This window comes from Dermacentor variabilis, chromosome 7 (genome assembly GCF_050947875.1).
Source record: "Dermacentor variabilis isolate Ectoservices chromosome 7, ASM5094787v1, whole genome shotgun sequence".
In the NCBI taxonomy this organism is placed as follows: domain Eukaryota; kingdom Metazoa; phylum Arthropoda; class Arachnida; order Ixodida; family Ixodidae; genus Dermacentor; species Dermacentor variabilis.
In genome coordinates this window covers 109,264,432-109,408,610 of record NC_134574.1, presented here as the reverse complement: position 1 = coordinate 109,408,610, position 144,179 = coordinate 109,264,432, and the positions used below count along the sequence as shown (strand labels likewise).

The 144,179-nt window shown below is 47.3% G+C and overlaps 5 protein-coding genes across 5 annotated transcripts in view; 3 read left to right on the top strand and 2 right to left on the bottom strand.

The window, feature by feature from the left end:
* The window catches only part of LOC142588781 (uncharacterized), a 19,467-nt gene extending 1,512 nt beyond the window's left edge, over positions 1-17,955 (bottom strand). Inside the window, exons 1-6 of the mRNA XM_075700600.1 lie at positions 17,517-17,955; positions 16,674-16,845; positions 8,153-8,277; positions 5,981-6,098; positions 4,850-5,020; positions 2,121-2,243 (exon numbers count right to left, since the gene is read on the bottom strand). Of these exons, the coding sequence (XP_075556715.1) occupies positions 2,121-2,243; positions 4,850-5,020; positions 5,981-6,098; positions 8,153-8,277; positions 16,674-16,845; positions 17,517-17,770 (963 nt within the window). The 5' untranslated portion in view covers positions 17,771-17,955. The remainder of the gene's footprint in view (positions 1-2,120; positions 2,244-4,849; positions 5,021-5,980; positions 6,099-8,152; positions 8,278-16,673; positions 16,846-17,516) is intronic.
* Positions 17,956-34,616: 16,661 nt separating this feature from the next.
* Positions 34,617-45,827, bottom strand: LOC142588780 (uncharacterized). The gene is made up of 4 exons (XM_075700599.1): positions 45,743-45,827; positions 38,215-38,538; positions 37,419-37,439; positions 34,617-34,630 (listed from the first exon to the last, which is right to left on the bottom strand). The coding sequence occupies exons 1-4, from the start codon at positions 45,756-45,758 to the stop codon at positions 34,617-34,619; spliced, it is 375 nt and encodes a 124-aa protein (XP_075556714.1). The 5' UTR covers positions 45,759-45,827.
* Positions 45,828-51,437: 5,610 nt separating this feature from the next.
* Positions 51,438-99,802, top strand: LOC142588779 (uncharacterized). Its single transcript, XM_075700598.1, has 4 exons — positions 51,438-51,509; positions 93,206-93,325; positions 96,463-96,537; positions 99,715-99,802. The coding sequence occupies exons 1-4, from the start codon at positions 51,438-51,440 to the stop codon at positions 99,772-99,774; spliced, it is 327 nt and encodes a 108-aa protein (XP_075556713.1). The 3' UTR covers positions 99,775-99,802.
* Positions 99,803-111,512: 11,710 nt separating this feature from the next.
* On the top strand, positions 111,513-128,170 carry LOC142587013 (uncharacterized). Its single transcript, XM_075697887.1, has 7 exons — positions 111,513-111,613; positions 117,327-117,409; positions 119,505-119,622; positions 120,479-120,719; positions 122,311-122,473; positions 125,281-125,405; positions 127,935-128,170. Exons 3-7 carry the CDS (start codon positions 119,592-119,594, stop codon positions 128,077-128,079), a joined length of 705 nt encoding a protein of 234 aa, XP_075554002.1. The 5' UTR covers positions 111,513-111,613; positions 117,327-117,409; positions 119,505-119,591; the 3' UTR covers positions 128,080-128,170.
* A 3,182-nt stretch (positions 128,171-131,352) lies between these two features.
* Positions 131,353-143,133, top strand: LOC142588778 (uncharacterized). The gene is made up of 3 exons (XM_075700596.1): positions 131,353-131,505; positions 134,995-135,129; positions 142,932-143,133. Exons 1-3 carry the CDS (start codon positions 131,353-131,355, stop codon positions 143,097-143,099), a joined length of 456 nt encoding a protein of 151 aa, XP_075556711.1. The 3' UTR covers positions 143,100-143,133.
* Positions 143,134-144,179: the final 1,046 nt, after the last annotated feature.

The following is a 144,179-nucleotide window of genomic DNA, read 5'->3' as shown; positions in this document are numbered from 1 at the left end:
TCTCGTCTCTCAGCAATTACTTTGTCTAAAACTAAATACACCTAACATTGACCGTAATATTATCTCACGGATGGAACACTTCTTGTCCAGCAGAGCACAATTTGTCTCAGCTAACAATTTTGACTCTTCGCGTTGTCCTGTCAGTTCCGGGGTGCCGCAAGGGTCTGTTCTCGGACCCTTGCCTTTTCTCATTTATATTAATGATTCGCCTAACTGTGTAGCGTCCTCCATAAGGTTATTTGCAGACGATTGTGTCATTTACAGAGACTACACTCTGATCTACACAAGGTAACTAACTGTTGCGACACTTGGAAAATGCGACTTAACAGCCAAAATTGCAAACTAATGAGGATTTCCCGCAATACTACTTCGTCTAGCCTATCCAACTATCACTTGAAGAACTCTGTACTCGAAGAAGTCAGTTCCTATAAATACTTAGGAGTCCACATAACATCTAGTTTTTCCTGGCAAACACACATAAACCACATCGCTAACAATGCTAACCGTACGCTTGGTTACCTCCGCCGCAATTTCTCTATGGCACCCGCTAACTTAAAGCTACTTCTATACAAAACACTAATACGTCCTAAGCTTGAATATGCCTCTTCTGTATGGGACCCTGGCTTGCATTACTTAACAAATGTAATAGAATCTATACAAAATCGCAGCGCGCGTTTCATTCTTACTAACTATTCTCGGACATCAAGCGTAACATCTATGAAGGCTACTATAAACCTCCCTCTCCTCTCATCCCGTAGGAAGTTAGCACGCTTATCACTGCTGCACAAAATTTATTATTACAATCCGGAATTAAAAAAGTGAGCTTTTGTCCGAACCTGCATATATATAATCTCGTACTGACCATCGGCATAAATTGAGCGCTCCGCACTGTCGCACGAACATATTTTTTTTTTCATTTATCCCTAAAACTACTAATGAATGGAATCATCTGCCGGCCTCAATTGTTAACATAACCGATACATCTGCTTTTAGAACTACTATTGATGAATACTTTTGTGAATCCGCACTTTCTATTTTTTTTTGTTATTATTATACCCTGTTATCTGCACATGATCTGTATTTCGTTCCACTCCCTTCTGTAACGCCTTCGGGCCTTGAAGGTACAATAAATAAATAAATAAATAAATAAATAAATAAATAAATAAATAAATAAATAAATAAATAAATAAATAAACGAAGTTGCGGTCCTTTCTGTGTAACTCACTGTTTTCGTGCATCTACGACGCTTAATTTGGAGCCAGGCCAAAGCTTTTCGTTTTATTCGCAGCATGGATATAGGCAAGTTCCGTGAAGTGACACCCCGCAACGTTATCATTATATTAACCCTAGGCGGAGTTTCACCTAAAAGGACAATCCATCGAGACAACTGATATAGTGCACCGGAAAGCTACTTCACATGGCGAGTATGCTTGATCAGTTGACTTGTCGTTTTTGCCGGTGTCTGGTTAGCGTTACAGAGAATTTCGTACAGGCTACTGGCCACAGATGCCAACTTTCTGTCGACTGACTGTCGACTGCATTATGAAGGGCGTTGCTTCGGGCTAGTTGGAAAAGCATTACTCTTATATTTTTTTAGCGCACAACTTAATGAAGAGACTGAAACACACAAAACGCATTGTGTGTTTCAGTCCTGCCTTTATTTTCTGTGCTAAAAATCAAATACTCAGTCGGGCAGGAAGGTGTCTGTCTCGTTCATATTGGGGCTACAGTGTGTCTAATTTTGTGAGCTGCTGGCGCCGATGGATTAACTGAACAGGCAGCCGTATTAAGCCTTATAGGTGTTTTCAGGGTTCTTGTCAACGCAATCGTATCAGTTTTTTTTTTTTGTAAATCTGTAGACCCTTTCTCGTGACTGCAGTTTCGGCACGCTGGAAACAACTTCATGGAAATTTCTTACGGTCGGGCTTTGTAGGACCTATGGTTAACGTATAGATATAGACGTAGCCCTGGCGCTGAGATGAACAGCTAACGTGTAACAGTGTCTCATTTAAACGTGCGCCCACTATGACCCAAGCACCTATGCACGCATGATACGGCCTAGCGTAGGATGCTGGTCACATTGCCTTGTATATAGAGACTTTTTGGCCCAAGCAAGTCACCTTGCTCTTCATGAGGCTGATCGTGTCGAAAGTTTGCAGCACCACCCGCTGAGTTTGCGGCTGGCTGGCAAGGCCGATGGCCGACTTCTCGGGGTCGAGGATCGTCTCTTGCACCTGGCATGCCTGTAACATTGTGTAAGAATGGCAAAACATAGATAATGCCAGCTGCATGTACAACCTGTTATATCGCAGGTCTAGAACGCCTACATCTCACGCCAACTTTTTTTCTATTTTAGTTGCAGTAACCCTGTGGTCTAGAGCATCAGCACCGCCTCTTCAAGCCCGTGCTGTGTCCGAGCCCGTGCTTCGAGTCCGTTCTCACGCATCAGAGTGGCTTGCGCTCCGTGGAGGTAGAGTTAGGCAGGCCCCGGGCTGCTTTCCGGGCGGTTTGGATCATCGTGTTGGCCTGCCTTTCCTCCTCCTTGTTCATGAGATGGTAAGTCATACGTGATTAGATTAACCACTAAGACCTGTACGAGCTTTACAGTATCGTCTTCTCGCATTCCCACCTTTCGACGTCACTCGACGTATCCGTTGGGCTTTTTTGGGTGTTGCGGATTTCAGGGTCTTCAGATCGGCGAGATCCGAGATTACAGTAGAGCCGATTCCCAAGAACATGCATCCAGAGTGCAACAAGGAAAGACGCAAAACATGCGCACAACATGTTCGATCAGGCAGCGTTATCGAAGGAGGTAACGCTCATGGCAGCGGCGAAAGCGATCTGCCATCAATAAATAATCGCGCGGGGCCGCAGCGTGATCCCCCACTTCGCCCTAAATGTTCGCAGTGGCATTACCTTGATTTAGGCGAGTTGGTTCTTGGCAGAGTTCATGAATCGCGCTAAACACTAAGCGCCTACCGTGACTGACGTGACAGCGCACAACGTTTCAGTAGAAGTGCAGCTGCTGGTAAAACACAAAATAATGCAAAATTTCTTGACAATTCAACATAGGTATGCCTCTGAATCAGAATACTTAAAAGCGGCAACTATTGCAAAATTACATAGTGAACGACCGCAGATTTTTGTCCCTTTGCAACCACTATAGTAAAGAGGTAATCGTGAGGTTCATACCGCTGCTTTTGCACATCCTGTGCAGCTGTGAAATGGCATAGTGAAATGGGAAAATGGAAAATTGTAGCCACGCAACCATGTGGGATTGGGCGCCGTCTTTTCCTGCAGGAATACACAGAAAAGGGAAGAAACAAAAATTCCGCGCAAACCATCGACGATGATCGTCAACGCACGCGAATGGCCTGATAACTGACGAACGAATGAACCAGCTAGTGAATGAACGAACATTTTCCATGTCGAGTCAGACCAGCGGCCTCCCTCAATTGACCAACCACGAAAACGGGAAAGAGGGGCTAAGAAAGCTATTAGCTGCAAAAAAATAGCCACGCTTCACCAGACACCTTTGCCTCAATTTGCGAGCGCTCAGAGTAAGACTGACGTCGCTTTGCATGAGCAGATATGCATCCGCAGCTCACTTGCCCAAAGCTGGCATCGTCTTTGATTCGATAGCATTGCCAAAATAGTGTAATGACACATCGGCGTCATTTTCTCCTGGTGGAGGTTTAGAAAGGCATTGAGGTGCGACTCTAATTCCACTGTCTCTCTTTGCAGAGATGCTGCCGACAACATCGAGCGAATCTATATATGACCGAGGTAGCATAGGTTGCGACACGCGCAACGCGAGCTACGTTATCGTAATACCAGCCGGTGTTTATTTTTTTTTATTTTTTTGCCGTACGTCTGCGGTGTGGTCCTACTTGTGTTACACGTGCGAAAATCGACTATATTACGGGAGCGTTTGAGAGCCGCCAACCCGGGTTGTTGACACGAACGTTTTCTAACAATGAGAGCCTATAGAGGGCAACGTATGATAGATTTGCGTGCTAAAGAATGTTTGTACAGGCACATCCGGCGTACTGTTAACGATGTTAACTTGACGTCACTGCACAAGGAATTGAAAAAAAATAGGTCGTATAACAGTCCAGTATGTGTCAGCCACCACGACTTCGAAATTTAAATCGTATCGCCCACACGCCCTGGCAGCTAGCAGGCTGCGGCCACCGCAAGCTTCCTGTCCTTCCAGTATTTTCGCAGCAGATTTTGCCGTTTTTTTCCCCTCAGGTGTGCAGTGTGCAATTTAATTAGTTTTCTTTATTCAAGGAAGGGAAATACGCATCATGCCTCGATCACTTAATCGCTTATTTTACGGAAAAATTCGACTTTCATGCTTGCCGAGCATATATTGGTGGGTTATTGGCTCGACTTAAAATTTTGCGATTAGGTCAAAAAAAAAAAGAAGTGCCGGAAATAATTAAATGCGCGAGCTTCTTTAACGGTTCACTATAGAAACTCGCCGCTGTCTATGTCGCCAACTTAAGCTTGGCCTCGTGTTTCGGAAGTAAAAGCGAAAGCCTTGCAGAGCCTCTGTTTGTAAGCAGAATAAAATAAAAAAAATACCACAACAAACCCATCAAATGCTGTGTGCGCAAAGACATAACAGGGTCAGTCTACAAGTTGTCAAATGGCTCCAATCACAGAAAAAAAAAATATCCCTGTGACCTTTTTTCGTATTTCGTATAATTGCAACGTGCCACCTACAATGGCGAAGAAGTCTATTAGTGCCGCTATTTGCTACATACGAGCGATGGATGAGCGGACTGAATCGACATGTCCCTAAAGCGCCAACGCATTCACGGATTCGGGAGGACAGACTTGCCTGAGAGTAGTCGAAGATTTCGAAATCAGAACACGGCTTGTACAGGGCGCTATTGGGGCTCGCGGGCTTATCAGCAAACTTGTATACCATGACGCCCATCTGCAGTGCGAAGGCCACGATAAGCGCCGGTCTCGAGAACTTTGTCTTGGCCATGACGGAGGAGGCGCCATGCTGCGAGATTTCACAGGATATATCATCGGTATCCCCCGTGTCCCCCACCCCCATTGCCCAAGCAACGACAAATCCTACTTTTATGCATCATCATGGCTCGCAACTTCCGTATTTAGCATTCTCGTAACGGCTATACGCAGCGACCTCAGCTTAATGATTACAGCTTTTCCAAAGAGTTTGCTCTTACTGCTGCTTTGTTTTTTGCCAAGCTTCGCATCTTATGGCTCACTCAATATTGAGTATAACGTTTTATACATTTATACTAATCAGTATAACGTTTTATATTTGTGTGCTAATCAGTATAACGGTTTATCCTATATACTGAATAGAACAAACTTTGTATTGCATGATAATGAATATACCCATTTATAATTTTATTGTAATCAGTGTGGTTTTATACTTTCACACTAATGAATATAAGGTTTTTCCTTTTAGGCTAATCAGTATAACGTTTTATACTTTTATGCTAGTCAGTATAACGCTTTATGCTTATATACCCATCAGTATAGCGTTCAATACTCGGTAGAGCTTCTGTATTTGCCCTTCCAACACAAACGACGACTACTGCATTGCACGTCTTTCTTTTTCTTCGAGCAAAAACCACTCGAACTGTGCAGCAGTACATGCAGCTCTTAATCTACGCACGCATAACTTGTAAAGTCTATTGTTAGTGCGACAACTCCCGTGAAAAGCAAGGGTAGTATCCAGGCACCGTACGTAGTTATTCTTTAAGGACATCGGAGAGTTTGTGGGCCTGCATTTCGTTCGTGCTTTTCTTTTTATAACTTCACGGTAAGTCTAAAGCCACTTATAACGACGGAACAACAAGCTGAAGTTGCGCATTTCAACAATTTTTTAGCCAATTTTCTCTGCACGCAAGTGTGTGAAAAACATTTTAAGAAATATTTTTCACACATTTTGTTCACACGTATTGCTAAAAAAAAACGCGGATATACTTACCAAGGTAGGGGTATAAGTGTTTGCACTCTTGTAGGCGTTCACTGGCATTGTTAAGCATTCTGCTTTGCTCGGGAACGTCACAACTGTGCTCATTACTACCAGGATGTCCACCTCGGACCTGCAGGCAACAGAGGGCGTTGAGGCGGCGCAGGTGACAGCTAGTGATGAGGAAAGTCATCGCATTGAGCCGAGGAAAAAAAAGCAGTGTTCCAGCTCGACGCCCTACCCAGTAGCTAACGCAGACTCTGGCTCACTTTAGTACTTCTGTATTAGCAGTTTTAATGTGTACGCCAAGGCAGCGCAACCACACTGGCTACAATGCATATGCAGGTCATGAGGAAAGCGTCGGCTACGCCGAAGGGTTGCCATTATGGCGTTGCGTGTTAGCACCTATATTCCCAGAAATGGAGAAGTGTGACCAGTCGAAAAATATTTGTGCAGACCTTTAACATTTATTGTCAAGGGCAGCGTTCGTTTCTTCGAAGCACTCAATGATGGACGTTTTTTTTAGAAAGTCACCTGCGTCGTTGCAGCGGCGCAGATGACTTTCGACATAAATCCTTTGACATAAAACTCGAGCGACACATGAACCCAGGACGATGACGATACCTTTAGCGTAAACTTGATCGGTGTTAGAAGCAAACGTAGAGCAAAAGATAAATTCCGACAAGGTGAAAAAAGTTATCGACAAATATATGTGCAGCTTTCTCAAACGGAGAACATAGTTTTTCTCAATGTATTGCCGAACGTTTCGAGACAGTTCTGTGTGCGGCCCGCGTGTGCGGGAGGAGTCATTGTGTAGGTGTGTTCCGCCGCTTATATGGCAGAACTATTTGTGTCTGAACAACGTTCAAATGCTTTCGCCCTGTCCTTCTCGTTAAAAAAATTCTGCACTCGGCGAGAAGTCAAATAACCGTTTAAGTGACGCAATTCCTAAAACATTAGGTGTGTGCGTGTGTGTGTGTGTGTGTGTGTGTGTGTGTGTGTGTGTGTGTGTGTGTGTGTGTGTGTGTGTGTGTGTGTTCAATCTCGAAAAGATTGCATCAGGCTTCATGCTAGTCTCATGTCAGTCTGAGAACGTCGGCGGGGGTAGGCGCCAGAGACCCATCTCTCAGCGAATTTTGCGCCTAATACCGACGAAGACATTTCTAGTATAGCCTGAGAGGTCCGCCGATTTGTTTTCTTTTTTTGTGTGTGTACTTCGAACACACAATGCGACGATAATCAGATAACTTAAGTCTATTGAATCTAGCATTTTAAGTGTCTTCTAAATATCAAGCGGTCTTCATAGTTCAGCATTTATTTTACAGGGGCTCAGTGTTTGCGCTTTTCTTATGCAGATTTATATTCCACAGATACCTCAAGCGCTTCTCATTTCAAGCTCGTAATTGCGTGATAGACAGTAGTAGTTCGCAGTCAGTGTTCGTCCTGAGTCCTGTCCGTGTCTATTTGACGCTGCTTTTCACCCATGGACTGCATTATTTTCTAATATGTAGTATTTGCAATGTTATAAACCGAAAAAAAGTCAAAGGTTCGCAGAAAGATAGAAACTCGAAGTGATCAAAAATGGCTGGTCAAAGAGAAGCTCACCCTGAGGTCAACGTCTCCGCACTAGCACTTTATTCGTCAGTGACCTCACGGAGACAAGGCCCCTTGTGGAAACATTGGCTTCAGGCAGGGGTTCTCCGTGGTTGAGCCACTGTTGATCCTTACATTGTTAATAACGAAATAGCACAACAGTTTCTGTAAACAACTACATTTTTATCCATTTTACCTTCAGCTTAGAGTGATACCGAAGACGTTATTTTGATAATCGGCAGAAATAATCCATGACTCAAGGGGGGTAAAATGTTCCTTAGGACGCCTCAGTGTAACATATTCAAATTTCGTGTGCTCGTTTGATATATACTGCGACCGTCATCGTTACCGTCGGCATTTTCTTGATCTCTAATACAATGTCTTGTACGCTCTTCGCATATAAGGGCTTCATAGCATCGCTAAGAAGAAATCACGTGCACGCAAGGTTTGAAAAAGAGCAAAACTTTATGACGAAGACGCACTGTCTGAGGGCTAACGAATTCGGCTGAAAAAAAGCACCGCAAAAGGAAATCTGCGCAAACCAAAGCGCTTCCAAAGGGCAGACTGCTAGCATTTGTTGGACTGTGTACTCACGTGGCGACAGTATCTCCAATATATTCCAGGTCCTCCCAGGCTGTTGTACTGTTGTAGAAGTAGAATCCAACGCCAACGAATACCTTGTGTTGTTGTTTGTCGTAACCCAAAAGCTTCCGAAATTGCTGCAAATAAGAGTGAGGTCTTTTGGGGTTAATGCAATATTGCGAAGAAAAAGAAATGCGGCCTCTCCGTTTATTGAGAGTAAATGTTAGCATGAAATGGCAACCGGCGAAGCAGATTGGTTGGAGATAATGCTAACCACAGCCTTAAAATAGGTCTAGTGCGTATTCGCACCGGCTCACCCCGCCGCACCACACCGCACCCTGTCAAACTGTGCACTGGTCCATATGCACGCTGCCCAGGTAGTAGAAGACAACCGGCTGAAGGCGGCAAGACAGGTAACGAAAGACGCCACGGAGCCAAAGCACACTGCCCGGCTAGAATAAAGAAAGCGCCTCAAGGAGGTGCCGCGCTGCGTGGCGCCATCTCTCAAGGCGACGGAAAACCTACGCCGCGAAACTCACGGAGCGCTGGCGTTCAAAAGAGCGCAGGATGACGAGCCAATAGGTGTCAGTGAAGTGTATGGTGCCCGGTACCTGCCTTTGGACATCGCTATTGGAAATATCAAACAAATCTTCAGCGTACTAGAAGTTACTGCTTCAGTGATACTGTGAACAAACATTAGGAAGAACTTGGAAGCAACATTTTTTTCTAAATTGTTTGGGCGGTAACTAGCTTATGTATATAATGTGGTCCTGCACAAAAGGTTGGGAGCCAGACCGCGCATTTTTAAATTTTTGTTGGTTGTGCGCGTGATCTAGTTTTGTTCTCGCAACTTGCCCGCGTGTTCTCATTTGAGTGCCCGGATAACGGCTCTGGCTTTTCGCTCACGGTCACTTGAAGTTCGCCGATAACGAGAACTAAAAGTATTTCATGCTTCGCCAGCATGCGCCAGCAACTTCACCAGCAACTGCGTATTCTGCGGTCGCGCACGTTGTATTGAAAGTCATATAAAGAATGCAAGTGTACCGAGGGCGCCGACGGCTCATAGCTGCATGGGCGCTGTGTTCTCGCCGCTGAGTTTGCGTTGAAACGTAAACAGCACGAAGGTCAATTCGCTCACTGCTGCTGCCGTGCTTCCTCATTGCAGTACTTGTTTCCACGGGCACATTCACCACCACCCCCGAATGCCGTAGTAGAGGAGCCGTTGCAGCGAAGCCACTGACTTTGCATAAACAGTATCCGGGGGATATCAGCCGCTCCGTAACGATGCTGAGCTTGCGCAAGTGAGGTGGCTTGGGACGATGCACCTACCCGTTAGGAGTGAGGAAACACGGGACCTGACCTTTCCAGAGCGAGTCTTGGCTGGTGTCGCAAAAGTTGGAGGCATTTACGTCAGCCTCGAGAAAAACTTGCTCCCGCACGGAAACCCACGCCTCGTGGACGGACACGATCTCTCGCAGATGCCAGGGACGAGCACACACACTGCACACGTGCCCAAACGAGTTATTGCTGAAATGCATGTTAAGGACTTCTGTGGCGTCTATGTGGAGCCGGGCATTCTGTTCCGTGTTGCGCCTCCGGGCTTCGCTGAAGACACAGCGCTGGGCGTCCAAAGGGGCTTTGTGCTGTTGAGATGTTTCTAAGCTACGGCGTCTTGCCTGATACACCCCCCATTGTCGCAAGCCGCCAGGCACGTTACCCTGCAGTCTCCTGGTCACGCGAACCCCGCGTCTTTCGCCGAACTTGTTCAGCTTGTGCCCGGCGCACGGTAAACTCGCGGTCGGCCTGCCGCCGCTTCCGTTGATGCTCCGTCCTCTTCGCAAGGCGATCGGCTACCCGTTCAAGAGACGAACGCGGTACCTCGACAGCCCTCACACAAGCCCTAGCAACTGCTAGAGGAGGTCAAGCAAGGTCAACCCAGCGCGCCTCCGGGTGCCTTAGTCTTCCGCCACGCTTCGTCTCGTTTCTCCTTGCCCTCTTCGCTCGACGTTACCTGCACTTCCCTCCAGGTGGCGTTACTTTGCGGCGCCCTATTACAAGAGTCAGAAGAGTCACAAGTCACAAGAGTTGAGAAACAACTTTGCCAATGACCAAACAAGGAGTGGGAATACAGTGAGCTTCTCAGTGTAATAACGACAGAAATACGGAAAGAGAAGCAACATGCTCGTTGGGAAGGAAAAAAGAAACCGGAAAGCTCGTGGAACAGAGAGATACGAGAAGCGATCGCCAAACGACAGAAAGCAACCCGGGAGCACAGGCAGGCAGGCAAAAAAACAAGCGCAGTTGCACAAGGATGAAATAGCCAGAAAATGGGAAATATACCGGTAGAAAAAAATTATAGTGCAAACACTGGTTCAAGCAAAGATAAGACGTGAAAATAAATGTCGGTTGTCAAAAATACGCGAGAAAAAAAAAGGCCTAACCTAGAATATTTTGGAAGCACAAACTTACTAGGCAGGAAGTATGGAACAATACAGTAACATATCCTAGAAGAAGATAAAGACCAACTGGAAAGAGACGCTGCCTTAAATTACACTGAAATAATAACAGCCGAATCATTCCAAGGCAATGCTGAGGTTGTATTCGAGAAAAAAGGCGCTTGAAAGAGAACCAGATAGAGAAGCCGAAGAGAACTAATGAACTAGGACCAAATAGTAAAGAAGGTCTGTTGAACGCAGTAGAAAAAAAGATAAAAGATAGGCGAATACCAGAAAGTTGGCGACAAAGCCGAATTAAATTATTTATGAACGTAGGGTGGACAAACAAAGAATTCGCTCATATAGTCCGTTGACCATTACATAGGTAGTATACAGGTTAGCAATGCAGGCAATTAAATTAAAACTGCAAGCATTGACAGAGAATAATGGCATTTTAGGATAGCTTCTGAATGCCTTTAGAATATGTAGGCGTCTGGATGATAACTTATATGTCCTTACTCAGTGTACTGAAGTATGAAGAGTAGAAAGGAGACCGTTATATGTGGCCTTTTAGGACATTACAGGAGCGTATGACAACGCATACCGCACCATTTTGTGGGAGATTATGGAAAGGTAAGGCTTAGGCGACGATTGTGTTCAGCTTCTCAGAGAGATCTGCCTACAAAATACCGTTTGCGTTGAATGGGAAGGGGTGAGGAGCGAGGAGAAAGTTCATATCAACAAGTGAGTGAGGCCGGGGTGCCCTTTATCACCACTGCTGTTAATGATGTACATGGTGGAGATGGAAAAGGCGCTGAAGGGAAGTAAAATCATATTTATACTCTCATACAAACGGCCGCGTACAATAGTAGAACAGCAGCTTCCAAGTTTGTTTTATGCAGACGACATAGCATTATTAGTTAACAAGCAAAGTGATATGCTACGTCGGGCAGGAGGACAGGAAGACGAGAATTTCGGTTTGAAATTTAGTGTGAAAAATCAAGTGTTATGGTATTCTATGAAAACAGTGAAGAGGCAGTGTCAATACAGGGCGTGGAAATATCTCGCGCATAGAACATAGATACTTCGGTATATGGCTAAAAGAAGTCAATAGATACGTGTAAACATAGGACAAGAACAATAACAATACAGGGAAAGAGAAATACGGCCGTAATTAAACACACCGCGCTATGGGGATACAATAGGTACAAGGTATTCCGGGGTATGTGGGTAGGTGTAGTGGTTCCAGGACTTACATTTGAAAAATGCGGTTGTTTGCTTGAATTCACACGTACAATAAGGACTCGACGGCAACCAAAGGTCAGTGGGACGCCTCGCATTGGACCCTCACGGGAAGACTACAAATGAAGCTGTGCAGGGTGATATGGGCTGGGCCAGTTTCGAATTGAAGGAAGCTCACAGTAAAATTTAGTATGAAGAACGACTGAACAATATCGAACAAAAATATTGATTCACAGTGGAAGAAAAGAACTAGGAATCTTACCAGCAATTATGCGGCCTGTAGGGTGAGCAACACAGAAACAATGAACGTCAAGCGGGAATTGACAGAGCCTGAGATAATATCACGGGTGGTGGCAATGGAAAAGAAACCTGCTATGAGCCACTGCTTGAGAGGAAAACAACTAAATCAGGAAAGAAGCAATTTATGACCAGTCGTGGGAAGCTCATTACTTTTCAAAGCGAAATCATGGTACTCTAGAACTGGCACTTATGAAGCGAGATATAAGAAGAAAGAAGAAGCGTGTGTTTGCTGCGGTAAAGCTAGGGAGACGATGGTTCACATTTTATTAGAACTTGAAGAAACCCGTCCAGCGGTCGGTTTAGGCACCACTTGCCTCCTTAAAGCGCATGTGTTCAGCGAGAGCAGGGGGAAGGTTTTCAACAGGGAGGTTTGCGAACAACAATCCAAGCCAAGACTGAAGCCAGATTGTTTGGTCTACGGGCGCACGACTCCAGCTCGTCGGCACCCCACTTTGAGTCCCACTACAAAAATGTGTGCTAAAGGAAGCGGTGTTGGTAACTCAGAGGGAAGTCACCGTATTTGCCGAGTCTTTAGTGACCTTTTACCGATTGCCACTGCTTTTGTCACACGTGGCCCATTCCTCGAGAGATCGAAGCAGGTGGTATATTTGATATTTTTTTATTTTTGTGATAGTTTTCCACATTACGTACACGTGACTGAATACCGCAAACCTGCCACGTCCTTTTTTAAAGAAAGCTATCAGTAAACGTGAAGAAATCAATAAACGCTGGCGGCGACGACATTGTTACCAAATGTTTTTTTTTTGCTTCAATTCGCAACGATGATTAAGGCCACACAAGTATAATACAGCAAATATTTTTATTTACAGTGCGAATACAAGCAAAGAAGAAGTAGATCACGGCATTTTCAATACTTGTGAACAAACTAACTACTAAAAATTACTGAGAACGCTACATACATTTTTTTTAATACTTGTCTATCTTTGGGACTCTGCTGCTGCTTCTCGGTACATCCGACCTTGTGGCGACTTGCAGCAAAGATAGGCCTTTAGGTGGATAACGAATCTGAGAGCATTTTTATTCTACTACAAATCTTAAACTAATATTTTTAGTCAAGGCGTCGAAATGATAAAAATTTTATTCAACTGAATAATGTTTCTAAAAAAAATTATGCGGATCCCACGCACTGTGGGAATCGATGTAAGCGAAGCTTTTTGTCCTGTTTGCTTTTATTGACGATAATTGCCGGTTATGTTGACGACAGATGTTTAACTTCTTTAACGTTTGGCCCAACACGAAAGTGGTGAGTTGACGTTTAACGTTACCTTGCATGCACCACTGCTGTTTGCCTTCGTAGTACAAAGAACACATGGGTGGTTGCTTGAGACGTTGTTTTGCGCCAAACTTCATCACCTCTGAGATGGATGAGCATATTCATTGCCTGACATGGCACATTGCATCGTGGCAAGAGTGTTAAATTTTAATTGAATTGCAGGGCTGTACGTGCCGTAGTTGCGGCACGTACATGCCGTAGTTGCGGACACCGGATTAATTTTTACACCGCGGTATCCTTTATTGTGCCCCAAATTTATGTGCAGGAGCGTTTTTTTTATTTCGTCCCCGTCTAAATGCCGCTTTCCCCGTAGGGATCAAACACGCAAACTCGTGCAATGCCAAAGCAGCAATGCTATCACGGGAAGACGTGGTAGCTGGCATGACGTTTATTCAAATAGCAGAAACATACCGTGCCGTACCTCAAATTTCCGTTTGCCCGCAACCACTGTCGTGCCTACTGCAGTTGCGTCATTGCGTACTGACGTTCCTTTTTCCCTATCCCCCCCCCACATTGTATGGGAACTGCGGCCGAAGAGTAGCAAGGCTGTTATTCGTTTCCCGACTGCGTCGGTTATACCCATTGACTGCTTCCTTTCCCCTCCCTTCTTCACCATTCTATGTAGCTTCTCTCTTGACTTGCACGTTGGTAGAATGTTAAACGGTGCAATTTCTGCAATGTTTTTGCGGGAGGTCACAGCTGTCAGTAGGCTAGCGTGGCGACGCCCAGAGAGCTTAAGAGGGCGTTCTGCGCATTCGAAGCGATGCAAAGGTCCAAACGAGTTTCTCGCATCACCTTTCCACTTTGCCGTGCTCTTGTCATGTATAAACACGCTCTGAACCACCCCCGACGCGATGTGCCAGACAGCAGCAGCAACAATGAGAAAGTCACAGGAAGAGGCAAAAAAAGCTTCGCTTTAAATGCCCTCTCGATCTCGTTCAGTCACCCAAATTGTTCTTTGTGGCCCAAGTGTTCTTTATGAGCGCAGGCACTAAAATAGACGGCTGAGCGGACGTCTTAAAGCATGGCGACCGAAGCACTAGCAGCAGCTACCCATACTTCGTTCTCATCGTCATTGGCTTGCCCATCTTAAACTTAATCGTGACACTACCCCGTCGGCGATGGAGCGCCGTCCCGGCACAAGCTAGCATGGTACAAGACCAGCTCGCACATATGGCTTAAAGCGGTAGACATGGAAGACATCGGTTCTTGGTTGTGCTGATGATGGGCCGGAGTCTTCAGGAGCGGTCTCATAAGCGACGTCTGAAAGCTGTTGTATAATTCGATAGGGGCCTGAATAACGCGACGAAAGGTTTTCTGATGGACCAACACGGCGATATAGTCATGGCAAGAGTACGAAGGGGCCAGGCAAAAAAAAGACGTCCCTGCGGTGTCTGTCGTAACGGCACATCTGAGAAACTTGGGATGCAGTGAGGCGCGCGCAGGCAATCTGACAGTCCCGTGGTGCCACGGTAATTGCATCGCGAGCGCACTCGGTGTCCGTCCTGCTGCGCGTCTGTCCGTCTGCTTTTCCGTCAGTCTGTCTGTGCGTCCGTCTGCCTGTGGGTTCGCCCAACCGTGCGTCTGTATGTCTGTGCGTTCGTCCGCCTGTGTGTCCGTCCACCTTTGCGTGTCTCACTGTGCGTTCGTCCACCTGTCTGCATGTCTGTGCGTTCGTCCACCTGTGTGCCCAACCGCCGGTGCGTCTCTGTCTGTCAGTCTGTGCGTTCATCCGCCCGTGTGTCCGTCTAACCTGTACGTCTGTCTGACTGCGCGTTCGTCCACCTGTGTGTCTCTGCGTCCGTCCGTCCGTCTGTCTGTCTGTCTGTCTGTCTGTCTGTCTGTCTGTCTGTCTGTCTGTCTGTCTGTCTGTCTGTCTGTCTGTCTGTCTGTCTGTCTGTCTGTCTGTCTGTCTGTCTGTCTGTCTGTCTGTCTGTCTGTCTGTCTGTCTGTCTGTCTGTCTGTCTGTCTGTCTGTCTGTCTGTCTGTCTGTCTGTCTGTCTGTCTGTCTGTCTGTCTGTCTGTCTGTCTGTCTGTCTGTCTGTCTGTCTGTCTGTCTGTCTGTCTGTCTGTCTGTCTGTCTGTCTGTCTGTCTGTCTGTCTGTCTGTCTGTCTGTCTGTCTGTCTGTCTGTCTGTCTGTCTGTCTGTCTGTCGGTCTGTCTGTCTGTCTGTCTGTCTGTCTGTCTGTCTGTCTGTCTGTCCGTCCGTCCGTCCGTCCGTCCGTCCGTCCCTCCGTCCGTCCGTCCGTCCGTCCGTCCGTCCGTCCGTCCGTCCGTCCGTCCGTCCGTCCGTCCGTCCGTCCGTCCGTCCGTCCGTCTGTCTGTCTGTCTGTCTGTCTGTCTGTCTGTCTGTCTGTCTGTCTGTCTGTCTGTCTGTCTGTCTGTCTGTCCGTCTGTCCGTCTGTCCGTCTGTCCGTCCGTCTGTCCGTCTGTCTGTCTGTCTGTCTGTCTGTCTGTCTGTCTGTCTGTCTGTCTGTCTGTCTGTCTAACCGTGTGTTCCAGCTTGGTTTCAGGGGTTGAGCAGTACCAATGAGCGCATCTGTATTCTATGCAACACACCAATTTTCGTCGACATAAAACCAGTCCCCTCAAATGCTATCTCTAAAGATCTCTTAACATGACAGAGCACGCTATTGAACGGTTTCTTTGATTTGGTTAATTTTCCTATACTTGGGGTACGGCTTGTCATGACGTTGCTGAAGTATCACAGATGGGCTATTGACTATGGGTCATTCTTGGCCGATCCTCTAGTATAGCTATATGCCACTCTGGCAGAAATCGTACAGACGCCTTTGATATATTTAGATATGTGTCTCACGTGCCTGCGCATGGAAACCATGCGTCGGCTTCGTCCCCCTGACATCACTGCGGCGACGTCTCACACTGTACAACTTTCCAATTTCGTTTCCGAATTATGGCTAACGTGTGGACGTGTCATGAATAAGGAAATATTTCATGACATGAACCGTTGCCTGAGCTGGAAATGAACAAAGTTGTAAACTTTGTATTCTCTTCCACAAAACTTATATTACGATTTCACTTAAGTTTTGTTCTCCATGCATTTCAACATTTGCGTGTCACTTGCACATTATGTTTTTCTGCATGACAACTTATCATAAGTATACGCTTAACCTATACGGTGAGACACCTACCAGTCACTTCAAACCAAGGGTAGTTAGACAAAGAAACGTTCGCTTCGAGACTTGCACCTGCCATTTCCACCCTAAATGACGATGACGGAATGGACGCAACGGCCCCTTACCTTGAGTATAGGAGGTGCGCTCACAGTTGCCTGCTTTTCGACAGCTTCAAGTGTGTTGTAGATGTTCAGGATGCCGTAGTGATGCACACGGTAGACGTGCTTCGACGTGTTTAAGTCGTCCTTGATTCGCACATTCCCAAATATGTCGCTTGCGCCTTCACTTTCGAGGTACCTGAGGAGGAAACAGGCGCGCTTCTACATGCATGTTAAAGTACGGAGCGTCCGAATAGTATTATTTTTATGCGAATCGAATGTGAAACCCAAATCCAAACCCGCCTGGCAAAATGCGCGTTGTCCAAAGACGTGAGGCGAAGGTGCTCAGCGAAGTGAAACAAACACGCTCTGTTTGTTTAACTGAATTAAATGCGAACAAGCCTCTCGTAGGAAACCCGAAATGTCATTTTAACTTCCCCACTATTTTGCTCGGTGCTTCACTTCGCGTCTTCGGATCCATTAAGAATACTCGAGAATGCGGCATTCGAATGTGGAATCTATGTCTACACATTGTATGGTTTTCAGCCCTGCTTCTTTCCTATTACCGCGGCAGATATTTTTGTTGGCTGCATTGCGTAATACGTTGCGCAAACGTATGCGTCGACATGCCCCTGCATACTGCTTCGGGTGGCTCTATAAAGAACCGCAAACGGTCAAAATAATTAGCAGCGCTGGACAACGGCGTCTCTCACAGCGAAAGATTTCCTCCGCAATGCCTCACTCAGTCTGTGCCTGTTGCGTCTTTACGAATAACAGTGCTTCTGCACACCGTAATTACATCTTTCTCTTCTCTTCAAAGAGCAATCTTCCCGATGGCTCCACTAAGCTTCGACAGTTGCGGAAACTCACCGTATGTCGAAGGAGAAGCCACACGTGGTGAACCCGTACCCCTTGCAGGCGTTCCTGAATGCCCCGTAGCTGATGTCGTCGTGTGACCCGATCCCAGTTCCGTTTACCACGCGCACGTGTGTGTAAATCACGATGTCGCATGACTCGTCAGGTGGGAAGACCGGAGCGATCGCTGCCTGCGTCCCCACTGAGCACAGCAGTGGAGTTGCAGGCGTCGTTCTATTTGACTTGGCTGCTTTCGGCGTAGTTGACATCGCCGGTGTAGTTGTCGCCACCGGGGTAGTTGTTGCTGCCGGCGTGGTTGCCGCCGGCGTAGTTGTCGCCGGCGTAGCTGGCGCCGGCGTAGTGGGCGTCGGCGTAGTTGTCGCGGGCGTTGCGGCCACCGGCGTAGTTGTCGCTGGCGTTGAGGGCGCCGGCTTAGTTGTCGCCGGCGTTGCGGGCGTCGGCGTAGTTGTCGCCGGCGTTGAGGGCGCCTGCTTAGTTGTCGCCGGCGTTGCGGGCGCCGGCGTAGTTGTCGCCGGCGTAGTTGTCGCTGGAGTAGCCACTGGAGTAGTCACTGGAGTAGTTCTCACCCGCGTAGTTGTCGCGCGCGAAGGTGTCGCCGGCGTTGTAACTGCGAAGTACGGGCGAACATTTGCAATGGCATGAGTAAAAAGCATTTTCGAACAGATAAGCTATCCAATGGAATCAAATTTCATTGCTTGATAAATGAGGAATGCTGATAAACTTAATAGCGGATATTTCTTGGCTTATATACATACGAGAAATATATATATATATATATATATATATATATATATATATATATATATATATATATATAATTCTCTTTTCTCCCAAAAACTCTTTCTAGGCTTCGAATTACTCCCCTCTTAGAATGTGCTTCAGCCAATTGACACGAGTGCGAACACCCCACATTCTCACAACGAGTGCTTTTAGAGCGCAGCTCTTATGCGTCCATTTCTGCGGCGAGCGTCGGCGGTGACAGTGGCGGAGTCGGCCGCGTAACCGAGCGAACGACTACAGCGAAAGGTAAAAGGGCGAACGCGGAGCAGGACATCACACTGGAGCCGAGAACAGTGACCAATGTGAGCGGCCCTTTCTGTTACGTGCGCGCGATGAACTGGTGTCATGCGGACACGCCCAACCGCTCTATGCGTACTCGTACTCAGCCAGAGCGCTCCTTTCGTACTATCGATTGCTCACGCCCGCTCTGGCTCGCGCTTGGTTGGTCTGCTCGTTTCGACTGTCATGGTTTGCAACGGTTTTGTTATCTGATTGTATGCGCGATGCCAACTGTGTAGTACTTTTAGGAAGCCACGCGGCACCAGCGATTACACTGGACCCTTCGACTGTCATGTATAAAAGCTGACGCACTTGACTTGCAGATCAGATTTCGACGATTGCCCACTCTTCTGCATGTCTCTCTCAAGTTCTTTGCCTCAGTGTATCGCCAAATGAAAACACGTATAGAGCTGCCTCAAATTTCGCACTATAGCATATCATAATCGGCGGTGACTTTTTATTATATGCTCATCCTCATAGAGTTACGCGCCCTCGAAACCATGGGCACTCCCATAATCCACCTCACCCGACCGCTGTTTGCAATCTCCTGGAGGCGCTTAGTTTGGTTGCACCATCTTAGGATCGGGGCCCAATTTCCACTTTCTTCCGGATCGGCCTAATTTTGACCCCACCATCTCGGAATCGACTCAGTTTACTATATACTGCCTTCAGCTTTGACCCTGGCTTTATTACAGCATATCTACGGTCGACCTCGGTTTCATGTTCCACATCAACGGACGGCCCAGTTTAAGACTGCAGTGTCTCTGGGATCAGCCTAATGTACAACTGAACTTTCTCTCTGATCGACGTAGATTTCTGATAAGGTGTCTCGGAGATCGGCCCTATTATTAGCATGTCCTATCTGAAATCCACCCAGTTTCGCTTACACTACATCTGGGAACCGCCACTTTTGTTGTTACACTGTTGGCGGTATGGGCCCACTTGGCTGACCCACTTTGTGAGAACGCACCATTACACTCTCAGTGGGATCTTCCCTGTTATCACTGCAGCGAAAAGGCATTGCAGTGTGTGTGGGCGGAGAAGATTACAAGGTTACAAACAATATCAAACGTACATGAAAATTTGATTTGCATCATTAAATAGCGTGCAAAGCACAAAAATGACAGCAAGAGTTATAGCACTTTCAAAGCATTCAATTTTTTTACACAGGCAAGGCAAGAAGTCAAACAAAAGGGCAATTTAGAATAACTTCAACAGGGAGAAAAATGCGTCATTCGGCACAACACTGACGACATGCGCAGACAAATGATTTCATTCATAAGTAGTTTTCGGAAAGGTCCCTTTCAGCAACTCTATCCTTCGGGGATTTCACGTACATTAATTTTTTTTTTGCAAATAGATTTCGGCTATGTTTATGTGAGCTGGCGCAAAGTCTTCGTAAACCAGGGTTTACTTGTTCCTTTTCGGGGGTAGGCAGGGGAGGGGGAGGAAGCTGCGTTCCGGGACCTGCCGCGATCCAACAAGCCCCTCACGTAATCCTAATATTTCTGCTTTGTTTACCATTTCGTTTTCTCTGTTTCTTTCTGACATTCGTTCCCCGCTGACATTCTGTTCCCGCTTCAAACAGTGCAAAATGCGGCTCTAACATTTCATTAATTATACCTAGGTGTCCCCTTTTTTTGTACATCTACATCGTTCTATTGATTTTCACATAGGCTTGTGACGTCTGTGACATGACAGTTTGGTGATCCCATATCCCAGTAACCGCAAGTGTTGAGCAGACATGATCAGGTCAATTCGCAAATCTAAAATGCAAATCTAAAGTGTCTCCAGGCGTCAGTGTATGGACAGCTTGACGCAGCGCATTCAGATTTACAATATTAATAATTTCAGTATTGCAGCTTCCTGTCATGTGAATGTTATCCGACTTATTCTATATTATATCGTGTAGATTGAAGTAGCCGCATTCGTCATTGTATCTCTTGTGTACTCCATCAATTACACGGTGAACATGAGTTCAGAAAGTTCAGAGCAGCATTTCCGGGACGATAACATCTGCTTGTCGTTTACGACCAAACTGTTCGGAAGCTCCAGTGTGCACAACACAACTTCCCTCATGCCAAAGGCAACACTAATCTCAGAAGACGTAATACTGCTGTCTTGACAGTCATTAAATTTTGCGTCTTACTTAATATCATATTTCATCGCGCATTTTCAGGGCACGCCGCTATAGGGGCGCCTGCCATCTGAACACACTGCCCCGTTTCAATGGGGCCTCTCATAGCATGTATCAGTCCATCCATCCGTGGCCAACTGAATGCTCTCAATTGAAAGAAAGGGCAGTATGACTTCTCAGCCTATCGGCTTCACCGCATGTTCTTAGGTGGCCCATAATATCTCTTTCGAACAAGTTGCGCTCACTTGAGATTTTGTTGCAGTTAACCTGTGCCCTTTAAGGTGTACCCTGTTTGGATCCGACCGCTGGTACGATCTGTTGGGAACTCGGCGCTGACGCCCGTGGTTGTACCTGGGTCGCAAGCCCCAAGGGTAGCGTTGGCCTGGCGGCCTGGGGTACAACTGAAGCATCCGAAGGTCCAGGCAAAGCATGAGTCGACTGGTAACAACGAAACAACTTGTTTATTTTAACATCGCAAAGAGTTGGCGGTCAGGTTTGACCGAAGTAGAGAGACGGGAGAGCACTTCACTCAACAGAAGAAATCGGAGCCCTCCTTTTGGCGTCCGGGGGCAGCTGTTTTTATACTCTCGCAGTTGAGGGCAAGAAGGAACCCCTCAAAAGACGAGCACGTGAATGTACAATGGGCTAATGGTGACGCACACTGTCGTAGCGATGCCGTAGCACCATGTCGAGCACGATCTCGTAGCACCCTGTTGTAGCGCTGCCGTAGCACCATGTCGAGCACGATCTCGTAGCACCCTATTGTAGCGCTGCCGGTCGGGCACAATGACTGTAATGAGAGGATGATCCCTGCTTTGGCATCGCCTGTTTCGGGCACAATGACTGGAATGAGAGGATGATCCCTGCTTTGGCATCGCCTGTTTCGGGCACAATGACTGGAATGAGAGGATGATCCCTGCTTTGGCATCGCCTGTTTCGGGCACAATGACTGGAATGAGAGGGTGATCCTTTGCGGTCGCATCGCCGCAGTCGCGCCTGGAAACACCTGCCGATGAGTGTTGCGGCGACGACGATCGGGCCAAAATGTCTGCCGCCCCGCCGCAGTCGCGCCGGCAAAACCACGTGTCGCAGGCGAAACGCAACAGACCGCCCCGCCGGGGGAAGGAGATCCCGATGGACAGGGGACTGCATCCGCTGTCCGGAGGGATGTCGCTCGATGATGCTCATAACCGAAGTCGGGCGTCCCTCGACGTTTCTTGAGCGCAGCGCACAGAGAAGGCCTCGTTCTCTCGTTCAGGTTCGCACGGGACACTGCAAAGTGACTTCGGGAGAGTTCACATTTTTGTTCTCGTTCCCGGCAAGCGTTAGAACCACGCTGAAACTCAACCGCTCAGTCAGCAAGCACGGCACAACCCTCACTAAGCCCTGCCAGGCTCTTTCCCCTTTTTATACCACTGCCTAGTTCCTTACAGTAGTCTAGCATCACTCAGAACGCGTCCACAAATTGAAAAATTGCACTAGAAAGCATATCATCACTTTGAAACACTAAACAAAAGCAATATGTTAAAAAAAATCCTGCCTCAGGAAGAAAAACATCAGTAACAAACAATTTTGAGGCTGATTCCTACGTTAGGGGCTTCGACTTAAGCCATCGGCGTTACCGTTGAGACTCCCCTTTTTGTAACGCACCTCAAAGGAATATTGTTGTAAAGCGAGGCTCCAGCGCAGGAGGCGGCCATTTTTGGGAGAGATGGTCTGCAGCCATTGGAGAGGGCAGTGATCCGTCTCAATGATAAACCTTGAGCCGGCTAGATAGCATGACAATTTCTGAACGGCCCACACGAGACACGCACACTCTTTCTCGGTGGCGCTATACGCCTGCTCACGACTGGTCAGCTTACGACTAGCATACAGGACGGGGTGTTCTACTTATCCATTTTCCCGTTGGCACAGTACAACGCCCATGCCTCGCTCACTAGCATCGCACTGAACAATGAACCCTTTTGTATAGTCTGGCGATCGTAGCACAGGCTGGCTTGTTAGGGCACTCTTTAGGGCGCTAAAAGCTCTTTCCTTTGTCTCGTCCCAGACGACTGTTTGAGGCTCTGTCTTTCTTAGAGCATCCGTCAGGGGAGCCGCGATATCAGAGTACCTAGGGATGTACCTCTGATAGTAGCCGGCGACACCCAAGAACGACCGAATATCGGTCTTGGTGCGCGGTTGCGGAAAGTCTCGCACAGCGGCCACTTTTATTTCAGAGGGGCGGCGACGACCCTGACCAATCACGTGACCGAGGTAGACAACCTCGGCCTGTGCTAACTGGCACTTAGGAGCCTTTACTGTCAAGCCTGCTCCGCGCAGGCGGGTTAGCACTGCCCGCAAGTGTGTCATATGCTCAGACCAGGATGCGGAGAATATCGCTACGTCGTCTAGATACGGTAAAGCGAATTCTTGCTGTCCCCGCAACACTTTATCCATGAGACTTGAAAAACAGTATGGCGCGTTCTTCAAACCAAAACTCAACACTTTAGGACGGAATGTTCCCATTGGTGAAATGAACGCCGCATACCTACTAGCCTCTTCTGTAAGTGGAACCTGCCAATAACCCCTGACAAGATCTAGGGTGGAAATAAACTGAGCGCTACTAACTTTCTCAAGGCGCTCCTCGATGTTAGGGATCGGATAAATTTGATCCTTAGTGATGGAATTAAGCCTGCGGTAGTCGACGCAAGGACGAGGTTCCTTGCCCGGTACCTCAACTAAAATCAAAGGGGAGGTATAATCACTCTCACCTGCCTCAATAACACCGAGCTGTAGCATTTTCTTTACCTCAGCCTCCATAATATCGCTCTGGCGGGGTGACACCCGATACGCCTTGGATCGTACTGGCTCTGTGGAGGTAAGTTCTATATCATGAGTAAGTACAGAAGTCCTACCAGGCCTCTCAGAGAACAGACCTTGAAACTCTTGTAATAGCTGGTGTAGTTCGGTTTTCTGCTCGGGCGACAGCGGTGCTTTACTGATAAGGTCACTAATGACTTGACCGGTGTCTTCCCTGTTCGTCACTGAGCCTAGTCCTGGAAGCTCGACCGGAAGCTCTTCAGGAACGTTTACCATCATGCACACCACTGCTTCCCTTTGTCTATAAGGTTTGAGCAGATTACAGTGGTAAACTTGCTGTGCTTTCCGCTTTCCTGGCAGACTTACCACGTAGTTAACGTCCGACAGTTTCTGAACAATTCGTGCAGGGCCCTCCCACTGCACGTCTAGTTTGTTGTTTAGCGATGTGCGCAATATCATGACCTCATCGCCAACCTCAAAACGACGGGCCCTGGCTGTCCGATCATAATAAACCTTGGCCCTCTGCTGGGCCTTTGTCATTGCTTCACCTGACAACTCCTGTGCCCTTCTTAAGCGTTCGAGGAGCTTAAGCACGTACTCCACCACGACTGGGTCGTCGCCCCTACCTTCCCACGATTCTCGAAGCATGCGAAGCGGAGATCGAAGCGAGCGACCGTACACCAGTTCAGCTGGCGAAAACCCCGTAGCCGCATGCGGCGCGGTCCTTAAAGCAAACATCACCCCAGGCAGACACAGCTCCCAGTCAGTTCGATGTTCAAAACACAACGCTCTCAACACGCGCTTCATGACGGAGTGGAGCTTCTCAACGGAATTCGACTGTGGGTGGTACACTGAGCTGTGTAGCAGCTTTACCCCACACCTTTCGAGAAAAGTTGTCGTCAAAGCGCTAGTAAACACTGTGCCCTGATCTGATTGGATTTCCGCAGGGAAACCAACTCGCGCAAATATGGACAGTAGTGCATTAACTATCTCAACTGAGCTGAGTTCTTTAAGCGGCACTGCTTCAGGGAACTTTGTCGCTGGGCAGATCACAGTCAAAATGTGTCTGTACCCCGTGGCTGTTACCGGCAGAGGTCCCACAGTATCAATAACGAGCCGTCTAAAAGGCTCCGTAATGATAGGTACCAATTTCAACGGCGCCCTCGATTTGTCCCCTGGTTTGCCCACCCGCTGACAAGTGTCACATGTCCTCACGAAATGGTCTGCGTCCCGAAAACACCCTGGCCAATAGTACTCTTGCAAGAGACGGTCCTTAGTTTTCTTAACTCCTAGGTGTCCGGACCACGAACCCCCATGCGACAAGCGCAACAGATCCTGACGATAGCATTGAGGCACGACCAGCTGATCGAACTCCACTCCTCTGCGGTCTAGATACTTCCGGTACAGGACTCCACCTCTTTCCACAAAATGCGCAGTTTTCCTGGCGATACCTTCTTTGACATTGCAGCGCACGTTTTCCAGGCTGCCATCCCTTTTTTGCTCGGCTATCAAAGCCGACCGGCTGACTTTTAGCAACCTATCAAGTCCGTCTGACGTAGGCGCGATGAGCAAATCAGTAGATAGCTCTTCTAACTTTCCCGAATCGGGATTTTCCTCTCCAGTATCTGGCGCCTTTAACGTTACAGACTCAAGTTTATTCAGTTCGGGCGTGCTCGGAATATCAGCTTGCTGCGCCTCTGACCCTTTTTCGTTGTTTGATAACGTCGGCCCCGCAACTACCGCCTTTGCAGCGAGCTCCCGAACCTTCGATCTGGTTAAGGCCTGAACACTAGCTTCACCAAACAAAAGCCCCTTCTCGCGCAGGAGGTGATCGGACCTGTTTGAAAATAGGTACGGGTACTGGGGTGGCAGCATAGATGACACTGCCGCCTCTGTCTCAAGCGCTCCGAAAGGTCCTTCAATAAGCACCTTTGCTACTGGCAGACACACGCTATGAGCTTCCACGGCTTGCTTGATCCACGCGCACTCGCCCGTGAACATATGGGGTTCTACGTAAGATGGGTGAACTACATCCATCGTAGCTGCGGAATCGCGAAGCACTCGGCACTCTTTCCCGTTCACGAGGAGGTCTCGCATGTAAGGCTCGAGAAGCTTCATGTTCTCGTCAGTGCTGCCTATTGAAAAAAACACAACTTTTGGTGTTGTTTCCGGACACTGCGCCGAAAAGTGACCCGGCTTCTGGCACGTATAACACAAGCGCGCTCGCCTCATCTCGAACCGCTTTCTGCGTTTGGCTGCCGCCGTCTCTTTACGTTTGGTCGGACTGCTTTCGCTCGCATCCGCACTACGCGTGTCCCCCTTTGCTCTCATGGGTGTGAACTTCGGCCTCTCAAACTTCGAGCCAAATTCACCCTTTTGACCGTCCTTAGCTCAGCGAGCCCGACGCGTCACAAACTCCTCGGCTAGCTCAGCGGCTTTAGCCACCGTACAAACGTCTGGCCTATCCAAGACCCAGTATCGCACGTTCTCCGGTAACCGACTATAAAACTGTTCTAGCCCGAAACACTGCAGAACTTTATCGTGGTCACCAAACGCTTTCTCTTCTTTGAGCCACTCCTGCATGTTCGACATAAGCCTATACGCAAACTCTGTATATGACTCACTTCTGCCTTTCTCATTTTCCCGAAACTTCCGACGGAACGCCTCCGCAGACAGCCGGTACTTTTTTAGCAGACTCGATTTTACTTTGTCGAAATCCTCTGCTTCCTCTCTATCCAAGCGAGCGACTACGTCGGCCGCCTCGCCGGGTAACAAAGTGAGCAAGCGCTGTGGCCACGTTTCCCGAGAGAACCCCTGCTTCTCGCATGTTCGCTCAAAGTTAACCAGGAACAAACCAATGTCCTCTCCAAGCTTAAACGGCCGCATCAGGTCAGTCATTTTGAACAATACGCGTTCTCCTGCACCGTGTGCCTGACTTCCATTACGAGCGCGTTCCATCTCTACCTCAAGACGCTTCATTTCCAAAGCGTGTTGACGGTCACGCTCTTGTTGCTCTCGCTCTTTCTGTTCTTTACGTTCACGCTCTTCTTTTTCTTTCTGTTCTTTACGTTCGCGCTCTTCTTTTTCTTTTTGTTCTTTAAGTTCGCGCTCCTGTCTTTTTGCAGTCTCCCTCTCTTCAATGGTCTCAAGGCATTCCGACAGCTCGTCATCCTCAGCCTCTAACTCAAGAATAGCCTTTATCAGTTCTGGTTTTCTGAGTTTGTCTGAGACATCCAGACCCAACTCTCTTGCAAGCTCCAACAATTTCGGTTTGCGCAACGACTTCAAATCCATGGCTGCTCTGAATGCTGCTTTCTCTACTGCTTACTATTGTCTTGCCGCAAACTAACCCGGCAGCAACGACAACCACAATTACCAGCTCTGTTTCTGACACTAACAAAAAGCCTGGCAAAGCTCAGAAGAAGAAAGTCCCGCACTCACCAAACCTCGCAGGCAGGAATTCCGCGCAGTCGTTCCGCTGCAGGCAACCAGTCGTCACACAGGGCTCGTTGTACTGCTCCCGGATCGTCGTTGAGCTGCTCAGCATACCGTCAACTGCATCTCTTCGCTGCTGGCCTCCGTTGTCGCGATCTCACCGCTGCCAACCAGATGTTTGAAGTCGGAGGCGATCTCACCGCTGCCAACCAGATGTTTGGATCCGACCGCTAGTACGATCTGTTGGGAACTCGGCGCTGACGCCCGTGGTTGTACCTGGGTCGCAAGCCCCAAGGGTAGCGTTGGCCTGGCGGCCTGGGGTACAACTGAAGCATCCGAAGGTCCAGGCAAAGCATGAGTCGACTGGTAACAACGAAACAACTTGTTTATTTTAACATCGCAAAGAGTTGGCGGTCAGGTTTGACCGAAGTAGAGAGACGGGAGAGCACTTCACTCAACAGAAGAAATCGGAGCCCTCCTTTTGGCGTCCGGGGGCAGCTGTTTTTATACTCTCGCAGTTGAGGGCAAGAAGGAACCCCTCAAAAGACGAGCACGTGAATGTACAATGGGCTAATGGTGACGCACACTGTCGTAGCGATGCCGTAGCACCATGTCGAGCACGATCTCGTAGCACCCTGTTGTAGCGCTGCCGTAGCACCATGTCGAGCACGATCTCGTAGCACCCTATTGTAGCGCTGCCGGTCGGGCACAATGACTGTAATGAGAGGATGATCCCTGCTTTGGCATCGCCTGTTTCGGGCACAATGACTGGAATGAGAGGATGATCCCTGCTTTGGCATCGCCTGTTTCGGGCACAATGACTGGAATGAGAGGATGATCCCTGCTTTGGCATCGCCTGTTTCGGGCACAATGACTGGAATGAGAGGGTGATCCTTTGCGGTCGCATCGCCGCAGTCGCGCCTGGAAACACCTGCCGATGAGTGTTGCGGCGACGACGATCGGGCCAAAATGTCTGCCGCCCCGCCGCAGTCGCGCCGGCAAAACCACGTGTCGCAGGCGAAACGCAACAACCCAAAATGTTAAATTACTAAATACGTGGTGTGAGAAAATAAAATAGTTGAATAAGAATATTATCATTTTGAAACCTGAGCGTAGCCTAATAATCAACCGCATGGCTAGTGAATTCTCGAACGTTACGAGAAATTCCGACTTACTCGGTGTTGGAAGTCGTATCGTCAGCGGACTCGGTGTCGTCGGTGTTGACGACGCTGTTGTGCTTTCCTCACCCGTCGCTCCTGTAGGTTCAGCAGAAGACTCGTTTGTAGATTGTGCAGTCGTAGGCTGTGGAAAGAAATTATAAACATTTAATGCGTTCTCCACATATGCCGCAAAAAAATCCTATGCGTGAGGCTTCCAGCCTTTCGGATTTGATCGAAAAACGCTGAAAATGCTGACGCGTTAAGAGAAAGCCAAATCAGTTGATACCGGAATACCCCATTTTTCCCCCTTTAAGTCTTTTCAAAGCAAATAGTTTCTTTTCAGAAGGTGTGAACGCCTGTGGCTGAGGTACGCCTCAGATAAATATAATAGCTAACTAATAGCTAACTCGGTATAATGTAGAAAGCATATGTGAATTGCAGCCATGAAATTCACGATGTATCACAAACTTTTGCAGAAGGTCCTAGTTCTCCCGAAACCCTGCCTTCAGTCATGAGTGGCATGTCTCAGCAGGACTGATTTACTGCACGACTGCATTAGGAGGTTTGCCATAGGTAAGGTTCACCACAAGTTCTAGATACCCTTTTTAATTCCGCATATTTGTCTATCAATGAGTATTCGGTAATATGAAATAATCAAGCCCCGAGTGCGACAAAAAATTTAAAACCTAAACACAGTCCACTCGTATGCAAATTTTTCAATCTCCGCAAGCACAGGACATCCAATGTTGTACGATATACAAGATCTTGATAACAAAGCTACGCTAGATTCGCGTGATGCTTCTACATGTGGATATATGCGCTTTGGATAATTCACGCGTAACAAGATAAATATACTGATATATAACGAATATTGGTTAAGTGTAACTCCGAATTTTACGATTACATTGCATACATTCATATGAGGTACTTCAAGAGAATAGTAATCGAAGAGAATAGTATTCGAAGGCTACTATTTGTTGATTGTCAGATCGCTTCTGTTCCGAGATATTCGTTCAATTTGGCCCGCGGTTCGCCAACTTCGTTTTCCGAGGTGGTAGCCTGACAAGAATAACAAACCATTCATATGACGTAGCTGATTCCGTATGAAACGCAAGTCCAGGACCTGGCAGAAGTTATAACAAATGCGTTCCCACTATCGGCAGGCCGAATTAAGCAATCAGTAGGTAGGCAAGAAAGTGGGTCACACGGGGCGCTTGGATTAGGATCAAAATTAGCGCGTCTGAATGCAACGTTAGTCTATAAGTGGCGCATATAACGATGAATATTTCGGAATACAAGCGGTCTGGAAGCATTCAACAAAACGGAGTCGTCTTTGAAAACAATTGTATTTAAGTAGCGAGCACAATCATATGCCATATCCTCAAAATTCAAGTTAATTATGGGCCGGGATAATGAAACAGTTCCATCACTATGCTGTTCCATTTCGCGCTTCGTGAGAGGTCGCAGCGGCTCGCTGCCCAAGTTATCAGCGATATCGAGTGGCCGTGAACGGTGCATGGTAATAAATGAATACAACAAACTAAAAAGAAATGGTGTCATTAAACTGGCCTGGTATATAGAGACGCAACCTGCGCGGAAGGAACTGCAGCTGCTAAAGTACGTAAGCAAGACATGCCAGCAGCATTTTCAGAGATAGCGCAGAACTTTTATTGAAATTATTGCTAGTTTAAATGTAAAAACACGGTTCGTCGAGGCTCGATCGATCCTCAACTCACGCCAGGCGAGCTTACCGTGGTATATGTTGAGTCACTGCTTCCTCCTCCTCCGCCTCCACCCCCTCCTCCTCCTCCGCCTCCTCCTAGATATATATCGTTTTCATCCAAGCCCGTTTCACTGCCTGAAGAAAGAGAAACGAATAACCTTGTGTAACTCAAATTGCCAAGTTCCAATGGCTATTGCAAATACATTTTTTTTGTGGCCCTCTGTACAGTTGCGACCAGTCATTAGGCGTAAGTCGTTATGAGTCCATATTTCCACACGGACGCGAAGAAAATCGTGATAATAAAAAATTGGGAAATCGTTTGTTCTCAGCTCCGAAAATGGGTTCTGCAAAAACGCGTTTCAAAGGCAAGAAGTCGTAGGCTTGGAGTGTTTGGTCCGAAAAAAGCCTGCCTGAAGCAGCCTGAAAGTCTCCAGTGGAGTCATCGGTGCGACATTCAAGATACTACTGCCCGTATTCGTGAACGGTCCATCGCACAATATGATGAATCATGATGATAATGATGAGCAGCATTGTGATTTCTTAATGCATCCCCTCCAAAGTATGATTGTGACGTTGACCTTGCCTGCTTACGCTAGTCGGGTATTATGCCCAGCTATTGCCGTTAACGATTTGCTTATCTCTGCCTTTTTTTCTTCATTAAAACTTTTATCTCTATGTCTTGTTATCAGGCATGCCTGTAACTAACCCTGCTCTATTTATTTCTTCCAGTTTTTTTTTTCCACCAATACTCCAAGCATGTCTCGCTTATGTCGACCTTTGACCAGTTAAACCTTGGATCCGCTTTGAATTGCAGAGCTTTTGCAAGGCGGACGTTTCCAAGGTCGTGGCTGGGTTTTGTGTTAAAACTCATCGCAGTGCCCCCCTTGGATTGATGTGTTCACTCAGATGTCTTAACCCCCATGGCGTTTTTTGAGCACAAACGTTGCTACCAGGAGCTATCGGCGTCTACCCGAAACCACTGGATTGCCACCCGGAAAGTTCTTGAAGCGCAGCGACCCTCTCAGTCTGATAGTGGCGTAGTGATCTGCTCTGTGATGTCAATGAACTTCAAGCCGAGGAACGTTTCAAAATAAGGGGGTAATAATGAAGTTTCAACAATAACCACAACTCTTGTCAAGAAAGTTCCAGGACTGAGCTCGTAAAAAAATATTTATTCAGCTTACAAACTAGAGATTATAGATCTTGTCAAAATAACCCCCTATGGCTACCAAGGCTCAACTTCCACCGTTCCTGGATGTGATGCAAACGAGAAGAGAAAGATTCATCCAGGGTACTCATCAGCACATTAGCTAAACAGCTTTGACTGCTTCCATATATTCATGACGCTTCCTATTCAGTGGCACTATCAGACTGTGAAATAAAACGCAATTCCACATTGATCGGTTGGGTGAATATGATGGCTGGGGCAAAACAGGAATGGCCGCAGGTTATTGTGTTGATGGTATGGTGTGAGGCCTTGCGTTGTCGTACAACGAACCACTGGCCTGATGAAAACAAATCAGGATGGTGTCGGTGAATTCCTTGGCTTCCGCCTTCTATCACATCAGTTAGGTGTTTGTCCTTGAGGAAGATTTCATCCTGTACCATCCGACCAGGTTAAACATGCGACCAACCACACCTGAAGCGTAATCCATGGTAGTAAATGGTACAGAACACGCTTAGATCAACAGCTTATTAAGTTACATCCCTAGCATTAACTGACTAATGCTTGTGTGCTTACTTTTTAGAGGGAGTTTAATCAGGACGTTGCCATTCATTGCTTTAATTGTCGCTTCGTTTGACGGCCATACCGATGGCAGCATTTTTTTGAACTTTCCAATGTGTGCGGGACAATTTCTGCATTTAGCATTCATCATTCGTTCCCCTAAATTGCTCTGTAATATATGACAACACACATCGCTTTGCAATTGCTATTTCAATTCACACACACACATATATATATATATATATATATATATATATATATATATATGCACATGCAACGTCAACTTATGCGCACACTGAGAAGGCGATTTTCATGCAGTGACGGCCTCATACATGCCACATTTGTAGTGGTGTGTGACGTTGACAGGCGGCTGCCTCTAGGGATCAGCTTGCACCCAATCTTTAACCTCCGGTTACCTCTGGCGCTAATATAAGGCAGCGTTTCTCGGTACCCTACAGGTCGAAGCTCCCCTCCTCGCGTTGTCGTGTAGGTAGCCAAATGAAGAAGGCGCATTTACAGGGCTCCAATAAATCGCCGCTATGGCCGTAAATTCCACGGAGCTGCATGATTTGGTAGCGCATTCTTTCTCGAACCACGGAGCCTGCAGAAATAGGCGCTGGAAAACCGTAGCCCACTGCTGTGGCACTACAGACATGTGGGCTGGGAGCTGTCCAACGGCAAACCATTAGGTTTCGACATGAAGGCCGGGCTACACTTCGAGCCGGAGCAGCCGGGTATTACGTGGATTGCAGCGTACGAAGGGGATGGGGAAACGCCGAAGTTTCGCCGGGTTCCCGGCGTGGCTTAAACAGCAAGAAAACGGGAAACGGTTTCTTTGGTTATCTCTGTCATCCCCGAGGCACTGCGTTTGTTCGGCTTTTGGTTTCGTATTATGTATTCACGAGGCTGCGCTCACAATCCACGCACAGCACCCTTCTTTTTCTATGCAAGAGCAGAGGAAAAACCATTTTAGAGACTGCGGAATTATCATTATAATTTTCTCTGCCTGCATGTTCTTAGGGTAAGTACATGTGATGTGTGAAAACTCACCTCGCAGCGTCAAAGAAAGGACCATAAGGAAAATCAGCGCTCCCCCAAAGAATAAGAGACAGCAGCACATCAGGACCCAGGCATCGTTTTCTGATCTGAAAGCCGAGAAACATGAAAAGAAAACGCGATGATAGGGGCAGCATTTTGTAACCATCTTTTTCTGTGTGCATTTCCTTTCACCCATTGTTAATGGGTCACACGCAGCCACGCCCTCGCTGTTCTTGTGATCGGCCGCTATGCCCAAAGTATTGGTTACGGTTTCTGAATACGTAGAATCAAATAAAAAGTCATTTGTTTCGCGATTCGTTCTGGCAAAATTAAGAACGACTAAATAAAGGCATTCAACGCTGTGTTTGCATACAGTTATATCTGAAAGCCATGAAAAATCACTGGAAGACATCATGTAAAGGTGATTATGTGATGCGCTCACTCTTTGCTCACGTCGAGATCGCGCACTAAGAAAATTTGTACACTGAAAGTTGTATTGTGTGTCTCTAAATAACTCCCTTACCCCCATGGAAAGGGGTGACTCCGCGAATAATGCACCTATACGTATGGGTGACTTCTAAATGCACAAGCATTTCTATGCATGCGCAACGAGAATCCTGCTCGTCCGTCAGGTGAGACTAATCCGATGACTCACACCCCCCAAACAGTGGCTCATAACCCTTTAAGCAATGGCTCATAACCCCGTAAGGAATGGCTGATACCTCCGTAAGCAAGCAAAATAATGCAATGGCTATTACCCACATAAGGCAGAGCCGAAAATCCGGCATCGGCGGCGGCTGGACCGAGCGATGGTACCAAAAATAGCCGACGGCGCAGAGAATAAGAACACGTCAAAAAATTCTCAGAATGATGTCAAATTTCTCGTGGAGGTTCCCTGTGAAAAAAGTAAATTACTGGGTTGGAAAAGAAAATGTACTACATTTTGGTCTGGGTGGGAATCGTACTCAATCTCCGAGGGGGTGGGGGGTGGGGGGGAGGGATGCAGAGAGACGAGCACGCTTCGCCGACATGACGGCGGCCCCACCGTTCTGGCTGACTATAGGGGTGCCTAGTGCGTGAGTCATTGCACACGCCACGTCGCCGCCATCTGGCTGACTAAAGCTGTGGCCTAGTGGGTGCGTGATTGGGCACGTGACGGCGCAGCTGTTGGGCAGAAGGTGGCGCCACCTCAAAAGTATATGGATGGATGGATGGATGCAAAACTTTAATTAAGGTCCTGAGGTACGCCCCTCAGCGCGCAAAAATAAAATCATTTCACCAAAGAGACGACAATGCTCTCGCATTCCCACATGTAACCATCTCTAGAAAATTTATCTCAATTCCAGGAGGAAATGAAATGTAAGTAGAACGACGGCACCCACGTTTATCAGTGTGCTCCCTTTAAGAAAGCGTTTGTAGGTGTTTCTGAATAGGGCGCGAGAAATTCCTTAGGCTCCAAAACATCATACGTTGTTCCATGGTTGCTCAGAAGTAGTCAAGTGAGGATGTTGGCGTACGTGCCACACGGTGTCAGTCGTCATATCGTGTCGATTTGAAGAACTTTGAAGTTACATTTTCACATCGTGAAGTATGCAAGTTGCTGCAAATACAAATGTATGTCCGCTCACCAAGCTGGAAAGCTTGTGTTGCTATGTAAAACACTCTTTTATCACGCTGCCAATTTGGCTATTTTCATTCAGTGCGTTACATTAGGCCATATTTAGCTTAGCTAAGGCGTGCTACCACAGGACCTGCCTTCACGAAATATCTCTGACATGAACTATTCGTGGGAGCAAGTGCCAGCTAATTATGACGTTGAACGTATTATTACAGCACCGCGGAACAAAGCGCTTTGTGAATTACCGATGGGTTTATTTTGTGACAGACGCTTGAGACAAATTAACCCGGAACCGAGAATAGCTTAAGGATTTATTCTCCGTAAACCTACCTTAAACATCGACCGCATGCTGAATCCAATTAGGATAACATAACCGGTGCAATAAAATGTGCTGACTTACTCTTTCATATCTGTAAAATAAAAGAAAACTTAGCATTAGTTCACCTCATACAGCCATTATGTTGGCAAAGTTGTAACTGATCTGCAAACGGCAAACAAAACATTTCCGCGGAACACATCTCACGATGTCTATAGAGGTTAATGCGATTAGCATTCAAGCACTGAACCGATACACCATATGGACGAAGACATCATTGTTTACCGTCTGTAGTGGTCATTGTGAGGTTTCCGCTGCTTCGGCTATTTGCTACAGGCATCACCCCCGGGATCGGCCCCCTTTGCTATGAGACTTGCTCGCCAGCGTCGGCTACGACCCGACCGGCATGACGATGACTGTATCAAGACGACCACTGAATAACGAAGAGGGAACGACATCGATAGAACGACGACGACAGTGTAACGGCAACTGCATGAACACAATGGGATGACGACCGCTGTACGACAACCATGTCGTAACGACGACAGCAAGACGACGCTGGAATGACGACAACGGAACGACGGCATCAGGGCGATGTTTTGACAACGAATGCGTGACGATGTCTGATGCAGACAACGCAACGACGAATATGGCAAGACATCAAGACAACGGCGCCAAGATCACAATTGAATGACTACGGCATCATTACAGCGGCGTGATGACGGCAGGAATGTTTAAGATAATTTTTAATGCGAACATTTTTCTCGAAAGCAGGTCAGTTTTTCCTGCCGGGTATGTGGCCGCTATCGTTGGCCGGTCTCCGAAGGCAGTGCAGGTCGCCATTTATTTCGAGACTGAGAGTCATGACTCATATAAAAAAAATCACGGCCGTCAAAATTACTAAAGAAAGAGAGTGGTGCGATCTCGTCGAAGGTCCGTCAACTGATATGTAAGGCGACCAACAACAGTAAACAAACATATTAGGAAGCAGCCAGATAATAACCTCTGTAATCCACTCGCATTTCTAGAGGGAGCATTCAAAAATACCTGAAGCAAGCCTTTCAAATTTAGACAATTTACATAGCATATAAAAAGATTTAAATGTAGGTTTTAACCTGACAAAAACACGGTTTGATTACGCAGCATTCCGTAGTGGGGCACTCTGGAATAATTTTGCGCTACCAGGGGTTCTTGAACGTGCACCTAAGTCTAAGTAGACATATGTGTTTTCCTAAGCTAAGTCAACAAAGTAAACAAACAATCGCGAGAACGGGTGCAAGTTTCTTAAATGACTGCCTTCTCCTAAACTTCTGGAAATAATTGCGCAAAGCGTCGCAAAATACATCCTTACGCTTCCTAATCGGCATGTGGCCATTACGTTTTCGAGAATCTGAAAGGGGCAGTTTCCAAAAGCACGATACTTAAAAACATCGTTTTTTTCTACCAATGTAGGCAATTCAGAAATTTTTTTGTGCTTGTGTATCTGCCGCACTGACGGCACCTAGTTCATTTCGTGATCTACCACTGCTGTTGCCCATTCACAAGGCGTCGAAAATTACCAAGAGGACACAGCTCGTTGATAGAAAGGGTTAGCTCGAGTTGAAGTGCGATGCCGATTATTCGAATACAAGTAAAACTCATAAATACTTCTGTGAAACAGCCGTTTGGCCAATCGCGCTAAAATTTGTTGCATCAAGGGAGAAAACATTAAATTCTAGCGCCTTTCATTTAGATGTGTAAATATTTCTTTGGAAAGACCGCCGCAAATGGTTCAGCTTAAAAAATATAGGAGCACGAAGTTGACAAACGCGTAAATCTGCACTAGAAACACAAATTCTGAAGTTCTATCAACTGCAACTGATAGAAGGAAGAAAAGCCGTCAAATGTGATATCTAATTTACTGGCCTTGTGCTTCTGGCACCGCGTGCGCAGATTTTGCAATGTGTATTTATTGCATACATTTTGTCCGATTTAGGATGCATTATTAGCTGCAAATTACAAAATTGTGATGTCGCTTTCATTGCTAACGTGCGTAGTTGCAAAGTTCGCGGTATGTCGTTTTTAAACAATTGCAGTTTATGATAACTTCTATGAAATAAAAATTTAATTAGAGTTTTACGTGCCAGAACCACGATCTGATAATGAGGCACGCCATAATAGGGGTCTCCGGACATTCGTACCACCTGGGGTTCTTTAACGTGCACCTATATGTAAATACAAAGCTGTTTTCACCCCTATTGAAATGCTGTCGCCGTGGCCGGGATTCTATCCCGCGACCTCGTGCTTAGCAGCCCAACAGCATGGCCACTAAGCAAGCGCGGCGGGTACTTCTACGAAATAATCGACGGCTTAACTTAAATATCTGCTTGCTGCGTTCACTACATCTTAACCTTTTTTTTTCTCTTAAGAGCAATAAACTTAGTAAAATTTGGCGCGGTGGTTCCCGATAATAGAAATTTCTACGTTTCACATGTAATTACATAGGATCTCCGAGCAGCTTCCTGTTAATGATGTACCTATAAATTATTAGTGTGCTTTCTGCGCTATGACAAGCATGTAGGAGGGAAAGGCAGTTTACGTCAGGTCTGCAGACTTTCTAGACTTGCTTCTTAACACGTTCATGGCTCCCTTCCAATCCACATCGATGCTCTAAATGAGGGGCCGAATTCGCGAAGCGTTTCCTCGCTAAGTGCGCTGCACCACTGGCTTGCCATCTTCGGTAATGGTATGACGGTCGTCCGAATCGGCTCGGATTTTTTCTTACGAGCAAATTCGCCGTAAGGGTTCTTCCTGAATACACGCGTTCAGAACCGGATTATTTTTTCGTTGTTGAATCCCTTTCGCCCACATCTAAACTGAAGCACGTTTTTACGTCAACTTACCTGTAGTGGACCTGCCGATACCTGCGTGCATGAAGGGAAAGAACATAACGCCAATACAGTTGAGCTACTTTGGGTAAAACCGTAACTAGCTATAAGCATGCATCCCCAGCGTGACAGGAATGACGCACGAACCACGTGCAATATTGTAAAGGAGAAACGCCTACTTTCTATACTTTAAACGCAATTTTCCCTGACGCTTACTAGCCCTCTGACACTACTTTTTTGGGGGGTAATGCCCGTGGTCGACATTAATCATTGCTCGACAGTGGGAAGCTGCCGCCCAAACGCGGCACTGCTGATTTACCGCTGCCAGTGACGAAAAAAGTCGATTTTCTGTAAACACAAGATTGCTTGCAACTCGGCATGATGCCCAGCACTGTATACATTGCACTCACCTGCCTTGGCAGTCACAGCATTTTCGTGTATTACCAGTGCCACAGTCTTGAGTGCCTGCTACGGTGTTTTTTTTTTCTTTTTGCATAAGTCCTCCCCCTTAAGCGCGCATACAAGCGCAATAGCCAGTAGACAAACGGGCCTGCCGTTTACTCGACCTGGTTTTGAGGGGTGTCATCACTCACTGGCACCTCGCCTTCGCCTGGTCACCGCGATCTCCCGCGCATATAGACCTTTCTCAACGAGAGTTGCTCGGACGCCAGCATAATTCCCCAGGGTCTGTTTCGAGCCTGCTTGAGCGCACGTAAGTACAGAAGCACCACATGCGCTTCTATATCTGTGCAAAGCCGTTCAACGTGGACAGCAATGAAACCCAAATTCTGATCGCTGACTCCTTGCTTACCCGGCTGCTTGTAGCCCATAGCGAAGGGTGCCTCTTGCTGCGGGTAGTAGTTCGGATAGTAGTTCGGTTCGTAGTTCGGGTCGTCGTAGTTCGAGTCGTCGTTCGGGTCATAGCTCGGGTCGTACGAGTACCGCTGCTGCTGCTGGGTCTTGTCGTACGGGTACTGCTGCTGCTGCTGCTGGGTCTGATCGTACGTGGGCTGCAGCTGCGGGGTCTGATCGTACGTGCGCTGCTGCTGCTGGGTGTGATCGTACGTGCGCTGCTGCTGCTGGGTCTGCTTGTACGGGTTCTGCTGCTTCTGTTTTGGGTCGTAAGAACCTGAACCTGCAAGGAGCAGGTCCGGAGTAAACGCGTTAGTCACCAGCAGCAGTGGTTTAGAGGCTACGGCATTGCGCAGCTGTGAATGATGGTCGCCAGTTCGACTGCATGCAGGCTGAGGCGTCTGCATACCAGAAGGAATTGCCGCCGAACAAAAATTCAAGTTCTTTTTTTATATTTAGCGGCGAAACTGCAATGCCGGTAAGCCAGTTCGGCTTCATATATTTCAATATATTATAATAAACCTTTTCTTGCCTTTGGGTCGCGTTGGCTTAGTAAAGATGTCCGAAACGTATCACGTTCACTTTTCGCCTTCTTTAGAAAACAATGTATTAAATTTTCACCTCTAAACATTCAGCTGGGCCTTCACAGACGCCGCAATAATCCGTGATGTCATGGGGAGCTGGTGCGGGAAAAAAATTCAGGCCACAAAAGGAGAATAAGGGTGTAAATAGTTCTGTGGCTCACCCCTTTACACCCTCTTTTAGTGTAAGGGTGTGAGGGATCGATTGCTTCACAGCCTTATTCTCTGAAAAGGTGCACATGTTTCACCGTGTACCAATCCTCTTCTCACGATAAGAGTGGCGTTTTTTTTTTGAATAAATGTATTGTAGAAGGGTGATTTACTAATATAAGCGAAATCCCTTTTTACCTTTAGTGTCTCTTTTTGCATCGTAGATGTCCTTACTTTTCTACTCTTAAAACCGCCGTCGTTGCTCAGTGGCTATGGTGTTGGCCTAGGTCGCGGGATCGAGGTCGCGGGATCGAACCCCAGCCACGGCAGCCGCATTTCGATGTGGGCGAAATGCGAAAACACCCGTGTACTTAGATTTAGGTGCACGTTAAAGAACCCCAGGTGGTCGAAATTTCCGAAGTCCTACACTACGGCGTGCCTCATAATCAGAAAGTGGTTTTGGCACGTAAAACCCCATAATTAAATGAATTGTACTCTTAACTTCGTATCTTAGAACATCCCTCCACGCAACACTACAGCTCGACTCAAGGAAGTTTATAGCAGTCACTGGACAAACTTTTCCCGGCACTTCATTGACACTCTGCGTCCATCCTTGAGAAACGTAGCGTCTTCTTTTGTCGAGGGGTTGTGCCTTCATCAACTTCCTTGGTGGGAGTGACACCGAAAGGAACGCCGAAGAGAACAGACGTGCCCACTGGAAGTGCCTTACCAGAAAACCAGGTGAAGCGCGCCAAAGCGATAACCTTTTTACGCGAAAACGTACACGCCCCGCAAGTGAAATCGGCGATACTATGTTTGTCTTTGGGAGGAGAGCGAACGCCAGAAGAGGAAGGCGCCTGGAAATGCAGAAGAGAATCGCACGCCAGGGTACCAGGCGTCGCACCGTAGAGACCAGTGTACCGAGCGTGACCTCGTTCGCACCATTTCGGTTTGTGCTTCGACGCTGCAGTGCTCGCTGCAACGCTGGCCCGCTGTGTATGTTCGCGGCGCCTCTTCTTTCCATGCGTAGCAATATGCGCTCCGCCAAGCAATGCCACCTCGAGAAATGTCTAGATGGCGTTGAGCGTGCTTGCAAGCATTCGATGTAGGGTCCCTACGGGGAAGGAGAAATGAGGCGAAGCGTCGCGGAGGTGGAGGGAAGGTGGAGGCGCGTTGTGTAGACCTCCCCTGGGAGTTGTTACGGGTTCTGTGTGCACTATCGACGTACCGGTTTCGTTTCGTGATCGACAGGCCGAGCGATAAGGAAGGAGCAGCGACGCAAACGGCGCAGGCCGAGCGCGAGTCGACCGTCCCCGCTTTCGTCGCTAAGCGCCGACCACGAGCCGAACAAGTCAGGCAAGACGCGCGGGCTTGGCTTTCCCAGGAGACCACAATACAAACGTTCTCGCGCAATGCACAAATAAAGGGTAATAGCACCCATGCGCTTGCGAGTATACCGCGTTCGTGAAGTGATAGGTCACCCTATTTTTTTTTTTACTTTTCGCTAATTTGGTTGCTATAAGTGCTGGGTTAAACGAGAAATCTATGTATATTCCATTTCGTGTTTTTCAATTTCTTGGTATCCTTGGTTTGATGTAGGTAGGTAGCGAATAATTGTGCCTCTTTCTACAAGTAGGGTTACTTTTGCACGACGCCTTGTGAGTACAGGATAATAGTCGGTACAACAAGGAACCCAGGCGTGCGTTGTTCTGAGAGCATTCCTACGCTTTGCGAACCGGGTAGTTTTGATGCGAAAGCGTTAAATGGCTCATTGAGCGAAAAAGCCGGCGTCCGACGTCTGCAGCAGCTTAAAATCCCATTGGCTGCGAACCCATGTCACGAGCGCGCCTCGACGAAGAAGAGCGGACTAACCGGAACACCAGCGTGCCAGGTGTTCCGTGAGAGAAGAAGCCATCGCCAATGACATCACCGCGACACTACGTCACGATCGCTGTCGCTCTCGCAAGTCAGTGTAATCGGCGCGTTCATTATTCGCGCAAGCTTTCGCCTGCGTTCTAACTGCGCCTCGGTAAGGCCAAAAGCCTGTGTACGAGCCCTCTTGCCCAAGAGGAGTTCATAACTTGAAGGACCGCTCAGCTGCGTTCAATACCCTCCCTCCTGACAACAGACTTATCAAACCCGCACACCATCTTTGAAGCCGTATCAGCCACCATAAAGCAGTGTACCCGCAAAATCCTGTAAGCGTCCACCTACTGTACGTATCCACTTCGTCTGCTGCTCAATTTCTTATGGGCTGTGCTGGGCTACGCGTCAGAAGGAGACCGGTGCCCACAGCCAGTGAGCACTTCAGCAGCAGACGAAATGGACATGTCGACTATGCGGACACATATAGAGCCCCCCCCCCCTCCCAGGTAAGCTGGAACAACCATGCCTGGCAACAGTGCTGGACACGTCAATTAGGGAAACCAAGAGGCTACCATCGACGTGCCGGCCGCAGAAGAAGACAACAAAGAGAAAAGAGAGGATGGGACAGGCCGGGAGTTGCATGGCGGCCCCAGGTGCAGCTCTCGGTGACGAGGAGGACAAAAATCGTCGACTTGTTTTTGCACGCAATTAAGCCATGCGAAAAGTCGAGCCAGTGATAATAGAGAGGGTAGGAGCCGGCGAGCGAGGGCAGATTATCGCGCTTCCAGGAGCAATTATTAGGGAAGTGATAGCGAAAGCCCGAAGCAACAGATGTGGGACACAAGGGAAAAAAGACAGCTAGTGGCGATAATAGGCGGACTGACTGACGCAATGCAGGGACGTGGTATAGGGAACGCGAAGCAAACAGCTAAGTGGGTGCCGATCTGCGGAATATTTCAAAAGTAGTGGAAATCACAGTGCGCACCGTGCCTGAAGTTGAAAGGCAAGGCTATGCAACTGAAAGGGCAGTGCTTGCGTTTAAGAGGGAAATTTCGATGCTACTAAGGCGATAGATTTTATGCTAATTGACATCAACAGAAGAGTGCACTGAGCAGGCCGCGAAGGAGCTTCTGCGCGTAACGGGATACGGTATAGCGATAGTGCAGATACACCGCTGTGACATCGATTCGCGGCGCAGGCGATAGCTTCTCTAGGTGGGCCCCAGGAAATCAGGAAGTAAGAGTATTAAATATAGCGGCAAAGCAGCAAGGAGTCCGCAAGTTAGTCCGCAATGAATTAAGAAAAGACGCACAGAGCCCAAGTATACAGACGGTAAAATTTTGTTATATAAATATGCAGGGTGGTCGCATGCAGGAAAAGTGGCTGTAAGTTCAAACGAAGCCGATCGACGAAGCTATTATCGGGTGCGTGTTCACCAAAACGCATCCGCTAGAGTTGGAGCAGCCGCCTATGATTGACAACTTTATATGGGATGCGTGCAACAGAATGAATGGTTCAAGGAAAGGTGGAGGCTCTGGCATGCTAATTAGGTGAAGTAGGAAGTGGCAAAGGGTAAGATACATGTAAGGAGCATTTCCGGATAAGAAGCACATGGAGAGGCAAAAATACATTCGTTGGAGTAGCTCAGCTATGAAAAGGTAGTGAAATCAAATGTAAAACTAAAGAATTGATTGGATTAAAAGTGAAAAGGATGGGGTCAAGAAATCGGGCTAGGTGATATTTGTAGGCGATATGAATGCGCGATTGAACGATTCAGACAAATGCATCAATCACAATAGCGTTCTAGTGCTAGATCTATGTGCTGAGCACACCTTATGTCAACGGACAGGTAATGTGGCAATGCGGAATATAGGAAGTCATGTACGCCTTATTCTCAGAAACGGTCTACGAACGATTATACCAAATGATAATAGATAACATAAAAAGATAGCCTCGGTAGCCATTACAAAAGTTGAACCTTAAAGTTTGGGAGATATACTAACGCAAAATACGAACGAATAACATCAGAATTTCTAAAGACGAAATAATATCGAAAGAGAGAAACTGCAAAAAGCCTAGAGAAGAAAATGTAGACGTTTGCTACAAAAGTCTGGGAATACAAGGAATTCGTATACGTTATGCGGCAGGATTAAGGCCGGCACGGCAAAGAAATTGTAGGTTTGGAAAGAGGAAATGATGTGAGTGGTGGAACAAGGAAGTGAAGCAAGCTGTAGAAGAGCGTAAGCAGGCGTCCAGGGATCAACGAGAAGCCGAAAAGTTGTAATTACACGAAAAAAGATGTGCTCCATAGATGGAACAATTACCGAGAAAAGAAAAACGTGGCGAATGAGCTTGTGCAAGAGAAAATAAATGTACAAGCGAACATTGGGTGCGCAGCATTCGCAAACGAGACAAAAGAGCACCAAAAATGATAGAGGAACCATGTGAGAAACTCGGAGCTGAAACACATCCAGCAGCAATATAGAAGCCTCAGAGATCAAAATTTAGGATAGAAAATTTTACTGGAAAGAAGCGAAAGAAAATGTTCCCAATAACGCATCCACAGGGCCCGATGAAATCCAAATACGTCTAATCAAAAATATCGGTCGAAACAGCCAGGGACTGCTAGCTTATGACATACAGAAAGCGATTAAAAATAAGAAAATCCCGGTTGGACGGCGTGAAAGTAAGCCGAACCTCCTTTGGCAAGGCAAAGGCGACAAGGATAAAACGAGCTCGTACAGGTCAGTTACATTAGCCTCGGTGAGATATACAATGGCCCTGCAAGCCATAATATTACAACTATCGTAGTGGGTGGAAAAAAATGTACTGGGGAACCACAGAATTGGTTCAGACCAGGCAGACGATTAGAAGACAATATATTTGTAATGACTTAGTGCACACAGATTTCAGCAGCTCACAATATGTCCTCATGGAAAGCATTTTTAGATATTAGGTGAGTGTAGACAACCTAGATAGGGAACCCCTACGGGATATTCTCAAGCGCGAAGTCATAGATGACGATTTCGTTCAGCTGCTGCGGGAGATATACAGAAACAATCAAGAACATATTGTATGGGAAGGCCGAAAATGTAATGAATGGTGGAAATTCAAGAAAGGACCGAAGCAAGGATGTCTTCTGTCTCCATTGTTGCTCACGCTTTATGTTAAGGGCATAGAAAAACTACTGGAAAGCAGTGAATTGGGGTTTTATTTATGCCACATTCGTAGTGGACGAGTGATGCAACAGAAGGTCCCCGGACTGATGTACGCGGACGACATACTGCTACTAGCGGACATTGACGTGCGTGCCTTTTTCGAGAAGAATACAAGTGTGATCACCGCCGCTCTGTATTCCCAATAGCAGCAGATCACGGCAGTGGCAAGTAAACGACATATGCAAGCAGAGCAACATCTTGACATTGTAAGCCAGCAGTCCTCGCCTTTAGGGGAACCGCAAAGCAGCAGAGTGGTCTCCGTGGGTGGCACTAAACGCTTTTCCACCATCACCGCTGACACAGCTCAAGAAGCGACAACATTGACGACCAGGCCGGCAACAGACGAGCACCCTGCGGTGGTTCTCCGATGGAGCGTTCGGAGACTCGGGACCTGCGCGCCTGTGCTGGACCTGCTGCTTGCGCAAACTGACCACCCGTGGGTCCTGCTGCTGCAGAAAACTCGGGGCCAAGCTACGAACCTATGTGGATACACTGATTATCACAAACCCAGCATTTCATATGACAGGCCACTGCCTAATAATATGTCGTCGAAGCTGAGTTCACAGTGACACATCCGCCTACTGCACAAAGCACGAAGTAGTGGCTGTACAATGTAAGCTCGACGGATGCTCCACCATCATTGCTCTTTCTGTGCACACACGGCCTGATATGAACTGGTAGTATTAAAAATATCTCATTCGATTGCGGACCTAAAAACCTTTACTCAAAAGAAGGCCTTCTCATTGGAGGCGACTTCAACGCCCAGCACATGGAGTCGGGTAAGACATCGGCCTGTGAGACAGCACTGGTGGATGCCGTGGGGCGTTCTGGCCTGCTTTTGCAACATCACCTCGACTATCTTGCCGGTCATACCATGCACCCGCCGCAGCGAAACGCGACCCCTGACTTGACGTGGTCCACATCAGGGCTTGGGCGGGAGTGGCGCTGTTACTCAAGCGCGACGGGCAGCGTTCACTACCCGATCTGGATCGATGTCTACAGAACCACAAACCACCGGACCAGACGGAAAATTCGCACTGTACACTGGGTCACCTTCAGAGAGCAGATAGCCAGCTACAAGATGTTCCTACCTTTGGCGACTAGTCTACAACGAGCCAGCCGGGAGACTGCATGCAATCTCGAAGTGCGCCCCGTCTTCCATTCGCGTGGCGCCCCTTAATCTGCGGGACCAATGGTTCACATGATGCACAGTTTTTGCTTAGTTGCGTGATGCTGACGAACCGGGAGTCAAGCTACATGACGCGAGTGGAAGGACGCCACGCTGCATATTCATCGCATGCACTCACCCGCAGTTCCGGAAATCGAAAGCCAGGGATACTATTCTGTAACCTTGTCAAATTTTGCATTTGCGGCATTTTATGCCAATCAAAAAGGCCTTAGCAGCTTTTTGGCCCAATCAGAGATGACGAATTGGGCAATATGTCAGAATCTTACGAAATCCGGAATAGTACCCTGCGACGGTACATACTGGCCAATGTTTACACGGCAGTTTAGAAGTTTAACATGGCTTACGACCCACCGCGCTTTGCTACTGTTAGGAAGGTGACGCTTCTTGATACCAAGGCAAGATTTGCCAAGGTCGAAGCGATTGCCACACGGGCTAAGGTATCTATCTGATAAGCTAGCGAATATAGAATTGTTCCGCACTCACCTACTGATTGAGCCATGTCTACTTCGAGGATGGATCACGCAGAGGAGATACTCAAACCTGGCAGGAGCTTGACGGGTAATGCTTGCTTGAGTGCTGATGCCTTCTTTCTTCATCTCGTTGCAACATGTCACGAGACATGGCAGCTCTTCATCTTCCTTACTTCGCCGTTGAAGCACTGACATCGTTGGAAAACTGAAATCCAACTATGAATTTTTTTAACTCCCTCGATTTAACCTTGTTACTCAAGAACGACTCGCTGAATTCAAAGATACTCTCTGTTTCTCACCCTACGGAAGTTACCGAAAAGGTGGCCCCATTTCATGCCGAGGATAGCCGCCGGAGAGGCTCCTATTCCATTCCATTCCATTCTTAAAGAAGAAGAAAAAAATGAGAGCAACGGATGTTGTTGCTTATGGCTCGAATGTGGACAGCGAAGCCGAGGCAAGAGAGAAGCCAGATCTTCATCTTCCTTACTTCGCTGTAGAAGCTGATGATACTGCATTTTTTTGTGTCGAATGATGTACATACCCTATACAAAAGCCCACAGTCGTACTTTAATCATTACTTAAATGTCGCATGAAGGAATAAAAATGTCGCTAAATGTCAAGAAAAGTGCAATAATTGTTTTCCCGACAACTTTTCTTGTCCGAATAACAGTTACTTTTGGTAAGGAGATAATTCCTCATGTATAATCGTTAAATTATCTGGGAGAGATTTACAATGAAAGGCTTAATTGGAGGCATAATTGGCATAATTCATAATTTATAAAAGCCATATAAGAGGCTGATTGTAATCCGCAGATTTCTTACTTACTTTAATAATGACATGGATGTGATCAATTGCAGAATATGCCTTCCTTATGCCAGTATGTTCTCTTGGTTGGTTGAAGTCAAATGTTGCCCGCTTATATTAGGAGCTATCTTTATTAATATAGTATACAACACTCAAAACAAATTGATGGACCTATAATTCTTCAGTTCTTTAACGTCTCTAGTCTTATGTATTAGTGTAATGTTGGCATTCCTCGCGCTCTCTTCTACACTTGAAGTCACGAGGCATTGCGTTTGAAGGGCAGCAAGCTTTTAAAGCATAATATCTCCGCCATCTTACATTAAATAAACCTTGTCCTGCCGCTTTTTCCCGGAACATGTCTTTGAAGGTCCTTCCATCTTCCTCGCTAGATATTGAAGGAACCTCTGTGTCCTGTTCATCACTTGTGGGATCTCACACGGGCTCTTGGGTCAAAGGAACGAAAACACAGTACTGCAAACAATCGCAAGAGCATGTGTAGCACCTTTCAAACACTACTCTAGCCAGCCGATAGTGCATGCGGATGAGCGCACGACAAATCCAGGAAGTTCGACTTGCTGCGACCTGATAGCGATCGAATATGTTTGCTCCCATGCTGAACACCAACGCGTAATCTTTCGCGGGTGCGGTCTCGCGAACGGTCGCGCGTTAGAACGATCGTGTTCGTCCATTCCGGTGTCCCGCTCCGGGCAGCTCGCCAAGCCAAAGACAAAGAGCCTACTCCCTGTCGCGTTTTTGCAATTGCTAGTACGTTCTGCGGGGCGGGGCAATTCCGGAGGCGCCGCACGTTTGCGCGCATGCGCGAGTAAGAGTGGGTGCGAGAGAGAAAATCTGGGGGCTTGTCCTCCTTGCATATATGACTCTGCCTAGGCACTAGGGAGAAGTTTGTTCGGTCCTGTTGTATGCATTTGTACGCTAGGCGTGCCGGCATTGCGGAGTGGGCCACTGGCTGCCAGCGCGGTGAAGCAGTGGGCGCAAGCGCCCCATTTGGTGATCGCTGTACCTGAAGGTACGTCGGACAGACTTTCTCGCGCCTGCGGAGCTCGTTCTGAGCCAGTCATGCCGGATTGAACCCTTTCCTGCCCCTTACGGCGCTGTACCTTCAAGAAAAAAAAAGACATAACTGATTTTGCAGTGGAGCAGTAAGGGCCGTAGTAGAGGCCAGGCCTGCTCTCCTGGTTGTTGCATACTCCAGGATAGCGTAATTATTTTATCTATTTATTTAATTACAAATACTGCTATCCCATGAATCGGGACATTGCAGGAGTTGTACAGAAGATTACACATAAACAATATTAGGAAAGTGCATGACTACAAATGTGAGCGCAAAGATTTACAGAGAAAACAGTACAGTATCATGAAGAAAATACATGATTGGGCAATTTTCGCACAAACTGATCAACAGACATTTCACGTAATGTGCCAGCTAAATAGTTCCACAATTCGACTGTGAAAGGAAAAAATGAACTACAACTAAAACTACAATTACAACTCGTCCTTCTGCCGAGTTGTAGCGGCGCCTGCCTATCGAAGCTCGACCGACGTTACTTATTGGGTAGCGTGCCGTTGTCGGTGGGCTGCAGGCATCCGGTAGACCATGGCGACCAAGCAAGGGCGAGGAGATTTCTAGTGCGAAACTTGCACGGTTTATTCAAAGGTAGATGAAAGAAATTGAGAAGAGCCTGAAGTGATCAAAAGTACATTTCGGAGCCCCTTAAATAGGCTCTCTACAATCGTGGGCGGGATCTTGCCTCCGTCGACGTCACGTGACCGGCACAGAAAGATGGGCCCTCCTCCTCTGGTTATACCGAGCCTGCTGCAAAGAAGAGGTCGTCTCGCCTCCTGGAATTGTGGACGCCTGTCCGTCTCTTCTGCTCTTTGCGGTTCGTAGAAGTTCTCCTCTTGTTTGTTCGAAGAAAGGGTCTCTAAACTCGCGCCCGCGCGCGCGCGCACACACACACACACCCACAGACACACACACGCACACACGCACACACACGCACACACACGCACACACACGCATACACGCACACACACACACACAACACACACACAACACACACACAAAAGAGGCATGTACACTGCTGGGCTGCGGGGCTGCGGTACACTGCGCAAAGCATTTCCTTCCAGGAATTCCCGCTGCTTCAGTCGAACCGTGAATGCGTTGGCGATTTCACTAACAACAGTTGGTCCGCCGATCGCGTTTAGTCATAGCGGCGCCGGGAGTTTGTTGACGCCGCACAACGTCGTCCCTACGAAACGAGTCACCGCGGCAGGGGGTGAAGGCTTCCATGGTCTTTTCGGGGAAGCTCGCCACGCTCGCACCTGCAGCTGGCTAAGAAAATTTTGCATGTCGGCACCTCTGCAGGCCCTTCCTAACAAGGCGGATTCGCTACTTCTTCCTGAAGCTGGTATGCATCAACTGGCAAGATACAATTATTTGTCCCGTTATATTCGTTTGTGCCTACATTCCGTTACTCACAAAATGCGCATCAAGTCCATTTAGTAATGGCTAGTGGGGAGGGATATGCATTCTATGCGTGACACACGCAAATTTGTGTGCAAACGTAATTTCTCAGTGGTGAGTTCTTTTTCATTATGACATTAAATGAAGAAATATACGAGTGCCATCTATGACTGCAACGTTACGTAAAAGCCGGCATCTTTGTCATAGTGTTGATACACAGAAGGGTTCAGAAGAAATGTTTGTTTGAGTGTTTTATTGCTTTTTTTCGTGAATCGAGTAAACCAAGCCAGATGTATACGTTATATCCAACAGTGGTACGTGAGGACTAATAAAGGTATTACTGTAAACGATTCATTGATAAAAAATTTGGCAGAGCCCATATGACGATGACTGTTGACGGTTAATGATATTAGCATTAAATCAATATGAAAACACAACGTTTTCTCACCGTCGAAACGTCTTGTGAATGAGGCACGTACTGCAGCAGACTCCTTCCTCGGGCTTCCATTTGAACACACTGCGCCATGTGGCCACGCCCCCGCGATGCGTCCGATAAGGATGGAACGCCAGTGCATGCGCTGAGAAAAGCACCGTTGCGGCCGCCGCGGCCCCAACCCACGGGCTGCCCTGCTTCCAGCTTTGACCGCCCCGCTACCGCTTGGGTGCCCCGGAGGTCCTGCGCCGCCTGCTTTAATATCACCTCAGGTGGTCTCCTGAGGCCTCGTTTTGCCGGTTATATGTGCCGTCCTGGAGCAGTGCTTGTAAAAAACGCAACCTCCCGTCGCGACAAACAGCGCGACCCGCATCTTATACAACACCAGTCAGGACCTTGCCGCTTCAGAGACAGTGATCACAAAATGTAGCATCCGTGCCCAATGCCTCAGGGCGCGGGCAGTCAGCGGCGCAGCGTAAACGAACTCGACCCCCCTCCGTCATGCCGGCACGCCTTGGGACGAACGCTCGCTACACGCGCAAAGAAACTTCACCACCGTAGTACCTAGGCAGAGTCACATATTCAAGAAGCAAGGGCCCCCACATTTTCTCTTTCGCCCCCTCTCTTACTCGCGCCTGCACAGAAACGTCGAGCGCCGTCAAAAGCGCCACGCCCCGCTGTACCTACTAGCAATTGTAACAATGCCTCCCGGTCGCGCCCGAGTAATCCCGCCGTTACGACGAGACCTTGGTTTGAGGGATAGCCAGCCGTTTGTGCGCAGGCGTGAGTAAGACCGAGCGCGAGAGAGAAAATCTGGGGGCTTTTGCTCCTTGAATATATGACTCTGCCTAGGCACTACGGAGGAGGTTTCTTGGTGCGCGTTGTATTCGTTTGTCCCCAGACATGCCGGCATTTCGGAGTCCGGTCGAATTTGCTTACACTCAGCCGCTGGCTGCCCGCGTGGTGAGGCCGTGGGCACCAACGCGCCTTGGTAATCGCTATGTCTGAAGTGGCAATGTTCTTTTGTAAGTCACGGGTCACTTTTTTCGTCGCGACGATAGATTGTATTTTTACAGGCACTGCTCCAGGAGGGCACATGTATCCGGCAAACAGAGGCCTCAGGAGAGCGCCTCATTAAATAAAGCAGGCGGCGCACGATCTCCTGGGCACCCAAAGAGTAGCGGGGGGATCAAAGCTGGAAGCCGGGCTTCCTGTGGGTTGGGGCCGTGGTGCCCGAAGCATGCCAGGAGGTGTTCGCATAAGAAAATTGGCTGTCCGCGACAGCGGACAGCCGATCTTATACACCCCTGGCACGCGCAGGCCTCGGCGAGCTCCAGCACACGCACCAGTTCCGGTTTATGTTTGGTGTCCCCGTTGCCGCTTTGGCGTCCTGGAGGTGCCGCCAATAATGCGAAATAATGACATATTGTTACAATTAGTAAAAACACGATTGAATAAGTATAACTTCGTCCAGCCGCCAACTTGTGGCGCTAAGTTCAACACTACCGCGCCCGGCGACTTTTTGCAATATATGCGGCCCGGGCTCTACTACGGTAGCTACTGCTCCCACAGAAACATCTGTGATGTTACTTACAAGGTACATCGCCGTGAGGCGCGAGAAAGGTATGATCCGCCACGACTGACTTAGAACGTGCACCACTGGAGCGAGACAGATAGACAGACAGATAAGGAACTTTACTAATGCTCCTGAGGAACCGCGTTAGGGCACCTTCATTTTTAGGGAGCCCCGTAGCCGTCGCGGGCCACACCCACGTCGGGGTCGGAAGATCGTAGTCCTCTGCCCTGTCGCAGGCCCTCTGGACAGCCCGTAGTTACTCTGAGAGGTCGCCGCTCTTAGGGCTGCCTTCCAGTCGGTTCTAGTGGTAAGCGATGAGTTGCGTAACGCAGGGCATTGCCAGAGCATATGAGATAAGGAGCAGTGCGCCACCCCACAGTCTCGACCGTGGGGTTCTACATTAGGCACGATGTGGCAGAATGGGCCCCTGGAGGGGAATGACCCCGTTTGGAGCATGCGAAGGGCCGACGATTGTGGTCTAGTAAGTTTAGGATGTGGTAGCGGAAAGGCCCGCCGAGCTAGTTGATAATGTGCCAAGTTTTATAATAGATTGATAATGTACCAAGAACCCAAAGAAATTTTGGAAAACCCACAGAAATTTTGGAAACTTCTATCTACGAACCGCAGTGCTTCTCACAATATAACTTTTTCATATCCTGATGGATCACCTGTCTCTACTGATCATCGATCCGACGTCATGAATTCTTATTTCTCTTCCGTTTTCACTCACGAACCCGCTTTAAATAGCAGTACCCTTCCTGACTGCAACTTTTCCCGCATGACTTCAATTGACGTCACATCTGAGGGCATTTGGGCCCTGATCGATAATATCATGGTCTCCAGTGCTCGCGGCGCGGATAACATTCCCGCTAAAATCGTCAAAAGCACTAAGGTGCTTACTAATGAAATTCTACAAATCATCTTTACGCAGTCCACAAATACCAGTACCATTACTAATGACTGGAAGTTTAGTAAGGTTGTCCCGGTTCTCAAAAGCGGCTACAGAACTGATCCATCGAATTATCGCCCGATATCACTCACCTGTATTTCCTGCAAACTTCTTTAACATATAATATATTCTCATGTTGCCTCTCATCTTGAAGCTAACTCGTTTCTTTTCTGTAACCAGCATGGCTTCCAACCAGGTCACTCATGTGGAGCATAACTCATTGAATTCACTACTGACCTCCATTTAAACCTTGATTCTCTCTTCCAAACAGACGTAATTTACCTAGGCTTTTCGAAAGCCTTTAACCGTGTACCTCACGAACGACTATTGATCAAAGTGAACAGCTTGTGTCTCCACCCTCTAATGACGTCCTGGATCCGTTGCTTCCTAATTGGCTGGTCGCAGTTTACAGTGATTGGACACCGTCACTATACAGTAACCGAAATATTATCTGGAGTAGCGCAAGGTTGAGTCCTTGGACCTCTTTTGTTTTTAATGTTCATTAATAACTTCCGTTCTGGTATTTCGTCATCCATCCGGCTCTTTGCCGATAACTGCGTGCTGTGCCGCCGTATAAACTCATACAATGATCAGTTGCTTTTACAGCGTGACCTCACTAGAATTGAAAAATGGTGCAGAGAGTGGCTCATGCAGCTAAATGCCAAAAATGTAAGTTCATGCGCGGATCGCGGAAACACCCTCTCATGTCATGCTCTTACTCTTTGTATTCCCTTCCTATTGAGCTAGTTCAATCATGCAGGTACCTTGGTATTATCTTCACTAGCAAGCTTACATGGTCAGAACATATCCAAAATCTGGTTACTGCCCCTAATCGATCCCAAGGATTCATAAGATGGTCACTATCGACATCACCCCCTGTAATCCGTCAACTAGCATATGAAACATTTATCCGTACTAAACTGGAATTCGCGTCGGCAACATGGAATCCCCATCAAGGGTACCTTGTTGAGCTACTGGAAGCCGTTCAAAACCGCGCATCCCGGTTTATTACATCCCAGTACGACTATCTGCTAAGTGTTAGACCCAGCAAATCATCCCTCCACTTTAAATCATTAGCACTTCGCCGAAAAATCGCACGCTTGTGCCTCTTTCAAAAGCTCTATTACAACTTCCCGCATTTACGCGACACACTTCTTTTGTCTCCTTCAATGTCTTCACGGCTCTACTAAATCCTTCAACAGCTCTTCCTTGCCGGTAGCTATTGCAGATTGGAATTGTTTACCGGACTGGGTAGTAATCCAACGTAATCCTACAAAGTTTCAAAACATACTAACGAACTTTCTGAGTATTGATGCTTAACGCATTTGACTTTTTACTACATCACACATTTTTTAAGTGCATTGCTTATTACATTTTGTGTTTGACAGTCATTTGATTACACCTTCTTTACCCTTCTGAATGTTATTATTTCTTACTTCAGTCATGACTGTTTCTACGTTTCGTTCTCTTATGTATGCTCCCCCCTATGGAATAGCCCAACAGGGGCCTTTAAGGGTCAATAAATGATTCTTATTATTTATATTATGATGATGATGATCTCATGGAAAGTGAGAAGCGAATCCCTGTACAGTCCTAAGTCACCACCCCCGAGTCCACCGGAACCGCCGCGGTGCGTAAGACGTCGCGCACAGTCATGGGCCAACTCATTGTCATTAACAACCTCAGAGTGCACATTGATTCCCATGTGGGCCGGGAACCATTTGATATGAAAACTAGCAGCCCCTCGCTTCCGAGGATGGCCGCCGCCTCCATTGACATCGAGCCAAGGCGAACGCTCGGGCTGCAGACCTGGAGTGTGTAAAGATATTGGGACGTAGAGGGTCCTTCAGTGCTATAGCTATAGCAACCTGCTCGGCTACGGTTGCAGGAACCTCCCTCACGGATGCTGAGCTAGTGTGCCATTCAAGTCAAACAAAACTACGGCATAGTTGCAGTTGAAGTTGAAGTTTATTCATATGCAAAACATAGGTACATACATGCAATATACAGACGAGAGTCCCTAAGTAATAATACTGAAAACGGTACCATCGGTTAGTAACTACAACAGAATGGTAAAATTCTTGGTAGCATAACAGTGGATAGCATAATAATATATTAGTTGCAAGAAAAGCAAATGATAACGTTCAGAGCACCCGCAATGTGCGGCGTCAATGTAACATGCCAGATTCGGAGGGGCCGCAGTCACTTTTAACAGGGAACGAGCCGAGCTACCCGGCGCCCAACATTGTATTGAGGGTGGACGTTACGTGGCACCTTGGCACCGTTACGTGGCACTTACGTGGCATCTACCTTGAACGTATCTCGGACCATAGGTGATAGGGTCACGTTGCGCTCCGTGATTTCCTGGTGAGCGCACCCAACGGATTCGAGGATGCGTCTCCGCGCTCGCGATGATGAGAGTCGTATTATTTGGGCCACTCGTTGGGCCTCGATCACCTCTGACAGGGTGTTGTGCATGCCTACTTGCACGAGACGTGCGGTGCTAGTAGTGAGTGGCGTCGATTTTGGCCTCATCCCGTTTAGACCAAAGCCACGACGAGGCTACGCAGTTAATGCGGCTCATCAGAAGCGCGTGGTAGAGTCTGAGGAGATTGCTCACGCTTAAACCATCCCCTCTCACCTGCGGTTCGAGACCCTGAGGATAAGCCGAAGAACATTCTACGTCTTGGAGGTAACGCGAGCTGTGAGTTGCCTCCGCAAGATTCTAGCAAGAGTCCGATGACCCTGATGGTATCCACTCTGTGGATTTGTTGTCCGTCCCTCGTGTTGAGGGCTATGGGAACTTGATCTTAGGGTGTGGAGCACCTAACTCCCCGTCGGGTGGGCATATACAATAGAAGTTCGGACTGTCCGACACAGAGGTCGCCAAATCGGGCGTCAGTGCCCGCTGCTTCACCTATTTTACAGCGCTGGCCGCCAGCATCCGAGAGTAAACAAACTCGACCCCATTACGCAATGTCGGCTCGCCTATAGGGACAAACTCCTACAACACGCGCGAAGAAACCTCCTGGGTAGTGCCTAGACAGAGTCATATATTGAAGGGGCGAAAGCCCCCAGATTTTCTCTGGCGCCCGCTCTTACTTGCGCCTGCGCACAAACGGCTGGCGATCCCTCAAATGAGCGTCTCGTTCCGTTACGTGGCGTTACCAGCACCACACTCGCGCCACCTCCCGTAACATGCTGCAACAACGCCGATCGCCACCGGTGCTCCGTTAGGGGGAGAAGCCGGATTACAGGAGACGCGAAAGCAATGCGGAGAAAACATCAGAGGACTTGTGAAGGTCGCGCATCCCCACACATACATCTAATAAACATTACGTGACGCGCGCTAACCAGGGCTGGGTACTCCGAAGACTTTCAACAATTGCCTTAGGCTTTCATGGGCGAGTGCGCATGTGTATGGGCTTGTTTGCACGTCAACTTACCTTATTTTCTCTACTCTTATGTTCCTTGCGGTAGAAAACATGTATCAATATATGGCATGCTACGCGGTGTGGTCTGGCAACTCCGGTCGCACCCACACAGCATAAAATGGCGTGCAACGCAAACAATTTGGTTCTTCCCGGGCCAGTCGCAGTGCCAGCGTCATGTAACTCGAAGTACGTGGCTGCTCTACGTATTCAACCCACAAGTATGAAATTCCGCTGTTTTAACTGTGTCATAGAAATTGCTTATGACCTTACTTTATAGCACTCCATAGGTCTTGCCCTGTTCTACGCCAACTTTTCGTCAGATTTTTACACAAGAGCAGCGCCATCGGAATAGGCTGAACGGAAGCCCAACGCTTACAAAAATGAGAGTGACATGGATGTACCAAAATAAAAATTTCGTTTTGCGCTCATTTAGGGTATAGTAGGAATGACCCGCGCGTTTCTCGCAAAATGAGGCATCGAAGGCAATATAGCAACTGTTCACGGCAGTCAGCGTGTTCCATTATTAAGCAATTGGCCCAAATCCCTCACAGCGAACGTCCACCGTGTACATTTCTATGCGCGCCGCCGCCATCCACATTAATGGGACGACGGTGCTGCCATCTATAAGCCAGATCTCGCGGCCATTAGCGAAGGTGACCCACCGCCCGAGACAACTCCCGCAAGAACACTTTACAAGAGCAATGAGAAAGGTAAAAAAAATTAACGACGATTACGTTACTTCCTAATGCGAAATTTGAGCGCAGCAAATAAGCTGTTTCACCTTTTCGATAGATTGAGGCAAAGAAATCGAGCAACACATGTATGCGCTATCACAGAATTTTTTTTTTATTTTTCACACGTATTCCTTTAACAAAGACTCCACTAACAGTTCTTGACAGTCATGAAGGAAGCTTTGTGGTCGGGGAAATAGACTGATATATGTTCGACTTGGTACACCAATGCTTGATTCTCAAAGACGAGATCTATACAAGTGCCTCGCGAGGTTATCACAGCCGTGGGACGCGTTACGAGCGAGAGGAACGGGATGTTCTTCCGCATAAGTGTTAGGAAATTGCTGTTTGTCTTTATGTCAAGCCGCCACCGATCTGGCTCTCTGATTGCCACCGCACAGGGCGAACGGCAGCGGCAATTTCGGCTCGGGCGGTGCACATATACAGATCCGCCGCCACCGATCTGGCTCTCTAATTGCCACCGCGCAGGGGTTGCATTGGAGGAGGAGCCAAGAAAGGAATTAAGTTCGAGCCGGCGCTTTGACAACCGGAGACTCGCAGGAAGAGGGGGGAGGGGGGCGGCGTGTACACCCAGCGGCAAACGATGGGGGCAGAAGCGCGCGCAGGAAGCGGACAACACGATAAAGGGAGGAGGGAAGAGATAGCAGCGACTGACTGATGCCGCTGACGCCGATAGTGAGTCAACCCCAGCTGCGGAGTTGGTTTCAGGGACAACGCCGCCGATGCCGACACAAACAATATGATACCCTCGCTTCCGCAGCGCTAAGAACCAGGTCCAGCCGTGGGAAGGTGGTCACGTATTCGTCGACGTGCCGGGGCCTACGTGAAATAACCGGCGCGTCGGCAACTGAAGAGCACCCTATCCGCCACACAAGAACAGGGGGGGGGACCCTTTCCTCCTCTTTCTGCATGGCGGCGACGGTGTTCTATGCAGTCACGTTATCTTGACTCTCTAGCGGCGTCAGCGGCATCCAGCGGTATCAGTCGGTCGCTGCTAGCGCTGGGGGGATGAAAGGGGGCGGAGCTGGTTACGAGGCCGACGACGACGCGAAACCCAGGAACGGACGCCAAAGAGCTGCGCTCTAAAACAGTTTGACCACAGTCTGTTTATCGCGTGCAGTACCGCAAAGAGGAACAGACGCTGAATAAAAATATAGGATATTTTTTTTTCTTTTTGTACCTGGTCACGTAGGGCTAACGAAAAAGCCGCCCATAGACACGTTACAGGACGGCTTGCAAAACGGTGCGAAACCTGCACGTCGTTGCGCAATTACCACACAGCAGCAGGGTATGTGGCTAACCCTTCGGCATCCGTGCTCGCCGGTAGTAAAAGTCTCTGAATCCCTTCACGCGCGCGAAGGGTGCTTGGAGACATAGGCCCGTTGAGTCAGTCATGTCAGCGTTGACCAACAACCATGTCAGCTTAGTCCGTACGTCAGGTTTCTGCATGATGATCGTGGCCTGGGAAAGCCGAAACGAAAAGACAGGTTCTTCCTTAAAAAAGCGGGTACACCTACTCCATAGAGGCTGAATTGAATATAGTATAAGCTTTACATGCTTACGAAGAACGCATTCGCAAACAGTGACTGACACTAGACGGCTAAACGGTAATATATTTCAAAGTCTAAAAATTAAATGTGCTTCATTTCTTTGAATGCGTCGCAATAGCCATCGTGAGAACTTCACTTCATAGCAGCCTGACGTTAAAAAGGCTGGCGGAGACGCCCTTTCAGTGCGGTTGCACGTCCGTTTTCCGAAATATTGGCTGGGAGACGCAAGTGCGCGTCTTCCGCGTGGCTCCACCATTGACAAACGTAAGCGCAAGTGTTGTATTGAGCAGACCCCCTTGGTGATATGGCCGGTTCACCCGTATCTCCAAGTGGGTTCGACTCTTACCAAAGGTAGGGGTTGACATCGGAAGGCCACTTGACTTTCGCGATGTCAACTGGCATCCAACGAGGAGATATGGCCGATCTCCAAGTGGGTTTGACTCCCACCAAAGGCTATGGGTTCGAGTGCCTTAAGTAACATTATCTTAATCAACTGTGCCTTAATTAACATTTAAGGTAGTGACATCTTGACCTTCGAGATGTCAACTACAATCCAACTTAGATATGGCCGAACGACCATATCTCCAAGTGAGACTCACTGCTAGTTTTGCATTACATGAATTTCTGTGCAATGACGCCGGACATCGTATATTTCATCGGATGAACTGTTCTGTTTTATTATTTATTTATTTATTTATTTATTTATTTATTTATACATACTGCAGCGCAATTTGCGCTATAGCAGGAATGGGTTAAGGAAAGGTACAGAAAATACAAACACACACTTTTAAGGAGCACTGATGAAAGGAAAATACACAAATAAACACAAGTGAACACTTTTACAAAAGAGCACTGATGAAAGAAAATGAAAGCAAAATACACAAGAAGTTATACAAGAAGCTATACAAATGCTGCCAGACATGGATGAGCACGATTATGCATCTGGGATGGCACTTGCAAAAATTTGGGATGAGCATGAGCGAATGGACCCAGGTAATGAATTCCAGTCTTCGATTGAGAGGGAAAAAAGCTGAATTTGAACATGTTAGTAGGTGCGTAGTAGGGTATCAAGTTTAGGTCATGATGTCTTGTGGTTGATGATCCCGGCGCGAAGTTAATGTAATTTTCATTTGAGAGTCTAACTAAAGAATTGACAATGCAATGCAAGAATTTTAATGATTCGACACGGCGACGAGAAGAGAGCGTGTTTAGGTTGAAGGAAGAAAGTGTTGAAGAGGGCGAAAAGTCGCGATCGTAACGATGACATAAATCGCACAGCTTTTTTTCTGTATAGCTTCTAGTTTATTAATCTCTAACTGCTTATGCGGGTTCCAAACTACAGATGCATAACCAAGAACAGGGCGGATTAGAGATTTATACATTAGTAACTTTGTGTCTTTAGGAGATCGGGTTAGCATTAGCCTCAAGTAACCTAATTTTTTAGTGCTTTACGGCATATGTAATCCATGTGTTTGGACCATGACATGTTATGCGTAAAAATGACAGCAAGATACTTATACTCAGAAACCTTATCTACAGCACGGCCATTGAACGAGTAACTGAAAAGAGGGGGGGGGGGAAGATTTAATCACTTCATATAGAACGCAGTCATCAGCATAGAGACGGATGTTAGAAGAGCAGTGAAGTGGCAAATCGTTTATGTATAATAAAAAAAGAAGCGGCCCAAGGACGAAGCCTTGGGGCACACCTGATGTCACATAAACAGTAGCGGAGTCAGGCGAACTGCTCAGTTCGACTGAATGTCAGTCGAAAGAGACGAACTGGGAGCGAAATGAGAGAAAGCTTAAAATCCAGTTAACTAAATGAGGATTATTCAGTACAGCATTTGTTTAGCAATAAGTTTAGAATGTAGAACGGTGTCAAATGCCTTCGAGAAATCTATAAAAATGGCATCAACCTGGTTGCCTACATCAAGGTTAAAAGAAATGTCATGCGTGAACTCAACTAGCTGCGTTAACGTGCTAAAACCGCGCCTAAACCCATGTTGTGTGTTAGACAGTAAATTATTTGATTCCAGAAAGAGCTTGATGTGCTTATGAATGATGTGTTCCAACATTTTGCATGACTGTGACGTCAGCGAAATTGGTCTGTAGTGCGACAAACACTGCTTATCTCAAGATTTATAAAGAGGGAGCACTTTGGCTGACTTCCATGAAGAAGGTACAGTAGAGGATGATAAGGACTTTCTGAATATGACTGAAATATATTTTGATGACCACCATGAATAACGAACAAGGAACGCGTTGTGTATCCCGTCCGGACCGGTGCATTTCTTAACATCCAGGTTTAATATAAGGTTGAGGGTGCCTTCGCAGTTTATCTCAACGTCACTCATTGCTTCAGAAGAAACTATATTGGTAAGTGTCGGGATAAAGTTGTTATCGAAAACAAACACGGATTGGAAATACTTGTTGAAAGCATCGGATATCATCGCCGGGTAGTTGATGACGTCATTATCTATTCTGAAAGAAGTGGATGAGGCATCGCGAGGTAAAATAGAAGACCAAAATTTTCGTGGGTTAGTTTTTAAGAAATTGTGCAGGCGAACGCGAAAAAAGAAATCCTTGGCATTTTGCAACTTAAGATTGAGTTCATTCTTTGCCTTAACAAATCTATCCAATGCCATGGGATCAATGCCTCTTCTGGAACGCCTTAACCTTCGAACGTGGCGGGACAAATGCAAGATATCACGAGTCATCCATGAAATGTTAGAATTTCTTTTCTTAGTCTTGATGGGCACAAAACGTTCGATACATAATTTGACAAGACGCTCAATGTGATTAGCAACGCAGTTGATGTCCTGGTTGTCTGCAAGTGCACTAAACGTATCGAAATGATGAGATAAGACATCAGTAATGGACTTGTCGTCCGCACGAGTGTAATAAGGGAAACTAGTAAACGTATAGGGGGATTTAGAAATTGGACAGGAGAGTGACGCTAAAACGCCTTTATGGTCTGAAATACCATCAATTACCTCGCAAGAAAAGTCACATTCGGCTAGGTTAGCGCTTGAAAAAAACTAAGTCAAGGACGGAGTTTAATCTGGTCGCACTAGGAAAACCTGGGTGAGACCAAAGGACAAGGAAATGTTTATTAGTTCTTTACAAATAGCTCTGTCGCGACCGACTACAGACAATGATGGCCAGCGGATGCCAGGGGCGTTGAAGTCACCCATACAGATAAAACTCGACGAAGCAATGTTAATCTCGCTCATGAAATTTGCAACAGCATGAAGAACATCAAGAGTAGAGCCGGGGGGACGATATAGAACACTAATCACAATACACCGATTATGAAGGTAAATTTTACACCACACGGATTCTGTTTCTGGAAGAGAAGGCAAGACTGAGAATCGTAGATCCGACCGGATAAGCAGTGCCACGCCAGCACCAGTACCGCAAATCCTGTCTAAGCGCACGGCAACAAAACCGGGCGGAGTGAACTCAGATTCGTAAATACCATTGTGCAGTCAAGTCTCCGTGACGCCGATAACATGGGGGGAATGAATAGATATAAGGGACAATAAATCAGGAAATTTTTAACAATACTACGAGCGTTTATATTTAAGACAACAAGGTTCTCAAAACGGCCAGGATGATTTCAGGAAGTGGATGGAACGGAAGTCAAACGGCCAGACTCAGAAGAAACACGTTGAGCGGGTGCCATTACTAATGAGTTCGAACTGTCATCCCAGTTATAACGAACCTTGTTAATGAAAGCATGATCATATCTCAACTTCACAACAGAACCGCTGTCCCGAAAAGAGGCTGATGCGTCCCAGATTTTTTTCCGAATTAACCGAACCCTAGAAGAGAAATGTTCTTTAATGACGAAATTTGAGCCCTTGAGTTTTGAGACGTTCCTGAGAACCTCGGTCCTATCGCTGAAGTTAGAAAGTTTTAGAATGACGGGACGAATGTAACCAGTGCGTGCTCTACCGAGCCTGTGGCAGGGCTCGATATGAGGGCACCTAGTCTTCAGGTGCTCAGTAAACACAGATGAAACTGCAGTCATCAGGGTGGTAGCGTTTTCATTCATTGCTTCAGAAATACCGTGTATTATCAGCTTGTTTCTACGAGAATGATTTTCAAGACTGTCATTTTTTAAGACCAAGTGCGTTACCTTAGTAGTCAAGGCACTTATTTCAGTACGTAAATCACATGCTTTCGTCTGAATATCGCTAATTGGAAATTAAAGCAGGGAGCACGAATAGACGTCTTATCGAAAGACAACAAAAAACATGAAGTGAGCACTAAAAGAAATTATTAAAGAACAATTTAGCAAGTAAACTAATTATAATTAATGTCTGAGAACACTATGATTAGCTCTGCTAAGGCTAGATTTAAAATCGCGGGAATTAAACGTTCTTTTTTGTATATAAAGAGTTCACGCCCAAGCAAGTCACCTTGTCAATGAGGTGGTTGAGCTTGTCAAACGCCAACATCCTTTCCTGCATGAAAAGCTGGGACTGCTCCGGGGTGTCAAGACCGATGACTGTCTTCTCGACGTGGAGCTCCGTCTCTGGCGCTTGGCACGCCTGGAGCATTCAAGCAATGATCGTACAGATACTGTCAGCAGTGCTATTTCTTTTTCTTCTTTTATTTTTCGCGCAGTCACTGCCGCCCTAGCTCTGCTAGCTCTCGCGCAAGTTGAGCACCGAGCACAACGTAGTTTCTTAACTTCGAACGTCGCTGTCGTTAATAGAAAAGTGTGCCTGTCGTATCGCCAGAATCTGCCTACGACAACGAGCGCTCAGTGTGCTAGTTGGTGTTGCAGGTTAGGTGTTAGAGTTCGGCACCGGGCTTGTAATTTCTTTATCTTCAGAGTGGCAGTTATTCTCTAAGGCAGCAGCAGCAGCAGCCACGACCAGTTGCGAGGGTTCGGAAACAAAGCTTCGCAATTGAAAGCGATGAAGCCGCAAGGTACGTGTATGAACCACGCAATTTATTGAAAGAGCGGTGCTGGGACCACAACGTTTGGTGGATGTCCGCTAGGCGTTGTAGCACCTTCTAACTTTTCTGATTGGATTCATATAGACCCCCCCCCCCCACACACACATACACACCTCGACGTCAGGCACTCTCTGCACGTTTGTTCTTCCGCTCGTCAAAGTTCGCTTCGGTCAGCAATTTCTTCGGATGCGGCATGGCAAAAGTGAAGGTTAGAGGCGACCAATCGAGTGGCCATACCAATCCACACCGTAGCCCCGATTTGGTGAAATTTCCTCGGCGCCAGTGGGATGCACCGCTCCTCCACGTAGCGAAGGCGGGTTCACGGCGCCCGGCACTATTTATTTATTTATTTATTTGTTTGTTTTATACATTCAAGAATTCAAGATATAGCACTTTTGAAATGATAAGACGCTATACTATTCTACGGGTACAAACCAAGCATGTCTGTGCAGGTAAAGCATCTAAGCATCAAGCATTTGCTAACAGGTTTATTAGCAACGGGCGCGAACTGTTAGCAGTCACAAGCGTTCGGCGAAGGACAGCAACCACGAGCTCATGCCGGTAGCGATGGTGCGGTGGCGCAGGCAGGCTGGTCTTCTTCGTTACAATGGCCCTCCGCAAAAAAAAAGGAGCCATCCTGACGGCTTATGGCGAAAAGACTACTATTGGGTCGTAGTACGGCTTAATGCGAGAGATGTGGACAAGTTCGCGGGCGCGATGGCGTAGGTACGCCGATGGCGCGAGGAGCTCTACGATGTAATTGACGGGGTACGTTTGCTCCAGGACGCGGTAGGGTCCTAGGTATTTTGCAACAAGGGATCGTGATGCTGGTGCTCTTCGTGTTGGGCCTCCGGCTGGTGGTAATATTGCTGCTGCTGATGGTCGTGATAACCTGAACAAGCAAAGAAGCAGCCGCGGAGTAAAAGCGTTAGTAACCTGTAGCGCTGGTTTGAAAGCTTCAAGAGCAAAGCTGCAGCTTTGCTCTGCTGAGCAAGATGTCGGGGGTTCGGTCGTAGATCCGACCGGACAAATTGTGACACGCCCTTGAAAGCAAAAATAGACGCTTTCGCACGGTGTTTCGGTCGGTCGGTATAGACTGCTGTCTGGCGCATGACGTCCTTTGAAAAAGCAGCGTTTTGCTCTGCAACGTGAAACCTAATCAATTTTCGTCGCTTTTTTTCCCTCCGATCAATAAATACAGCGCTAGCCATTTGTTAACGTCCCAGACACTTCGCTGTTCTCGCTCTTTCATCTATTAATCCCTCACTTTCGATGAGTCCCTCACCGCGATACTCCCTACACGCTGGCGCAGCACTCCCCATGCCGCTAAATTGACTGCATTTTAGGTCTGCAGGAAAATGAATGTTTATTCGAGCTGCATTTCATCATAATTGTTGTGTTTCGGCGGAGACCTATTCATATACACGGAATCGCAGCATTGAGTGGAAGATGTAATTTTTCGTGCTACACGTGTCTGAAGAAGTCAGGTAAACGTTTCGCAGTCATATTTCCAATTTAGGGCACGGGTTGCCACTGAGAGACTGAAGCTGATGGGTACTCAAAGCATAACGACATAGTAGGTACACCCCTGCTGTTACCACGTTTCCAGATGTTAATCATCGAAAGCTTCCACGAAATACATCAGTGTTCAACACAGTCGAGTCTTTCACGGCGAAAGCAAGGATTTCTGAGAATGTGCTTAGTGCATTGTCGGCGTACTTCGGCGCATGTCCGCTGAGGGGTATCTGAGAAGTGGTTACAGACTCGAGTTATGCCTACTAAGTAAAATTACCTCGAACATTGGCTAGCCACCATGTGCGATTGCGACACGTTCTCTTGAGGATTTGATTGTGGAGTAAATAGTACGTAGAGTTAAATTGGGCTAGCCTGCGGTCCACGTTGATGAACGCGAATTGCGACGGATGCGTAACTTCAACCGCGCACTTTCTTCGGGCTCTTCGGACCGCCGTGATGGCGGGCCCTTCAGCTTCAGGCTCTTTTTCACAGCTTTTCTTTTTCTTAGAAATGACGGAAGCAGAAGCTGTGATTAAAGATTATAATTGCTAACTTGACAAATGAAGAGTCCACTTTAACGGTGGTGGGGGGCAAGCTGTGAAACAAAAAGGTTTCACAGCTTGTCTTGCTTTAAATTCTATGTCGCGGACGTCGACATATTGATTACACAGGGCCAGAAAGAGCCATTGGGTAATTGAGTCTCTTGAGATATAGACTATTGTCGTGAAGCCAAGAGACGTCCCAAAGGCTTTACACCGTTCTTGAGAGTACTACGTTCCGAGAGTCGGTACTCCGTGATACCGTGGGGTCCGCATAGCTAACGTGACTGAACGAGAACCGGCGCACCCAACGCAACATGGCTGATGGCCTCTCGCACGAAGGTCAAGCTGCATCGTGCAGCATGAAACTGAGGGAGGAAATTTCCAAGGCTGAATGACTAAGGTGCTGAGGCGTCTGACCAGCTGCCACGTGGGAAGAAGAAATGTTCCGCACTCACCTTTTGCGTGAGGCATGTCTGCTTCGAGGAGGAGTCAGGCAGAGGAGAAGCTCGAACCTGGTAGGGACTGGCGGTTGAGGGGCCCAGAGACGCGAGCTTTGAGGCCATTGTAGTGAATCTCGTGGCACGAGGGGCATGCAGGAAGAGGAGCTTCATCTTCCTTGCTTCGCTGTAGAAGAGCCCACCGAAATCGGTCGATAACTGAGAAATATTTGGGTATCGCGTTGTTTTTTTTCAGGAAACGACAACTCAAAGCGCTCAAGGAAAACTTATTCTTTCGCGCCTTGTGGAAGTTGAGGAAAAGGTGTTCCCCGTTACTGCCGAGGATGAACGCATGAGTCTTCTGAAGCTGAAGAAACAAAGGTAAAGCAAATGTCGCTCCCTGTCTGTGGTATAACTAAATCAATAGTTATTGCTCATATTGATTTCCTTGTCAACCTACCTATAGTGGACAGTCAAGGCAAACGTTTAACCAAATGAACATCTATAACAATACATTGGGAAAAGCTTAAAATAAACATACTTTAAAAGAAGAGCGTGACCCGTGCAGAAGGGCGCACCTAATGAATTTTGTAATATACCCATTACCACGCTCCTTAGCTTTCCCTCAACAATTCTGTAACAAACTTTTTTACTTATTCTTCTTTATGCAAAGCTCACTGCGTTCATACTTATTATTCTATTGGATCTATGATCTCTTTCTCTTGTACTTGCATTTATCTTATTCTTATTTTGTATTATTTATATTCAGTTTATTTTTTGTTAGTGCCAAGGTCTGAATGCAGAAAAAGAAATTACTGCAGAACTCAACTCATGAAGTCTATCGACGGTAATACGAATAGCAATCGAGACAATAGCGACATACCAGTTTCCTGGAATCACGTTTATCTAACACGTGCAGCGGCAACTCTGAGACTTGTTTCTTCGGCGATATGTCCATATTTCGTTATCGCCCCACTTTGTTATGGCACTCGCTTGCCAAGATCGCCATTGAGCACGCAGACATGACGATGACCGTATGATGCTGACGGAGGCATGATGGCATGATCAAGGAGGAATGGTATCCATAGAATGATAAAAGCGAATGGCGACGGCATAGTGACAATTTAATGTCGATTCTTAAGTTCTGACGATGATACAATGACGTGAACCTGCCGACGACTACGTGAGGGCAATGAGATGACTACAACGGTACGACTACAACTAGATGAAGAAGCGGGTATTACGACGGCGGTATAAATCATAGCGTCTGTGTGACGAAGGCGCAATGACAACGGCGGCATAATCACGATTCAATGACTACAGCACGCTCAAGATAGAATGGCGAACAAGGAATGACGTCCCCATGGATCGTCGAAGGTGGTATGTTGACTAGGGCATGACGGCAATGAGAACGACGACATCGAAGTAAGGACGATGCTGAAACGATAGCCTGACGACGATGGCATGATAAGAATGGTATGACGATGGCGGCCTGACGAGGTTGGATGTTGAAGTTACAATGATAGTTATGTAACAATCGCAACCCCAACCCAACGATGGCATGGCAACAAATGAAGGACGACGACTTAATGACGATGTTGCAGTTACGACCATGGCACGACAACGGCACGAGGACAATGGGATTACGACGAGTGCACGATGACAATTGAATGCCGATGACTGTATCACGAAGCACGTATAACGACGATGGCGTGACGATGACGACAAAACGAGAGTGAGAGAATAATGTTAGAATGACGACGAATGAAGGCATGATTGTGACTGTCTGACGATGACGGCATCACAGGGGCAGCACATTCGCGATCCAATTATGACAGTATGATTACAATGCAATGACCAATAAAGATTGACGACGATGGAACGACGAAAGCGGTAAGACGATGATGCCATGAGGGCAATTGGATGATGTTACAGAAGTGATGACAATGAAGAACCGACGACATGACGATGGCGGCATGACGACGAATGTCACGACGATTGCATTTGACAATTGACATTGACATTGACGATTGACAATTGCATGACGAGAGTCCAATGACGAAGGTGGAATGATGTAGATACAATGAGCACGACGGCATCCCTGCCCTGAGAACATACGTACGTAGTGGGCCAAACAATTTGGATCGCTATGTTGGAGTAGAAGGTGTGACGACGGTAGCATGACATGAGTCAGATCAGGAAGCTGCAAGGACAACTACTGAACAACCACGACCTCACCGCTATGGCGAGTTGACAACGAGCGCTTGACGACTGTGTAAACAAAAAGGGGCGACGACTGTTGGATGACAAAAGCGGGACTTACGGCGGTGCAAGGACCACGACGGCATCATGACCACGAGCCCTCACCTAGTGGCCCAAGATATTAGACAAATTGGGCCACTGGGTCATGGTAAAATGCGTGACGACAGCAGCATGATGGTATTAAGATCACGAAACGTTAATAACGGCAATGGAATGACCATGACGTCATCACGACCATAGACACAGTGGGCCAAGCCGGTAGGCAATTTCGGACACGGGGTCGGCGTAAGAGGATAGAGGTAAAGATTCCGAACGGCTGAAATAGGCAAAGAATGCTATTCGCATTACAAACTCCGTGCCTGGAGGCGCAAATGCAACGAATGCACAGTGGTGGTATTGGCACATAATAAAACGCAGCGGATGCATAGCAAGATAGCCTTGGCAGAGGATAGATGCGACAGAAAAGCGACAAGTTTGGGATCGGATTTATTCAGCTTCGGAATTGCTAATGCATCGCAATAATTTCAACATTTCGTGAATGCTTGGCAAATGAGCACATCCCGAAACTCGAGGTGTGTGACAAAAGCTGAATAAGGGAGGATATGGTGTTGCAAGTGCTTCGAACAATGTGGAACACAACAATGTGCGGTTACAGCTGCTGGCGTTCGTGGACGCTCATGTTTACAGCAAATGCCGCGTCTGAAGATTTGCGAGTGCTTTTGCAGGAATTGTACAGCGGCATCAAAGAAACTTCTGGAGTTTAAAGCCATAAATCTTACGTGTAGTGGCCGGAGGGTAGCCATTTTCTGTTACGCTCACAACGTCGTGCACATAGCCAAAGCTTATCGGCAAAGTTCGCCTGTGATGGCCTCACGACCGGCCGTTTTTGGAGCAGGCAGTCATGGAGCGCCGACCTATACAGTCATCAAACCACAAGAGAGTGAAAGCACTCTTGGAATTTTTACCTTCGAGTGGCCCATTGGGGAGACTGTAATTCTCATGGACTTTCACGACCATTCATAAATTTTTTGCCGGGTAGTTTACTGTTTCTCTGTGCTGCCTTTCTGCATTTCCCCTTACCGTTCCCCCATGCAGGGTAGCAAACCAGAATCTCATCCGGTTAACCTCCCGGCCTTTCCCATCCCATTTATCTCTCTCTCTCTCCGCCTGTCTGTCACCGCATAGGGTTTCCCTTTTTTAAAAAAATGCAATTAAATCGATTGAGTGGTTCATTGATGCATTTCATCGGCGATGCACCTACGTAATGCGTCTCGAATGAAGCTTCTCGGCGAAGAATGGATACGGTTTCACGTAACCGCGCCGGTTCCGTTCGTCACTCTTGAGGCCCAGGAGATTCATTCATTCATTCATTCATTCATTCATTCATTCATTCATTCATTCATTTATCTATTTATTTATTTCCGATACCTGAAGATAATGTTTTTTGAGCGGACCTTCTCAATGAGACTATGATGAGGATGGGTTGGGGTCGAGAGCTCCAGGGTAATCGTGCCAACCGGAGGTTACTCTAATGCGCACCAAACCTAAAAACTCATTGCACGAGCGGCCCTTTCTTTCTGTTTTTTAAACCGTCATCAATGGACTGCGACTGCCGAAGCCGGCAATCGACTCTGCAATCTCTTGCTCGGCAGGTGAACGCCATACATCCACTCAACCGACAAGGCCCTCGTTGTTTAATGGCTCCCCACACTGCGACCAGCAACAACTTTTTTTTCTCAGGGTATATATATTGCAGAATCATGACGTCACCACGATTAGCAAAGAGGAAAGAACCCGGAAACGCCTGATTACAACGAAGGGGAGAGATATGCTGCGATGGACGACTCCTGTCAGGTGACCGTGCGGTTTGTTTTCTTGTTACTCTCTGCGGTAGTCGGGCTTCTCTCCTGAAGCGAAGAAAAAAAGAATGCCATTCAAAAAGAACAAAAGAAGGAAGAAAAATTAAGCAGACTGGGAAAACCCGTCTGGCAAGAAGACAGCTCATGTCGGCAGCGCGATGACCCCGACCTTCACCGGATTGGCGTAACGCGATTTTTTTTACGTTTTTGCTTTCTAACATGTTTTTCCGCGCCACCGTGCGCTGCGCCAACGGTTCAGGTAGACGAGCCGTTTGCAAAGGGTTGATTCTTTCGGTCGGTTGCTTCCGCTGCACCGCAACAAAAACAACGTCTACGCCGGTTCGTCTGGTGAAAAAAGAAAACAAGAAAAGAAACAAGAAAAACCACGTGACATCGCCCTCTTTGCATAAGTTTTCATGTTTTTCGCCATGCCGCTTTGCCCGCGCATTACGTTGCCTAAAAGTACGCTGTGTGTTTGCGTAAAACAATGCAGTGTGCGAGATGCAATGCGACAGTTGCGATCTTCTCGTCGTCGAACGGGTATGCAGGGGCTCTATAACGTAAAACTATTCCAAACTTTTCTATTCAAATTCTGTAATTAGCCCTCTGTGATTGGTCAAAAACTTTTGTGGACCACCCCCACTTCACCTGTCTGTCACGCGACATCACCAAAATCACGATAGCTCCCCATCTAATATTGCGTGTACACACTAATTATGCAAGATTTGACTGAACGAAAGAAAAATAGTTACTTCTTATTCGACGCCTTTTCGCCATTTGCCCTCGGCCATTGGTCAAAAGATTTAGGGCTGCACCTACCACACCTGTCTGTCATGCGACGTCACAAAACCTCAAGAACTCACCGCGCCAAAGTGTACGCGTTAAAGATGCATTAATATGCAAAACTAAACTGAATTTTCTTCTGAATAGCAGCAGGCGGCCCCGTTCCGAAAGGAAGGAAAGATGGCTGCCGCCGATCGCTCAGTCACTGGCTACTTGCACCTGCCAAGCAGCATGGGTTTATTTGCATGTAATAAAACTTTGTTTTGCGTTGCCGCGTAACATGTTTACGACCTCGTTCTGCCAACTCTTTCTTGCTGAGGATCCGTTTTATCTTCATTCTTGAGCTTCTGTTGCATGCCGCCGCGATTGTCGACGAGCCACCGTAAGGTAAGTCAGGGAAAACGGACCAATCACAGACGCCGGCACCACCCTCCTCATTAGGTTATCGATTTTCAGTGCAGTGGCTAGGCCTCACCGAATCCCTCTCCACTTGAGCGCGCGTCTAGCCTCTTGTGAGCCAATTAGATAAGACAAACCACTCAGTGCAGGTAATGTTATTCGTTTTTCAAGCAAACAGAATGACCTCCTATGAACGAGGAGAGCGTTTGATTGGTCTGTTGAGACAACGCTGCGGGTGACCGCCCGATGTTTGCGTCGGAGGGTACGCAAATTCGACACAAGGAGATTGGAATAAAAACATATTGGAATAGTTTTACGTTATAGGGCCCCAGGTGAAGAACAGTTAGCACAACACGAGACAGCCCGGACACTAATGCTTACGAAAGTTGGAGCATTTTGACTGTTTTCTCTTGTTCTTGGATGATGACATTACAAATCAAATTACATAAATGCATATTAGCACAATTTCTTTTCCTCTATTTCTGGCCATGAAGATACTTTCGCAAAAGAAGAATACCCTTCGCCCCCTCCCCAAATAGTGTGATTCGAGGTAAAACATAATTATTATATAATTATTTCTTTAGTAATAGGTTTTCTTATCTATCCACAACTAAGAATTCACTCCAGCTTAACGAAGAACACTACTGTGGTCTTGGAAATAACACTAAATCAGCATGTTGAGGTGCAAAACTTGGCTCTTGAAAAATGACGCGCTGTGCTTTGTGGCCTTAACGAGTCGATGTTAGGCCCACTTCGGTAGCTAAGTACTTCGAAAATTGGTGTTACGCCATAGAACGCACAAAATAAAAGACACCTTGTTGGTCTTTCAGTTTGTTTGTAATGTCGCGTCGCTGAGCTTCTGGCTCTCTTTATTACCTTTATTCATTTGTACTTAATTGGTAGAGAAGAGATGAGCTTTTTGGCCGCCGGACCGCTTTTCATGTCGTTCTCTGCTGTTGTTGTGGTTATTGTTGTTTATTTATTTATTTCAGCACTCTCAGGGCCAGAGGCATTACAGAGAGGAGGGGCATACAAAATCGGCGGCAGTTTTCTTCAAAAAAAAAAAAAACAGGGATGTGGTTCCAGCCATTTGCAGTCCGAGGAATAAATGAATTTATACAAAGGCTAGTTCGGCATTACGGTATTTCTACCTTGAAGTTGTGGCCAGTGCGTGAAGATATATAAGATGGAGAGAGGAGTAACTTATCTTTGGGAATAGGGTTGGTATATTAAATTCTTTGAAAAAGACATAAGCGAAAATATTTACGGCGCTGAGAAAGAACGGGAAGACCAATGTGAAGATTTCATTGCAGATACGCATGCTGTTCGGGGAATAATTTGAAACAATAAAATGGGCGGCGCGGTTTTGAACAGACTCTAAAGCATTAATTAGGGTATCTGATTAGGTTCCCAAATGAAGTAAACATATTCTAGTTTAGGTCTCATTAACGTCATATCTAGATGAAGCTTAACGGTGCTGCTGGAAGCTATGAAATGGGCGCCGTAAGAATCGGAGCATTTGGTTAGCCTGGTTAGATATGTAGTTCACATGCATTTTCCAGGTCATATTGCGTGTTAAGTGAATACCCAGATACTTGTACGATGAGACAGATGATAACGGAGTGTTGTTAAGAAGATAGCGAGTGGTGTATTCAGGAGCACGGCTGGAGATACACAGGTGTTTGCACTTAGTGGTGTTAAGTGTCATGAGCCATTGGCTGCACCATGAAGAAATTGCGTTCAAGTCCGTTTGCAGACATGCAGACAGTCCGTTTGCAGACATGCAAAACAGCAGACATACACTGCTGTTCTGCCGCTGTTGCCACTGCCTGTAGGGCCTCAGGCCTCTTCAAGCTGCTCAATGAGCAGCTTTCTGTCTGGGGTCCATTTTTCCTTTCCTTGAGGAAAATAAAACTGGTTCTGATTCTTCATCAGAGGGATTAGTAATTGAACGATAAAGCACACAGTAATCTGCGAAAAAATTTATATGGGAGATAACGTTATCAGGAAGATCATTAATGTAGATTAAAAACAGGAAAGGACCTATCACAGAGCCTTGAGGTACTCCAGAAGTTACGGAAACAAGAGGCGAGTAATAATCATTAACTGAGACACCTTGACTACGGTTGGAAAGAAACCATTTATTCCAGCCTAATAACTGATGCTTAATACTAAGAGCACCGAGTTTAATTAGTAATAGATCGTGAGAAACAGTGTTAGACGCCTTAGCAATGTCTAAAGAAGCGCAATGCACAATAACGTTAGCATCCACAGCGCGAAATAAATCATTAATGAAATATAGGAGCTGTGTCTCACACGAAAAATATTTTCTGAAGCCATGTTGACTATGAATTGAAAAAGTTGTTCGATTCAAGGAAGGTAATAAGATGAGAATAAATAATGTGCTGAAGAAGTTTACAGGGAACGCTGGTTAATGAAATGGCCAGATAGTTAAGTATTGAAGCTGTACTAGCTGATTTATGCAATGGAACCGCCTTCCCCACCTTCCAATCAGGAGGGATGGAACACCTCTGTAACGACTGTTCAAAGATTTCACGAAGAATCAACGATGAGCAGGTAGACGTACTTTTCAAGAACTTCGTTGTAATGCCGTCGATACCTGAACAAGATGAAATCTCCTGTCTTTCAATTAGACATGCTAAACCAAGCGAATCAATGAGTACTAGATCCATGGGCTAATTCGCTATCGCAATCGGTGCTTCGCCTATCGGGCGAAACTGCGACTTAATTTTCATTTGGCGAATGCGCAGACTCAGCGCGCTCTATCAGTGAACCCGACTAGTAGGCCGGCATACTGCCAGCTAACCATCCAGCACGCGACGCGCTCGGTTCTACTGACTTCGGCGTTAGGGAGGACGTGTTCTACTCCCGCGCCGGTGGCGCCAAAAGACGCCGAACCCCACCGGTCAGGCAGACTGCGACAGACGCTGGACTATATGAACGTCTACATTTCATCGGCGTTTGCGCTTTGCATGTACTGATGTACCGTGAAGCGCTAGGGATTCTTCAAAGCTGGCCGCTGCGTAGAGATCCGTAAGGCCAGCGCACAAACTATCGCCTCGGCGTGCGCTCAAGGGTGACAACGTAGATGCGTGCTCAGAAATGATTTGGCGCTCTACACCACCCCCACGCCCCCAAAATTTAGGGTGTGTCTATGTTTCTATGCGCCCTCGTTCCCACCGCGCGTGAAGGCGCATGCGCCGGAAAGCCCTGCTATTCGGGTGGTTGGATGGATGGATGTTATGTTATGAGCGTCCCCTTTGTAACAGGGCGGTCGGTTGCGCCACTAAGCTCTTGTTATTTTACTGGCTAATGTCCTACCTATGTTAAAAAAGGAAAAAAAAAGACAGAAACCACGACGAATTCCCATACTTGAAGTTTCTGAACACCTATTGTGAACTTTGTTTTTGTACGCCTACGTTGTTTGTCGTTTCCCTACTTCATTTCCACCAATCTTCCAATCGCCTCTTACCAATTTCTATTGCGGAAATGTTTCCTTTCCCCTGCTCTCGCTGAACCCAAGGGCTTCAAGGAAGCTTGTGATTCCTAAGTCGACTGCTGGGGCCCTATAACGTAAAGCTATTCCAATATGTTTCTATTCCAATCTCCTGACGTCAAATTTGCGTAACCACCGACGCAAGCACCGGGCGGTCACCCACAGGGTTGTCTGTACAGACCAATCAAACGCTATCCTCGTTCATAGGAGGTTACTTTTGTTTGCTTGAAAAACGAATAACATTGCCTACACTGAGTGGCTTGTCGTATCTGATTGGCTGACAAGAGGCGAGGAGAACGCTCAAGTGGAGAGCGATCCGCTGGGGCAGAGCGAGTGCACTGAAAATCGATAACCGGATAAAGAGGGTGGTGCCGGCATCTGCGATTGGTCGGCTTTCCCTTACTTAGCTTGCGGTGGCTGGTCGAAAATCGCGGTGGTATGCGGCGGAAGCTTAAGAATGACGCTAAAACTGACACTCAGCAAAGAAGAGTTGGCAGGATGAGGTGGTAAACGTGCCGAAAGTGCTCGAAAACGCTACACGGCCACGCAAGAAGTTTTATTATACGCAAATATACCCATGCTCTCCGGCAGGTGCGAGTAGCCAGCGTCTCAGCGATCGGCGGTAGCCATCTTTTATTCCTTTCGGAATGGGGCAGCCTGGGGCTATTCCGAAGAAAAGTCAGTTTTGTTCGGCATATTAATGAATCTTTATCGCGTACACGTCACTTTGACGCGGTGAGCTTGTTTGGTTTTGTGACGTCGCCTGACAGGCAGGTGAAGTGGGTGGAGCCCGAAAACTTTTTACCAATAGTCGAGGGCTAATGGCGAAAAGGTGTCGAATGAGAAACAACTGTTTTTCCTTTTTCTGTCAAATCATGCATAATCAGTGTGTACACATCATATCAGATGGGGAGCTATCGCGGTTTTCGTGACGTCGCGTGACAGACAGGTGAAGTGGAGGCGGTCGAAAAAAGTGTTTGACGAATCGTGGAGGGCTGATAGCAGAATGGGAATAGAAAAGTTTGGAATAGTTTTACGTTATAGCGCCCCTGGGCAGATATCTTCACATTCTAATACAACATGATCCATCGTTAGCTTAGCTTTACCGCAGCAAGCACATGCTTCTTCTTCCTTTTAATATCTCGCTTTATAAGTGCGTGTTCTAAGGCATCCAGATCTCTCTTCGAAAAGTAGTGAGCGTCCCTTAGAGTTATCATAATTTCTTCATTTGCTTATTTCGTTTTTTTCCCTCTTAAGTAGTTACTCTTTGCATGCTTCTGTTGCATTGCAGCCACCCATGAGATTATCTCAGCCTCTCTGACTTTCCGCTTGGCATGATTGCTGGTAAGCTTCCTAGTTGTTTTCTTCCACGGTGAATCAATGTTATTCGTGCACAAATACCTGAATACTCTCCAAGTCCATTTACTTTCTTCCATATTCCTCAGTCACTGTCCATAATTAATTTTACTTTGAGCTTCTCTGATTTCAAAACTTGTACAGCCCATATCGCCCTGCAGAGCCTCATTAATAATCTTCCCGTGAGAGCCCAATGCGAGGTGTCCCACTGACCTTTGGTTGCCATCGAGTCCGTATTGCACCCCTGATCTCAAGCGAACAACCGCGTTCCCGAATGCAATGTCCTGGAACCATTACACCTTTCCACATACCCCGGAGCACCTCGTACCTATTGTCTCCCGATAGCGATCCATGCTTCTTTATGGTTGCACTTATCAATCCCTTTACTGTTATTGTATTTTCCTGTGTTTCCTTATATCTATTACTTTCGTTTATGCATATACCAAGGTATTTTTATTCTTTTACACGAGGTATTTCCTGGCCCTGTATTGTCACTAGCTGTTCGCTCTTTTCATTGAATACCTTAACACCCGATTTTCTAAGGCTAAATTTCAAACCTAAACTCTTGCCTTCCTGCCCACAGATATTACCCAGACGTTGCAAATCACTTTGCTTGTTAGCTAGCAACACAACGTCATCTGCATAAAATAAACCTGGCAGCTGCTGCTCTATTACTGTACTCGCCTGTTCGTATGAGATATTAAACCCAATATTATTTCCTTCTAGCGCCCTCTCCATCCTGACCATGTACATCATGAACAGCAGTGGGGATAAAGGGCACCCGTGCCTCAGTCCCTTCTTGATATCAACTTACTCCTCACTCCTCAGCCCTTCCCGTTCAACGCGAACGGTATTTTCTAGGTAAATCTTTCTCAAAAGCTGTAGACAATCGCCGCCTAACCCTTCCCCTTCAGAATATCCCACAAGGTGTTGCGGTATACCTTGTTAGAGACTCCTTTAATGTCCAAAAAGGCCACATATAACGGATTACTTTGTACTCTTGATATTTCAATACACTGAGTAAGAACAAATAGGTAATCATCCAAACGCCTACCTATTCTGAAGCCATTCTGAAGTTATCCTAAATCCCATTATTCTCTGCCCATGGTTGCAGCTTTAATTTGATTGCCAGCAGATAACCTGTATATCACTGAAGTAATGGTCAACGGTCTATACGAGTGAATTCTGTCTTTCTCCCCCCTTATAAATTAAATCAATTCTACTTTGTCGCTCCCTGTCTGATATTCGTCTATCTTTTAAAGTTTTTTTCCAGTGCTTTCACCAGAGATTCCTTACGTTTTGGTCCTAGTTCATTAATCAGCCTAATGGGAACCTCGTCTAGCCCTGTGGCTGTGCACTTAGGAATTTTCTCTTCGACTTTCTTCCAGTTGAAATTTGTCAGGACCAGTTTCTTTTCCATCTGGTTCTCTTTCATTCTCTGTTTTTCTTCAAATATAACCAGGTCGTTGCGTTGGAAAGATTCGGCTGTTATTTTTTGGATGTAATTTAATGCCGCTTCACTTTCCAGTTTGTTTCCAGCTTCCTCCAGGATATGTTGCTGTGTTGCTACTGGCTCCCTGCCTAATAACTTTATATGGTTCCAAAATATTCTAGGTGCGGCCTTCTTTTTCTCACGTATTTCTGACTACCTAGGTTCACTCCCACCTTTTACCTTTGCTTGAAACAGTATCCATTGTCTTCTTCTGCCGGCATATTTCCCATTCGCTGGCTACTTCATCCTGCGACAACTGCGCCTTCTTTGCCTGCCTGGGCTCTCGAGACGCATTCTGTCGTTCGGCAATCGCTTCTCGTATCTCGCTGTTCCTCCAACTTTTTGGTTTCCTTATTTCCTTGCCAACGAACATGTTGCTTCTCTTTCCGTATTTCTGTCGTTATTACACTTAGAAGCCCACTATATTCGCACTCTCTACTTGGCCATTTGCCAAGTTCTACCTCAAGGAGGAGGAGGAGGAGGAGGAGGAAAACTTTATTAATGTCCTGTACAAGGTGTTGCTTCCTCCTAGCCCTATCACGGGCGTACTGGACAGCCAGGACTTGAGGGATATGATCGTGAGATCTAATCATTCCTAAATACCGATTCCAGGAAATGCCAGGGCCCAGCGACTCACACTCCTAGAGCATATGGTTAAGCGTTCATATCTCGTTTTTGCATGCTTTGCATATAATATTCATGTATGTAATGTCATACCATTCCTTTATTTGTGCAGATGAATAATAAAGACTGTGTTTGTAATTGCCATAGTGTAACAGCTTGTGCTCTGTTTAGTCTATAGTGAGGGTGTGCAAACTCTCTCCTTCCCATGTAGTAATGTTTTGTAATTTTATTGTAAGCAATGAGCGTATCTCTCTGTAGGTTCCCCAATCCATCGGAATCAAAGCCATATGTAAAAGTGGCCCGGTCTGTAAGTTCGCGAGTGACGCTGCTGGCCGATTCATTTGGACTGACAGGAACGTCATCAAGTGAACCAAGGTGCGCCGGGAACCAATAAATGTAACGTGTAACGTTTGTTTGCCTTATGTTAATTATTCTCGCAGCCTGTGGGGCACTCTTTCCCCTATAGAAAGCTCTAATAGTCGTTTTTAAGTTGCTATATGTTTCTGTGAGTCTATCGTCTGTTAGTGCCAATACAATGACAACTTGTTTAGCGAATGTAGGTTTGCTAGTGTAGACCGTGGCGCAGTTGGTGCAGTTGCCCTGGTGATCCACTACCAGCCGCCGCGAACTTAGTTCTATCCTTGTAGGCAGCTGAATCAGCAAAAACAGGCTCCTCTGCTCCCTTTATCCATTTTATTGATTAAATCCCTGGCTCGTGCAACTGTCCTGCTGATGTTATGTGTTGAGTGCATATACCTGGGTAGTGGTGCGACAATTATGTTGTCGGCGAATTCTTGATGAACTTTAGTGTACTGTGCTAGATCCGTAATGGCGTTGGTCGTGATCTTGTCCAGCATTGATCTTCTCGTGCTGGTTGTAGATATTCCCGCTATTTGTGATATTTCTTGATCCTCCGCGATCTCCATTGTGTTGTGTATTCCGAACTTGGGCAATTTTTCAGTGCAGGCTCGAATTGGGCGCCCCAATGCGCATTTAACAACCTTCTTGATCGCTGCGTCAAGCTTTTTGGGTTGAACCTGTGTCCACTTGTACATGGCAGGAGCGTATGGAATATGACAGATTACGAAAGAGTGCACCAACCTGATGAGGTTATGTTCTATCATGCCCTTGTGTCTTCCAGCCAGGCGCCTGATCATCTTGCACGCGTTATCCGTTTTAAGGGCGATTTTCTTGAGCTCCGTGTGGTTTTCACCGTTTGCTTCAATGAAAAAGCCTAGTACCCTGATCAAGTTGACTCTTGGTATATTGACACCATTTTCTGCAAGTAGGTGTATATCGCTTTCCGATAGAGGTTTTCAGCCCATAGGCCTGCCCCCTTTTTCCCCGTCTATATAGTAACAACTCTGATTTATGTGGGGAGCACCTGAGTCGAGTGGGTCTCAGGTATTCCTCCAGCGTGCTGATCGCTTCAGTCAGCGTGTACTGTATGTGCCCTTCATTGCCACCAGCACACTATACAGTGAAAACATCAGCATATATAGTATGGTCAATGCCCTTAATGTTGCCCAGCTTTCTGGACAGAGCAATCATGCACAGGTTGAAAAGTATGGGAGAGATCACCGATCATTGGGGGGTTACTCGATCTCCGAGCTAAACCACTTCCGAATTTATGTCTGCGACCTTTATCTTCCCCGTGCGTGCTTCGAGAAAGGATCTGAAGTAGTTAAACATCCTCAACCCGAGTCCAATGTCTTCTATGGTTTTGAGGATGTACTCATGTTTGATGTTGTTGAACGCTTTTTCCAAGTCTAATTCAAGTATGGCCTTGGTATTCCTAGAATATCCGTCGAGTATGTGGTGTTTCATTTGCTTGATGGCATCCTGCGTGGAAAGTGCGGACCTGAAATCCAGCGTGATCTTAGTGTATATATTATTGTCGCCTAAGTGGTATTTTAGCCTATTAGGCATTGTGTGTTCAGTGACCTTTCCCACGCATGATGTCAGTAATACTGGCCGTAAGTTGTGCAAGCTTGGACGTTTACCCGGTTTTGGTATTAGTATAGCTTTTTAGGTTTTCCATTCTTCCGGGACTTCACCTGAGATCCATGCTTCATTGATGAAGTCGGTCAGCGATTCAATTGACGGCTCATCGAGATTGCTAAGTGATTGCTCCATCAAGACCAGGGGCTGACTTTCGATTTAGTTCACTTAACACCCACCGGATTTCAGATGTGGTGAAGGGTTGGTCGACTTCAGGTTGAGGGGCTGCGCTGTATTCTAAGGGATGTAGTTGGTCCTGCTCATTTCTAACTGGTAGGTATTTGTCAATTAGTTGTTTGGTAACTGTTTAGATGGGCTGATCCTTAAGGGCTATGCGTATAGGTCGAGCAAGGCTGTGTCTCTGGTTGTCTTTAGTGCCTTCTTCATCAAACAGATGCTTGATCAGTTTCCACGCCTTGCCGTTCCTTATTTGCCCATCGATTGACTCACAAAACTCATCCACCTGTTGCTGGCAGAGGGTGTTACAGTGTTGTTCGATTTGCTTGTTAAGTTCTCCGATTCCTTTTCTCAGCCTACGATTTAGCCTTTGCGCCCGCTGCCTTCGAGTTATGGCTACCTTGGCTTCTATGAAGTGGGCAAGTTTCGAGTCCATTACCTCCACAATAATGTCTGTAACGATCCTTTTGGACGCTGTGTTGATGTCCTTTCTGATGCCCTCACACCAGTCTCTGAGGTTGAGTTTGGTGATTTGTTTTCCGTTTTTGGCTCTTAATTTATGAAAAAGGTCCCAATTTACGACCTCGAATTCTCGAGTTCGACCTTTCTCAACTTCCAGTTTGACTTCTATTACATAATGATCGCTGCAAAAATTCATGTTTGTGTTAGTCCATTCAGTGTCATCTGTATTTGGCCTACTTTCATTGTCAACTGTGAGACACTGTCCATAAGCATCTGCAAGTTGTCTTTGAAAGACACCAGTGCTTGTTTGACTTCCTCTATTTGTGTTTCAGTGTTCTTGAGCTTACTTTCAACAGCCCTACGCTTGGCTGACATGGCTCTCAAACCAGCAGGCGCGGGGACTGGGGCTTCTTTGCGTGTGTTAGTGCCATCTTTGTTTACTGCTTGTTTAGCCTCGCTTAAGAGTTTCCTTATTGCCGTTATCTCTCTAATCGTGTTCTGGTTCATTTCCTGTAGTTCTGCAGTTTCTTTCTGAAGTCTTTCAATTTCACGATCCCTACTTTTCTATGGGGGTGGGTCACAAAGCATGGCACTTCTTACCTCGACTCTTCTGACTATATGTATTATTTGTTCAGCGTTCAAATTATCACTTGCCATTTTGCACTCCTTGCGCTCTTTCCCAACAACATATCCCATTTTCAAAATGATGCCTTTATGGTCACTCCCTATGCTTCTATACCCTTCCTCGTCATGACCATTTCTCTCAACTTACCATGAATTCGTTCTGTCATCAGACAGTAATAAATGGTCGATTGCCGGTTTCCCACTTTCCCTGTGATCTCGCCTTCACACTTAGTCCCGGTATTCACGATAACGAGGTTGCGTTGCGCACAGAGATCTAGCATTGACTTCCCGTTGTTGTCGGTATAGCCATCTAGATCCTGTATGTGGGCATTCATGTCACCTTATAGGATAACTTTAGCATCATTTCCGCAACCCTTAATATCAGCACTTATGCATTGCACTAACTCTTGATTCTTCTCTGCGCAATTATTTCTGGTCCACAAATACGTTACGCCTAGCCAAGTTTTTTCCCCACTCATTGTGCCTGATAACCAAAGATGCTCCTGACACATTGTATTTACTATTTTCAATTTGGCTCCCTGATGGGTGAGCATTAAACTCGGACACTCCGCACCATCTGGTAGAGGGTGCGGCAGTCAAGTTGGGTGGCTCTTGGTGGTGGATCTGATTGTGAAGCATGTTGTAATGGGGGACTCCAAAAATTCGGACCGCCTGGGGTTCTTTAACGGGCACCTAATTCTAAGTCCACGAGCGTTCTCGAATTTTGCCCCCATCGAAATGTCGCCTCTGTGGCCGGGATTCCATCCCGCTACCTCGCGCTTAGCAGCCCAACACCTTAGCCACAGAGTCTCACATCCCACCCGGTTTAGGATACCTACTTTATTTAGTATATCCTTAGTTGGGGGGGGGGGAGGCTGACTACTGCTATGTAATTTCGGCATCCTGGTGTATCATTTAATATCATTGTAAATCTTCATGTTACATCCGCAAATCACCAAATTGACCATTTATTTCTAGAAGTGGTCACAAGATATCCAGGTCCCAGATACGTCTAATCCTTTTGACTTCGTCTAGGATGCCGTGTCTTCAGAAAGACTGCCGGCTTGAACTGCAAGGTTGATGCGTTTACAGGCATTCTGGCGGCGCTTTGAAAACATACGTTTTATATTTTATTAGCACACCGATAACGTCGCTGTACCTCAGCATTTGCTTGAGAACGCTCCAACATCCGGCCGCTCCTCAGCTAAGTGCCTCAATTAAAGCTCCACATCCCACTTGGGCCGGCTTGGATGGTTGAAACAGTATCTCGCGGCACACATTCAGCGAGTGCTACAGCTTTTCCAGAAAAAAGCCCTTGAATAGGGGCGTTGTATACCTTGCTCAAATAGTTTTTATCTTAATAACTCAAGGAAGGCAAAAATGTGTTCGTACAATGTCGCGTAAATTTTACTTCTTGAAAGTTTTTATCATCATGACTACTATCATGGAAATTACGTGAGCACGTAGCCTGTTAGAAGTCTGGCAACGTGTCTTTCCGGATGTACTTCCATCGCAATATATTGTTACACACGAGGTGTTTCAAGCAGAATCAGATGAACCTGGTTGATAGGGGCGTTTCCAATGGTCCCGAGGCAGCTTGGCCAACATCGTTCTCTTCTTTCTTAAACCTGGTTGTCTGCGCGGCAGCCGTGGTTATGACAGAGCTCGTGACATGTCCCCGCTGGCAGACGAAGCCCGCTGGGCGAGTCAGTCATCTAGTGGATTGTAACGCCTCAGACGCGCGACGTGTGTCATTTCAGCCTTGGCCGAGCGTCGTCCACTGCTCGTGAGACGCACAATGCGATAGTTCACTTCGCTGAGGTGCTCCAGAATAACGTAGGGTGCGACGTAGTGGGCGAGAAATTTCGGGCACAAGCCACGCTTCCGCAACGGCGTCCAGAGCCACACAAGGTCACCGGGATCGAAGTAAACGTTCCGGTGATGCCCATCATAGCGTATATTGGACCGGTCGTGCGATGCCAGGGTGCGTAGCCCAGTGAGGCGTCGCGCTTCTTCTGCTCTACAGAGGATCTCATCAATTGATTCGTTGTTATTAGCGAAGTAGGGAAATATGGTGTCGAGGGTGTAGCGCGGCGGATGAGCATAAAGAAGGAAAAATGGTGAGTAACCAGTCGACTCGTATCTCGCGGTATTGAAGGCATAGGAGATGAAAGGCAAGATACTGTCCCAATTCGTGTGTGCTGATTCGACATACATGGGCAGCATGTTGGAAAGCGTTCTGTTTGGGCGCTCGACCAAACCATTAGTTTGTGGATGGTAGGGCGAAGAATGGCGGAAGCTACATGAACACAGACGAAGGGTTTCTTCAACTACGTCCACGGTAAACTGTCGCCCACGATCGCTGATTAATATGCAAGGAGGTCTATGTCGAAATATAACGTGAGCTAGCAAGAAGATAGAAACTTCTGTAGCTGTGGTCGATGGCAACGCGGCGGTCTCACAATAGCGGGTAAGGTGATCTACGCAAACGATAACCCAACGATTACCCTTGGAGGATCGCGGGAGAGGGCCCAGAAGGTCTATACCAACTTGCCCAAAGGGGACGCTAGGAGGGGGAACTGGTTGAAGCAGGCCGTGTGGAGCTTGTGGCGGACACTTGTAGCGCTGGCATTGGGAGCAGCTGCCGACGTACCATTTGATATCCTTCCGCATCTTAGGTACGTGTCGAACCAAGATGACCGGAAGTTGGTTCATCGTGCATGGCGTATAATACTTGGTTGCGAAGGTTCTTGGGGACAACTAAAAGGTAGCGTGCACCGGTGGTCGAGTAGCTCTTATACAGCGCGACCATCACGTAGGCGAAATCGACTGCCTGCAGGTGACTCCTGTGCTGCCGTGAAGAGCAGTTGTAAGCTCTCGTTCTTGTGCTGATTGGATATGACGGTACCCATATCCGTAAATTCCGGGGACACAAAAGCGATGTATTCATCAAAGTTATCCGCATCACATTCAGTTGTTTGAAGTGGCATCCGAGAGAAACAATCAGCGCCAGCATGTTGCCGGCCACTTTTGTAGCAAATAGCGAAATTGTATTCCTGTAGACGGAGAGCCCAGCGCGCTAGTCGTCCTGAGGGATCCCGTAGATTCACAAGCCAGCATAGCGAATGAGGATCTGTGATCGCAGTGAAGGGGTGCCCGTAGAGATACGAACGAAACTGTTGCACTGCGAAGATGACCGCCAGACACTCTTGTTCGGTGACTGTGTAGTTGCGCTCGGAGCGGCTCAACGACCGGCTAGCATACGAGATCACGTGCTCACTCTCGCCACCACGCTGAACTAGCACAGCACCGATGCCTGCACCACTGGCATCGGTGTGAATCTCAGTTGGTGATGAAGGATCAAAGTGGCGAAGAATAGGTTGGGACGTCAACAGGAATTTGAGCTGGCAAAACGATGAATCGCAATCTGCAGTCCACTCAAAGGGAACGCCTTTATGAAGAAGGCGTGTAAGGGGATGGGCCATGTCAGCAAACCGGGGAATTAATCGGCGAAAGTAGCAGCACAAGCCCAAGAAACTTCGTAACTGCTTGGCATAGTTGGGTACCTTAAATGCTTCTACGGCCGCAGTCTTTTGTGGATCTGGTCGGATGCCTTCTTTAGCTACCAGATGGCTAGCACAAGAGTTTGTAGTTCCCCAAAACGGCATTTTTTTAATTGAGCACAAGACCCGCTTTCTTCGAGCAGTTCAAGACCAAGTCCAAACGTTTGTTGTGCTCACTAAACGTGCGCCCGAAGATGACAACGTCGTCTGAGTACCACATGTAAACTTCCCATCTTAAGCAGCGTAATATCGTGTCCATGAAACTTTCGAACGTTGCGGGCGCGTTACACAACCCTAAAGGCAACACGTTAAACTCAAATAATCCGTCGGCGTAACAGATGACAGAGCTCGTGACAATATGTTTCTGGTGGTAATCAGCACAATTTTTTGTTAGTTTTTCAGATTTCTTTGAGCAATATTAGCTTTACAGGACTTCGGCAGGCTTGTGGCACAATTCAAGTGGCGAAGGGAGCAGTCTAACCGAACCAACGCTTTCTAAATAGTCAACAAACATTTTTTCTGTGGAATAATGCAGGTGGAGTCTGTGGAGAACACGTAGGCTGATGCTCTCACGCTTATGAACTGTCTGTAATGTGTCGGCAAAAAATAATGTCGCCTGGAAACTTGGAAAGAAGACTTCATTCAAGAAAATATTTTGGTTATTTGTGTCTCTAAACGGTATATCATCTGTCAATACCCAATAAGAAAAGTTTGTAGGGGGCAAATATATGCTAAAGGAAGCTTAGGACAAATGTGTATACTACCTAAATATATATTACACTGAGAGGTAAGTGCGTTTCATGAAACTGCAGCCGTTTCAGATACCCTGTCATTGCTGCGGTGAGCAAACTGATCTGGCATGAACTCTGTAAAGTAGCTGCTACTTGACACTGTTTGAATGTTTCCCCAGTTTCACTATTCACTGTACACTATACATTGCATTTGCCGCCAGTTTTCACCGGGCAGGCGCCATCATTTCACGGAGCAATGTACTGTTTGACTACGTGGTTCGATGCAGGCACATGAAGCTTACTGCGGCACGCGGCTGATGAACTCTCTTAAAACTCCTCGAGGTGATTCACGGGCGCCAAGTGTCGCTCGACGAATGCCAGATACGCCCGTACTGATGAACTATTTAGGCCTGCACTCTTCCCTCACGTGATTGAAGCGCCTGTCAGCAGCGACGTCATTCAAAAGGCTCACACGAAGGAGCTTCATGCCTACGTGAATTATATGTCTGGCATTAGAGAAGCATAAGTGCATTTCATGGACAAGTGTATATGTAGCTGAGCAGATGTCCGAGTCTGTGCGAATGGATAGGATTCGAGCAGACACGGTGGGCGTTGCCTGCACGTCCAACTATGCCGGTACCGAGAAATTTGCCTGCCAAATTCAGCCAACTACGTTGGCTGCCGGCAGGCGCAAGCGGAAGTCTGGCCACAAACCTTCCAAGTAGCGTTTCTTTAGGCCATTCCACCAACAGTTTCCAAGATGCAAGTGATATAAACTCGCTGTATTGACTTGCTATTTTCGTGCATTGAAAACCTGTACATGGCGTAGATCACGTCCGACGCAACGAACACCCAGTGGAACACCTTCATCCGGTTCCATTTCCACCTAGGATGGGAGTAATTCACGATTCACTTACACCGACAATGAACGAAAGAGCTGAGATGATGCGAACCCATGTAATTTAATATGTTGCTGCGTTGACAAATTTACATCGCACTAACAAGTACGAAACGTGCATTTTGCCTCGTTACGTTTCAACGTCAGTTTGTTCTTCTGGTTTTAAGTCTGGTCTTTCTACAACACCCCTGCCATGTTGTGACATGTTTCTTTGGTCACAACTCAATATGCGCGTCGCCTGGCTTTAACTGCGACGGTGTAGAGGATCTCGTTGCACTCGAACTCGGCGGATCGACGTTTCACCATAGTGCACGTCACGGCTATCATCTATTATCCCTTGTTTTCAGCGGGGAGAGAAAGTGCATAGCGAAAAAGGAAAGAACGAAGAAAGAAAGAAAGAGAGAAGGAAAGAGAGACTATTTCTGCGTTTGCTTGCCATCTGTCAAGCCATATGAACCCACATTTGAAGCCATCAAGCAATTTCGACGCCCGTGCTTCCCGTAGTGCTGCGAAAAAAATCTAAGCAAAAAAAAATTAAAGAATCGGAAGTAACGAACAAGATTTGCCAGAAGCTTGGGGATGGCGTGTAGATGCACTCGTAGCAAAGATTGATGGTAGCAGCTGTAGACAATGATTATCACGCATCGCGAGGAGCCCATTACAGACTCCAAGAGTGTACATATCGTCAGTGGAAGTGTCTTTTCCGGTCTCAATAAGCTATTTTGTTGAAATATAATGTCATGCCGTAGTAAGCGCCGAATTAGACTTCAACAGCTTCTCGCGCTGTTCCGTTAGAAGCTGAATGCGCTTTAGAGGTGATGTTTGAGAGCGGAGTCGAAAATGTCAGACCTGAAACGAACGTCAGTGGTCCTGCTTTCTGAATGCGTGTAGACCAGGTCCAAAAGGTAAAGTGTTTTCAGGGTGTGCTCGTCGACATTCTCCCATAAAGCCTACATCGCAGAATGCGAGCCCACAGTGAATGTAAAGCAGACCACGCCCTGGTCACACCCAGGTCACATCCAGTTAACACCCAGGTCACACCCAGGTCACACCGGAGGAAAAAGGAACGCGGCGCGCCATCGGCGGTAAAACGCTGAAGCGGTAGTGCGGTCACACCTGCTGGCGGTGCGCCGCTGTGGCAGTCACGTGACAGCGTGAAAATCTCGCCTCCAATCTTTTAGTTTTATGCTAGGGTGAGAGAGAGAGAGAGAAAACTCTTTTTTTGTAGGAGAGGTAGGTAGGTAGATACCAGATGTCGCGCGTCGTTTCTTTCGTCTGCTGAAAGATCGGCGCTGTGTTTACGTTCTTCGAATTTCTTCCTTAACGCGCGTCATTCCAGATGATGTTGACAAGGCCCTTGTCACTGCGATCACAATCATGTCGGCGCGCTTCCTTCTGCTGCGGCGTCGCCGCGGCTTGCGAGACAAGGATGATGACTCGCTGGGCGTCGCATCCGCGTCCTCGTATTCGGGGCCCGTCTTCTCGCAGAGTCGGATATGGTGCATTGTCTCCAAAAAAACCTTTCAATCGTAACGTATCGGTATCTACTCGTCACTGCTAAAAACATTCGCAAAGCATGACAACCGAAAGCAAGCGCGAAAAATATGAGACCGAACCAAGCCAACTAAAACGAAGCGCGAACAAGAGCTGACGCGAGCAGACGGCAGTGCGAAACTAGTCGTTCGGGCTGACACCAAAGGCGAATGCGAATCGAGCAGTCGCGTGACAGCAGTCTGCCGCGTGCACGCCACCGAAGGGCTCGCTCTCATTGGTTTCCTTCGTCCGCTGTGCGCAGCAGGCCGCGTAGAATGGGTACAAGACCGATCCCTCACGGGGCACCAAATCGCTGCGGCGCGGGGGTTTTCGCGACGCGCGTTCTTCCTCTAGTGGGGACGGGGCTTTACACGAATGTCTCTCGCGTAATATTTTTGGAAACGGATATGTTGAAATCGGTATGATGGTGTTAGCATTCTTGCTCATGGGACACGACTTCAGAAAATCTGGGAGGTAGGGGTTTGAATTCTGAATTGCAACACATGCCTTAAATAATTACCACGTTGCCTATTTTCAAAACATATTTGCGATTTAACGTTCATTAGCAGTTTAATGTCTGAATACTTGTCACCGCTTGTCGCGCGATGAAATTTCCGCATCTTCGAACGATACGCACGTAGAAGCCCAACATCATTACCTGCCAAATGCGCATCTAATCCTTTCAACGCACAATTACCCAAGTAAAAACACTGCACTAATTAAGCTTTTAAAGAGAGAGAGATAGCAAAGAGAGGAAAGGCAGGGAGGTCAACCAGACGAGCGTCCGGTTTGCTACCCTACACTGGGGGAAGGGAAAGGGGGAACAGAAAGAGGAAAGCGGGATAGAGGGAACACGGTGTGTGCACGTAGCAAAGTTCTTGGAAATCAGTCAAGTCAAAGCAAGTGCTCGATCGATACGTTCATAGCTGGTGATGCAAGTTGAAGGTGCCAGTGAAGACCAAGGATCCGGTGGGCGTCAGCAGTACGTTGCAGTGCGTGGCAGTATATTTTTAAGCTAAACCCCAGCCGTTCTGACTTCAGTGCGAATATAATGATGCGGGTGAGCCATGATGCTAACTCAAGAGTTGCAAGTACTGAATTGAGAGCATCTAGCACTTGTATTGCACTTCGCGCTGACGGAGTGTGCAGGTCATTTAAGAGTATTCGAAGGGTATTCATCAGAGACCGGAGCATCATAATGACTTGCCGGTCTTCTTCAGGCGGTTTGTCAGGAACTCGCGCTGTTCGCTCTACAGCCGTGCGCAGCCGTATCACTTGACATGGCTCCGGCTCTGGTTGTGGCATCAGCTGCGGCATCGCCTCCGGTTGTGGCATCGGCTGCGGTATCGCCTCCGGCTGTGGCATCTCCTCCGGCTGTGGCATCGGCCGTACCACCGACTGTGGCATCGGCTGCGGCATCAGCTGTGGCTTCGGTTGTGACTTCCGCTGTTGTTCTGGCTTTGGCTGTTGCTTTAGTAGTGAGGACCAAGTTGTATTGTTCTCCGCCATGGCCTTGTCCGATTTAGATTGGATTGTCCCAGGCCCACGGGGCAGAGGAGGAGGTGATGTCGGATGAGGCGTACTCTTCATAGAGGTATCAGCGTTCTTTGAAGTCCGGCTGCGTCGGGAACGTCGCTTTCTAACGGCCGCAACAGCTTGCCGACGAGACGAATGGTCTCTCGCCATCTGCTTCAAGATCGCCTTTTCTTTCTTAATTTTGGGGCAGTCCTTCGAGGAAGCATCATGGGACCCAAGGCAATTGGTGCATTTAAGAACCGTGGCTGCACAAGAGTCTGCAGCGTGGGGCTCGCTGCAGCGTGAGCAAACTCTCGTGTTCTCGCACACGGCACTCACGTGCCCCAGCCTCATACAGTTGCGGCGTTGCAGTGGCCTTGGGTTGAATGGTCGCACAGGGTGTCTAAAGTGGCCCACCTTGACGTGCGAAAGGAGAGTCTCGCCCTTGAATATAATTTTCACACAGCGGGATGTGCCGAGGCGATACACATGTGTTACGGCGACGCCATCAACGGCAGGCTTCACTAGGATCGGTAAGTCGGCGCTGGAGTTGGAGACGTCCACATCGTAGATGACACCAGTAGTTGAACCACTGTTCTGGGGGATGTACGAGCGGAGCTTAACGCCACCTAGTTCTGTAACTGTAGTCAAATTTCTCAGCGCAGTCTCATGTGTGACGTCGATAGCCAACAAATTTTTTCGTGTGTTGACTCTAACGTCTGCTATCTGATTTGGCGCCACCGCTTCAAGTTGCACCGATACGGACTGTCTGTTGAGTCGCCTCAGGTTGTCGGTAGCGAGTTCTGGTACAAATAGAATCGTACTGACTGCGGTATTCTGAGTTGGTCCTACCGTTGGCGTGCTCGAAGACATGGATGCCCTGGTGGTGTGTCTTCGATTCCCCTTGCGGCTCCGCACAAGCTCGAAGGCGTCATCGGAGAATTCCCCACTGCTGAGCGAGTAGACGCTGGTGTCATCGCCGTCGGTGTCGCTCTGGACGCCGGCCCGCTTCCTAGACGCAGCCGCCGCTGAAGTCGCCATTCCCGCAGAGGCACGGGGACGTCAACTTGCATCCGCGCCACGAACCATGCCGACTCTCCAAAGATGTACGCAGAAATAAGGAAAAGACAGCTGAGCTAGAGAAATAGCGTTCTGGCTCGCAGACACTTCGTCTTCTTCATTAAGCTTTTAAGATTTAGCTAGGGACTCGGAGCAGATCGTATGTTAATCAAGATTCCACCCATGTTCTTTAGTGCTCACAATGCTTAAAGGTGCATTCTCGTTCCAGAAGTCCATGCTACAGAAGGTGTCCCGTTAATAGCAAATTTCCTAGCCCCATTTCAGCCTGTAACGCAACTGCCACCATTCGAGTTTATCCGTTCAATAATAGACCAGCGGCTATCCACCCTACACAGTATATTACCTTCTCACAAAGGGTTCTCAATCAGTCATGAAAGAAAAAAAAAGCAAGGCCTTGTGAGGTTTTTCGTGGTTTCACACGCGTTCAACCCCGTTCTGCCAGCTACAACCTGCGTCAGCGCTGTTAAGAAAAATTTTCACTCTCCCAAGACTCTTTAAAACGCCTGTCTATCAACGTAACACTTTCACGACTAGTTTTATTGGTGTAATTACGAATGTTGTATCCCAGGCCAACTCTGAAGTTATTTCACTAAATTGTGCCGCCCTTATTCTATTACTGAATCTCTACTCTCACAGGCCTGGGCCTGTGAAAGTAAAATTCAGAAAGCAAAAATGTGCAAGTAATGTTCACAAAACAATCTTACATCTGCAGTTGTTCGTAATTAGTGAATTCTAGCCAATCGTGATGCCGGAAATATCGTCAGCGAAGACGACTGACAAATGACGAACAGCATTTCGGAGCGAAAAGCTTCATGAACTAAAGCCCTGGGGCGCCATAACGCAATACCTCTGAACATACGGGCACTCTAAAGTGCTTTAGGTAAGGGGACATCAACTGGAAAGGCCTTCAAGCGCAGTGACACACGATCAAGGAGTACCTCCTTTACGCCAAGGTTGATTTGCCGGAAAGGAGATCGTGCATCCACTTTTCGAACGGTAAGGGTGTTACTCTCGCACACAGCGTGCGCAGCTCGTTCGACAAAAGAAGGAAACCTGTCCCACGAAACTACGGCGCCCCATAAGTATTTTTCCTACCTTGCGAAAATGTTTTAATCTTTAGCGGCAATCCGATTTATCGAACAAGGAAAATGTACTCTAGCCATACTCTCAGACGCTGGCATCACGTCGCTCGTATCCCAACACAAACGTGCAAAAGGGCGCCAGAAACGTGGGCAGTGCCAAATAAACAGCATGCACAGCAAGACACCGACTTCCCGTAGCTGCTGGACCAATTTGCTGGTAAGAATGCAAAATCATGAAAGTAAGCGAATAGGTACATTAAAAGCCATCAGCGTTAGAAAAACAAATGATTTGATGTTCTAGAATGGCTAAAGTGACATACATACGCAGCTTTTCTTTAAATGTTTTTTCTCTTGCTGCTCTAGCAAGCAGTGCTAACTTTTTCTTCTTGTTTTTTTCCCTAGCGTTCATCTGCAGATCCACTAAAGAGGCTGCTGCGGTGCCGTGTGTCATCGGCGCAACTCCTTTCATCAACATGTCTCCCAGAATAGCGAAAGGGGTTTAGTGCCAAGGACGTTACTTTTATGCGTGTGTCAGAGGTCCAAAGCTATTCTAAATTGTTTCTATTATATTTCTACAATCAGGCCGCCATGGTTGGCCGAAACGCTTCGTGGCCCCCACCCCCCACTTCGCATTTCTGTCACGCAAAGTCACGAAAAACCGCGACAACTCCCCATGTGATATGACACAAACACACTGATTATGCATCATTAAACCAATCAAAACAAAAATGATTATTTTCGATTCTACATCGTGTTTGCCATCAGCTATCCGCGTTGGTCAAAAGTTTTCAGGCTGCGCCCACTTAGCCTCTCTTTCACACGATGTCACACAACTGCGAAAAACTCCCCACATCAAAGTGACGTGTACGCATTAAAAACGGATTGATATTCCGAACACTGGTGAATATTATTTTCGGTATAGCCGGAGACTACCCCTTTCTTAAAGAAATACATGTCTGCCCATGGATCAGGCAGACACTGGCTGCATGGAGCTGCCGAGGAGAACGAATTTATTTGCGTATGATAAGCATTCGTGCGCGGCAGTATAACGTTGTCGAGCCCTTTCGGCACATTTTCGGCATCGCTCTGCCAACACGTCTTCGCCGAGGATCCGTTGTAGCAGTATTTTGAACTTTCCGTTGCAGGACGCCGCGATTTTCGATCAGCCACCGCAAGCTAAGCAAGGTGACAAAGGCTGATATGAGACGCCTGCATCATGCACCCAATTCGCTTATCTATACTTTCGCTGCGCTAGCTCGTGCCACCGAAACCCTCTCCACTCTTGCGTATTCCTCCCCTATTGTAAGCCAATCAGATAAAAAAAACCTGCAAGATGTGCAATGTTATTCGTTTTGAAAGCAAACAAAAGTGGCCTCCTATAAACGCGGAGAGCACTCGACTGGAAACAACGCTGCGGGGGAAAGCCGAATGCTTCCATCGGCGGTTGCGTAAGTTTGACGCCAGGATATTGGAATAAAAACAGACTGCAATAGTTTTACGTAAGAGGGTCCCTGGTCTGACGCCGTCCTGTCTATGCTATTTTAAAATAAGCCTCAATTCATTAAACTTTTCCTTTTGAGCTGCTGCCGCTTCACGATCCAAGATTGTCACGTAAATAGGTATTCCTTGATGATTTCCTGTAATCTTCTTTTCCTTCCTGGTCTACACGTTGCATTTCAGTCACAGGAACGTTTAAAATGACCACTTAAGGCTACCACCATCGGAAAAAATATTACCATTCTGATTACCTGAATTAGAGGTGAATTATATTTAAAATTTATTGCAGTATTCGGTGTCGTTCTTTTAGCTGAACATCTGCTTTGCTTGCGTAGACTATGGTGTTCTTCATTATGATCAAACGCATTTCGCTTTATCACTAGTTTTACTATTGGCACTTCTTCCGTCTCATTCTTCAAAACCTTATATCTTTCTTTCTCTCTCGCTTTTTGCTTTTCTCTCATCTCGGGCATTTGGCTCGTAGTGTTGAGCTACCGTTAAAATTTAACGCGCCAGCCAGACAGGCAGCGTTCCACGGGACATCTGCACGTGACACGCTGCACGTGAAAGGACATAAAGAGGAAGACACCGACGTTCCCGTTGCTGCGTCTATTCCAGTTTGTCGACGCAAGCTCCAGCGCCACCTCTTCGCTGCTGACTCACCGAGAATCCGGAAAGGACACAAAATGGGTGAGTGATTCTCAGCCTTGTCCGTGTTGCAACGATGACGCAACTTTTCACTTGGGCTTCTCTCCACGTCATTCAGCGCGGGTCAGTCACTCCAATGTCGGTAGGAGCAATGTCGGGGATTTGAATTCGAGAAGGATGCGGATATCTTGCGGACAGCCGACACAGAAGTGTGAGCGAGATTCCATGGCCGACTGAGACAAGTTTCGACACAGCATTGAGTGCTGGCGTGAAACGAAGCAACCGAAGTCCCCCACGGTTGAGCGTTGGGCCAAAAGAGGCGCGGCGTAAACGATGTCTTCGAGCGCGTTACACAAGGACGGCTGAAAAAGCATACACACAGAGCTGAGCTTACAACTGAACTTCACTTTCCTTAGCGCAGCTATAAGTGAACTTTTAACCAGGGAAACGGGAAAGAAAAACACAGGTTAGGCACGCAAAAAATTGTAATCAGCGGAAGCCAACCCGCCAGGGGTGTCACTTATTTCGCGACATGAAAATAGCAGCGAAGCCATATAATGACACTATTGTTGCCCTGTTTAGAAACTAGGTTGTGCTTCGGTGATTTCTTGTGCGATTTTTATATATGCCTTTAGCAACCGAAGTGCACCTTCCGAAATGGGCAACCACTGCAGTGCTGTCACTTCATTAGCCTACAGCAGCGCCATAACATGCAGCCTAACTGGCGGAGAGAACAGTTTTCAGTTGGGCATGCTGAAATGCTGCGATGTTGCGACAGCTGCCATGTTGCGTCAGCAGATTTGCCGCTCGCCTTCGGGTACATCTGCTCAGCGTCTTACAAGACGGGCTGCTGGAGCGTGTAACAGCGCGCACAGTCCTCGAAACGCGCATGGCCGTGGGCACAGCTTGACTGGATGCGTCGGGCGTTATCAATGCGTCGATGCTGCGCGCGCCATGCTATCGTTCAAAAATGTCCGGTCAACTTCCTTGTCTGCCCTAAACCGGACGGCTTCGGCATATTTCTCATTGTCGTTGCCATTTACTGTTTCTTTCAGCCTTTCGTATTCATCCGGCCATACGAAGTCACTCCTCCGTTATCACCAGAATCAATCACTACTATTAGCGGGTGATAGGATCGATATGAATACACCCTCCTCCACTCCTCCCCAAAGAAAGAAAGGTAGCAACGTTTTTTTTTTTTTGGCAGAGGATACAGCGGCCGCGGCTTCAACTGTGTCAAGAAAAGTGGATGCATCTAAAGCGACGCGACCACGTGGGATACGGTATAATTCGCATGACAACTCTCGAGGTTGTGTCAGCCTGTTTCCCAGTGGCAGAATGCCTAAAGGCAATGAGGCAGGGCCAGAGTGTAGTAAAGGGGGCATATAGTTTCCCACAATAATGACTAGAGGGAACTCTGGCGCTGCAATCGTTCAGCCACCATAGGAATGAGGGGTATAGTGCATGGATTTGTCTGGCATTCGAGCTTGTAGGTTCAGACGTTGTTGTTGCTTTGCTTATCACGCAATATATCTACTAATTACACAGATTCGGCTTGTCGAAGTGGTCAGATCGAAACACGCCAAGTGTCCATAGGCACTGGCATGCTCGCGAAAAAAATCACGTGGGCGTATTACGTCGCTCGTCAATGCATGTGTCCGCGGCGTAATGGTTTTAATATCGAGCCTTTCTGCTAGAGGTCCTGTGTTCGAATCCTGCCGTAGAAAAATTTCGATAACATTTTCTTAACTATTCAGTACGAAGTACTTTGTTGAAATCGATGAGTTTACAAATTCACGAAGCCATTTGAAGCCAGAAGGACGAAGTATAGGCAAACACATGTAATTCCCATGCGAACTGAAACACCGCCACTGCAACTACCGTCGACCATAGCGCCAGGGCGATTGAGACAAGACATGTAGTAATTATTGTATGAAAGTCGACGGATGTGGGGAATGGCTCCAGCGCGGGCTCCCCACTGAGGCATTTCTTTTTGAAATGTCGGTGTCGCCACAAAGGCGCTGAGATATGACTAGAGTGTACTAGACACGGGGAGTTGGTCGAACTCGAATAACCATGTTGAAATGAGGCCGTCCGATGCGACATTCATAGCCACCGCCTCGTAAGTCATCGCTTTCGCCTAGGGCCTACTGAAATGTTTAGCCTGAATGAGCCCAATTGCTCATTGAGACTTGTATCAGGGTGCACATCATGCTTAGGGCAAATGCATATATATACATATATAGTTAGGCTAATATATTTTCCGGTGCCCTGACACCTCGAAAAATTAAACACACTCCGGCTATATTCGCGAAAGCAAATTGATCCTGTGTTCCGTAATTTGCTCTGTAACTTATCCATTGAAGGTACGGCATTAAATATTGATATATTACAAGTTAGCTCATTGGATTTTGTTAATTCGGCTCACCGCTAGAAATAATCCAAAGTGGTCAAGACGACAATGAGCAATATTGGGTCTTTTTGCATCCATGTGCAATTTTCTTGCATTTTCCAATGCTTCGATCAGGCAAGCAATCCAAAACAACTGTTAGTTACAGCTTGCAACTTCATAGGTTTTAGGTAGGGCGCATTATTATACGCTTTCCACTTGCCTTACTTAAATAATGCGCCCTTCTGTCAAGGTTTCTTTTATTGGCCGCATATAGCCTTAATTAGTCTTCTATACAGCCACGTACGCTTTCCATTTTAAGCGACGAAAGCCAAAGCCTTTCACAATGTCATGTGCTTTTCAACTACCACATACGACCAAAACATGTGTCATGGCGCTCTGTGACCTCGGATAACTTCGGATCATAAAACATGAAGCACAAAACCATATGTAGTAAGTAAACATAAGCATGTAAAATGGCTGACAGCGATAAAGCTGCGAAACCAAAATAAATGATAATGAACTCTGGCACCTTGTTGAATTTATGGTTGCTACTGTCTTGTTCTCCTTTTTCAAGAATGGCCTAATCGCTATTCCAAAGTATTTTCCAACCGAACGTCTTACTGTTAACAACACACAATATAGCGCAGCCGTAGCTGCAGGCGTTGCCTGTTTTGTTGCGCCGGAACCACAATATTTTGTGAAAAAATTTGTTCTAATAACAAAACTGCATAGTGCTGCATAGCTTCATTACGCATAGGGTATACTGATGGCTCCTTTCTACTTGCAGTTGATCCTTTCTACCAACAGAGTTACGCGTATGAATACCCGCCGGAGGAGTACTCCGCTGCCGCTGACGTCTCCGGTAAGTAAATGAATGTTTTGCTGTGCATACCGTTTTCGTAGAACAGCCGCGCAACAATGCCATGCAATATCTGCTTCGTTTAAATGTGCCCTGCAAGGCTTATTAAACTTCCGTATACTTCTTCACATACTTCGCAGGCAACGCTTTGGAATCTACGCACGGACACAACACTCCGTTCGTTTCGTGGTGCAGTTGTTCTTATTCTGCGACGTTGTTTACTTGACTGATTCGTGAATTACAACTACAAGCTGTGGACGTAAGGCTACGTCGAATTATATATTATTTGGACATCTTTGCGCTTCCAGTGTGGGACGCATATAGCAGGTCGGCGAGAGCAAGCGGTGTATTGCGGTCGCCGGTCGCAAATATGGAACACTTCCACTTGTTCGGTTGTGACATAGATGAAAAACTTGCGACGCGTTCCATGTACTCTATACGTCGTATTTTGCAACATAAAAGTGCGAAAGTTCGTGTTACATCCAATTACGTAATCTATACTTGTATGTTTCTGTCACAGGGAGCGCGCTATATTTTCGTCGCGAATACGAGCTGTGAGAAGTCCTCGTAGCCTCCGTGTCGTCCTTACCGTGTAGGAAACACGGCAGCGCATCTGCACCGTGCTGCCTCGGAAGGCTGGGGCAATATTATACCGCTATACGCAGCTGACAGCCCCAAACGTGGCTCCTTTCTTTCGTCGTCCTTGAGTTCCGCTTTCTCGTCGACATTTTCACTTCGCGTCTACGTGCGTGACGCCTACATACGCCTCATTGTTCGGTCGTCACGATAAAGAGCACTCTGCCAGGGCCTAGAATGATTCCATGATCGATGCAGCTATGGAAGAAGGAGAGACTAAGAGAGAGCGTCAGGCAACGATCTTGAAGCCTAGCCATAAACAACTCGAAAGGAAAAGGCAAACGGTGGTTTCTAGCAGCCGAGCGCGCTGCAAGTAGGGAGAGAGGAAAACATGAAGCGGGCAGCGAGTGGCTACGGCAGATCGTGAGAGAGGAGGTTGGCTTGACGAATATAGCTGCCGGATGTCATGCGTCCCCCCCCCCCCCTACTCTTGTTCCCCATTCCATGGAATGAACTCTTCGAATAAACTTATGACTGATAAGACACTGGCGCCACCTGATGGTGAAGAACGACTTCGCTGTGCCTGTAGTGTGGCCTCTGAGATCTAGCGTAGCTATGCACCATTTTCGGAGGCTTTTCTCATAAAGAACTTTAGCGCGCTGATGGTAGGCGCAATGCGTTGGCTAAAGTGCACTAAAATACGGTCTAGTGTAGACCCAGTGACGCAGCTTTGAGCGCAGTAGAAACGCCGAACAAGAATGTCAAACTGCAAATACGACGCCGAATCAGAAAGTGTTTGCCTCAATTTTTTTTTCATCCAAATTACGGCTGTAAATGGCAAGTCAATACATCCTCTCCCAGCCGCGGACCTTTCTTGGAATCGGCCCAGCCTTACCTGCCGATAGCTCCAAGGCACAGTGCGGCTGTCACTTGTCCACGGCGTACGAGCAACGAAGCTTGATTCGTTTTCTATGGAGCAAGGCTCGAACGCCTATTGAAACCCACAGGGAAATCCAGCCCAGGTATGTGGAAAGGGTGTCTCGCTTCGAGAAGTGTGAGGTGGTAGTTTTGTGAGTTCGCAAAAGGGCCGTGAAGACTTGCATGGCAATGAACGTTCGGGGAGGCCGCGTGCGTCGCCGTCTGACGACAGCCCCGGTCATTTCACTTCAAGAATCTGGACAACCCACCAGGCAGTCCGGACTTCGCCCCAAGCGATTTCCAAGTGTGCTGTCCGCTGAAGAAGTTCCCGGCAGGGCAGCGTTTCACGTGCAACGACGAAGCCACGACAGAAATCCGACGCTGTTTCCACAGTCAGGCGGACGAATTCTATACGACACGGGTATCTCAAATTTAGAGCTGCGATGGGACGAATCTCTGAACAGGTGTGGAAACCATGTGGAACAATAGTGTAAGGTACATAGAATAGTAGCCCCCCCCCTACCTATAAGTACCTATATGTACCTTATTTTGGCTAATAAAAAATGGGGGCAAATATTTGTCATTCGAACTCGTAGATAAAAGCAGAGATATTTCAATATAAGAGATCCGGTCCGCTCACACGAGACGCTTTGAAAAACTTTTTTTGCTAAGTGAGCTTGTGGCGGTGACGCCGACACCTTCGGCGCCTTTTTTACTATGGGGCTGCGGGGTTCCTTTGTTTCTGGGCTAATTGATTAAATGGCACAATTTTGTAGCACAATGGCACAAAACATTGTAGGTAACGTGCAGATGAGTTAGTGTTTAACAGGCCTGTCTTAAAGCATTCCTTTTTCTTTTTTGTTCGTTACGACAGAGTGGAGATAATATTTACTTCTTGAGGCCTGTCACACGCACCAATAAAGAATCGACGAAGACATTTTAGTTGGCTTGATCATATTTGTCAACTATCGACTGAAGTTTCTTAACTGAATTTCTGCTTAAAACGGTCGCTTTGTTTAGAATGCAACATACTTCATTGACATCGCTTCTCCGTTTGCCTAAAGAACAGAATTTTCCATCAATACACGTTTAGAGTTCGAGCAAACCTTCCTCTGAAATAATTTATCGTTCGCCTGTTGGAAAAATTGTCCTTCAAAAGTTCTTTTTTCTGGCGCCCTTCGAATACACGGGAAATGCTTGTCCGCAATGTAAGTGGTACTTAAAAGCGTCCTGTGCGATTGCTGGGAATTCCAGCAGGATACCAAAACGCAACAGAATCCTACCGAAACGGCCTGAGTGGCAGTCCGCCACTTCCAAATCAAGTTTTGATTGATCAACATCTGGATTAGTATTAGTTCTCAACAACTTATCCATGATTTGAGCAGTGCGCAGAAGAGAATTGTTCACTCTTTTCCGGCTTATTTGTGCAGCTGTGGTAACAGTTTGTATGTCTGCAACTGTCGCCAAAAATGAGCGAAGCCTGTGAAATTCACATCATTTAAATACAAGAACTGGAAGGCATGGCTAAAGCTTGGGTGGAGCGCTAATAATAAACGAAATAACGACACTATCAACGAAGTGTGGCTAGTTGAGGTTTTGTGACGAATGAAGCAGCGTATATTTGTTTCTAGAGTGCAGTTTTTGTTCTTGCCTTCTAATGGTGTCCTTCCTCCGTTACAATTGCAGGTTACACTGACGTCGCGGCTTGGTCTGAAAGTAAGCAAGCGCTTGATAATTTATGCATGACACGTGCAACAGCCGTACGCGCGACCCGTAAAGCCCAAATGGTTCTTTCTTTTTTTCCCTTTCTTTCGTTATTTCTTAAGGTGAGGCTACTAATCAAAACTGAGGCTACTATTTAGGGAGAAATTCACTAATCCCTGTTTAATTGATCGCATCAGGGCCGGTCCATCAGGACACTGCAGTCCATCAGACGTTACGTCACGTATGGCGAATGTTTGAGTGAACGTGCGGTCTTCAACGTTTGCGCCAACACCATTCATTCAGCCCTATATTGGATATGAAGTATTGTGTCAAGTTTTGAATCGCATCATTCGATTGTAAACTTTGCGTGTGTTTGTATTCCAAATCTTGACTTCTGATAAGACAGCTCACTTGAACTGCTGCTTAATCGGGCAATGCGAGGACAAAATAAAAAGTGGAGGTTCACCTAATTTAACTCACCTGTTTCACTTAGTCAAAATGTATTTAGACCGCCTCTGGAGCGTCCATAGCCATTAAATGCCTCATTGTGCCTTCTTTCGTACTTTTTCATTTCTATATTAAAAGTATGGAGACGATCTGCAAACGAAAATCACTAAAACGACACTAAAGGCAAATATTAGGTTGTAGGAGCAGAAGGCTCACAAAGAAGTGCCATTTATTACACAGATGACTGCGTTGATGTCGCGACTACCATCGTCGAGCCTGACAGCGCTAGTCCAGTCTATTCGTCTTCCCCTGCGGGGCTCTATGGGGAGCACTACATGGCTCCCCCCTTAGCGATGAAGGCCCTGCCACTGAGCGGTTTGAGTTGTGGAGGTGGCACTGCCAGATTGTGGACGAGCTGGCTTCAAGCGGTTGATGGAAACTGTCTCTTCGCGTCCATTGATAAGAAGTGTTAAAAACTTGGCGTCAGGCTGGAGGACTTTGAAGGGACCGTCGTAAGGAGCTTTTAAAGGAGCGCGAGTAGCGCCGTGACGGACAAAGACGTGAGTGTTATGAAGTAAAGATAAGCTCATGCAAATATTTCTGTGGTGGTTACGAAGCGGCGGTGGTATAACAGTGGCCATTGTAATGCGAAGGTGGTCGGCGTAAGATTGTGGGTCAGCAGATGACGGTTCTCAGGCGAGGACCTCACCGGGTACGCGAAGTGTCGGGCCGAAAACGAGTTCTGCTGAGGAACACTGTGCAACTGCTTTCGAAAATGTGCGAAGACCTTGTAGAACCAAAGGCAGCGCTCTGTCCATGGAATCATGCAGATAGGCGCACGAAGTGCTGCTTTCAGTTGACGCTGGAAGCGTCCCACCATGCCACTGGAACATGGGTGATAAGCTGTCGTTAGTATGCCGTTCTTTTTCCACCGCGGGGTTCTATGAGTACTGACCACTACAAATTCATGCTAAACTGATAGATTAGTACTCAAAAACGTCTAAGGCGACAATTTTATCGAGAACAGAACTTTATTGACTGAGAAATGCACGTAAAAGCAGGGCATGATTGCAGACTCCCTCGGGACATTCAAGTACTAGCCCAGTTACGAAGGCACTCATTATTATTCCGGCACCTGTACTCAACCACCCGTAGCAAATAGATCACTGTATATTGCATTATAAGACGAAGGAAAACGCTACATGTTCAGTTCTTTTTTATATTTTAGGAAAGAGAACTCGTTCACGTTACCCTCGACAACGCCGTGCGTGTTCGAAAGGTTTCGTTTTCTTTTCCCACGCTGCGCCGCCCGCCCTTTCGCGCTTCAGTGTTTTCGTTATCGCGTACTGCTGCGCTGGCTTTGCTAGCTCGCGAAACTTACACAAACTGCAAGTGATAGAGAATACCGCTTCCATGTGATGTCGTGGGATTCCCCGAACGGGTCACGCCGCTTCACCAAGAGCAGCTGCAGCGGCTAGATTTTTCCGTGGCCGCATGTTGGCGTTGAGCGCAGGAAACTGTAGCGCACTCTGTCGTGTGCAGTTTTGCTCACCGACAGCAGTAAAGGGCGGTGATGGCGCATGCAACGTCACCACTCCCCGCTCGGTGGCGGGCGACTTGAATTTCCCTATGGGGACGCGGACCCTTGAGACACAATTTTCTCGTAGACCAAGTCTCTTCATGGCAGGAAACGAACGCTGCGTGGTTTCTGGGATTAAATTTCAGCAGTCCACGTCGACTTAGTATTTTCCTTTAGTGTCTATTTAGCAAGTATAATTCGTTTGATTTGCCGGTCCATGTACAGCTATTAAGCACTACCAAAAAAAGTGGTGCCTTTTACGCGGTTGAAAAAAAGTGCTCACAGTTAACAGGAATCGTGAAGAAGGTAGCGTCCAGTATTCTTCTTGCCGTTATTTTTTACTTGGTTTGGAAATATTATGTCATTAAATTCTTAACTATAGCTACGACACCATGAAATTCTTTACTATAGCTGCGATACCACTATAGCTACGACATCTCAGATTCTATGCACCGTTGTCGACAAAAAGTTGAGGCTGTATCTTCTTACGCTGTCTACAATTGTTGTGTGGGTAAATGCATAGCAAAACTTTTGCCAATCTGAAATTTCTATAAACTGTCTGAATAAACTTTCGTTAGGGCCATCCGTCCTTGTTAGATATTTTACCAGATAGAAAGATCAATCTGATTGCAGCTCGAATACAAAGCGACGAGTTAGTGAGGCCTTTACCTAGCGCACGAAAATAATGTGATTTACGAAACGTACACTCTGAATGATACACTACCTTCTGTGTCTAAACAAAGGTGTTGAGCGATAACTTGACTGTTAACGAGCTTGAGACCGTGGTCATGCTCTCGCGATAGGCCTTGTCCGGACATCATATATGCAGTGTCTGTCGTTAACATCGCGAAATGCTTAGCTTTTGCTTCTTTTCAGACAAACCAGCGTAAGTAAACACCTGAAGTTTAATTCATTGATGTCATGTAGTGCGACGCACGAGAACGCGGGGTGGAGAGGGCACGGATGTTGACGTCGTCATTCATGAGCAGAGCTCAGCGAAATCACTGCAAGAAGCGTGCGTTCACTAATGCTTTCAACGTTTGCAGTTTTATCACTGATTGGAATCATTGCTGAGGTTTAGAGTCCGAAAGTAACACAGCATAGACACGCCGTTTTAAGAGGTGGCGCCCTAAATTTATCTAAATGGGCCTTCCTGCAGTCAATCACCACTGGAATGTGGTCACTGCAGCCGGAGGTCGAACCTGCCACCTCGTGCTGGCAGCGGAGTACCGTAGGCAGTGAGCAACTACGGCCAGTGTGTTCGACTAATGCGGTATTCGTAGTTAGCTTATGTCGTAGATTTGCCTGCCAGATTTGCCTGAAGATTCGAATTCAAAAACAGTTTTAATAGGAATTATTATTTGCCTCATTCTTGGCACTTTGCGGCAGATAGATAGGAAGGCGCCTAGCTATCTAGAAAAATTTGTGGACGCTTAAGCTTCGCCTTCAAGAGTGGAACGCGATAGCGTTATCGCACCCCGTTCGCACCGCCCACTCATTCGCTCGGCATGCTCTTGAGTCACACAAAGACGAAACGTGTGCCTGAGCAAGCGGATCGAACCAAAGAACTCGGTGTGTCGGAGGGAGAAACGAACTACGCGAGCCAAACGTCGTGATCGGCATGGACAGCCGGGTTGCGACACGCGATGAAGGTGGACGCGATCATGGGGCTGACGTCTCGATGGGATCATCGTCTGTCTCTCTTGGGAGCACCATGCAGACGCATGACTCCTCGCCAGCAGCACGGCACACATCGCAGGGGACGCTTTCCCACCAGACGCGCTACGGCGCAGAGATCATGTCAGAGGCGTCCCGCATCGGACGCTGCACCGAGGAAGCGCGCCGTGAGCGGAAAGAGGAGCCGCGTCGCCTAAACACGAGGGTTCGAGTGACGCACGCTGGAAGTTGGAAGGGGAGAGAGCGAGAAAACTTATTAAACGCAAGGATTTTGGGGCATCAATGCGCTCAAACGAAGCGAAGGGGAGAAGCGAGCGAGTGGAGCGCCACCTGTCGGGTAGCGTCGTTGATTGAGAGGAGGGGGTCTTCTGTGTTTGCCGCAAGATGGCTCTGCCTGTGCAACAAGCGCAGAAGAAATGTAGCGGAAACGTACTTCGCTACGCGTTTAACTGCGACTTCTGTAATTTACATGGTCATAATTACCGATAGACACCGCAGTATAATATTCTACGGCACGTTTCTAAGACAACACCGCATTCACTAGAGACGTTTTTGTCCCACTTTGAACCATCGAACTCATTGGCTGAGTGACAGCGTCTCCGTCTCACACTCCGGAGATCCTGGTTCGATTCCCACGCAGCCGACCTTGCAAGTTGTTTTAACGCGATAGCGTTAAGGAGCTCGTGCCGCAGAAAAGCCGGTGTCGTCGGCGTCCGCGGCGTTGGCTGTGAGCGATAAATCACGGCAGGCACTTCATAAATAAAAAATTGGAGGACGCTTAAGCTTCGCCTTCAAGAGTGGAACGCGACAGCGTTCCCGCCGACCCGCCAAGGGGTATTGGGCTTCGGCGCAGCGACTGCGCGCCCCACATCGGACGCGGTGAGCGTCGAGCAACGCAGCGTTCGGCGCGACAACGAAATGTGCGCCTCAAAGCGACGCACGCCTGAGCCTTAGAAACAGCTAGTTTCTAAGGTAACACCGCGTTCACTACAGGCGCTTTTGTACCGCTTTGAAGCATCGAAAATAAATGCTCAGCGCAGAAAGCTCTTCGCCTGGCTTATTTTCGAAAGAAATTAAAGAAGTTAAGTCTGAACTTGAAGTCATCGATGAAGAAAAGTACAGGGGTGCGGTATTAAGGGCAAGGGCGGAGAGATTATGGATGGGGGAGACGCCTACCAAGCGAGCAATAAGTGACGAGAAGAAACACGCGGTTTCCAAAGAAATAACAGAAATAAGTTATCAAGGGGAAGTCACTAGTGATGTTGGAATGATTGAGCACGCATTTGAGTCTTATTATGAAAGTTTGATGGGGAAAAAGACATGTGATATCGAAAGGTTTAGAACTGACTTCTTGCCATTAATGCCAACATTATCAGACGAGGTCTGTGAAACGCTCGACAGACCAATAAGCCTTTCAGAAGTTGAGGATGCGATTGACGAACTTACTCCCGGCAAGTCGCCGGGGCCTGATGGTCTGGGAGGGGCTTTCTATAAGAGCTTTAAAAGTGGAATGGCTGTAGCACTACATCGCGTGATAAGGGAGATGTACGAAAATAAGGAAGCACCTCCTTCTTTTCGGACATCGCACGTTATTTTAATTCCTAAAGTAAAAGATCGTACGCGACTTTTGGCGGTTGAAGCCTACAGACCAATAAGCTTGACAAGTACGGACTATAAAGTTTATACTAAAGTACTGGTGCGACGATTGCAGACCGTTATAAAAGAACTTGTGGGCCCCCATCAGACATGCGGTATCAAAGGCAGATCGATCTTTTCGAATATCCATACTGCAAGGACCATACTGGAATGCTGCGATGAGAGAGAGGACAGAGTCGCTATGATACAAATTGACCTTGAAAAGGCTTTTGACAGAGTCGTCCATGATGTCATATTTTTGATCTTAGAACATGTTAAAGCCGGTGCAGTGATAACAGATGGAGTAAGAATGGTATACAAAAATTGCACTGCGCAGTTAGTAATTAATAGAAAATTAGGCGCCAGTATAAAAGTGGAATCATCAGTAAAACAAGGATGCTGTTTGTCGCCTCTTTTATTTGCCTTGTATTTAGAGCCTTTCTGTTTGAAAATAATTAAGAGCCAATCTATTCGTGGGTTTATCTACGCAGGAATTGAGACTAGAGTTCTGGCTTATGCAGATGACGTGGCAATTTTTTGCCGTGATACAGAAAGCGTGAATAACACTATGAAAGAGGTTGTTTCCTTTTGCGCCGCAACTGGAAGTGTTGTCAGCTGGGCTAAGTGCCTAGGTTTATGGCACGGCAGATGGCCACAGGTACCCGAGTTTTTTTGCAATATGAACTGGAGCGTTACCCCTGGAAAATGTCTTGGGGTGCCATTACAACATTATCGTGACAGTGCCGCGCATTGGATCGAAGAAGTAAAAAGAGTTAAAGATCAGACAGAAAAGTGGGGCCGGCATAATTTTTCGATGTTTTCAAGAGCTAGTGTTTGCAATTTGTTTTTAGTTACAAAGGTGTATTATGTACTACAAGTGTTATGCATGGCAAGGATTTCGGTGCAGAAACTTCACAGAGTGTTTGCGGTATACATATGGGGATCCACTTGGGAGAGAACTAGCCGGTGTAACTTGTTTCATTCGGTGAAAAATGGAGGACTAGGATTAACACATTTGTTTTTGAAACAGATTGTTAGTAGATTCTTTTTCTTAAGGGACCAAAGTGATATATTTCTGCGTACTGTTATTCAGGTGAGATTGAGTTCTTCCTTGCCTGAGTGGATTGTCTCATCAGCAAATGAACGTACTCGAACACAAATTGGCTTTCTGAGGGAAGTTGATATGTCCTTTTCTTTACTGAAAGCGCATTTTTCGAATGAATTTTTGACTTCAGTGACGCGTAAGAAACTTTATAGTGATCTGGTTGATGTTTTCTTGCCGCATCCTGTTTACCGCATGATGTATAACTTAGGACCTGAACGCAATGTGCTGAAACGCGTTAGAAAAATGCCGGTTAGATCTTCAGCGAAAACTTTCTTTTTTCAATTGCATTCGGGCACTCTCCTTGTGAAGCCATGGCTGCAAAGCAAGGGCTTCTTTGTTCCATGGTCTGTTAACTGCATCATATGTAAGAAACCTGAAACTATTGAGCACATCTTTTTGGATTGTCATGACTCAGTTTTCTTGTGGGATGTTCTAAAACGAACTCTGAAGAAAGAACTGCCGTTAAGTCCTTTCGGTATTCGGTTCTTACCGTGTGCAGACACAGGGGGAGTGCCGGCTGACTTGGTAATGCTTTTGTGTATGAGCAGCGTGTGGAAAACGCGCATGGATATCAGGAATGCCCGCGTAGATGAAAGGTCTGCGAGGGAACACCTAAGTGAAAGTCTTAGGTACACACGTGATGCCCTCAAGCACATGATTGAACCTCCAGAGTGGTTTGAGGAGCTTGACACTTTGGCGTCTGTGATATCCTCTTTGAGTGCCTTTTAAATATGTACAGTCTCTCGAAGCGATGTAATATTATTTTTCTGCAGCAAATGACCTACTTTGTACACGTTTGAGTGGTGTTGAAATCAAGGTAATAAAAAAAAAAGAAAACTCGTGGCTCAGTGGTAACGTCTCCGTCTCACACTCCGGAGACCCTGGTTCGATTCCCACCCAGCCCATCTTGGAAGTTGCTTTTTATTTATGAAGTGCCTGCCGTGATTTATCGCTCACGGCCAACGCCGCGGACGCCGACGACACCGGCTTTTCTGCGACACGAGCTCCTTAACGCTATCGCGTTAAAAGCAACTTCCAAGATGTGTGAGACGGTGTGTGAGACGGAGACGTTACCACTGAGCCACGAGTTCGATGCTTCAAAGCGGTACAAAAGCGCCTCTAGTGAACGCGCGTTGCCTTAGAAACGAGCTGTTTCTAAGGCTCAGGTGTGCGTCGCTTGCTCAGGCGCACATTTCGTTGTCGCGCCGAACGCTGCGTTGCTCGACGCTCACCGCGTCCGATGCGGGGCGCGTAGTCGCTGCGCCGTAGCCCATTGTCTTACACCCCTTGGCGGGTCGACGGGAACGCTGTCGCGTTCCACTCTTGAAGGCGAAGCTTAAGCGTCCTCCAATTTTTATTTATGAATTGCCTTCCCTCATTTTCCGCTCGCGGCCAACGCCACCGACTCCGACGACACCGGCTTTTCTGCAACACGAGCTCCTTATCGCTGTCGCGTTAATGAAAGAAAGTAATGCGGGACCAACTGTGTAATCAAACCCGCGGCGCCCAGCTCAGCAGCCCGGAGCTGGCCGTTAGGCCATTTCTTTCGCACTTTCCATTACAGGCAAGACTTAATGCAACACCCCTGCCCCCCAAAGCGAGCTGAACGTGCTGAAATTAGAAAGATTTCATATGCAGTACAGTTTCTACAAGCGGCAACCCGCTCCAGAACACAGCTGTGTCTCGTGCGCTTCGTGGTCCCCAATAGAGACAACAGCTCCGTGAACACCTACAACAACATACGCCGAAGGAAGATCCACTGCCTGCAGGATCGTCGCGAGCGTGTCAAGTACTCGTGCAGAAGACCCACATCGGTACCGCATTACCGCCGGATGCACTGGCGTGCACGGTCGCAGGCACACAATGACGTAATACGTCTTTCCCACAACACGGCGGAAGAGCTACCGCCCGTACGAACAGGTTGCTCAGCGTGCAAAACGGGAACCGCGCCAACCAGCAGGCTCCTGCTGTGGGAGTGCCCAAAGTATGCAGTCTTCCGACGAAAGCACTGGGGGCAAGAGGCCAGCTTCGAGGAGCGGATCCGTCCCTCCGCAGAGGCCGACAGTGGCCTGCGATCGCTTTTTGCCGTTGCTGCGGAATCAAGCATTTTCCGCGTAGTGTAACTGTGCGCGGAAGCATTCCTCGGTGGCTGGCCCTGTACTCAACTCTCAACTCCTCAGCTCCATTACCCTTAATAGGCCGATGAGCCATCCCTCCTTTAAATGGCGACCACAGACGAGAAAACCATGGCCAGGCGGCGCTACTGCGCCTTCTGACAGCGCCCCAATGTGGAAACGTCAAGCAGCGCGGTCGCGCCGTGGTGCAGTCTCCGCTTTGTTTACATTGTGCCGTCCGCTCTTTTCTTCGCTGCTTGTTCTCACTGCGCTCCGTTTTCGACGGCGGCAGATCACCTGCTTGCGTAACTACGATGCAAAGATTGCCGTGCGGTTTCAAGAAGGTTGCCGACGCCGACAGCTTTTTTTCGTGGAGGCAACCTCACGATAGGGGAACGTCTGCTTCCGAACGTGTACGGCGTTGAACAAATTGTGGACGGTGATGTGAGAGTGAAAGCCAAGTGCGTGTCACAGGTGTCCGACAAGATAGTATACGACGTCTAGTTAGAGGTACGCACCATGTTCAGAAATTTAGCCACTTTTATTTCAATTACAACATAAGTCACACTGGCAGCAGGAACTTCTGTTGTCATACTACTCTATGACTGCAGATCCATTGCGCTGCTTCTTGACGGTTCCGTCACTTCACAAAGGCATGTTCTGGAGTCTGTTTCACACGTGTCTTGCTGCTGCTCAAGAGCTGTGTCGCTGCAGTACGGAAGCACATGTCCCCGTGGTGCTGACTGCTGAGAAGACTGTTGTGATTGCCATTGGTCTGTTTGGCGCCGCTTCCATCTGCATCGCATATAAATGAAACAGCATGTGTGCCTATTTGTTGTGGGGATTAAATTACTCCCAATAATATGTTTGCAAAGGTAACGTTTCTGTGATTGTGTGCATATATTATTCTACAAGAGTGGTACCACTACAAGTTATGATACTTGCACACTTAGATACTTAGAGAGCATGGGCAAACAACAAACATAACGCTCACGCATCGGGCGGCTGCTTTCCGATCTGCCGCTTCCCGACGCACGCGACGACCGCGGCTTGCATTAAATACGGTCTGCTACCAGACAAAAGTAGCGCGCGGCCCCTTTCGTTACCCGCACAACTAGTAATTTAAGTTGCAGCGTTTGGAAAAGAGAAATAATTATCTTGAGATCGTCCATGCCGATCGCGAGGGTAGGCACAGTGCAATCAAATAAATTCGGGGGTTCTCAGTGCCAAAACCATGCCAAAACCACGAAATCATTATGAGGCCCGCTGTAATGAGGAGTCTCAGGAATAATTTTAACCTCTGGGGGTTCTTTAACGTGCACAAAAATCAAAGCACACGGTAACAAGGGTGTTCTTGCATTTTGCCCCTATCGAAATGCGGCCGCCGTGGCTGGGAATCGAGCACGCTTCTTAGAGCTTAGCGGCGCAACATGCACGCATTTACCGCTAACAAACGGCGGATGCCACCACAATTCAACAACGCGACACGACTAAACAAACGGCCGTGCACTAAAAACAGGCATATGACTATTCCGCTTTCAAGATATTACACGCGAATGCGAAAGTATGAGACTTACTTGACTCGGCGCACTGCAGTTATCCATGCTTGTCGTATGTCCTGCTCGTACCACTTCCCCGGAATTCTGTAGAACTTCACGGGCGGCGTACGACCTTTCGTGTTTTTGAGGCTGCTGTGGCAATCAACAACACATCAGTATGGCGTGCCACCTTTCCTGGCTGATGAGGTCGCACTCGGCATCGCAAAAACCACGCGCACGGGCGCTCCCGCCGTACAGAACACGGGCGCGTGCTAGTGCAGCGACGACCCTCGAAACTTCCATCGGTCCGCTAGGGGAGCATTCGGCGCTGGTGCCGCGCGGGCAAACTTTAGGTTGCCTCCTCTATATACCGTGCACTTCGAGAGAAACTATTACAGCCTCGCGCAAGTACTCGCTCGCACTCGTACTTCTCTCGTTCCGAAACAGCCATGGCTCTTTGAGACACTCGGCGTGTGTGCCGCTTGCTCGTCTTCGTTCCTTGTGGCAGCTCGCGCTTTGTGGGGCCGTGTGGGACGACGGCACTATCTCCGAGACCAGCCCACTTTCGTGAATACTTTCCTCGTAGTACGCTACCTAGAAATAGTGCCGAGTTTATACCGACGTCCTCATCGTCCAAGGTAATCATGCTTTAACATTTATTCACCGGCGACGCGTAGTCCCTGGTAACGTCACAGTAGGGGTTCCTCTCGCTCACGCTCGTCCCAATACCTATTGTAGAAACCAGCAATCGCCACGTCGTTGGCTCACGTCGAACGGCCGGAGTATAGATCATGCCGTCGCTGCCGTATGATAATCTTCAGCGTGGTCATCGACGTGTTGCTGTGGTCGCAGAGACGTATGCCCATGACCCCCACAAAGAAGTAGTCAGCTTACACAAAGACATTAGTCTACCAGCTATCGCTTTGCAGAACCCCGAACAATGAAGGTGCAAGCGAAAAGGTTTACGTGACATCGATTCGAACAGTGCGTGGGTCCTGCACAGTTTTTACTGTTTATACGTCATTACGAAATTCCTATTGTTTTTTGTGCTGAAATGAAGTGGGTGCCTAGCTTAGTTTGCATCCCTGCATTGCCAATCGGGCGCACCTGAAAGTTATCCCTACGTGTCTGCATATTCATTTCTAAATATTGCAACACCACACGACGACGGCAGTGGCAGCGAAACCTTACTGATAGGAACAACAGCGTATAAGCAGCTACAAGCCTCTGGTCATCAGGCCAGTGCAATCTTTGTGGTAGAAGGCCGTACTTCCAGCGTTCCAAAAGGATACAAGATGTGCCCAAAGAAAATATCACGCTAAAAATTGTCGAGGTAGCATACATCACGTGAATGTTTGGCCAGTGTCAAAGTGACCCGGCTGTCTCACTAAACAGTAAAAGAAATTCACACAACTAAAAAAGAAAAAGAAGACAAATTGATAGGAAATACAGTATGCCGCTACGGCTATATCTTGCTCTATATAGCAGACGTTAAACTATTGCATGTGGCCAAGCCAACTATAGCAATGGCAGTGCTTCCCTTCCTTTATTATTGCGCGCCAAATCGTGAATTTCGCGTCGTTTTCATGAGCAAAGAATAGCATTGCTTCTATAAGATGGCTTGCCAGCAGGCCGGCAACGTATTCCACTGAACTGTCGTCCTCGCTTTACCCAACTAGCGAAGATAGCAAAAGCTCCAGGATCTGGGCAATCGTGATCATCTTCCTGGTCATTTGCCTGATCTTCGGCCTCATCGTTGCTGTCTTATTCGCCACCCAACCCGAAGGTAAGTGCGGCTCAACCTGCGTGAAAGCCCGTTTTTAAATTTTAGATGGCACCGATAACAGCAGGAGCAGCAACGCGTTGAATATAGTCACTGTCGGCCGGCAAGACGATTCTTACGTGACAATCTCCTCAGCTGTCGAGCGCCATCAGCCAAAATCGACACTTCAAGCCAGGGGTGGAATTCACAATGCTTTTCGCGCGCAAGTGATTTTTTACCATGGGTGACCGTCTTCGCTCACAATATTGTCCCGTGGTAGTGACTGTGAAAAAAGCAGCCAAACTGACAAAGACGATCGAAGCTAGCGTTTTATTGGGCGAACTTGTGCCCTCAAAAACAGGCTACACTCAAAGAACGGCGACAGCGGCGAACACAGTCGGCGATTGTCGAAAATATGGCCAGCGAGACAAGCACGTCGGCTTTTAGAGATCAGTCGTCGAATGTTCCAGAGTAATCACTGGGACCCACATGCCTTCCACAAAGTTCTACGCCATTCGCGGCGCGCATACATGCAATCAGATTCCACAAGGTTCGACGACAACAGACAGCGGATAGAAGCATCGATAACATTCTAGAAAACTTCCGATACATGTAGACGCGTCCTGCGCTGAGCGATAAAATCTCGTGGACGGTAAAAACGCTCACCCGTAAAAGATGAACGAGTTCGTGTGTCAACTCCTTCCTCTCTAAAGGCATCGTCCCGATGCCGCAAACATAATAGGGGTGTAAAACACAAAATGACACTTGTTAAACAAAGTAACAACAAAGAAACAAAGTCCGAGGTGACACAGTCCAAAAAGAATTTGAAAGTTCAGTTATGCGAAGTCCCCAAAGTTAATTAGCGCTGGTGAAACGGTTTAAGACGCACAACATGAACTACTTCAGGTCGTGAGCGGCACCGCTGTGAATGCCGAAATGCCGTCTGGCACGACCTCATAGACCCGTTCGCCAACACGTCGGATGACCTTGTAGGGTCTGAAATATCGTCGCAATGGTTTCTCACTGAGTCCTCGTCGACGTATTGGGGTCCAAACCCAAACACGGTCGCCAGGCTGGTACTGGACGTAGCGTCGTCGGAGGTTGTAGTGTCGGCTGTCGGTACGCTGTTGGTTCTTGATCCGTAGGTGGGCGAGTTGTCGGGCTTCTTCGGCGCGCTGCAGATAGCTAGCGACGTCAAGATTCTCTTCGTCGGTCACGTGCGGCAGCAAGGCGTCGAAAGTCGTCGGGTTCCTGCCGTAAGCCAGCTTGAATGGCGTGTTCTGTGTTGTTTCTTGCAACGCTTTGTTGTAAGCGAAGGTTACGTACGGCAGGAGGGCATCCCACGTCTTGTGCTCGACGTCAACGTACATTGCTAGCATGTCGGCGAGGGTCTTGTTCAGGCGCTCCGTGAGACCATTCGTCTGCGGGTGGTTGGCAGTTGTCCTCCTGTGGTTGGTCTGGCTGTATTGCAGAATGGCTTGCGTGAGCTCTGCTGTAAAAGCCGTTCCTCTGTCGGCGATGAGGACTTCTGGAGCACCATGTCGCAGCAGCATGTTCTCGATGAAAAATTCGCCCCTTCGGCTGTGCTGCCTTTCGGTAGAGCTTTAGTTTCAGCGAAGCGGGTGAGATAGTCCGTCGCCACGACGATCTACGTATTTCCGGAAGTTGATGTCGGAAACGGTCCCGATAAGTCCATCCCGATCTGCTGAAAAGGTCGGTAAGGAGGCTTGATCGGCTGTAGTAATCCCGCTGGCCTTGTCAGTGATGTCTTGCGTCGCTGACAGTCTCGGCATGCCTTGACGTAACGGGCGACATCGGCGATTAGGTGCGGCCAGTAAAAGCTTTCTTGTATGCTCGATAGCGTCCGGGAGAAACCGAGGGGCCCAGCGGTCGGATCGTCATGTACGGCGTGCAGTACTTCTGGACGCAGTGCCGACGGAACAACTAGAAGGTAGTTGGCGCGGACTGGTGAGAAGTTCTTCTTCACGAGTAGATGGTTTCGAAGCACGAACGAAGACAATCCGCGCTAAAATGCCCTTTGGACAATGTCGGTGTGCCCTTCTAAATTCTCGACGTGACCTTTTAGCTCCGAGTTTGCTCGTTGCTGTTCAGCGAAGTCTTCCGCGCTTATTATTCCAAGGAAGGCGTCGTCATCCTCGTCATCTTGCGGCGGCGGGTCAAAGGGGTGCGGGATAAGCAGTCGGCATCTGAGTCGTTTCGTCCGGAGTTGTAGGTTACAGTGGTGTCGTATTCTTGTAGTCTGAGGCTCCACCGTGCTAGCCGTCCTGAAGGAACCTTTAAGTTAGTTAGCCAGCACAACGGGTGATGGTCGCTGACCACTTTGAATGGCCTCCCATATAGGTAAGGGCGGAATATTGCTGTAGCCCAAATGATGGCGAGGCCTTCCTTTTCAGTCGTAGAATAATTGCCTTCCGCTTTAGACACCGACCGGCTAGCATAAGATATCACCCTTTCAGATCCGTCTTTCCTCTGAACTAGGACGGAACCAAAGCCTAGGCTACTGGCGTCAGTGTGGATTTTGGTATCGGTGATCCCCTCGAATTGTGCGAGTACCGGCGGTGACTGCATGCGTCGTTTGAGTTCTTGAAATGTGTCGGCCTGCGGTGCTTCCCACTTCAACTCAACATCACATTTGGTTAGATGTGTTAGCGGCTCCGCGATGCGCGAAAAGTCCTTGACAAAGCGCATATAGTAGGCACACATACCAAGGAATATACGCACTGCCATCTTGTCGATGGGCTGTAGGAACTTTGCGATGGCAGCTGTCTTCTGTGGGTCGGGGCGGACTCCAGATTTGGTGATGACGTGGCCTAGAAGCAGAAGCTCGTCGTAAGCGAAGCGGCACTTTTCCGGCTTCAAAGTAAGCCCTGATGACCTGATGGCTTCCAGTACTGTATCAAGCCGCCTAAGGTGATCGTCGATATTTCCGGCGAATACAACGACGTCATCCAAGTAAACGAGAAAGGTCTACCACTTCAATCCTGCTAAAACCGCGTCCAACCCGCGCTGGAACGTTGCAGGTGCCGAGCACAGTCCAAATGTCCTAACTTTGAATTCGTAGAGGCGGTCTGGGGTGATGATGGCGGTCTTTTCGCGATCTCTTTCGTCGACATTTATTTGCGAATACCAGACTTGAGGTCCATCGACGAGAAGTATTTAGCGTTGCAGAGCCGATCGAATGCGTCGTCTATCCGTGGGAGAGGGTACAGACAGACAGACAAAGAACTTTATTAATGGTCCTGAGGAACCGGCGTTAGGGTACCTCCCTTTTCAGGGAGTCCCCGTAGCCGTCGTGGGCCGCACCCACGTCGGGGTCGGAAGATCGTGGTCCTCCGCCCTATACCTCCTTATTCGGGATCTTGTTCAGACGACGATAATCGACGCAGAAACGTAGGGTTCCGTCCTTTTTCGTCACCAAGACTACAGGAGATGCCCACGGGCTTTTTGACAGCTGGATGATGTCGTCGCGCACCAATTCGTCGACTTGGTGCCTTATCGCTTCATGTTCTCGCGTTGAAACTCGATAAGGGCTCTGGCGGGGTGGTCGAGCACACTCTTCGGTCATTATGCGATGCTTTGCGACTGGTGTTTCTCGATTCCTTGATGACGTCGAAAAGCACTCTTTGTATCGTCGAAGTAGACTTCTGAGCTGCTGTTGCTTAATCGTGGGAAGACTTGGATTTATGTAGAAGACTGGTGGCCTCGCGAAGAAACTCGCCGACGGTCTTCGGTCGGCTTCGTACCATTCCGGCAAAAAGTTCCTCCTGCACATGTCGCATGAGTAGGCGGACTTTCTTCTCCTCGGGCATTTCAGCGTCGGCGTGGCGGACTAGACTGCTCATTTCATCCGTCAAAATCGCGGTTGTCTCATTGGGTAGCTGCATGCGGGTTTCTAATAGCGCTTGGGCTCGTTCCTCAGGCTACGACGCTTGCGAATGTCGGCTGGAAGCCGCTTCGGAACAGGTCCCAGGTCGTTAAGTTGGCTTCTCAGTTCTCGAACCACGTTCTGGCAGCGTCTTCCAATGCAAAGAAGACATGTCGCAGTTTGTCGTGGCTGTTCGAGCTGTTAAATGTTGCGACTCTCTCATACGTCTCAAACCAGTTTTCCGGGTCCTTGATCGTTGAACTGCGGAACGTCGCAGGCTCCCTGGGCTGCTGCAGCACGATGGGGGAAACTGGGGCTGCCATTGGGGTGGACTTTGTGACAATTTTCCTGCTCATCTCAGGCAAAAGTCCGTGCTCCGGGGGCAGTCACTGCAGCCTTCGGCTACCGCACTGGTTCTTGTTAACGTTGGTGTTGTCATCCGCGTTCGGGCTTGGGTCACGTCTTTGTGGCGGCGTCCGGTACATGACCGCAAATCACCTCCACCAGATGTCACGTGGTAGTGACTGTGAAGAACTGACAGGTGAACTCGTTCATCTTTTACGGGTGAGCGCTTTTACCGTCCACAAAATGTTATCGCTCAGCGCAGGACGCGTCTACATGTATCGGAAATTTCTAGAATGTTATCGATGCTTCTATCCGCTGTCTGTTGTCGCCGAACCTTGTGCAATCTGATTGCATGTATGCGCGACGCGAATGGCGTAGAACTTTGTGGAAAGCATGCGGGTCCCAGCAATTTCTCTGGAACATTGGACGACTGATCTAAATAGCCGACGCGCTTGAATCGCTGGTCAGATTTTCGACGATCGCCGACTGTGTTCGCCGCTGTCGCCGTTCTTTGAGTGTAGCCTGTTTTCGAGGGCACACGTTCGCCCTATAAAATGCTAGTTTCGTCTTTCTCAGTTTGGCTGCTTTCTTCAAAGTCACTACCCCCCACCTCCGCCAGATGTCACGTGGTAGTGACTGTGAAGAATGCAGCCAAATTGATAAAGACGAAACTGGCGTTTTCTTGGGCGAACTTGTGCCCTCAAAAACAGGCTGCACTCAAAGAACGGTGACAGCGGCGAACACAGTCGGCGGTGGTCGAAAATCTGATCATCGAGTCAAGCGCGTCGGTTCTTATAGATTATAGATCAGTCGTCGTATGTTCCACAGTAATTGCTGGGACCCGCGTGCCTTCCACAAAGTTCTACGCCATTCGCGTCGCGCATACACGCAATCAGATTACACAAGGTTCGGTGACAATAGACAGCGGATAGAAGCATTGATAACATTCTAGAAACTTCCGATACATGTAGACGCGTCCTGCGCTGAGCGATAACATTTCGCGGACGGTAAAAGCGCTCACCCCTACGAGATTAACGAGTTCACGTGTCAATATGTCTAGCATAATGCTTGGCTGAAATTCTCTCTTAGAAACAGCTCTAGCGAAATAGCACTTTTGTGATTACGTGCCCAAAATATTTTACTCTCGCACGGCTGTTTAAAGCAAGCGTACTTTCCGTTTCTTTCTTTCTTTTTTTTTGAGAGCAAGCGAACACGTTCAGAAGACGCTATACGAGCCGGCTCTCATGGTGTGGGTTGACGGACAATGGCCTCCGAGATCACAGCGGCGCATACCAAGCCGCCGAGCTCTCGAGCTCACGGGCATACTTACTATATGGCGGAACACTTGTTTTCCAGCCGCCCGGTTTGGGGCGAGGCTTCCGAGTCTTGCACTAAATAATGGTCGCTGCAAATTTTGCCAATGGTCTATATAAGGTGACACAGAGGTGTATCTGCGCGATGGTTGCATTATTTTTAATTGTCATTGATTTATATCTGTATTTACAGAGGATGATATCGTTGTGGAAGTCCGCGGCAGTTCTGGAGGATCGGCCATTACCATTCCGCCTGCCCCGAGCCATACGCTCGCTGTAAGCTTCCGCAACTAATTCGCGTTCTGCGTATGACTTTGAGCGTGTTAGAGATTTAGGTACACGTGTTTCGTGTTTCGAAATTTTGTGCGAATTACTTTAGGCCTATACTAGGTGGCCCAGGTCTCTTGCACTGATTAAAAAGGAAAAAAGAAACGCCTTCTATGTGGATAAAAGCAATTCTGTGCAGTTACCAGCAATTTGAGGCAGTAAGCCATCTTTCTTGTGTTCTTTCTCAGAAATTAGTTTGTAATGATTGTTTAACTAACTTTTTCATTATACTGATATCGGACGGGCCAACAATTACTGTTACAGCACCTTCGAATACGACGATTTCAATTGTTTGCGTAGGCCCATCTGTTGCGCAACTCTATATCCAGCGTTTAGGAACAATCGCGGGGAATATTAACCATAACTACCTGACCAGCACGTAGCCCACGCTGTATATATCGCGTAGTCCCACGTTATATCTTCATATTTCGCGGTCTTTACGCGAAACGTGGGAGAGACATTTCACGGTGCAAACAATTGGAATTGACATTTTCGATGATGTTCTAACAGGTGATATTAAAAAGTTAGTTATTCATAGCCGTCTAGGTAATTATAACGGAAACAAAAACTACCGGACGCTTCTTGGCGTTGCTGAAACAACAACAAAATTTGTTACATCCGCATAGAATTCTGCATTGTTTTCTAAAATAAATGAAGAACTTCGTGCGTGATATGTGGGACACACTGTGAATACCGCTCGCACAGAATTTGCCGAAGAGACAATTTTTGTTACCATCGAAATGAAGCTGTCAGATTCCGGGTTTTAAAAACAAAAGAAAAAAACAACGTTCACACACTACTCTCCAAGTATACGGGGATGCATTAGTTGCCATGATTTGGAGCTGCACTGTGTCCCATCACTTTTTACACTATCTCGCATTTATAATGCCCTCCCCCCCCCCCCAAAACAAAGAGAGAAAATTCTTGATCAATCTTGCGCGCACTTTATTTAACACACTGTGCTCATCTCATTCCTGTGAGGAATGATATGCCACGCTTGTACGTCCATGCTGATTGCGCCCTGAAAGTACTGGGAATACAGCATTATTGAAAAGCTAGGCATGCGTTACAGACGGCGATCAACGCTGCGGCACAAATTCAGCCCCAAAGGGTGCAAATATTTCATGGAGTGCGTTTCTACAACTTGCTTGCCGTTTGGGTCCATTGACGTTCTCTCCTCGTTCATCATTTGTATGGTCATTACACTACTCTTGCTTCTGACTTTTTCATTGGCATGAAATTGGTCGCCGACAGCTGTCCTTTATTCATTTATTATCGTCGAAAGGACAGGCATTCATAACATGCTGCAAGCGCTCTTAGCACGTCTTCCCTGTGTTCGATCATGTCAGCACATGTCTGTAAACAGGCACCACTCGATAACACAGCCAAACATAGGAAGGAGGCAAAAATAAAGCATTTCAAACATGCTACCATACAGAAGCGATTAGCATCATTAATTATTAAGGTGAAAAAGACACAAAACTACTTGAGCAAACGGCCTGTCGGGAAAGAGCGTCAGAAAAGAGCGCCCGGTCGTTTGTTGGCGTTGTGTCCTCCTCGCCATACGTAGGAGCCAACTAGCCTAAAGAAGTGTGAAGTGCTCAGTATCGTGAGTCCTTCCTGTAACGCGTCCAATCCGCTTAGATAAGGCGTGCCTTGAATGTCTAGAGATCACACGACAGCAAGTCTAGTTGGCACTTTTTTCTCAACTAGCTGACTGGTTCTCGTTTTCGACGGGTTCACTTAGGAGATTCTTGATGACGGTGAAAAACTTTATCCCTCATTAAAGGGAAAGGGGGCAACGGAATCGAGGGTAGGGGAGGAACTACTTGAAGTAGGCCTCTTCTACCCTCTCAGCCCAGTCCAGGAGGGCCTCCTGAAGAGCTTCTTGAGTCACTTTAAGTCGTACGGCCGTTTGTCGCGTTCCGTTCGCATTACTTTGGGCCATTGTGTGGAACCGTTCAAATCCGCTTGTGTACGCAGGAGAACAGGCTCCTTGTAAAGCTTTGCTCGTTTCCGCTCTTTTGTCTTGCTGCTTCTCCAGACGATACCGGAGCGCCGCGACAGTCCCACACCGACAGGGGTTTCCACAACCAGCACGGCTGCGACGACGGCTACGCCGGCAGCAGTGATGACGTTCTCCAGCACGACACCCTCCCCGGGTAAGTCTCTGCGCAGGAAGTTCAGGACGTCTATACTCCGTTTCGTACATTGTAGCTGCTTCCACAGACAATGGCCTGCCTATCTGACCACGCTACTATACTAGCTAGTTCAGACGCAAGTCTCACTTCCGGCGTCTCACAGTGCAATTTTTCTTTTAATTTGCGGAGCTCCATACAGAATAACTACTTCATATATCACAACTACGATACGTGGCCGCAATGTTACGTCAAATCATTTATCATTTGTGCCCTTTGTGCTCCCGTTATGCGGCGTACTATCTTTTGGTCGCGAGTGCGAGTGGTGCGACGGGGCCGCGGCTCGCAGGAACGCGACACTCTGTCACTCTGTTCGTTTGGTGGTAAATGGGCTCACATCATCGAGCTCCTCACTCGCGCTTCCTTCTGGGCAAGCTGCGCCATCTAGCGGTGCCACCACTAAGTCCGCCAGCTGCCTCCGAGATGCGTGGGGCACCGGTGCGCGAGAGCGCTCCCGCTCAACCGTCGGGCTGTGGTTCAACTCCGCCGCGATCATCGAGAAGTTAATAGGATTTTTGCTTTTCATTCAATAGAGGCGTGAAAAAGGTTACATACATACATACATACATACATACATACATACATACATACATACATACATACATACATACATACATACATACATACATACATACATACATACATACACACATACATACATACATACATAAGTACGTACGTACATACATAAGTACGTACGTACATATATACATACATACATACATACATGCATGCATGCATGCATACATACATACATACATATCGCAAAGCTGGTGAACTTCGGCGAGAGGGTTAATCGCATTAATGCAACATCTCGCAGCCACTCCGGCGACGACGACCACAACTGAGCCTCCTCCGCTGCTCTGCTCTGTCGGCTCGCCGGCAGCAGCCATCCACCCGCTGTACCCGCCGGACAGGTCGTGCGACATCGTCTTCTTCACGCACGTGCGGGTCAAGAACAACACGGTGCAGCCGGTGCTTGGCAAGTTCGTCTTCCCGACGTTCAGGAATGTCTGCGCCACATACAGGGACACCACCTGCGGCCTGTCCTTCGACGTGAAGTAGGTCGCTCAGCGCGCGTGCTGGGTACAAGAAGGCGGTATAATACAATGCTCGCTGAAAGGGGTCCCCTCATCACGCATGCTGCGAGTGCTCCATCGGAAATTTTGGTTAACCGCTGATCGCTGTGAAGCGCAGTCTATGGAGCGATTTGGCGGATGCTCTCTTTTTTAAATTGCATCAGTACCTGGGGGACAAAGAGAGTCTGTGTTATCACGCGGTCATTGCTGCGAGGAGGCATGCTTCACTACACCAACACTGAAACTCCCTTCCTTTGCAACGCACAGCCTCTCTCCCAAGTACCTTTCTTTCCCTACCCTCTCCCACAGCCGCGCGTAGGGACCGCGTCACGTTTGCGTTACTGGCCTCAGGTGCCTTCTTTTTGCTTTCCGTTTTTTTTTTTATTTCTTAGCGGTGCACTTGCACTGGCGGTTTTACGCGTTTTGTATTGGAGAATGCACAGAGCTCACGCTCCATAATTATAGTGCCGTTTATGATGTCGAAGCCTTTATGCGTGAGACCATGATGCTCCGAGAGGCTGTGAAGCTCCCTCGAGAAGGAAGGCGCACAAGGAGCCTTTTGAAACGCAATAAGTGCGCAACAAAACTGGGACAAAGGAGGAACAGACGAAGCTGGAGTCGTTTGTTCCTTCTTTGTCCCCGTTTTAATAATATGGCTCAATAAAATAACGTTTTAGCAATATGACTCAGTTATGTGGCTCAATACCAACTCACCAAGCTGTCAGTGCTTCTGTGCCTTTTGAAACTTGAGCTATGGGTCATTTAACGCCAAACATACCAGCCGAGCACTCAAACCTCAGTGTTTCCTTTAATTATGATCATTTAATGTGTCTAGAGAATGCATTTCCAATATACTTGTGTGACGAAAATTTCTTGTGTGCCTGAGGCTCGCTTCACTGGTACCCCTAAGCAAAAAATAAAAAAAATGATAATCCTAATAAAATTATACCTAATTCAATGAAAATGGAAACCTTATTCAATACCATAGAAAAGTTGCGCTTTACTACGCATTCTGCGACGTAATAGCTCTGCCGTTAATTTCAATATGTTTAGAGTGCGTCTAGAAAAGCCAATTTTGGGCATTTCGGGAAGCTTTTATGAAAACTTTAAATGTATTCGCAGTTTTTTTTTGTAACTACGCCTGACAATCATGCGATTAAAGATTGTGCTAAAACATTTCCGCATGCAACAATCATAAAATATAGGAGAAAATGTTCCCAAGGTAAGGAAAAATTGAATTTCTCTCTCGTTTTTAGGAATTAAACCTAAAATCATGAGTGGTTGCGTGGTTCACCGAAGGGGACCTAAAAATTGGCTTCGCAAAGTTCATTCGGAGTGATTGTTGCTTTCAGAGGACAAATATATATATATTTGCCTATACTCCGTAATGCGCCATTTGCCAGCAGTGCATCTTCACTGTAATACACCGCTCAGTCTGGCGCAAAATGTTATGTACTGACCGCGCTTTTATCCGGAAGGTGCTGCTGAAGTGCTTTGCGTGCGGGAAAGAGAGGAATGGCGAACGTCCGCGATAAATACCGGCACAATCATTGGTCGCATGTATCCTCTGCAGCTTCCTCGACGCTACCCAGTTTTCCATCACGGACTTGTTGGACCATCTGGCGGAGCTGAGGACAGCGTCACATATCAACCACTACGGCGTCCTCAACATCTACGGGACCCCGGCCTTCGTCGAATTCATCAGCTCCACGTCCGAGTTGAGCGAAACTATCAGAGTAAGCGATGTTTCCGCCCCCCAGCGCGTCAAACGATAACGAAAAATAACACGACACAGGAGTGATAAAAAAATTTTTGGCAGTTCAGGGCCCGATGTGGTCGAAGCCTTGGCAGAAGTAGTAATGCTTAGCGTTGCGCTCGTACTTACTTCTCCGACAGTGTCCAAGACGCACGTGGACACGACGTGTTGGCGCCAGGCAGTACGCAAGGCAACTGCTGCGGCGCAGAAGGAACAGTGCCCCGACAGCTACCAGGCGTCCCGTAACGCTGGTCTGAGTAGGCGTGCCTTGAGTGGCATTGCAAGCGTGGCAGCTCGATAGAGCACGAGACTAGCGGGAAATCACCGGTGTTAGTTTAGCGCTAACTGAAATATTAGGTAAGGCTAGATTGACGCTTAGCGTCCTGTCCCGCTCAGACCAGGGCATATACACCGAGCAAGTGTACTTGCAGTGCATGCGCGCACAATGCTCACGTTAGCAGCGGGAGATAGAGCTACCGCTGACCTGGCACCGCTAACGAGGTGACCGAGTGCAGCGTGGATTGCGCGTGCACTTCGCTTCGTCTATAGAGAGTTTTAGTTTAACATTGCAGCGTAATAGCGGGTTGAGAGAAATAGCGCTACCGTTCCGCAAACGAGCTTTGCAGAAACCGAGTTCTAGCACAACGGGATAGCGTAGTTCACGCGTGCGAGGCTATTCAATCACGCTTTATAATTCCCATGCTTAACGCGCATAAATGATTGCACCTAATCGCTAAGCATTGCGTGTGCGCGCTAAACGTGGGAGAGGAAGCGGAATGACATTTGTGAGAACGTTGTATCTGTGCTCTCCGTGTCTGCTGCTCCGCGGCGAAATCTGTACAAGTCTGCCGTCCATAGCCTCCAAGATGACCCGATCTCAGAGAGCACATCCCGTCACGCCTAGTTCGCGACTTTGCCAATAGGTGGCGCAGCCATCCCAGAAGTGCCCGGCCACCATTTTTTTAATGCGAAATTCGGCTATCCGAGCTCGCTAAACAGAAACTAGGAGGCTGCAGCGAGCGCGAAGGCACGCGCTTCGAGGTGACGTTTAGCTTACGTCACCCAGCAACGGTTGTCCTGCGCGCTGCGACTCTGCGCTCTTCTCTGCCGCAGCGCGCTGGCTGTTCGTTGCTGGGTGACGTAAGCATAATGTCGCCTCGATGGGCGTGTTTCCGCGCTCACTGCAGCCTCCCTATTTCGGCTTCGCGCGTTGTGATAGGAGAAATTCGTCGCAACATAGTTGTATGGTAATCGACTTTTTCCAGAACCAAAAGCTGGTATGGATTGTATGTAGTGTTTTATTCAATTTCCCAATTACCATGACCCCATTGAAAGGAAAAGTAGGAACGGTGCACCACAATGTCGATTAAAAGAATAGTAAAAGAAAGTAAAGACACCTTGCTGCCAGTGACAGGTAAACCTACGCCTTCTAGCACCGTTTTGGGAAGTGCTGGCCCAACCTAAAAGCACCATATGAAACCCGCGATGCTGTACCAATTGAGCTACAGTGGTGACTGTTCCCCCGTCCACATTTTTTTATTCAGTATTTGCAAACGTGTATACCGTAGGCTTACTTATGGTAGTCTTAGCCAACAATGAAAAGAATGTCATTAAATAAGCGCAGCAACATGTCTCTGCTGCAGCCTGCTCGCGAGCAGTGGGCGGTGAGAGAATAGGAACAGCAATCCTTCTGGGGCGTTTCTCCACAGCGTCTAAACCTTCACACGCCCCCGCACATTCGAGCGACCTGCCCTGGCCGGCAAGTCCGGCTATCACTCGCACAACTCTCGACAATGCTACGCAGACATGTCCATTACGGAGCCGTGCTCTACAGCTTCTCCCTGGCCGACGTCATAACACACATGCACACGCACACGCGCGCGCGCGCACGCACGCACACGCGCGCGCACGCACGCACGCACGCACGCACGCACGCACGCACGCACGCACGCACGCACGCACGCACGCACGCACGCACGCGCGCACGCACGCACGCACGCACGCACGCGCGCACGCACGCACGCACGCACGCGCGCACGCACGCACGCACGCGCGCACGCACACGCACACGCACACACGCACACGCACACGCACACACGCACACACGCACAGTCTATGACATCGGTGACTAGCACCGCGACTGGCTGCGAGAGAAGAAGCAGCGGTATCTTGCGAGGAAACATGTTTACGGTAGATGTGAAATTTTTAGAATTTATTCCCCGATTCCCCAAGAAAGTACGTTGCACCTTCTTCTAGTGTTCCTTCCGGGTAAGTGACTTGTGCTGAGTTCTAGACTCGGACTGCTTCTTGACCTCATTTGTTTTACTATCACGGTTATTAAAATAACGCAATTTTAAGCGCCTGAATGTATTAGGACAGTTCTGAGTGTGCATGGACCGAAACCTTGATGACGTTCGTTAAGTGAAGCTCACAATGAAAAATTATCTTGTGTGTTCTTTCGGGACATGCGTTCCCGAAGTCTGCTAGATAGTGGAACGGGGTTCCAGTTAAGATCGTTTCTACCTATTAGGGCGACGCTTTTGTGAAGTTGCTCAGTGACACGCTTATCTATTTCGTATCACACTTCAAGCGATAATATCTCGTAAGTAGAGCTTCTCTTGGACATACTGCCTAGCAAACACTCTCGGCTTTAGTTTTGCAATTCCAACGTGTTTGACCTTAAAATTAAGAACTCTAAACTCTTTGTAGGGAATATTCTACTCAGCTACCTCTACATTGTAGTTTGTCACACGTGCGTGTTTGTGATGAAATATCTTTTTTTTTCAGGTGTTTCGGAGTGTCCTAGGAGACGACAGGAAAAGCCATATGATCGTCGTCGGCGTCGGCTACTTCTTCTACAACGACACAGACTCTTGGCAAAGCTTGTCTCAAGTTGTCGAGAAAGTCGCCTCGTGAGTAGGACAGCTGTCAGACTCAATCTTAAACGAGACGGAGCGAAGGCTTCTTCCCCACAATTGAGTGGCAGCGCCACCCTCACTGTTATATAGACCTTCTTCAGGCCATGACGTCACGCAGATTGCCGCCTGGCGTTGCCTGCCGCGAACCTGCTAATTCTGGCAGGCGCGCGTTAATCTATTGGTACTGGCCATTGTGACGTCGTACAGATAAATAAGCTAAATTGCAAGTTACGGTGGCTAAAAATTCAAGTGGCTCACCGAGAACTCGCAAAACGTGTTTCTTTTTATCCTGCTAATACTCTTGCACGCTAGCGACGTCATACGTTTATTTCTCAGAAACATAAAGCTTTCCTTAGTCTGTAGAGCACCTCCGCAGTATGACTCCTTATCATGATCATGATTACTAATTATTTGACGTCGTAAGGGAACGACGCCAGTATGCACAAAATGGTCGTAAGCTAGGACTATTACAGCAGCTTCACCCCTGAAACTTCACATCTTCCCACGTCGCCTTTTTCCCTGTCCTGTTCTTACCCCCTTTATACGAACTGCGGGCGAAGAGTGGCAAGGCTGTTGTTATTCACTCGTTTCGCGACTGCACAAGTTCTACCCATTCTCTGCCTCTTCGCCCTGCTCCCTCTCTGCGATTCTTTACCCACCTCTCCTCAGGAATCGCTAATTAGTGGAAGGGTAAATGCTGCACTTCGGCAATGGTTTTGTAGGATGTCACGGATAATTACAGCGTCCAAACGAATTTCTCGCGCCGTAGTTCCTCTCTGTCGCGCTCCTACTATGCATAGACAAGCTATAAGCCACCCCGGCCGAGGCGTGCAAACAGCAGCAACAACAGTCCTCGTGTTTTCATATAATTTGTCATGAGATGCATGCCTTGAGATATACGTCATTTCATGAAATGTCATTCATTTCATGACATGCATTCATGTTATGATGCATGCATGTCATGCCCTTATATAGGCTTACTTTGATATAAACTACATTGAAGAGATAATCACGACGTAAGAGTAGACAGACAGACAGACAGACGGACGGACGGACGGACGGACGGACGGACTTGAACATGAATCCTTCGACTTGAATACTTCGAATCGAGTTAGTTTTGTCTCGTTGTCAGAACAGATTCATGCGATCAGAAGGGGCAATTATTTCTTTCAGCTGTGAGGCTTAGTTTAGAGGCTAACTCCGATTTCTCTATTCAAACGCATATAAAACCCAGACCATCCCGTCATTAAAAAACCGCAGAGCCAATTTGAATGAAAATGTATATTGCTCTTTATCTGGTTCTCGTCCTAACGCGACCTTCCAACGCCACGAGCACGCCTCGACGCCATCGAGCACGCTCGTGACGCGGCGCCGCAGCCAATGGGAATTTAGGAGCCGTCTCGCTGCTACAGACGCCCGGCGCCGGCTTTTTCGCTCACTGAGTCATCGGACGCTATCGCATCAATATGTGGGTCGGTCCCGAAGTCAGTGCAGTCTAACAAAGCGCTAGGTGTCACCGGATGAGCGTGCGAGGAACTGGCATATGACACGTGTGCCAGCCGTTTCAAAGAGCGACATTGCCACGAGAGAACCATGCGTGCGATCGTTTCCTAATGGAAAGAAAAAGGCATGATTAAAAAAATCTACACAATTCTGTGGTTTAACGTGCCAAAACTGCGATATGGTTTTGAAGCAAGCCGCAACGGAAAGGGAGGGGGTGACGGGAGGGTGCACTTCGGTTTAATTTCGATCACCCGAGGTTCTGTGACGTGACCCCAATGCACGGCAGACGGGCGTTTCCGCATTGTGCCCCATCGAAATGCTGCCGCCGGCTCCCTCCCGCGCCGTCGGGCTCAGCAGCAAAACACCATAGCCACTACAACGCCACCACGGCGGGCAAAGAGGTTTGATCCCAGCATCGGTCTCGCTTTTTCTTTACAGCGTTATAGGTAAACTGCACTCATCCTCTCAGGTATCCAACCGAAAACTTGATATGCGTTGAGCATACGCGATGCGCATGATAGTGCGCATGAGAATGCAAGTTTGTGCGAGATACTAGGTATGCCAACTTTTCTTTGTTAAACGCGAATCTGCCAGGTTTCCCGTGATGCAACACCCGCAGCTGTCCGGACGCCTACCACGCGCCGGAAGTGAGCCGATTCTGGGTACAATTGAATAGTAAGCTGGTGGCCCGCTGACATGCTATGCCGGATTCACTAATCACTCTGCTGGAAAATGCGGTGCACACGTCGCAACGATTTTAAGGCGTTTAAATAACCGCATCACGAAAGTTACGTAGGTTCCAGCATGTGTGTATGACCTGACGTTGTACCGTGCATAAGAGAGTGTCTCTAATGTATAAAATTGACATTGCGTACATTGACAAATCAATGTAAAAATTTTAATGTTTCAGCAGCTAGATTCTGACCAATATATTTTTTTAACTTATACGGAAATGTGAGCGTCCACTTGCTATTCTGTTCATTGTGCAATTCGTTCTTCTATTTCTTTCTTTGGCTGCAGGGACGACGTGGACGTTGTGGTGGTAATCACCACTCCTCTGTCACAGCCCGATCGGCGACAGTGCCTTACGCTGCCCATCAACGCGATAGACAGCCAGAATCCTTTCGTACCAACAATGGCAAGTGCAACAAATGCATTGCCCTAGAGCTTCTCCGACCTATTCTGGTCGAAGTTATTGAATTCGCAGCCAAATCTCCTTAGTTGTCGACTCGTTGGATCGAATTTTCCGATAATGTCAACGTACTGTCGTCGTCTGGTCAAAGCGCGATGATACACGCCACCTAAGAATGGCTATATCTTAGCTTGTGACGTCGCCATGTGAAGAGTTCGATTCCTGGTCGTTACGGCAGTTTTACGATGAGGAGGGAATCCAAAAACGTGACTCCTGTGCGGGGCTTTGTTTGTTGCGATAAAGAATTCTGGGTGGTCAGTGATAATTCTGAGCCCAGCACTAAGGCATCAATCTTTCCTGAATATGCACGTCCTCCGAAGCTCCAGTCATTTCATTCAGTTTTAGAGAAAGAAAAGACGCATCTGCGGTTAGAATATTGGGCTATCGTAGATAAAAGAGCGGAGCAAATCAATATGGCAACATTGCACGTGACCTGAATTGCGAGGCAAACACGTGAAACCCGAAAAGTTGGAAGCATTAACGTGACAGCAAGGCTTCTTGCTGTATGAGACATGCTACCTTGACAGCCCCTTCTTTTTTAAACACCCCTTGGCAACAAATTTACGAACATTTTTCTCCGTAAAGGCTGCTTGTCATTGGCCAGCCGCTCTCGCTAAAAGCACGCCCGACATCACGAATGGCTGACGTCTGCTCTTGCGAGCAGTTCTAGCGTAAGACCCTACTCAAAGCATCTGCAAGGAAATCAAAGCCAGAAAGAAAGAAATTGTTGAATAAAGCGTATAGTTCTGTCCACAGATATTAGTTGTGAGAAAATAGGCATGGGTGATGTGTAAATCTAGGCAGCACTTGGAAACAATCAGCACTGAAAGGTTATGTGCACTTCTGTTCTGATATAGCAGGTTTTAGAGGCAACAGACAATAAAGCAAGGGTTTGCTGGCCACTTGTCTGTATTTAAGATGAATCCCTTCTGCCTGCTATTTGAAAACATGCATTTGGTGCATCATGCTCGTGACTAGTGGTGACTAGAAATTTCAGTGCCAAAGTTAGTACATGTACTCAAATAACCTCCCCCCCCATCCTCAAAAAAAAGTAGAATCAAATACGGCCATAACTTCCTCTGGGGGAGTATTATCGTAGTCTGAAGAAATATATAGTAGGTTTAAATTTGCCCGTTTGCGAGCTGAACGTTCGTGCTTCTCTTCTTCCACTAGACTAGGGTAGCGCTGCCTATCTCGGGCTGTTCTTGTGCACGACGTAGAAACAACACCTACCTTCTTTGGTCGAGGCAGTCAACGTCATCACATGCATATAAGAACACAGCAGATGCCCTTTCTCTCAGTCGTGAACTGCGGCCTTCTCGAATGATCCAGACAAGTGCAGAATTAGAAGAAACAGAAATGTCATGAAACCATGCCCGCATCACAATTTGTAGATAAAAATACTCATAAATAGTATGCATTGTATGTATACATTATATACCTACCAATGTGTTCCGTTCCAATGCCCCGTTCTCAAAAACTAAAAGTGTCGCTTACATGGACAGACGTCAGGGATGCTTTCTGCCATTTTTTTCCCTCTTTTTCGCACTTTCTTCCTTTGTGTCACGCTTCCGGTGGCTGTTACGCACCGCATGCATTTCAAGGGTTTCGGAAGTTAGTGTTGCTGCTGGCTATATGGCGTATTCGAAATCTGCGCACGTGAGCCAAAAGCAAAAGCTGTGACGTTGTCTCTGCGGGAGAGAAGAATGACTAGCATGAAGAGGATACCGATGTTCTGATGGAATTCATTTAAGTTTTCAGCTGTCCCCACAATGTACATCGGTGCGCTCGCTGTTTCATCTGTACATATACAGAATGTTTCTGCGAACACTTTCAAAAATCTTGAAAAGTTGCCTGTGGTAGATATCACAATTATAGTTCATGAGCTGGTCTACTCGAAGCGGTAGACAATACTTGTACAAGAAATTGAGATGGAAGATCGACTAATTAATAAAAAATTCACTAATTAAGGCTTTATCTAATTAAATCATGGCCCATATCAAAATTTACAAATTATAGCCGTGAAGTTCGAAAGGCGAATCCACATGGAACGAATTTTCGAGATGACACCGCTTTAGAAATATAAAATCCAGACCTTTGCAAAGAAAGCCATTGGCGTTCCAGTTAATTTGTTAACAAAACGTCTTTTCATGCACTGAATCACATAAGCAACTGGAACTCCAATGCATTTCTCCGCAAAGTTCAGGAATTTATATTTTGAAACTGGCGTTCTTCTGAGAATTCGTTCCAAGTGAATCCGCCTTGCGAAGTCCACTGCTTGAATGTGTAATTAGCAATATGGGCCATATGATAATTAGCTAAAAAGGTAATTAGTGAATGCCTGTTGATTAGTCAATATCGCATTTAAAATTTTGGGCAAGTAGTGTCGGCCGCTTCGTGTAGACCGGCTCGTAAACAAGAACTGAGCTGGCTGCCACAGGCAACCTTTAAACAAAATTTGAAAGTGTTCGCTGAAACACCCTGTATATCCTAAAGACGTTACTCATATCCCCTGTAGTTTTTCTTTTTAAACAGCTTTCAGAAACACATTTCAAGCTTTGTGCTTCTTCCTAAATACTTTTCTTTACAGGTTCAACATCGCATGATCTAAGAATTACGCTCATTTGTGTGCAACATCCAACACTTGTGAGGAGCGTTTTAGGGAACTGTATATCTGTGACCCCAAACGACAATGACACTGGAATTGTAGAACAAATATAAGCGTAAACTGATCCATAACCTTAATTTCTCTAATGTCGCGATCTATGCTGGTAGAAATGACAAAAAAATTTAAATAAAAACAGGTCCACACTCAGAAGACAATACAGATGCCCCTAGCAACTTTATTATCGTAATGGGCACCTATCCTAACGTGTCGTCTTGATTTGTGCCACTTCTTCCAGGATGAAACTGTACGAACTGGACGAGAAACAAGTCCTACTCACGATCTACGGCTAACTATTGTTGAACTGGCAGCTTCGCACAATAATAACCACAGCGACAAGAAAGTTGCACAAAGACAAGTGCTTGTCCTTGTCCACCTTTTTTTGTCTCTGTGGTTTTCATTGCGCTAAGTTACTAGTTCAATTATGGAAAACAAATTAGCCCAACAATCAACTCTTCTAACATAAGGCTAACCAGCCCGAGCTCTTTTAGAGACCCGGCATCTGCTCACTGGCAGTCGCCAAGTTCGTCCTAATCGCGCTCTTTACGTTGCGCTTGAATTCCCAGGAGGCGGCATCCCCCATGATCAAGGCAGGATTCGCGAGGCCCTCGCTTATCGTGGCCTTCGCTCTCCAGATGGGCGTGGTGTACTACACCCTGGGCAAGGAGTATGATGTGGCGATATCTGCCTCGTACCAGTCCTGCACTGGGTTCGGCCTGGCGGACTACTCCCAGGCAGGCTTAATGTCCTTACTATTTCTCGAGTGAGATACACTGACGCGTTTTAGAGGGATACATGTGTACGCCTTCTCACTGAAGGGACGCACCCGGTAAGCACGTATGGCGGCTTCGATAAGCCATAACCGGCTCTACAAAAGCAAATCTGATCGCGAGAATTGAGGCGTGACCCAGAAAAGGGACGCCGGCCCCTCGCTTTCTTCGTTAATGCAAATGGTGTTAGAAAAGGCCAGCATGCTTCCGACTATCGTTTTTCTTTCTTTCTTGGCAGCGAACGTAAAGCAGATGCATGTTTTCATAATCTACGATCGGAAAGTGAGGTTAGGAGTGATATAGCGCTGAGAGCAAAAACTGAGCTGCTCGTCAACCGTGGGTACAGCGTAAGTGGGCACGCCACTTTTAATTCGTCCAAAAAGCGGCACCTTTTTGCGTGGAAGGCTATGCATAGCTCGCTAACAACCCCCTCATTTGCCATAGCTCACTAGCACCTCTCCCTTCCCTTCCCCAGGTGCCTAGCGCGCGATGGAAGACAGCGCTTCCTACCCGCCTTCGTTCCTTGCTTGCGCGATATTGAGCATCCATCGTCGGCTTACCCTCCCACGCTTTCACTCGCACATGCAACATAGGATGCGCGGCCACAATGTTATCGTCCTTGGACTTTTCTTCCTAATTTCATAATTTCATAATTTATGTTGTGTTAAAGTACAGAAAATTTCATGTGCGTAGCAAACATAAGGAGGTCCCATAGGACTGTATCGGGACTTTATACAAAACATCACGGCAACTCCAACGGCAACTCCAACGGCGACGACGAAGGCGGGAAATACGCCTGTATTGTCTATATATTTGCTATCGGAATACAGGAACTAAGCGCCACACAGGTGAAAACCTGAAGGCGGAAGTCACAAACACGCTGCCTCGCTAGGACCGTTGCCTAAGTAACGCGTATAGTTTTACAACTGACAATATTAATTAAAGCTTCTCCGTGAAGAGAACGAACATCGCATGTCTGATTCTGAAGAGGAAGTGATCTTTGCAACACCCAACACCCTCCCAGCTCTTGGACGATTCTGAAGAGTCTGTATCAGTCTTGACGAATCTGGTTTACTGCGAAAATTCAGGCCTGCTGTTCATATATTGTGGTTAGCTTTCAGTGATGCACTGAAGACGTCGAGCTCTATTTATATTATACGAGACTACCACGCGCTTGTAAAGAGGTTGCGCGTTCAGACTGTTATGCCACTAATTAGAAAAATGAAACTGCAAAGCCCATCATAGACTGTCAAACGCAATGCATGTCTACCGAGCACATGCTGGCAAAATTAGTTGAGCTGAAAAAGCTTGTTGAAGGCATTCTCTCGAAAGAGGAGAGCTCGATTTGGGTGCAACATATTTGGGAGCAAGTAGGAGGCCTTGCAGAATCCTTATAGCCAGCGGAGGTTATGAGGTTTTAGCCCTCTTATTGTGTCGCACTTTTAGTATTGAACCTTGAGAAGACTTAAGATTAAAGGCATGCTCTATCGGAGTTTTGGTTCATGACATTTCCTTAAGGGCGGCCAATCACAAGATTCTGAGGAATAATTTTGTCAAGAGTGCCAAACCTGGTATGAACAACTATATTGATAGAATGGTGCAGCAATGTAACCCGCATATACCGCATGCAATATAGCCGTGCGTGGCATATAGCCTACATATACCGAAACGGTACTTCAAGGCGACGGCGACAGCACCGGCAAAAATTCGCTTGGAGCATCCATATGATTGCTGTCGCAATAAAAAGAAGCGACAGGCGAAGCTGTACAAAGCGTCAATTGCTGTCTGAGTACCGGCTACACAAGTTAGCGTGGGGCAAGCCTTCTCGGCAGTAGCATATGTTTTATCAGCCCAAAGGCCGCGCTTCTCCCGCGGCTTGCTGAAAGCCATACTGCTTTTGAGGTGTGCTTCAATATCATGATTTAAAAAAGAAGTTGAAAAAAGGTTCCATTTGTACAGCTGAGAAGCGCAGTATATTTTTCATATAAAATAAATTGTTGTTTTTCTATGACAATTATTATGTCCTTCAAACATTATGTACCACTTCAAATCAGTTTGAACCGACATTTTTTTCTTTGCAGAGTTGAACAGGAAATGAACCTTTCCGACGAGCCAGAACAAAAATTGAAACAAGAAAAATTTTCGATTCGATACCCTGGTGTTAGTCTGCATGACAGAAGCTGAGCGTTAGTTCTCAAAACACACCTTTAGCGACACAAACGCTCGACAATAGGAGGATCTTTCTTTTCCTTCGACATTGCGCAATAAAAGTAATTACTATGATGTAAAACACTTACTGCTTCGAAGAAAGTTAGTGTTTCTAGTGTGCAGCCCACTTGATCCACAATAAACTGTAAAACAATCGGCAAATTGTTTGCTGAACGAGATCTTGGCAGATAACAGAAAGGTTTCAGCGAAGTTTACGACAGTTCACCGTCTGCAGCACCATACCGCGGATGCTATGGTATGTTGGGGTCTTGCTGATTTATAATAGCGAGCCAACGTTCGCGAATTTAAAGTGCGTCTGGTAGGAGAGGCGAGAACTTTCTAGCTGCGTGCACACATGTTTTACAGATAGAGTTCGGCTTCTGCGTACCCGAGCGTATGCGTTTCTGGAAAACTGCAGACAAGCGACACCTGTGCCGCCTGTGCGTGTCGTTTGTGCGCATGAGTTATTTGTGAGAGAAAAGTATCGGTACTGGGCCTAGGGCCTAGGTACTGCGGAGGAAGACACACTTTGCTCCGTTCGTCTTTAGCAGATGATAATGCCCACTACGCGAGAACTGGCGCTGAACTTCTATTCAAACGGGATCACAGCAGACAATACCGAGTCCGTAATGGGTAAGCATGAAGAAAAACGAATGTGCAATAACAACGCGTAAATATTCATCGGTTGGCGGCCACTAAAGCGGCCTCTACCTGGCGTGTCTGTGCGCATTGGCGCGGCCCCTATCTTGAAACCGACCTGCAATGGTGATAGAGTCTAGAGATGCCGAGGGCTGATAGCTTCGTGTGCACTGTTCTCGCTGCTAGTTCGCGTTGAAACGAGAGGCAGCACGAAGGTCAATTCGCTCGCTACTGCTGCCGTACTTCCTCAAGCCAGTGTTTTCAATACCAGTGGTCGTTGCCAAAATAAGCATATCATCCAGCTATATGTGTCCACGTTTGCCTGCACGCGAGTGACACTATGATTGTTGATTTAGTTAGTAAGCAGAATGTTTACAAGTTTATGCGAGCGATAAAACTACCATTTTTGTTACGTACAGCTGTCTAAAAAATTGCTATGGCAATTTATGCTTCGCATTTCAGGCGAACCTGCGACATTTTGTTCTGCCATATCTGTTTCTCGCGACTAGCGAACCCATAAGTTCTAGGTGTTACCCGCAATGTACCATGTATATCATAAAATATTCTTATTGGTCTATATATTGTTCTCGCACCTCCCGCGTGCAGGCGTGTCAGGCCGACACATATGAGCTCAACTTTGAAAAGGTGGTCATTGCACTCAATGACGCTGAGAATGTCCAGGTGTTCGACGGTCGGAGAATCTTCCAGACGCACGACACACTGGATCTCATGAAACTAAAGGTAAAGTTATTCTTATGCTTGAAACAGAACATCGCGGTTTTCATGGAGACAAGCAGGAAGAAAGGACGCGGACGAGCGCTGTCATTTCTCCCAGCTTGTGCCCGTGAAAACCGCTCTGTTCTGTTTCAAATATGCCTTACCAACTCGCCCAAACTTCGGTTTTAACGAGTTTTATTCTTATGCAACTCTCAGCTCAGACGGTTCTCACTACATGGACGTAGGAACACTCATCAATGTTGCACCCATTCCAGCTGGTCTCATCTTCCAGGCACAAGTGATCTCAGCTTCGAAATCTTGTGCTTCGCAAAACAGGAAAGCGCATCCAAAATACATAACGCGCAACGCCGCCTCTTTTGTCATTGCCGTAATTTTGTCTAAGCATGGCTCGTTAGTTTCAAGGGAGACTGCGATATTCATGATACTAGAGTTGTACATATGTGAACTTAAATACTACAGAAGTGAAATGATGTCTTTCTGCAGTAGTCATGTGGGTACTCTGGCGCGAGAACAACAAACGTTGTGAAGAACCCGTTGGCACGAAAGTAGATCACGAATTACAAATTACTAGAGACGGTGGTTATTACTACCGCCTTCGCGAACCTGAAAACGCAAGAACATCACAGCACCGTGCAGCATCGGCAACTGAGCCTGACGTAGCACCCCAGATATATGGGCCGCACCTGGCTGCGGCAAAGCAGAAAAATAGAGCTGGGTATGTCGGTCGCAATGGTACTTGGAGTGTCATTGATTTATTATTGGCTGAGCGTTATACATTGATGTGCTAGCAGGCTGAGGAAATCCACCACGAAAATATTTCTTATTAAGGACTTGTGCTATGGATGTACCGTATTGCATGAAACAATGGAAGCAAAATCGTGAATGTCGGTGGTGGTCCTTGCTGTCGCTGTGACAAACGTGAACCCTGCTTGCGAATGTTGCGTCGTAGAGCGTCAAACACTGGATGTGAGACACCCTGAACTAGCCTACAGTTACCTTATAGACCATGTCACCAGGCGAGGAGGAAAGGGCGCGCTGCGAGACTATTCCTCCACTCTGGCTTGTACGAGCCGTTGCGGCGCTGCTTGAATGTGTTGCATTCTTGTGCTGTGGAAAGAATTGTAGAAGTTTTTGAAATTTATTCTGCGAAAGCATTTACGCGTTCAATGGTCGAGCAAGGTCCTCGGTAAAAGTACTGTGTTGCTTTTACGAGCATCAAAAACTCCTGTATGCGTAAATTTCTGTTGGTCGCGAAAGCATGCAAAGTGCATTATCAGCCAAGGTATGTGTACGCATTGTGAACCAATGTGGCTATATGGGTTTCCACTCGGCAAAGAACAGCGGCGTCGGTGAATTGGCGGCGCAAGTTCGGAAATCTCAGAATGTGATCGCTTGGAGTGGTAACTGAAGCGCCTGAGTGCTCGTGCGTATTACTAACCCAATGCAGCCCTGAAGCATCTGAACGCCAATTATTAAATATTTGCGTCAGCCACCGGTATCGTTCTCGCGCATTTTAAGGCTATACTATGCTATATCTACGTCGGCGTCCTGTATGAGGTCGAAGGCGTGGCTCAATCGAGCGATAACTGCGGTTGGTAAACCAGCATGATACATATCAGTTGTGTGCTTCGTCATTGCCTCTTTGCCTCGTCAAGCAGTAATATCAAAAGGCGGTCGCGTAAACAAAATGAGGCGACTAATTGTGAGAAAATAATTTCCGGAAAACGGGTGAGTGCGTCGTAGTGGTCAGACCGAACGAGGCCGACCATTAAAGGTGAATTTTCACCACTTGCGGTTTAGAAAGTTTGTATTTCACGCTTGTCTGATTGGTCAATTGGCCCCACTTCTTCGCCATCTTTCGAGAAATAAAGAAAGAAACGGGCTAATGTCGCAATAAATCCAGCTATGCCCATACCGCATGCTCGGCAACATGTGCTATAGAACAAGTAGATATAAACCGTGCAGTTCAAACTATTTCGGACGTTTATTAAGTATTTCGGTCGAGCGGAAGTCCGCAGCCTTCCGCTCGACCACTCGAGATGTGTTACTCATTCTGTACGTGATACTGTTAGCACTAACCAAAACTACTTTATTCGTCGAATAAACGATGTAGCTGCGCACAGTATCTACAGAAAGCAATTTGAACACTTTTCGAATGAAGAGCGCAACTTATTCCGTATCGAAACGGTACCACGTTGTTAAGATCGTCGCGTGTATTTCTCAACTACTCATTGCTGATACATCACAGCATAGAGCTACACAGACAATGTTGCACCACGGGCAGATTCACGAAACATTTTCTTAAGTAATACACAACTTACCCCTGTGGCTGGTTGCATGCTCAAACTCAGGCGCACATATCGCGCTTGGTGCTCCGCACGCATCATCCGCAGCAAAAATTCCGGCCATGCCAAGTTAAATCACTTCAATACGTCTCACAGAACCGCTTCCAACGTAGAAGACGCCCACGTCATAATAAATAGAATGCTTGAGCACGTAAGCAACCACCAACAAGTGCCGCCGAGCGTATACCTGGCATACAACAAGGAGCGTTTGCCCAAGCCAGTACTACGACGGCTAATAGAAAGTTTTAGTTTAGGGGACGCAAGTCGTCGTGGCCCCTGGCGCTTGGGTGCGTTTGCGTTTGCGTACGCAAGCAGAAACACCTTATAGGTTAGCGGCCCCAAACGCAAGCCGCTGTGAGGTCGCATGCGCTCGCAGCGCCATCATCGTCTGATCTTTGCTTCGTTATCATTTTTAAAACATGAAATCAAGCATATGAAGTAAAGCACATAAAACTATTGTTATTAAAAGCAGTTAATAGAGAGATTTAGAGTGTCCGGTATTCGGGTAAACGCAGGCGGGGGCGTTGGGGTGGAGCCATGAACGGGAGCGGTCTGCATGGTGCAGCCACCTGGTGGCGCAAAGCTCAAACAGACAAAAACAGCTAATATTGCAGTAACCAAGTGTATTTCACTTTGCTGCAGGTATAACTTTTTGGCAGCAACATAATTACGCCAGTGCTGAAAATTTACACCAGCAGCGAAGTAGAATAGACTTGGTTACAGCAATATTAGCAGCTTTTGTCCGTTTGAGCTTTGCGCCGGCAGGTGGATGCACCATGCAGGCCGCTCCCGTTTATGGCTCCGCCCCAACAGCGTTTATCCGAATACCGGACACGCTAAACTTCTCTAATATATATTTAAAAACGATGTTTGTCGACACTTGGAGAAATATTTATTAGATGATCTACCCGTTAGCTACTCGTAAGTTCTCCTACCATGCGAGAGTCACGTGGGTAACGTGACCACTTAGGGGCAGTGATGTTTTCGGCCGGTCAAACAACCCAAGAACGCAATTAGACGTAGCGGTCTGCGCATGCGCAGTAGCGTCGCCCCTAGTTCTTGCGTACGCAAGCCGCTTGCGTCCCCTAAACTAAAGCTCTCTAATAGATGGCGCCACTGCCTACGATATATGGCGGTGCTCGTGAAAAAGAAAGACAAGGTTCCTATGCTCCAGTTGGTTGCAGCCTGAAGATTGTGCGGGGATACTGTGCAGGGACAGCCTATTGACAAATACAGAGTCCGTTACCTGTGCTGTAACAGTGTCCAAATAAACAAAATATACTACGATATCTAGGTCCATGGCGGCTGTTTCGCTTGGTGCTGTTCTCAAGTTCCTCGTTTGTGGCGTAGAATGGAGGCATTTCGTCGAAGCGGGAAGGGTCCTTGATGCCGGTTACCTTATTTCGATCGGTCTCAAAGGTTTCAGCGAATAAACTGCTTAAATCCTTGCGCTGTCAGTGCAAACGTCCGGGCTCTATAGCCGCATCAGCCTTTTTAATGCCAAAGAGGCCTTTAAAACACCTGCCCAAGATTAGAAAGGGAAGTGTTCGTGCGTAGCGGGCTTCCGAAAGATGCAAACACTTGTTCCACTAAGTTATTGCATTGTCACGAATATGATATTTGACTGTTTTCGTCCCTCATTGGCATATCCGCACTGCCACTCTTGTTGCAGTATATCGCATAGCATCCTACAATATATAGCCAATAACGCCCGCCGTGCATTGTGAAAGCAAATACACATATTGTGCACTGATAAAAGGAGGCTAAAAACTGTTACATCACCTGGTCAGCGTGTATTGGCATAAAAAAACGGATGAGAGTTTCGTTCTGGAGTCGGAGTGAACCTTTCTCTTTAGGGTTAGCTGATGCGTGTGATAAGGTGGCCTGTGACTGATGACGCGGCTGTTCGCGCTTGCAGTACGCAGTGTTTGAGGTGAAGTCCAAGCTTGAAAACACAGCAGACACCTGCCACCCGTAGGAATTCTAAAACCCCGGTGAAGCGTTAGAATGAAATAACAACAAATCAGATCATGTTGCGTTTCTTCCAACACGTTTCCCAAGTTTATCGGGGGTTTTCTTTAGGCAAAGTCAAATGCATTAGTGTAAATGCATGACTTTAAAACAAATTGAGTCACTTGTAATGAAGTTTAGCTGTGCACACAATGTCGGAAATTAAACTAGTGGCGCAAAGCGCCACTAGTTTAATTCGTCAATCAATCAATCAATCAATCAATCAATCAAGCACAATCCATCAATCACAATCAGTCAATCAATTTTATTATTATTAAACATTATTACAATTACAAAGGAAATGTAATGCAGGAGGAGGTTCCAAAGTAAAAACTGTCAGGGGGACCTCCTGTTATATCGTGTATAAAAATATAGAATGAATCAAGCGGCTGCTTTCTCATTGAAGGAGAAAGCAGCCGCTTGTGCTTCCACCGCTAAACAAGAGCATGCTATGACAACGATATGCCGCCTCACGGCATACCATGTCTCATGAGCAACATCAGACCTTCCGAGCCAGTTATCGTTCCTGCTACCGGTGCCTGCATACAAAGTACATTATCGAGGATATTCTTACTGCCTAAAGCCTTACTAGCACTAATGCTGGAGCAGAAAACTAAACTAACCAAACCAAATGAAGCTTAATCATACATCACTAATTTATTAAAGAACATGCCTAAGCAAAGTACAGTTTGCGATTTGAAACTCCAACAACATTTTAGAATTTGCAAAGCGAAAGCATTGCTTTACTCTCTGGGAATAAAGATGTCGCCCCGAGTGGAGCGTTTTGAACGAACAACTCTAGCCTCAGCCACATTTTCCCCAATGCCCAAGTTTCTTAGCTATCGCTCTCCATTGCGCGTAGTCGGACGTGCTTTCGGGAAACGATGAAATGATCAGCTGGGGTCTTTCCACAGCGATGACACGTCCATAATGGTACACAGCAAAAGTCTTTCGACATTCCGTTTTTTTTAAAATCTTTTTCAACTTCTGCGCGGCGGCATCACGACGATTTGAGAACTACGAGGCAGTGTTGCAGCGCTCGCTATAATGTGAGAGCATGCGGTTGAACATATATTGGCCGGTTCTGGGCGCGGCAGGGTCAAGCATTAGTTGGAGTTGCATATACATAAAGGAAGCAAAGACTTACTCGAGCAACCACCAAGATTACCTGAAAACAAAGGGGAAGCGGAATGCAAGGATATTGAAATGTAGAGCACGTTAGGCTCCCAATAAGTATGATATGGTGCGTGCAATCTGGAAAGGAGTAATGGTGCCACCGCTGACGTTCGCTGATGCCGCTCTGTGCTTAAAATCGGATATCTTGCCGGGGCTGGAAGTGGAAACTAATTGGCCAGTTGGCTTACCTGTGTTTTTCCATGTGCTTTGGGAGCCCATAACCACAAACAAGGGAGTCCAGGGTGACATGGTTTTAACCTATTTTGAAGTCAGATGAGCGCCGAGCAAAATTAGTTTTGAAGAAGGACTCATCGACTAAAGTGCGCAAGTATCTGTACCTGAAAAGCATGGACACATAAGGGAGGAAGGGCCGGGTCCAGAAAGTTAGCAACGAAGTACATGGTAATTGAAAGTGCAAATAGACTACCAGGAGTCGTCAGAAAGAAAGTGAAAGAAACAGACAGGTTATTGGATGCAAAGCATGGAAACAGAAAAGGCCGGGGAAATTTACAAGAAAGAGAAGAAAGAAATTAGAAAGGAAAATCTGTACGATAACACAAAGGCAAGCGCATTGATATTTGAGGCTCGAGCTTGTTACCGAAATACGAAAACGTACCGCTGCAAATATTCCCGGCAAGAAGAGGCATGGGTATGTTGCTGCAAAAATCCGGGCACCGCTTAGCACAGCCCAGTAAAATTCGAATGGATTCGCCCAGTGAGACCGTTGGTAACATACAGCTCCCGAAAACGCTTGGATTTAAGGTGGACGGAAGCACAAACCGGTAGGTAATCGATGTAAGCAAGAGACGTCTATAGTTTAGGTGAACAAAATAAAAACATGTAGAAACTCCACTGGAGTTGTGTAAGTATGCGTAGACATACCTCCAAATTTCTATTGGCCCGCGTTGAAATGTCTAGTTGGCCCGCCCCAAAATTTCAAGTTAACTCAGCCCCTAATTTAATTTGGCCCAGTCGACATTTCAAGTTGGCCCACTTGCAAATATAAAGCTGGCCGATTGAATATATGAAATTTGCGAACCCCCAAATATAAGTTTGGCCACGCCAAAATTTCATTTGGCCCACCTCGAAATTTCTAGTTGACCAAAGCCTAAATTTCAATTGGCCCACCCCTACTATAAGATTCCTCGTGCATGTTTTAAGGCGCCCTATGTATCCCTACGGGCATTCTCTTTTTATTATTTTGTTTTGCTTTAATTGTTCCTAATCACTTAGAAGCTACCTATCATGTACCTCCATAGTGTTATAACGTATAAACGACTTTGCGAATTCCGTATTTTTGTACATACACTTACGCGTGATGGGGTTTTGGTACCTGCCAAAGAATACTTACGCATTAAAAGCAGGGAAGAAATGTATACGTGCGTATCCGTTACAGGCATAGGTAGCGTTAGAAGGTAGTACAGAAGTTTTAGGGAGAGATAAACGATTAAGGAAATGTAAAGAAAAATGCTAGAATAAAAAGTATGTATAGCATACTCGATTACTTCAAACAGGCTAAGTTACTATATATGTCAACAACCCCATTTCAAACGGGAGGCCAATAGATCAGCACCCTCATCATCATCATCATCAACAACACTATAGCGAATAGAGGTACACTATGTTCTCGGACACCTTTCTGTGCGAACGAAGGAAAAGCTACGGAGGCAAATCGGGCACAAAAGCGCTTCCGAAAAGAAGAGTCACGTTTTCATCGGTGTTAGTTTAGACTTAGTAAGGCAAACCATAAACATCTTGTTTACAACAACAAATTAAGACAGAATGTACCACCGAGTGGTAAATCGGGCTCATTTTCCCCCCTTTTGTCTTCCGCGTTGAGGCAAATGCGAAATCGTCGCACTTGGAACTTGCGATCACACGGTATATGCTCCGAAAAGCGAATGGAGCGCTCAGACGCTGCCGCATTACTCGGCGCAGTAATACTCATACAGGAAAACCATCCCTGCAGCTTTCTCTTACTTGCTGCGGAAAGTGGTCGGCGAACATGGCACTACAGGCCGGCGTGCGACACCCTGTGGACAGCTCACATGACTATGCCACACTCCAGCCACTCCATTGCAGTTCTGGCAGTTACGCTGACTACCGCTAGGTGACGCATAGCGAACTGTGAGGACTAACGCTTACGTAGCTCTGCTTGCAAATACTGCGGCGTACACTTTGCGGTGCTGGCACCCTCCCTCCATTCGCCATGTTCTTATTTTAGTGCTTTCGTAGTTCGAACAATGACGTGTACTTCCTGTTTTTTTTTATCAGGCCAGCCAGATCATGGCCAAGCCGGACACTCGAGCCAACTTCACGTGGTTCCTCTTCAACGTCCATCTCACGGACGCCACGAACATGTGCCTGAATGACGGACCTTTCTCGCGAGTGAAAGGGTTCAGAGATTTCTTCTACCGAGAAGCGCACAGGCAGAAAGGATAGCGTAACACGCCTGTGCGGTCATTAATAAAAACATAGGGACGAAGCTTTTCCTCGAGTTCTTGCTCTTTAAGGCTTACCTCCAACACGGTGCAGATGTGTCATTGTTTCCTAAACAGGAGGCGTAACAGTAAAATATTTGAAGACAGGCGTAAGAAAAGTCCATTGTATTTTTCGAGCTTGTTTCCCCTGTGCGACAAACGTTTTCAGAAGGTGCGTCGCAAACATGTTTTACCACTTGCGCAACGCTCAGTGAAAGCTCCTAAAGGGTCTTGAGCAGACCGGCGAAACTTTCTGACGTCCTCTGTACAACTCTTTACAGTTTTCTGTGCGTGTTGATTCGTAAGATATGAACCAATAATGACCTTAAAACACCCTATGTGGGGTCTCCGCTTTTTTGGCACAACAGGTACTTTATAAGCTTAGCCCCATGTATGGTCTGGGCCATCAAAGAACGCCCAGGCCAGCTCTCGGTCACCAGTTCTTAGCAAATGAGCACTAGTACCGGACTTCAGTCATCACTCCTACCCTAATTCATTCGGGACTGTATTAGGAAAGCAATTATACGGGCACTCCTGTCGAATTCCCACCATCGGCGTCGCCGTCGTCTTCAGGTCGCCTATGAAGTGTGTTTTAGGTGCGAGGGAGCTCGTGCGAGGATGAGCCACGAATGAAGGTGGCTCGATGCGCGGCGTCTTCTATCGCGCGCGAGGCTGAAAGGGAAGAGGAGGGCGCGCCAAGGCGGAGGTGGGGAAGGGGGCAGGTTAGCGCACGTCTCTCCTCCTACTGAGGCCGCGGCTGCGCATGATGCGGCTCAGCGCTGCCGCTAGCGCCCTCACTTCTAGCTAGTCTGCTGCGGTTGCAAAGTGTAGGCGACCTGAGATGGCTGATGCCGTAGTGTGTGCATTATTTTGGCTCGCCTATTCCACCCCGCTGCTGTCTCTCTTCATCACGCTAGCGCGTGTTCGCGGTCACTGAATGAGATCTGCTCATGCCTGCTTGTACATGCGTGATACCATTCTTGTTTTTATTAAGTAGGCGAATGTTTACTGGAATACATTACGGCAGATAAAATTATAATCC

Coding starts and splice junctions, on each gene's coding strand:
- LOC142588780 (XM_075700599.1), bottom strand. Junction 37,440..38,214: donor TATGGGCTACAAGCAGCCGG/GTAAGCAAGGAG, acceptor TCATGCACGCAG/GTATCGGCAGGTCCACTACA.
- LOC142588779 (XM_075700598.1), top strand. CDS start 51,438: ATGTGGCAGAATGGGCCCCTGGAGGGGAATGACCCCGTTTGGAGCATG. Junction 51,510..93,205: donor GGGCCGACGATTGTGGTCTA/GTAAGTTTAGGA, acceptor TGCACGTGAAAG/GACATAAAGAGGAAGACACC. Junction 96,538..99,714: donor CGCTGCCGCTGACGTCTCCG/GTAAGTAAATGA, acceptor TTACAATTGCAG/GTTACACTGACGTCGCGGCT.
- LOC142588778 (XM_075700596.1), top strand. CDS start 131,353: ATGATCAAGGCAGGATTCGCGAGGCCCTCGCTTATCGTGGCCTTCGCT. Junction 131,506..134,994: donor GCCTGGCGGACTACTCCCAG/GCAGGCTTAATG, acceptor TCCCGCGTGCAG/GCGTGTCAGGCCGACACATA. Junction 135,130..142,931: donor TGGATCTCATGAAACTAAAG/GTAAAGTTATTC, acceptor TTTTTTTATCAG/GCCAGCCAGATCATGGCCAA.
- LOC142587013 (XM_075697887.1), top strand. CDS start 119,592: ATGACGTTCTCCAGCACGACACCCTCCCCGG. Junction 120,720..122,310: donor GGCCTGTCCTTCGACGTGAA/GTAGGTCGCTCA, acceptor TATCCTCTGCAG/CTTCCTCGACGCTACCCAGT. Junction 122,474..125,280: donor AGTTGAGCGAAACTATCAGA/GTAAGCGATGTT, acceptor TTTTTTTTTCAG/GTGTTTCGGAGTGTCCTAGG.